General features: G+C 40.4%; 1 protein-coding gene across 8 annotated transcripts; it reads right to left on the reverse strand.

The window, feature by feature from the left end:
* Positions 1-3030: 3030 nt before the first annotated feature.
* On the reverse strand, positions 3031-75759 carry LOC120103895 (uncharacterized). 8 transcript variants are annotated; one of them, XM_039114696.3, is made up of 15 exons: positions 75190-75759; positions 73583-73870; positions 60609-60742; positions 60324-60473; positions 60128-60239; positions 59619-59964; positions 48224-48437; positions 47993-48082; positions 33206-33461; positions 32972-33084; positions 25239-25337; positions 25094-25141; positions 3709-3819; positions 3512-3602; positions 3031-3279 (listed from the first exon to the last, which is right to left on the reverse strand). In XM_039114696.3, the coding sequence occupies exons 2-15, from the start codon at positions 73590-73592 to the stop codon at positions 3170-3172; spliced, it is 1884 nt and encodes a 627-aa protein (XP_038970624.1). In that variant the 5' UTR covers positions 73593-73870; positions 75190-75759; the 3' UTR covers positions 3031-3169. The 8 variants fall into 8 exon arrangements, with proteins under 8 accessions (XP_038970624.1, XP_088561485.1, XP_088561486.1 ...); XM_088705359.2 differs by having other exon boundaries at positions 60569-60742; positions 75190-75730; XM_088705360.2 differs by having other exon boundaries at positions 60324-60523; positions 75190-75725.
* Between the last annotated feature and the right edge of the window lie 68420 nt (positions 75760-144179).

The raw sequence follows: 144179 nt of genomic DNA on the forward strand, positions 1-144179 counted from the left end.
TGCTGAAAATGTTCCCTACCTCTAACCGATTCCACCACCGCAACAGCCACTTGGTCATTTCCAATTTGCGGGACACCCTACACAAAACATCCCCCCTCATCGGCACACACCATGCCTCCAGAATAATCTCCCACGACCGGAGGCAACATATCAAAAACTTCTTATATCTAAAAGGACACTGGTAAAGTAAGGAGTGTGATGTATTGACCAGGATTGAGCAGTGGTCTAATGCAATCCGAAGCAGATGGCTTATGTTGTAGTCCATGTGATCTTGAACCCATCCAGCAGTGGCGAACGCTCTTTCCAGTCTCTCCCAAACTCTAGCATGTCTCTATCTGTTGTTGCACCAAGTGAATCTAGGACCAATGTACCCCAAATCGACCATTCCATTAGCCATGATGAAGTCTTGGAACTTTCTAACCTCCCTCTTGTTGGTGAAGGCCCTTCCCCCTAGCTTCTCTTGCGAGCTATCGATGCAGTTGAACTTTCTTGCCACAACCATGGGATGTTCCTGTTGGATCAGCTTGGTTGTCTCCTCCCACAGGACCCTCTTGTTCCTGAAGTCCATGCTGGCATACACTGCAGCTAGAACCCATGGAGTGCCATTTTCTTTAGATATCACCATGACTATTTGTTGGTTGCATACATTGAATATGTCAAGGTTAAAACTCCCTTGTCTCCAAGTTGCAACGATACCGCCTGACAACCCTTAGATTTCTACTACATAGAACCCCCAAGATCTCGGTAAAACATGCATGGCTTCCTGAAGACTCCCCCTACCCAGCTCAACTCCTCCGAAGCATCCACTCCGGCCGAGGCCTTCTTTGTTGGTGTTGGGGCCGCCTCCCCAGCCACCAAAGGAGGCGCCGTCACCGGAGGCCCCTGCGACGGGCTGCTCCTCACCACTCTCGGAGCTACCCCCTCGCCTTCATCGCTAGCCCGGGACAACCGAGCGAGCACCATCCTAGAGGGAGAAGGGCTACGGTCCCTCGTGCTGCTGTGGTCACCTCGCCACCTCCAACTCCCCTCCACCGAAGAAGAAGATGAGGATGCCTCAGGCCTCTAGCAGCCCAACCCAGCCTTCTCCAGCCTAGTTCCCACGCATACCCTGGGTGGGCTTCTAGCCCTCTTCAACAAGCCTAGGCCCAAAGCCAGCTCTGTCCTCGGCATTTCCAACTAGGCTTCCTCCGCCCGATCCAGCCGACCACCACGGTGGGCTTGGCCCACCATGCAGCCCAACCCGAAGCTTGACTCGGTGCCCAGTCGGAGTTGACCCGCCTTCGCCCCAATTGCTCCTGAAGCTCCCAAGTCGCCGACTGAGCCATCCCTCCCCGGCGATCTCCTTCGAGTGACTTTGGCTGGCTTCTGCCAGCCCTCCAGATCCAGCGGAGACTCCAGTAAGTTCTGCCTTACCCCATATGCACTCGGCCCCAACTACGTGGAAGTCGGCCCTGCTGCAGACTCGGCCGGCATCCCGGTGGTCCTCCTCGGCAAACTCCACTCCTTGGCATCCTTGGGCAACCAGATACTGTTGGTGGCTAACCACGGTCCTAAGATCGGGTGGCTACCCTCCCTGGCTGGATATCCCGAGGCCTCCAAGGCAGCCTCCATCACCATGGGCTCCGGTGTTGTCCGAACCCCCACTTCCTCCGCCCCAGCCGGTGTCGGGGAAGTGAAGCAGCAAGCGCCCTCCCCATGGCTGATCCAAGCGAACTTATAGCAAAAAGCTGGCAGGTTTTCATGGATGAAAGGCTGCCAAAATTTCTCCGCTAGCCCCTTAATGAAGACTCCGGACCTGATAGGGGATCTAGCATCTAGCTCCATCTTCACCCTCGCGTAGCCTAATTTTCGGAGTTGATCGGTGAAGCCATCAATCGTGATTGGCCAACCCATTGTAGCTGCAATCTCCAAGACTCCTCCAAGTACTCGAGCAAGAGCCATGGGAGTCGAAGCCATGCCGCCACCCAGTTCACCTCTTTGAGCCGAAGGACGAAGTCTGGCTGCCACCTCTCCATGTCGAGAAGCTCGCCAGCAACCAACCATGGCCCGTTCACCGCTGCTTCCTAGTCCGCCTCACACTTGAAGTGGAGGGTGTGGTACTACTCTGCCATCGGGAAGGCCTCGACCTGATAGTCGAGCTTCCCCTTCAGGCGCATCTCTCAGGTGACCCCCTCCGCTGAGGCTTGCCTCCTTAAGCTTTGCAGAACCACTGCCACGAACATCCAAGCTTCCCTAGCCTTTGCCACTCTCTTCGAGAGCAGCTCAGGGATAGGGACTTTAGTGAAGTGCCTCTGTAGAGCCACCAGTTCCTTGTCCAAGATCTGGAGATTGGTCCATGCCGCCTGCCAAGAAGACCCCTTCGCCACCTCCGCCCACAATGGGTTGGTCACAGTCACCCCCGAGGATGGTCGCTCCTCGCCAATCTTTGATCCTATGGTCATTTCCTTCATCTTTCCCGGCCTGCGATCACGCATTCTCCTTACCCACCAACTGTTTGAAAGAAGTCCTCACACGTCGCACGAAATTAGAGCATTCGCACTGAAGCATCCTCATGCAGAAATAATCCAGTAAGCTTTTCGCTCTTATGTAAGTCTTTTATTAACCATACCACAGAGACTCGCCCCAGTTATGCCCTTAATCAGATGGTCTGTAGTGGATTACTCTGTTATTCTATTATAATAAATAAGTACACAAGTGAAAAAGGATGTAAAGTAGGATTCGAACTCCTTAAGCAGATAGAAGTTCCAACGATGAATAGCCTCTAAGAAACTACTAAAAGGGAGCTACAGTCCACATCCATTTATGAAGATACCTCATGTCCAGCCTCAAAAAGAAGCTGTGATTAACCCCAATGTAAAACAAACAAATAAGAAGCAACAACTACAAGGAAATCATTCACCAAATAAAAATATCAAGAGATAAAATTAATGTCAATCTTCCTGACAGTTGCTAAAGGTATTGAGCTGAATTTATTGTCCAAGCAGTGAAAAAGGAGGGGCAGCATACCTTGGAGGCAGTTGCAGCACAAAATTTTCGGCAACTGAATTTTTTCATTAATTATTAATGTTGTGTCATGTAGTGAACACCTTATGAAATACCTATCAGTGGCCAATCACCTTTTCAGGAAATGAAATATGTCAGGCAATGTCTAATAAAAGCTCAAGCTACATTAAAATGATTTAGCTCCTTCAACTGTATTTGTGAAACTTTCAGCTGTACTCATCCATTCACTTAGGATTGAATTAACTTCCGCTGGCAGCTCATCATGCGGGCAATGACCTGAAAGAACATCAACAGCATGAACAATGAATAAGGTGACAAGGAGCAAATGTGCCAAGACCCATGCATATATATCTTGACCTCCAATGATGTTTCAGCTTTTTAAAATCATATTTCAGTGCAGTGCATCAGATGGACCATCAACCATATGCACTGAATAAAATGCATAACATGTACAAGAACTAAACAATAATAGCATTATATTTTACATCAGAAAGCCTGAATCAGTTACCTGCATCCAGTTCACTGATTGTGACCCTGATGCAATGCTCTCTGAGCATGGACAAGAATAACTTGGATTTGGAGAGTGGATCTCGCATTCCCTGGTTTATCAAGAAAAGAAACGAGCTTTAGATGAAGCAATCATCATTAGCTGATCAATTGATCAACTGCCAGCTTGACTAAACTAAATCTTAGTAATGCACTTACTTGTATAATTAAGATTTTTCCACCAAAGGAGTCAAATAAATAATTTAGAGGAATTGACAGATTAATGTTTAATATGCTCTCCAGCACTATAGGTACACCAGGATCGTATGACTGAGATACTTGTCAAGGAAGGTGTATAGCATTAGGGGATCACATATTTGACACGTGCATTAAATACATTCCTAAGATTGAGAACATTGCACTCTTATGCTATGCGTAGAATCTCTAATTCTGTATTATCACAAAATTGTCAAGGAAAACAATGGCAAGGTTGGGTCTCTCTACACATGGCACGCTATGATACTACAGTCAGCAGCATCCATCTCAACAAAAGAAAACACAAAATGTATTTCATGACCAATAAGCTAGATTACATAAAGAATCCATTTGATTATTAAATTTGCAGAAAACAACCACATTTTTTTTTCTGTAGGAACATCTAGATTTGAATTTTACGGGACCAGTAGACCCTTCCTTTTAAAATACTTATAGGTATGGTTTTAAGTGTACATCAACTTGTATAACATGTGCATCCATTAACAATTGCTTGCATTGACTAAAATAAACACGTGCCTTCATCCAAGGGCAGAGGCATGATGGTGTCGTAAAGTCCAAAATGGCTTATATCTGTGAAACAAAGGGAACCCTTTTTCAAACGTGAAAATAAAGTGAATTTTTTCTTTTTCAAAAACCTTTTCAATAGTGCCAGTTTGACCTTCCATATCTTGCTCCAACATTATCCATGCTTGTTATGCACAAAAACATAAATTCATTTAGAGTCACAACAAGGAGGAAATTTTCTTAAAAATGGATTTCCATTCCACAGTCTAGTTTGGAGATTACAATAATGAAAAAATGGAATTGAGTTCTATTAAAAGAAATGGACGAAATAAAATTTTGTCCAAATTCAGACAAAACAGAAAAAGGCCATGTTTTCATACTTAGGAGGAACTATTCTATAAAAAAAACTAGTAGAAGAATGTAGTTGCACAGAGGTCATACTATTTTGTGCAGTGCTTTACATTGTATCTTACTATGGGTTGTATCTGGTATTCTCACCATGACGACAACCTTTTACATTTGTATGTTTTGACTATGCACAAAAGCCTCCACCAAGGTTCATGCTATAGCTTGTGTTACCTGGGCACTTGCATCCAGCTCAAAGAATTTGTCTCTGATACATACTGAGTCAGACACATTTAGACACCTAGATACTTATTTTATATTTGTAGCTTCAGATTGATGGTGAGTGGGAGTATTCAAATGATTTTTTGTGGCTTTAGATTGATCGAGAGTTGGAATATTCAAATGATAAATTAGACCCATCATGATGATGTTAAAAGTGGGCAATTGCTCTTTTTAGAGGAATTCGGTGTCAAGAAACTTTGCAAAATGTGATGTTTCTTGCATGATTACATCCTTAAACTAATTTTGGAGTTTGCATGAGAAATTTGCATACTGAAAGACTTCAACAAATCAAATTTTCAATCTTTTCATTTATACTAATTTAAAATAAATATAATTTTTCATTTATACTATTTTAAAAACAAAAAGATTTCAGTTAACAATATCATTTTTCCTACATGTCTCCAAATGTCCTTTCCTTATCATACTGTGTCAGACAATTATATGTGTCAGAATCCAAATTTCACATCCATGTCCATGCAACATAGGCTATAAAATCTAACCTTGCCTCTCAAGTGAACTTAATCCTAAGCCCTTTGTGACATCATCCATGGATCATTGAATATATTGAGCAAGTCATTAGCCAATCCAAACAGTTAGATGTGATAAGCATTGAATATATTGTTCAGTAACCTCTCGGAAACAGTCGACCTCCAGGGTAATGGTCTTGCTGGCGAAGGTCTTCACAAAGATCTGCATCTTGCAAGATTGGGTTGGAAACTTTTTTTTCAACCGAATGAAACTAGATACCTCGGCAAGTGATGGCGATGGCGGCCTCGGCAGCGGCGAAGGGGGGGAAGGCGAGGATTGAAGTCTTGCCTTTTCATCTTTTTGCTTGTTTTTCTTTTCGCTCGGGTAAACCGAGCATGTACTCTTTTTTTTGTTTGGCCTCCACTGAGGTAAGTGTAAAAATTTAAAACTAATGAAAGTAAAGAATTTTCCAAAGTACATGACTTCGGCTTTTGTTCTTGTTGTTTGTTTTTTTTGCTTGAGCTCAGGTCATCGCCCCGAGCTTCGATCTTTTCTTGTATCTCTTTTTGCTCGATTTCTGCCGAGGTCAATGCATGTACTAAAAGATAATGTAAGAAAATTTTCAAAATACCTGGCTTCAGCCTTTACTTGTTCATTTCTTGGCTTGAGTTCAGATCGTTGCACCGAACTCTTCCCCTTGTAGGGCTTTAGCCTGTCTTGGTCTCTTCTGTCAATCTTTCCGGAGTTCGGCTCTCAAAGAATTCCGAGTGGGCTCGGCTTAAGAAGGTCCCAAGTCAGTCCAGGGTGTCTCCATAGTTGCTCATCTCTAGACTATGGTCCTAGAGAAATTCCGAGTAGGCTCGTCTTGTTCATCTCTGAACTATGGTCCTAGAGAAATTCCGAGTGGGTTTGATTGAAGGAGGTCAAGGGTCGGCACGAGGTGCCTCCTTAGTTGATTATCTTGACTATGGTTCCAGAAAAATTTCGAGTGGGCTCAGCTTGTTCATCTCTAGACTATGGTCCCAGAGGAATCCCTGGACTATAGTCCCAAAGGAATATCGAGTGGGCTCGGCTTGTTCATATCTGGACTATGGTCCCAAAAAAATTCCAAGTGGGCTCAGCTTGTTCATCTCTGGACTATGGTCCCAGAGGCATCTCTAGACTATGGTCCTAAAGAAATTTCGAATGGGCTCGGCTTGTTCATCTCTGGACAATGGCCCTAGAGGCATCTCTAGACTATAGTCCTAGAAGAATTCCGAGTGGGCTCGGCTTGTTCATTTTTGGACTATGGTCCTAGAAGCATCTCTGGACTATGGTCCTAAAGGAATTCCAAGTGGGCTCGACTTGAGGAGGCCCCAGGTGCCCCTAGGGTATCTCCCTTGTTGGGGCCCATGCGCCTCTGGGGTGTACCAAAATTGAATACGTCTGTCATAGTCATCCAATCTGAAAGACGCACAATAAGAGAATTTTTATTGAAAATCAGTTCGGACTACAATGAGCTTTAATGATAATAGATGCAGAGGTTGTCGGAGTTTCAAGTTCGTGGGATAGGAGCACCGTCAAGGTGCTCAAGCCTATATGTTCCTAGCCGCACTGCTTCAATCATGCGGTATGGGCCTTCCTAGTTTGGGCTCAGCTTCTCAAGTTTCCCTAGCTGTGACACTTCAGTTTTCCTTAAGACGAGGTCGCTAGGTCGAAAGAGCTTGCCTTTGATTCTGGAGTTGTAGTACCGAGTAGCTTTCCTCTAGTACATTGCTAGGCGGACTTGAGCTTGCTCTCTGGTTTCTTCCAGCAGATCGAGATTAGCCCAGAGCCGACCTAAATTCGTCTAATCGTTGGAGCTTTTTACCTAGAGTGATGGAAGCCCGATCTCCAGTAGGATCATCGCCTCCATTCCAAAGGCGAGCTTGAAGGGCGTTTCTCCGGTGAAAATCCGATGTGTTGTGCGGTATGCCCATAGGACATTGTATAGCTCTTTCGGCCCACAACCCTTTTGCTCGATCGAGCCTTCCCTTTAGCCATAGCAAGATAGTCCAGTTGGTCACCTCGACTTCCCCATTGGTCTGCGGATGTGCCACTGAGGTGAACCGATGGTCGATCCCGAGCTCGGAGCAGAACTCTTTGAATCGGGCATTGTCGAATTAACGCTCGTTGTCTATGATAATTTGAGAGAACCCGAACTTGCAGAGCATGGCCTTCCAGACAGTCCCGAGCATTTGCCTCGGTGATCCGAGTCACCGGCTCAGCTTCTGCCCGCTTGGTGTAGTCCACGCCACAAAGAGGAACTTGTGCTGCCCTGTCGCCATTACGAAGGGTCCGTGGATGTCAATTTCCCACTGTGCCAATAGCCAAGAGGCACTGATCGGTGTCATCGGGACAGCTAGTCGTCATTGGATGTTTGTGTGTCGTTGACATCGATTGCACTTCTTGACGAGGTCAGCCGCATCTTTCGCTGAAGAACTTCAGCTGCTGGACCCCAAGCTTCTTGGAAAGCTCGAGCTCAGTGATGAGCGCTTCATACTCGGCCTCGTTATTTAAGGCTGAGAACTTGAACCACAGAGCATACTCTGTGATTACTCTGTCTGAGCTGGTGAGTATGAGTTCAGCCCCACTGCCCTCCGGGCCTATTGACCCATCTACATGCAGGATCCACGACCGCTCTATGGTCTTCCTTTTGGAAAGCTCGGCAGAATCTTCGTCGGCAATGGCGCACCCCACCAGAAAATCTGCTAACACCTGCGCCTTGATAGGCAGCCGAGGTCGGTACTCCAGGTCGAACTCTCCGAGCTCCACCGCCCACTTTGCTAGCCGACCTACATTTTCGGGCTTCTGCAAGATCTACTTGACTAGCTGGTCAATTAGGATTGTGACAGAATGGGCCTGAAAAGATGGCCGAAGCTTTCGAGCTGAGATGATAAGGGCATATATCTTCTCAAGCTTGGAATATCTGGTCTCGACATTCTGCAGGATTCGGCTCGTGTAGTAGATCGGCTTCTAGCACCTTTTTTCTTCCGACACCAAGACTAAACTCGCAGCAGAAGGAGAAACGGCCAGATACAAGTAGAGGATTCTCCAACCTGTGGTTTTGTAAGGGACGATGAGCTAAGGTACTCCTTCAATTGGTCGAAGGCCTCTCGACACTCCTCGATCCAATGAAAGTTTTTCGGGTGCTTCAAGGCCTTGAAGAATGAGAGGGAGCGCTCTACCGATTTGGAGACGAATATCGCAAATGCGGCAATCCATCCAATCAGGCGTTGGACTTCTTTTACATTCCTTGGCGGATGCATCTCTTGCACTGCTCGGATCTTCTAGGAATTTGCCTTAATGCCTCGCTGCATCACCATAGATCCTAGAAATTTTTTTGTGGTGACCCCACAAACGCACTTCGTCAGGTTGAACTTCATTTGGTACCTTCTGAGGGTCGCAAAAGAATCCTCCAGGTTAACGATGTGCTGCTCCACTGCTCGACTTTTCACGAGCATATCGTCCACGTACACCTTTATATTTCGGCCAATCTGCTCCTTGAAGATTTTGTTGACAAAGCACTGGTAAGTGGCCCTTTATTCTTTAAGCCAAAGGGCATTACCTTGTAATAGTAGAGGACTTTGTCAGTAAGAAAGGCTATCTTCTCCTCATTCTCGGGCGCCATCGGGATTTGGTTGTACCCAAAGAAAGCATTCATGAAGGTCTTTTAGGTAGGCCATATTCAGATCGGTGTAATCGATGCAGACTCACCACTTTTCATTAGATTTTCTGACAAGTACATTGGCTAGCCAGTCAGGGCAGCTTGCCTCATGAACAAAGCCGGCCTCCAAAAGCTTGTCAATCTCCTAGTTTATGATTTGCTGCCTTTCCGCGGCAAAGTCCTTTTCTTCTGCCGCACAGGTCGGTGAGTCGGGTCCACATTGAGCTCGTGAGCCATCACCTCAGGGCTTATGCCTAGCACGTCAGCAGCCGACCAGGCGCAGACATACGTGTTTGTGCGGAGAAAGTTGATCACTTCAGCTCGGTTTTCTTCACTTAGCCTGGACCTGATCTAGACAGTTCGGTCTGGCTCATCTTTTCGAAAAGGGACCTGCGCCAACTCTTCGGCCATTATCCTCATTGCTCCTTCAGCTTGTCCCTTGTGTCCAGCCTCTCGATCAGTAGGATTTCTACCGGCTTCTTTCCTTTGAGGGTGGCCATGTAGCATTGACGAACCATTGCTTGGTCACCTCGAATTTCTACCTCTGCTCCTCATGGAGAATCGCATGAGCAGATGGTAGGTGGATACCACATCTCAAAAAGTGTTCAGACAAGATCAGCCCAAGATTGCATTGCAGGCTGAGGGCACTCAAACCACGAGGAAGTCTAGCCTCAAAGTGTTACTTCGGAGTTCTTGTCCTGCAGTAACCGGTAGATTGATCACTCCTATGAGAACCGAGTTTTTCGAGAAACTGACCAGATGAGTGTTGACTCTCCAAAGTTGTTCAGCATACAATCTCCCATTATCAATAAGTACTCTCTTTGGAAAGCATCATAAAATAATACGTCGGTCGAGCTTCAATTATCAATAAGCACTCTTTACATTGTATTTTGTAATAGTAAGAAAAATAACTATGGCGTGGTCATGAGTTCGAAGTCCCCCTTGGTCGGCATTGGAGAAGGTGATGTTCTCTCCCGTGCACTCTCTTCGGGATAGCCTCGACCTTGAGGCTCGGCTACCTGAGGTGCCTAGGACCTCGGTAGGACCGCTGGAGATGGAGTTGATGATCCTAGTAGTCGAACAATTATCGATCAGCTCCGAGGATGGCGGATCAGAGGCCGAAGTGGGCGCTCTCCGGTCTTGCCGAGTGCACACGTACCGGTCCAGCTGCTCGCACCGAATGAGTGCCTCAATTTCATCCTTGAGCTCGATGCCATCTTCGGTGTCATGGTCGTGAACCCGATGAAGTGGCAATACTTCTTCTGGTCTCTCTTAGTCACCAAGCCCTTCATCCGATGCGAAGGGCGCAGGTAGCCTCGACCATCAATCTCCATAAGGATATAAGTCCTCGAAGCAGTAAGAGGATTATACCTTTCAAACTTCCAAAGAGGGCTCTTGGGTCGCCGCAAGCCCCCTCTTGCCTCCTTAGGGAGATCTCCCGCCAGTAGATACGCGATGGGAGGCCATGGCCTCCTCCATATTGGCATACTTGTCCGTTGTGCCAGCATTCCGGGCTGCCCAGCGCGCGGTACTCTGAAGCCGTACCGATAAAAACCAGTCCGGTTCACACCAGTACAAGGCGGTATCAAGCTTGTACCGGTGAGAACCGGTCCGATTCCCACCAGTACGCCTCCGTACCGTTCGGTTCGGCCTCTTTAGGGTCGGAACCATTTTCTACCATCGTACCGAACCGGTCTGGTACGTGCTGAACCGGCCGGTACGGGACGGTTCAGCAGACCATGCTTGGTGCAACAATAAGGTTGCCCCATTGTCACTTAAAAGTCACAGGTTTGAAACGTGGAACTTGCCACTCTACAAGTGGGGATAAGGCTACATACATCTGTCCTAGACCCTGCAATGGCAGAAGAGTCATGCACTAGGATACCCTTTATTTATTTGAAGGATGCACTAGGGAAGCTGGTGCCGATTCAAGTTTTCAGGGAATTTCCAAAGTGGATATGTTAACCTAGGTAAAAGGTTTCTACAACTGAGGTACGAATACATGGTAAAACACCTCACTAGTACTATATAGGCACTAAAAGATGTATAATGTGTCTACAAAATCATACTGTACTAAAAAGGTACTAGTATGGGCACTAGTACTAGTAATTGAACCTTTGACTTCTAATGCATCAACATCAGGATTTTAAGGGGATGAATTAACAAATCAATGGCGCACTGCCCACAGCGCGCCGCGGACTTCTAATGCATCAACATCAGGATTTTAAGGGGATGAATTGCCAAATCAATGGCACACTACCCACAGCGCGCGGGCGGCGCGCTGTGGCAAACCAATGCGAACCAGAAAACCGGTGCAAACCGACCCGCGTGCTTTAGCAAACCAATGCGAACCGGTCGGTTCGTACCAATTCCAACCTATACCAGACAGAACCGTCCGGTTCCATCCGGTACGCATCTAGTATCGGCCGGTTTAGGTCAGTTCCGGCCCCATAAGAGCCGGATCCATTTTTTAATGCCGAACCGGACCGGTCGGCGCTGGTACCGGTTTGGTACAGGCTGAACCGGCCGGTACAGGTCGGTTCAGCATTTCTTGCATCCCTCTCTACCAATGTCTTGACATTGCTCTTTAACTAGCTTGTTAAGGAGACTTATCTATTGTTGAATTGATCGAAAACCTATAATCATGCTTTTTTCCCCCAAATCTTAAATGCTCTTGATAACCATCGACTAACTCATTGAATGCTTCTACTTTTCTGACATGATCTTTCATGGGTATTGTCAGAATTCGACCATCTAATTAGATACCACTTCTAAGATGCCAAGATGCAACAACAATTATTCAATGCTTTTGTCATCACTGTTATCATGTCTACTATGCCCTAGCCTCTTGCTTTTATGACCGCCACTCCTCCCTTTAAGACCCTTATCATGTACCTAGCTTAGTTGAAACCCTCATATGTGCAACCATTATTACCATAAGCAATCCTACCATACATATCTCAAGCAACTCTAAGCCCTAAATGCTTGAGGTTCCGCCCTTTTTCCCATTAACATATCCTTGCTATTGCCACTTCAAGTCTATATGCTATTGATGGTTATTCCATTGTCTCCAACAAACTATCTGATAAGTGCTAAATAATGCACAAATTAATATCTTATTCATAGCACTTATTATTATTTTAATTCACATATTTTGTAAATTCAACTAAAAAAATGTGTTACCTTCATCACTGCATTTTAATAAATTATTAAAAGTAATTCGAGTTTTACTTATTTATTTACTGATTGAGCTTAATGTATGCGGGTCAAATCAAGCTTAATTAGGTAAAGCCTAAACTAACACTGCATCATTTCATAATTTTACATCCTCCAGAGTCGACTCCAAGAACTCTTCTCCAGAACCCAGTGCTTCCCATTAATTCCTGACTCTTCACAAGTTCACCTAAATTTCTTCCCACTCGTTCCAACTCTTTTTTCACATGATTCAATTCTCCTATTTTAATCTCAAAAACAATAAAATCCCTTCAATTATTTGTCTCTCAGATCTCAAAGCATACCATCATATTTGCACGAATCCCAAAGCAACCAATTTCCCTCCAAATCTCCGCGTCAACATTTCAATGTCCCAGCCATTATTCCGGATCAACCCCATCCGGATTTTCCACCAAATCCAACTCTCCTTGCTTCAGCGGAACAGGACCACGTCTTCCGCAATCCAAACATCCCTCCTTAGCTTCATCTTCCCGAATCTCCTGTGCTTCCCACGTCCACATTTTCCCAGCATCCTCATCCTCTCCCTCCGAGATCTTCTCAAACACCTACAGCCGGATCCCAAAGCCTCAGCCGAGATACTCTCAAACATCATCCAAGCTTTATCCGAATTCCCTGTTCCCAACCGTATGAACCGCATCCTCTTCTTTTGGCTTGATCCCATTTGTCCACGAATGAAGTCTCACACGACATTCCTCTCTCCCGAAAATCTTTTCATCCCGTTTACATGCTGCTCCACGTCCGCAGCTTCATCCTTCCGGATCACTCCACCATCCACGGATTTCTCCTGCAGCCAATCCCCTGTTTCGGAACCACTTCTTCCCAGCCGAGATATTCTCAACTTCACTCTCCCTTCCGCATTCAAAATCCCAGCAATCTCCTCACCCCAACAGATCAATCCTTCCTCCCAAACCGACCAATCCTTATCCCAACTAGATTCCCAGCTCCACACCACAGCCGAAGGATCCATCCAACCTACATCCCCTGCTTCGGATAAGTTCCAAACTCCCTCCCATTCGCAGTTGTCCAGCAAATCCTTCATCGCCCATGATGAATCCAACGCGTCCCAGCCGCGTTGAAGAAACGCCGATTTCTTCCATCGCCCACGGACAGCAGCTCACGGATCCAAACCTGCCTTGTAATCTTCTTCCACGCGTCTGTTCACAGTATCCCGAGCTTCACGTCCAACTCCAGCAAGATCCCAGCCTTCCTTCCCCACGATTTATCCTCACGCATCTTTCGGCATCTTCTCTCAGCCGTGATCGTCATTCCCCTGCTTCACGCATCTTCTCCTTTGATCAGCATCCCAGCAGCCGGATCCAAGATTCGAACTACAGCAGTCCAGCGAATCAGGCCAAACTTCATCCCAACAGCAAAGGGTTCATCCTTACCCATGATTCGAAATAAGGAAGAGGAAAGAGAGATTGGAGCCTATAAAAGGCCAGGCGTGAAACAGAGGAAGCAACTTGGCTGGGGATCCCCTCCTCTTCGGCTCTTCTCAGGTTGAGTTCCCACAAGAATAAAAGGGGAGAGAGAACTTTTGGGTATTATGGGAATAACTCCCCACGGAAATAACAAAATATATGAGGAAGGGAGTTTGATTTTTATTCAGTTCGTGTTGAGATTAGTCTGAGAGGAAAGACGAAGAAGGGAGGAACCCAGTCATGATGAAGGCCTTCTGCGTCGTTGTTGCTACCTCCGATACCATGGAAGGCTGATCTCTTCACTAGGGCTGGATGCAGCCCTAACAAAGGGATACGGATTTTATATTTTTGATTTCTATTTCCTTGAGTTGTATAAACTTTATTCTGTTCTTAATGAATATTTTATTTCATCCCATATTTAATTTCTGTGATTTTAAGTATGATGTTTATACAACTGTTTTTCATGATCACTAAGTTAATGTAAGATCATCCATGCTTAGGGAAGATGCAGTGTCCAGCCGCATTAGTTTAGGGTAGACATTTCATGCTAACTGAAGATGGATGTTCCTAAATTACTTTTGTGAAATTTTATTTGAATGCTTATAAGGCTTGTAGCCAATTTGCATGTTAATCCAAGAACGAATTAAAATATAAATAACCCTTGTTCCGATGTTAGTGGTGAATTCCTTGCCCTAGGTTCCCCCAAACTGATATCATTTTAATTGCATTTTTTTTTATTAAATTTCTTAGTTTAATTTTCTTCAAAAACTTTTTCTTTTAAATATTTTTTTTTTAAGAAAACAACTATACCCCAATCCCTGTAGATCGATACCCGTAATCACTATCCTACTAGATACGTGCTATTGCGTGGTCTTTAAAGTTGACTATCAATTTTTGGCGCCGTTGCCGGGGATTGCTAGCATAGTTGTTTTTCTTTTCATAAATTAAACTTTCAAAATATATATATATATCTAAAATAAAATAAAAATATTTTCTATTTTTGTTACTTTCCTTATCTCATTCTTCGCTCTTACTAATTTTTGGTTTTTCTTTTGGTATTATTTGATCAGGAATCGAAGAGGAAATCTGGGACGATCAAAAAGGGAACTGCTGAAAAAGGAATGCTGTAGAGGTTTGCCTAAAAATAAAAAAAAATTTGCTGGAGAAATTTCCTTTGGTAACCTTTAAACCTTTCTTGTTTAAATTGATTCCCAGTTTGCTTGAAATTTTGTGGTGATTGTTTGATTTTAATTTCAGTAAAAGTGTCAATGCATGCTTGATACACATACACCAATTAATCCGCACATAGTAAGGGCAATCACCCCAACAAGATAAGAACTGGATTTCATCACCAGATTCTTGCCCAAATTAGGTGAACCAATTCGCACATAGCTATCACTTTAATTAAAATCAATTAGACGTTGGCTCCTAGGGACATTCGAGCTCAATAGGACGAAGATCACCGAAAGTTGCACCAATTTCACTCTGTGGCTCAGTTGATGTCTAGGCAAGCTTTGTCCCAAGGGAGACAGTTCATCTGTTCGAGGCAAGTGGTTTTTAAGTGGGACCTTTGCAACGCATTGTAACCCCCCCACTTACCTGGGAGCTTACCTGGTCAACTCAGTTATTAGACCGGATTGGAGGCTTAGGTGCCCTCTTCAAACCAGTTAGGAGCTGTCTAGTGATTTTAGGGTAAACACAAGGATTTGATGTGTTTTATTTTAATGAATGCTTGACTGCACTTGATTGATCAGAAAAGTTTTAGTGTATGCTAGGGTGTCGTTCCAGATCTCCTGAATTAATACCTTTTGATTCTGAAATAGAGCGTTCTATTAGGGCCCTTCGAGCCGAAATCCGCACCTATAGAACAATAGGATTTACACCACTTATCGAGATGGCTGAAGAACAACCCAAACTGTTAAAGGAGTACTTTACTCCTTCCATTTATACCTCTCCATCTTGTATTCGACTACCTGATACCACTGCTGCTGTACAGTATGAAATAAAGTCTAGTGTGATACAAATGCTCCCATCTTTTTATGGACTCAACAATGAAGACCCATACAAACATTTAGATGAGTTTCTTGAGATCTGCACTACTGTCAAAATTCAGAACTTCACTGATGATGCTCTAAAACTTAGGCTGTTTCCTTTTTCCCTTAAGGATAGAGCTAAGCAGTGGCTCCATTCATTAGAAGCCAATTCCATTCTCTCTTGGGCTCAAATGCAACATGAATTTCTGAAAAAATATTTTTCCATAGAAAGAACGAACCAATTTAGGCGTGCGATCACGAGCTTCTCCCAATCTAACGGTGAAGAATTTCATGAAACCTGGGAAAAATTTAGAGATTTACTCCGAAAATGTCCGCATCATCAAATACCCAAATGGCAGTTAGTGCAATGCTTTTATGACGGGTTGTCTGAACGAAATCGTCAAATGGTTGATGCTTCTTGTGGGGGAACTTTCATGCTTAAGAGTGAGCATGAGGCATGGCAGATGTTTGAAAACCTTAATGAAAATTTCCTCCACCATGCCTCCTCCGCTCGTCAAGCACCCCCGAGTTCTTAAAGAAAAGGGACCATATATGAAGTTAGCCAGTCCATAGGTCTATCTGACAAAGTAGATGCACTATCCCGCAAGTTGGACCAGCTAATGTCTAGAGAACAGCTTCCAAACTTTCCCCAAGCACAAGTCTGTGCTCTTTGTTCTAGCCCGTCTCACCCTATTCATGAATGCCCTTCCGCAGCTCAATTTCCTGAATTTGTGCAAGAACAAGTAAATGCTGCCCAAACACAATCCCGACCGGATAATGATCCATATTCTACCACTTACAACCCGGGATGGCGAAATCATCCAAACTTTTCTTGGAAGCAGCAAGCTTCGAATACTGCCCAACCCTACTCCCAAAATTTTCAAAACCCTCAGAATTTTCAAACCCCACAAAATATGCATCCCTACCGTCCCTCGACTCAATTTCAACACAATCCTCCTCCATCCCAAAGAAACACAGCCTTTGAGAAGAAAGTGTTGACCGCCCTTCAAGGTTTGGAAACTATTACACAATTGGTGCACTCTCACACGCAATCCATCGCCAAGCTAGAATCCCAAATGGGGCAACTAGCTAATGCACTGAACAAGCGAGAGGAAGGAAAGATTCCAAGCCAACCACTAAGTAATCCTAGGGGACAATACATGGCTCAAGAAAATCAACTAAATACAATTCATCATGAACAAGCCAATGCTTTGACTACCCTAAGGAGTGGACGTGTAGTAGACAATAAGATTGGGGAGGACAACAATAAGAAAGGTGAAGAAGAAGATAGAAATATGTTAAATGAAAATCTAAAACCTTCTTCTTCTTCTTCAGCTAGTCCACCTTCTGCCAAAACTCACATCCCAAAGGCCCCATTTCCTGAAGCTCTTAATTCACCCTCTCCCTTTGGCAAAAAGGAAACTTCACTAGAGGAGATGATGGAGGTTTTCAAACAAGTCAAAATTAACCTCCCGCTTCTTGATGCTATTAGACAAGTTCCCTCCTATGCTAAATTTCTCAAAGACCTTTATACCCAAAAGCGAAAATCTAGGACACATGTGCCTAAAAAGGTCTTCCTAACTGAGCAAGTGAGTTCTATTCTCCAACACAACACCCCTCCGAAATTCAAAGATCCTGGTGCTCCCACCATCTCCTGTGTCTTAGGAAATAATTTAATTGATCGAGCACTCTTAGATCTAGGAGCAAGTGTCAACCTTTTACCTTACTCAGTTTATGAGAAACTTGGGTTAGGTGAGTTAAAACCAACCTCGGTATCTCTTCAATTGGCTGATCGATCTGTAAAAATACCACGAGGAATAATTGAAGACGTCCTAGTCAAGGCAGACAAATTCTATTTTCCAGTCGATTTTATCGTCCTTGATATGGAACCTGTGCCTAATCTTAAGAAACAGATCCCTATGATTCTAGGTCGTCCCTTTTTAGCTACAGCCAATACGAGTATAAATTGTAGAACTGGGGTGATGAATATATCTTTTGGAAATATGAAGGTCAAGTTAAATATATTTCGTGCCTCTGATCAACCCGCAAAAGAAGTTGAGTGCTTCCTAATAGACAAAATGGACGATCTTGTAGAAAAAACCCTTCCCTATATTTTGGCAGATGACCCTCTGAAAACATACTTGGCCCATTTTAACTTTGAAATAGACAAGGCCATAGAAGCAGTCAACTCCTTGCCCAACAATCAGTCTCCCACAAATTTTCTTCCTTGGAAAACTCGACATGAGCCCGGCATGATATAATTAAGGATGATCTGCGTCTGACTGAAGACGTTAAACTTAGCGCTTGTTGGGAGGCAATCCAATTTTCGTAGGTCATTTTTGCATTTTTTTTCTTATTGCATTTTTTTCAATTTCTTAGCAGGAGTCCTCATATTACTGATGCAACTAAGGTAAAATACTTCTATCCTCCATATGCATCATATTTTCGTCCAAAATAATAATAATAATAATAATAATAATAATAATAAAATAATACAATATTAAAAAAAAACATTGAGGACAATGTCTGATTTAGGTTGGGGGATATGAGATTGAAAATTTTTAAAAAAAAAATTCGAAATTTTTGATTTTGTGAATAAGTTTTTCGAATTTTTACTTGAAAAAAAAAACTAATTTCTATGCTTTAGTGCTGAAATGATAAACACACAAAGTATATAAAATCTAAAAAGCCTAATGACTAGTCAAGAGTAAGACAATTTGAGTTCTTTTCATTAAAAGTTCTTTTAGTGAGTTGTAAGATAATTTTTACTTTGGAATTTCACAACACATATGGCCTGCACTTCTAAGGGTTAGGTTCAACATTATGTTGTTAAATCTGGTAGCAACCTTGAGTCCTGATGAATCATACCTATCTAATTCACCATGATCTTATTTTTTTTTTAAAAAAAAAAAAAGAAAAAAGAGGTGAATTTAGTCAGGTACATCGAAAAGGGCTATCTATTGTCAAAGGTCAGCGGGCTTGTATGAGAAACGCGAGCATAGGTCCGTAGGGGAGTCTTGATGCCCAACACCTTATGCCATCTGGTGTGGGAGTGTTGACTGAATGCTCGCTACACGGAGGAATCATTACAAGAGTAAAAGTGCGTAATTTATACAAAGTAAAAAAAATAGAGAAAGAGAAAATAATATTGACCTTGAAAAAGACAATAATGTAAAAGCCGTCGTTGTAAAAATTCGAGTAAACTGGAATATTACAGATAAAGCCCATGAGGTATTAAAGTAAACATCCACAACTCTCGAAATCCTGCAAGATAGAATGATTTTGAATCAGTGATTAGGTCTTATCTGATCAATTCTTGGAAACTACTAGTTTTAGCAGTATTTTGGGGAATCTAAAGTCTTAGCTTGTGTATGGTCCAGATATCACCGAGCACCCAAGTATAAAAAGTCTTACAACTCCCTAACGGAAACTTAACGACTTCAACTTAAGTTGCATACTGACATAGGATTTGGGCTGACTTAGTAATTAAACTTTGTGTGCTTTTGAAATTATTGGCATCAATGCATTTGAAATTAGATTTTATAAAACAATAAAATAAATTCTTTAGACAGCAGTTTGTGGGTATCTGAGCCGGAAACCCTCACGAGACAAAACTCGTCCACTAGGGCCACCTAGGGGTTTAAAGCCTTATTGCATATGGTAAATGCAATCGCGATTCCTACGAAAGTGAGTTAGTTTTTTATTTTGCTCGAGGACTAGCAAAATGTAGGTTGGAGGGTGTGATAAGTGCTAAATAATGCACAAATTAATATCTTATTCATAGCACTTATCATTATTTTAATTCACATATTTTGTAAATTCAACTAAAAAAATGTGTTACCTTCATCACTGCATTTTAATAAATTATTAAAGGTAATTCGAGTTTTACTTATTTATTTACTGATTGAGCTTAATGTATGCAGGTCAAGTCAAGCTTAATGAGGTAAAGCCTAAACTAACACTGCATCATTTCATAATTTTACATCCTCCAGAGTCGACTCCAAGAACTCTTCTCCAGAACCCAGTGCTTCCCATTAATTCCTGACTCTTCACAAGTTCACCTAAATTTCTTCCCACTCGTTCCAACTCTTTTTTCACATGATTCAATTCTCCTATTTTAATCTCAAAAACAATAAAATCCCTTCAATTATTTGTCTCTCAGATCTCAAAGCATACCATCATATTTGCACGAATCCCAAAGCAACCAATTTCCCTCCAAATCTCCGCGTCAACATTTCAATGTCCCAGCCATTATTCCGGATCAACCCCATCCGGATTTTCCACCAAATCCAACTCTCCTTGCTTCAGCGGAACAGGACCACGTCTTCCGCAATCCAAACATCCCTCCTTAGCTTCATCTTCCCGAATCTCCTGTGCTTCCCACGTCCACATTTTCCCAGCATCCTCATCCTCTCCCTCCGAGATCTTCTCAAACGCCTACAGCCGGATCCCAAAGCCTCAGCCGAGATACTCTCAAACATCATCCAAGCTTTATCCGAATCCCCTGTTCCCAGCCGTATGAACCGCATCCTCTTCTTTTGGCTTGATCCCATTTGTCCACGAATGAAGTCTCACACGACATTCCTCTCTACCGGAAATCTTTTCATCCCGTTTACATGCTGCTCCACGCCCGCAGCTTCATCCTTCCGGATCACTCACCATCCACGGATTTCTCCTGCAGCCAATCCCATGTTTCGGAACCACTTCTTCCCGGCCGAGATATTCTCAACTTCACTCTCCCTTCCGCATTCAAAATCCCAGCAATCTCCTCATCCCAACAGATCAATCCTTCCTCCCAAAAAGACCAATCCTTATCCCAACTAGATTCCCAGCTCCACACCACAGCCGAAGGATCCATCCAACCTTCATCCCCTGCTTCGGATAAGTTCCAAACTCCCTCCCATTCGCAGTTGTCCAGCAAATCCATCGCCCATGATGAATCCAACGCGTCCCAGCCGCGTTCAAGATCCTCTCCGCGTTGAAGAAGCGCCGATTTCTTTCGTCGCCCACGGACAGCAACTCACGGATCCGAACCTGCCTTGTAATCTTCTTCCACGCATCTGTTCACAGTATCCCGAGCTTCACGTCCAACTCCAGCAAGATCCCAGCCTTCCTTCCCCACGATTTATCCTCACGCATCTTTCGGCATCTTCTCTCAGCCGTGATCGTCATTCCCCTGCTTCACGCATCTTCTCCTTTGATCAGCATCCCAGCAGCCGGATCCAAGATCCGAACCACAGCAGTCCAGCGAATCAGGCCAAACTTCATCCCAACGGCAAAGGGTTCATCCTTATCCATGATTCGAAATAAGGAAGAGGTATTATGGGAATAACTCCCCACGGAAAGAACAAAATATATGAGGGAGTTTGATTTTTATTCAGTTCGTGTTGAGATTAGTCTGAGAGGGAAGACGAAGAAGGGAGGAACCCAGTCATGATGAAGGCCTTCTGCGTCGTTGCTGCTACCTCCCATACCATGGAAGGCTGATCTCTTCACTAGGGCTGGATGCAGCCCTAACAAAGGGATACGGGTTTTATATTTTTGATTTCTATTCTTGGAGTTGTATAAACTTTATTCTGTTCTTAATGAATATTTTATTTCATCCCATATTTAATTTCTGTGATTTTAAGTATGATGTTTATACAACTGTTTTTCATGATCACTAAGTTAATGTAAGATCATCCATGCTTAAGGAAGATGCAGTGTCCTGCCACATTAGTTTAGGGTAGACATTTCATGCTAACTGAAGATGGATGTTCCTAAATTACTTTTGTGAAATTTTATTTGAATGCTTATAGGGCTTGTAGCCAATTTGCATGTTAATCTAAGAACGAATTAAAATATAAATAACCCTTATTCCGATGTTAGTGGTGAATTCCTTGCCCTAGGTTCCCCCAAACTGATATCATTTTAATTGTATTTTCTTTTATTAAATTTCTTAGTTTAATTTTCTTCACAAACTTTTTCTTTTAAATATTTTTTTTTAAGAAAACAACTATACCCCAATCTCTGTGGATCGATACCCGTAATCACTATCCTACTAGATACGTGCTATTGCGTGGTCTTTAAAGTTGACTATCACTATCCACCTGTAGATGGATGTTTTTTGTTTTGTCTTTCATACTACAAATATATTTTCATTGGCCAACTTAATGATTGCCATGGCATTATCTCATTTTGTTTTTGCTCAACTCTTGATGAATGATTGGAAATGGACATAGGTGAAACAGCTCTACAAATATATTATTGAAAAGGCATGCTTCAATCGTCCCATTCGGTTCGGCATATAAAAAATGCATGATCGCCCTCTTCCATCGCCAAGAAGGGGGGGAGAGAGAGAAAGAGGACCAACCATAGTGTCATCCGGTGGAACAAGGGGGAAAGGGAACAAAGAAGAGGATTGCAATCCCGGTCCTCTATTTTGAAACCCTTTTGTCTTTTTAAATTTCGAATTGAAGTTGGCAAACAATCTGCCAACTTCAATTCAAAATTTAAAAATAAAAAAATGGATTTGTAATAGAGGACTGCGATTGCGATCCTCTTGTAGGGCTGCGGCCAATTTCATTCGCCCCTTGTACAGTGTCAAAACCCTAACCAAGCCCCTCCATCCCCGGCCAGTTGAAGACAACGTCGTGCAACCTAGGTAAGTTGCACTCTCTCCCTCTCCCTCTCCCTCTCATCCTCCCTCTCTCTCTTCCTATCTCTCCTCCCTCTCTCTCTTCCTTTCTCTCCTTCTCCCTCTCCCCCTCCCTCTCTAGGTTTCCCTATTTTGGTATGCTCTAGAAAGGCATGATACGGAACCGTATCATGCCAAACCTGTCATCGGCTAGTATGTCTTTCAATACTGGTTCGGCGAACCTTGATTGTCATCTTCCTACTCTTAATGTTGCCCTTTTTTTTTCTACAATACCATCATCACCTCATAATATATGGCATCATAGGTTTGGTCATGTCTATAATTTTAAACCAAGAGTTGGAATATCAAGGTATGGGAGCATGCCCACCTGGGGTGGTACAAGACGCATCATATCGAGGACTGTGCTGACAAATGGTGTTAATGGATTTGCATAGAGAGCCGTCTGCATGTCTTGATCAGCCATTTTTGGACTATTTCAGATTTATACAATTTTTGTGTAAGTTTTGGGGTTCATTACAACATCAAATATCATTGATTTTGATCTCAAAGCCATGCCCTATATATGAATCCAATGATCAAGCAATATTGAATCCTCATTCAACAATTTCCATGTGATTATTACAAGAAAACAAGATTCCACTTGGATTTCTGAAATAAGGGAAAAAAGATGAGAGAATATAAACCTAGCTTGAATAATTTTCAAAAACCAAGCTTTGGTCCTACAAGCCAATCTCCCTAGTTAGTCTTTTCTTCTCCCAACTTCATTTCAAACATTTAATTGCAAAAAGGATTGTTTTAGCCATCCCAAGTAATACGAGGTAGTATGCTTGGTTCAAGACCGGCCAAATGTGTATCATCCTTTAAGTGCCCTCAACCGCTTGATCTAGGGCCGGTTCAAGCAATTAAGGCAATATTTGCCAAAATGATGCCCTCCTTCATTGTCAAGGGGTTGGTACAGACTAAGGAAGACCGAGCTAACCCGAACCATGTAGTTTGAGCCGTACCGAACTAAATAGGTTAAGAAATGGAATAATTCGGACAGTTGGGTCGATACAGCCCTTTACAGCCTCTCGAGCACCTCCTCCAAACCCCCCTCCCCGATGCCCTAGGTCCTCTCTCTCCCTCTCCCCCCAACCCCTCCAAGACACTCCCAGGTCCTCTCTCCCTCTCTGCCTCTCCCATTGTCTTTCTAGCAAATTCTCCCGCCCTTCGTCTCTACGACCCCATTGTCTCCACCCTCCGACCTCTCCCTCGCCTTCCGCGCCACCTCCCCCCACCCCTCTACCTTTGCCTTCGCTATCGAGATGGGGACTAACCTTAGTTCCCAAGTAAGCCCCTCCCCACCTTCCTCCCTCCCTCTCTCTTTCCCTCCTCCATCCTCTCTCTCAACCTCCCTCTCCATCCCTCTTTCTTCCTCCCTCTACTTCTCCCTCTCCCCCACCCTTTCGATATGCCTTGGAATGGTACGGTACTGACTTGTATCGTACCAAACCAGTCGTCGGCTGGTATGATCTCCGATACCAGTTCAGTGAACATTAGTACAAACCATACAAATCAGTATTTCAAACCTCAAGGTATATCATTGCAATACTAATAAAACCTTTAGTTGTGTATCTTCATTTGGTCAAGTGTATTGTTTTAAGGATTATTCCTACTTTTCCCTCAAAATATCCTGTTCATATAAGTGAACTAGCAAGTCAAGCAAGCAAAAATTTTGATGTCTATAGTAATTATAAGGTAATCACCATGCAAGTACAAATGCAAAAGATTCTCACTTAGACTCATTGAAGATTGATTTTCAGAACTTAAAAAGTGTAGGCTAGGGCTAAGCAATAGAGAAAGTCATGCATAAAATTAAGTTGATTTAGAATCAATTTATTTATTGTTTAGGACATATCATTTACATTTGGAATGCTTCACACAATATTCACGTTTAACATACTTCCAATGAACCATATTAGTATCAACTATTACAACCTCTAACAACTGCAAGCTTGGGGCTCATAGTGACATATAGAGTCCAGGCTTTCACAGATCTCAACCCAACCTACTATTACTATTAGTTACTATCAGTTTCTAGCTCAAATAAATTGTGCAAATGAAACAATTAATTTTAAACTAATATAACAATCAAGTTAAAATATCTTCAAAGAAGGACAAGGATTTAAGTGCTAGTGCCAATGGGTATAGTAGCCATGGTCAACAGGGCACATACCACATTGTCAAAAAAAAATGAAAACACAAAAGAACTTTGTTTAATTAAAAATATTATAAAAGAAGAATCAATGACTGTTGTGTCAACTTGTGCCAGGCAACAACTTTGGCATGGCATAGTTGCTCGCTGACACAAACAAGCACAGGCCATCACTTGCAATCTTGCTTACATAATTTAGTCATTTTTAAAACCATTTATATAAAATCATTTTAAGAAGAATTAATAAGGGCTTACTAATGAAATTAGACCCCATTAAAATAATAATTTCATGGCTACATCTACATTTAAACTTTAAGTTGAAACCATGGTCCAATAAATTAATGATCAAGCACCTATAAGATGCATTTATTACCTGGTTCCTTGCAAATAGACAAAGTTATGACATACAATAGGCAAAGTATCAGATTGTAGTAAATAGTAGTATATTCCAACTATGCAGCAGATAACACTTTAGTAATTAATTTGGAGATACTATTTCTCTGCCAAAAGTAATATAAAGGATACAGCTCTAAGCATTTCACCAATGAGCCAGTCATCAGCCCTCTCTGTATTCTGCACAAAGAAATGAGAAAACACAACACCTACCTATCAATGAGGTCAAGCTTTGTAATAAAGACATTAAAGGAAGGAGCTTTTTAGGCTCACATACAGTTGGATAACACTTCTTAAGAATGTTTCCAGCTCTTGACCTAAGGTACAGCAAAAGGAGGCGTGCCTGCAACCATGCAAGCCCTGATGTTTGTCCTTCCTGAAAATGTCAGAAACGAAGAATTTTACTTGATGATTCCTATTTTCTTGAGATCAAGAGCTTAAAGGTCAAATTTCTCATAATGAAATGTAAAAAAGACCAGAAAATCTTCATCAAGCATTTTCTTTCTCTCCTGTATATGACATAATGACACTACATTAACGCAAAGAAAGTAAAAGATACACAGGGCGAGATTAATCCTAAAGACTATATGAAATGCACAATTCCATCTTAGTCCTTGCAATGGTGTTTCCCATTTCATAAAAAAAGCCAATAATAAATGGTTGAAGCCAGGAACCGCCGAACGGATACCAGGACCTGTACCGGTCGGCAGTCGGTATGGTTCAGTACTGAACTGGAACCAGTACGGCTAGGGCGTGTCGGTTCCGTACTGGCACACCATTTTTTTTTTTTACTTTTCAAGAATATTTAATTAGTAATCACTCTTTTTGAAGTTTTTCAATGATTTTAAGTATAATTTGATGTTTTCTTAATGTTTTCTTGATATTTTTTGATATTTTTTGATTTTTTAATGTTTCTATGATCCTGGTTTAACGTAATAATGCATTTTATTATTTTAAAATTATACAAATTATAAAATGATTAGTGAGATGTTGTATGCTACAAGAAACAAGTATCCATAGTGCCCACAATCAACCCGGTTCGAAACCGGGTTGACTCGATGCGAATCAACCGGTTTGCACCGAGTCGACATTGAACCGGCCAATTTCGGTCGGTTCCGACCGGTCCCTCTGCGATTCCAGCCCATAGGGGCCAGATGAATTGAAATGGCGAACCATACGGGCTGGAACCGAATTAAAATGGAGAGCCGACCCAATGCGAAACCGGGTCAACTCAGTACTGCCGAACCGGCCGGTTCGGCCTGGTTCCGCAGCCTTTGGTTGAAACTGTTCCAAATCATATTTCAGACCCATCGTAACTTGGCTGTTATGGGCTTGTAACACGAAAACAATCTCTCCACACCTAGGGGTAAGGCTGTGCACATCCGACTCTCTCCAGATCTTATAATGATGAGAAACTTGTGCACCGAACACCCTTCTTTACATTTTTTTGTTTATATCTATACTAACAGATAAAGCAAGCTCTATGGGGGCATCCATCAGTCATTCAATCGCCTTCACATGATCATTGTTAGTCATTTCATATTCAGCAAAAATAATACCATCTGAAGCTTAGTCAAATAACATGGCTGGCCCAAATCGGGATACAAATATATACAAATATAGCTCAGTATGATTTCAAAGTCTGGTGGAAGACAAAAATTCAACACATAAGTGTAAATAGATAGAATTCATTCATACCTTTTTTTTTTTTTTGGTACAACAATGGCTCACACGCAACAGGTGTGAGCGCAACCCATAGCCAAAATTAGATTCTCCAATTTAAAATAATATTTTCTACATAAGTAAGTTATTGTTTATAAAATAACATTGGGGGAGGGTTCCAGCACAAGTGTACAACTGAAAGGGGAAAAAGTAACGGTTGTCACACACAAATGCTAACATTAAATACAGTCATTTTGTTCAAAGGAAACAGCTGAATATTACAGTTTTGTGGCTTTCTACATTTGGGTCATGAACATATTACAGCTGACAACTAAAATTATTAAAGTAACCCACTTATGAATTAATTGCTGCCACTGTGGCAAGGAAAGGAAGCATAAACACTCGAGCAATTTTTTTTTTTGAAACAATTCCTTCATTCCTCTGTACTTTGGACCATGAGTTAAAATTTAAAAAAAATCAAAGAGGAGTTCTACATGTCCATTGAGAGAAAAGGGGAACATGGGAGTCAAATTGCAAACAAGTAAGGCAAACAGATTTGATTGTGAGTTTGTGATCTTGTTGCCCATAAGGCTGCCATCATTGCTTGCTACTGGACTGCAAAAATGGGGACCAGGGAGAGTTGATAGGCATTTTCTTCCTTTCTCTTTAGGGTCTGAAAAAAGATGGAAGGCTTTTGGCAGAGGAAGGGAAGGAAGAAGGAAATATGTGATTCAATAAATTAAAGCCCACATTTGTTGCACTTTTAAGCCACAGCTTTGCCGTTCATTCATATAAAACAAGTACTTTCACACCCATTCAAAACATATACAAAGTTTATTGTATAATTCAAAAAGAACATCAAAAAAAGAAATGTTCTTTTGTTTGAAAATTCACCAAATTCAGATATAATGTGTACTATATGTATGTTGATTAACTATGCATTTGAAGAAACATGACAAAGAAATAGGGTCAGTACATTATTAAAAAAGTCCAAATAAAAGAGATACCCAATTTCTTCACCATCATCATGGGAGTTGACAAAAAAATAAAAAAAAAATCATGAAAGCAAATCCTTTCAAATTTAAATTCTGATAAACACTGGACCAAGAGGGGCAATCAAGATCTCAAGGAAAAAAATCACTCGCACGAAATCTACTTCTGATTCATCAATGACAACCAACCAATGACCACCAATGCTGTCTTTGGAATAAGAGATGTCTTCCTGGATTTGGAAGAGGCAGTCCTTGAAAAAAACACAGATCATTGGTATCTGGTTAGTGGGCGCCTCTAGAACGATCTTAGTACTCGATATATCTGATTCCTGAAATGCTTAGGTATGATTAGGCAACACATTAGGTAAACCTCTCATTATTATTTTGGTTGCTGATGTCTTGTTCCATGAGAATATCAAAGCTTATTATGTACTTCATGTAATTTGCATCAACTTTCATGATTAGTATGCTTGCTTTAACATTGGTTGGTATACTAAGAGCACACATGTATTTATGATTGAGCTTGCATGGGAATTGTTAACGAAGAGTGTGTAATAGCTCACTGTTTACACATGAATTGCGAGTTTAGGAGCTCGAACACAAATTTATTTGCAAAAAAAAAGTTCTCAGAATTTTTGCAAAAAAATGTAGATCAAGTAGATTTATGTGACCTTATAGATTTTTTTTGTTTCTTTGTTAAAATAAATATTGTTTTCAATTTAAAATTGTGCAATTCAATGAATCGGACAGTTACACTTGTATATGTCAGAGTGGGTCAATCTGGACCATCCAATTTGTAGTTTTAATTGCAATTGGTGACAATATAGATGGAGAATCATATTTATTAATATGCTCAATTCGGGGTTGTTGATGTGATCTGTGATAAGGTGGAACACAAATCTATATTATGTCCTGGTATAAGGTCTTACTCTAGATAGCATCCAATGAATTAGAGAGAGAGAAGGAGAGCCATTGGATCAAGTCATATGATGGAGCTGTCTAGTTTAGTACTGAACCAGGTATATGACCGACTTAGAGTAAGTCAGTTTAAGATAAGATCAGGTGAATATGTTTTCTCTCTCCTTCTCTCTCTTTCTCGTTCCACCTATTCTATTCACACACATTCTTTTTCTCCTCCCACTGGGAAAGCAGTGCAACTAGGGTGGACCGGCTAAGTTGAGAGTTGAAAGAGCTTTGAATCTCCATGATGTTCTTCATATATTTATATTACCAAGTGCTAATACAAATCCAAGTATAATGACGCTTCTTAAACTTTCAGATTATCTTGTTTTCTGTTAATTCATCAACAGATCAAAGGTTGTCCTGGGACTCATGGCTAATTGATAAAACACACAGAAGTCATGGCTTTCCTAATAAGAATATGGAGCCATCAAGGCAATGGCATTATAAAGCACCTGATTCATGAATTTGTCAATAGCAGAAGAAATCATGCAGTGCTGCTTCAAACGACTCAATATCATATTCACGGTCATGTAGCCCTATTAATCGATTTAGGGCCACCTTCTGCACCATCTCTTTAAGTTCAAATTTACTACTTTGGTGGAAACAAAATTTTCCAATGTTTTGCTATCAATGATTTCCTTAATGGTCCACTAGCACCCACCATTCTGAAGATATTGGTAAATTTCCAATCTGCATCATCTTTTGCTCTTCAATTGCTTTAGTCATTTTGTCAACAAAAAGCCTTTTCATCCAACCATCCTGTGAATTAGCTTTAACTTTTGAAGAAGGTAGATGGTTCTTGACTTTACACAACTACTAAAATGCATACCACAATTTTACTTCATGATATAGAAATGACAGAAATGGAAGACCTCGCTGGCCTCAATAAAACTGCCAGTCTCTCTTTTGTCCTCCAAGCTTGACTTTTAGACTTGGAACCAAAGTAGGAACTAGAGAAAACTTTTTATCACAAGTTCACAACACATCTTTCCATTAACTTGAACATCCTCATAAAATATGAAATAACAATTTCAAGCTCTGCACTTCTCAAGGACAGATTTTTCAGCTCAACATCCATGATTTAGTAGTGTCTTTGCTTAATAACAAATTTCGTGCAGCAGCATTCTCAATTGGATCTCCCAAGGAAAGCCTAGAACAAGAATAAACTTCAACTGAAAACATTCAATAAGCAACTGCTTCTTGGAGGCAATAGATCAGCCTTAGGTTAAAGAAGATCAATTAAAAATACAAAAAGAAATTGAGGAAGAAGAGAAGAGAGAGAAAAAAATCAGATCCTTTATTTAATTTTCAAAAATATTTTTTTAAAGTAGGTCCTTTTAAAATCCTAAAAATATTCTAAAAGAACTAAATTTAGTCACCGATTTAAGTAATAAAATTTCAGATTTTAAAATCAAACTCGTGACCAAGGTACGCCATCTCGGTACTAGGCCCCGTACCGGTGCCACCTTGTCACTGTGTCGGTACGCCCGGTACGTGGGCCGGTTTGGCGCACCGAGTGTTAGCTACCCTCCATACCGTATACTAGTACTGAATTGGTATAATACGGTAGGTCCCGTATCGTCCGGTTTAGACAGGATGGTATACCATGCTCGTGACTAAACATTAAAAAAAATCATATCACTTGATGCATGTAATACATCAAAGATACATTTCACAGTACACATATAATTTAAACCGAAACTCCTGAATCCCAAGTTGTTGGCCTAACAAGCCAAGGATGTAATTATACTTAAAAACCCAAAACAAATAGAACAAGAACTTGTCCCTTTGAAGCCTGAATCACTTTCTTTTCATTCCATTGGCCCAACCTCCACTTCCATTTCATCACCTTCTTAGGGGAAAAAAATTCTTTCAGATGATTCTCCAATAACATTCAAAGCTTAGTTTTTATTAATTGGAATGACAAAACTCGAAAAGATGTCCTGAATCCTAATCTTTCAAGAAAAAATCAGTGAAGAGCTGAAAAAGAACAAATTTTCTAAACTGACCGACTACGTTAATGCTCTATGTTAAAGGTTATATCCTGATTGCAAGTGAGATGGAAACATGGAACTGCCAAATTAATGGATAATCTTAAGACTTGAGGGAGAACAAAACTGGAAGAAAAAGTAACATCACGGACTGTGCAGTGCTGCATCAGCAAAGCGGAACTAGCCATTCAGTAAATTATTCCACCTCCAAAATAATCATCTACACCTTCTAATCTGACCAAACATGAGCAAATATCAAATGCTTATAATAATGTTAAACTAGCACCCTGCTCCAAATTGGTTGATGAGACATGCAAGAATTCAATGCTGAACCTAAAAGTGCATAAGTATCAGAAAGGATAAGTGCAAGAAACATATTATGATAAAACTATAAATGGAGATACGATAAAACTAAATTTGATAACGATAAACCAAGATCCGCCGAACCAGGCCGAACCACCTAGCTCGGCCCGTTCCGAGCCGACCCGCTGGGGGACCGGGTCGGTTCATCTCTTTTTTCCGGAACCGGCTCCAAACTGACCATAACCAGCTCCGAATCAATAAGAACCACTCGAAACGGGCCAGAACCGGTCGTGAACCACCCGAACTTAGTCCAAACCAGCCGGTTCCGTGCGGAACCGGTACAAACCGTCCGGTTCACACTGAGTCAGACCGGTTCCGAACCGCCCCCCTCTCCCTCTCTCTTTCTTTTGTTGTAAAGGCTAATGGGGGAGGCCCGAGAAGTTTCTCAGGCCTTTCCAACCTATCAAATACTCCCTCCTTCTCCAGAGCAAAAAATACGCTGATTCAGTATGATTGAAGGAGGATCCAACCCTAAATAAGGTATGTTTTCCCTCTCCTATCTCATTTCCTCTTTCTTTGGACGCCAAAAAATATCTTGAAATTTGTGAAATAAGGAGAAATCATGCCAAAATTTTTAATTTTAGCTTGATTTTATGATATGTTGTAGATCTATGGATGATCTATACGATGTGCCTCCTAACTATACTAATGATCCGGATATCTACGAAACATAGCCACTCGACAAAATTTTAAATATCAGTATATATGTTATACTTTAAATATATGTAATTGATTGTATTATTTTATATTTTCACCTCACTTGTTGATTTTAGGATATTTCATGTGGATTCATATAGCATGCAACATCTCACTAATCATTTTATATTTTGTATCACTTTAAAACAACAAGATGCATCATTTAGGTTATACCGGAATCATAAAAACATCAAAAAAACATCAAATTATACTTAAAATTATTGAAATAATTAAAAAAATTGATTACCGATTAATCAAACTTGACAAATTAAAAAAAAAGGACATGCCGATTCAGAACCGGCATGCCCAAGCATACCATGTGTCGATACAGTACCAAACCGGTACCAAACCGACTCGCCCACCGACCGGTACGAATCTCGGTACCGATTCGGAGGACCTTGAGATAAACTCTATAAAAGGTATTCATTTTTCGTATCTTTGTTACCTAAAAAACAAAAAAATGGGAAGCAAATGTTCTATAAACCAAAATTGTTCATCATGATGGTACTTTGATATTAATAAACAATAAAAAACAAGCAAATATTGGCTATGTTGCATGGCTTAGAATTCTAAAGGTGGCATATTTTTATGAGATGAATATGGCAAAGAAGGAGATGATGAGAAGGGTAAAATGGACTAAAGAGGAAAATGATAATTTTAAAAAACACTAACAATCAAAAGCTATATCGAACAGTTTCTAGTATTTTGAGTTTTGAGAGTGTGAAAACCCAAGCTTTACATATCAAGGCATCTTATTTCAAAGCACAGAATATTATCCAATATAGGAGAGTCAAATGCTCAGTAATCCAACGAACAAGCAACCGTTTCGGTTAAAACTACTAATGTTTTTCAAGATATTCTGTACTATTCTAAAGAATCGAGTTGTCAGCTCACTATCATCAAAATATCACTTTGCGGATTGATTAATTGATCACACATGACGCATTGATAGCCAAGAGGCTACTTTTACATCTTCTTTCCTTCTTCTGACCTTGGGATGTTATTAGCTACATAAGTTAATGATAGATTAATATTTTGCTCAAATTATTTAGATTAATTTGTGACCAAACATGTTGCCATCATGCATTATGTCTATTTATGTTACACTCATCGACACGAGCATGTTTTTTAAATTTACTTAAGATACAAAATTTCAATATTTGTCGCAACACAGCATTCTATAATATGAAAAATATAAGTTTCCCTTTTTTTTTTTTGTAGCCAGCATCATACGATATATACCATGCTAACTGCTAACCAACATGAGTACGATACTTGATGCATTTAAATAAGTGAAGCAACAATACAAACAGAGAGCTGATATAGAGCCTGAATGCCCTTACTTCTACTAATGGAATAGAGGAATAGCTTGGAACAATTGAACCAGCAGTGTTCAAAAGAACCAAAGACTTTGCAAGAGCCGGCCATAAACCAGCCACAATAGATACAAAATAGCCTGAAAGCAAATGGCGGTAAGGACTAATAAGTTATAATGAAGAACACTGTCAGCATTAAGTTGGGGGAAGATGCTATCTATTCAAAAACAGTTTCATTTATTATCATGAATTAGGAAGTACCACCAATTGAGTTGCCAACAAGGTGGACTGGTTCACCCACAACATCAATGATAAAATCTCTCAATAACTCTGCCCACACAAGTTTGGTGTATATGACATTTGGTTTTTCTGACTTCCCAAAACCTAGAAGTGTGATTGCCCAAACCCGATGTCCACCATCAGCAATGCTGGATAGATTGTCACGGAAATGTTCCAGAAAAGCTCCAAAACCATGAACAAAAAGAACTGCAGGACCTTCATGCCCGACAACTGTATACTGAAAATAAAGCAAGGAGTTTGCATGAAAAATATGATACAAGAAGTAGAACAAAAATGTAAATTGACGTATAAGTGTGTAAGTTTAGTAATCCTTAACAGAAGTTGCTAATCTTCACCACACTTTGCAAAGCATAAGATTTGAAAAAAGAAAAGCAAAAGTTGAAGTCGCTCCTTGGCCATGCAAAGCCAAGGAAGGCAAGTAGCATGACATGGAAGCAAATAGAGACAAATGAACATTTTCTTAAGTTTTTAGAGTCGAGTATTTTTGTAATTTTCTAGATTTGCTGGACATGGACTGTCATAGGGCTCATGTTTTGTGTTTTAGGTTTATTTATATTTTGAGGCTTAATTTATGGTCCTTAGTGGGGTCTAATTAGTCAAAATTATAGATTTGTTATTTGGAATCCAAGTCCTCATAGGAGTAGGAGTATTAGAACTCTATAAATAGGGCTGTAATCTCTTATTATGAAGGAAATCAAAAATTTCAGAGATTTTTCCTAAGCAGTTATGCTTTCTTTTAGAGTTGTGTGATGCAAGTCTAACACTAGGTGTGATACCTATGGAATTCTAGGTGTGATTCCTAGAAAATCTCTCTTTTCTTCTTCTTTTTCTTTAATTATAGCACCCTAAAATCTCAAATTCAGATCTGATTACATCCCGACTAAACACTTGCAAGCAAAAGCAACAAATCCATAGCCACCCATCCATCAACTAGCCTTCAGATTTACAAAACAAACAAATTTTTATTCCCGTTTTTCTTTTCCCAGCCCACGTAAAATCCTCAAAACTTCTTCTTTTTGATCCTATTTTGCACCCAAATCGCTTCCCATACATATACCAACATAAAACCTAGCTTCTTACACAAAGTCCCTACCTTTTTTAGCCCAAAACAACCCATTCCCTGAATTTTCCCTAATCAAGGCTGTCCTACCCCACAATTTCTCGGTTCCATAATGGATTGCAGCCTAATATTAAGCAAGAAATGATTCCCCTAGTGGATAATGTTAGCCAGGCCTCCTATTGGCACTAGAGTTGGAAAAGTACCTTAGACATGTCATTAAGGTGTTTAGCTCGCAAGCCAAGCAGTCCCTTACCTAAAAGAAAGTGATAAACAATTAAGAGCTGGTAATTCTGCTCCCCCACTTTCCAACACAATAGTTTTAACACTAAACAGAAGGGGATGATGAAGTCAAGGATTTCGATCACATGGCATAATTTCTGGGAGTTTCAATGGAGAATATTCAAGCACCAAAACTATCTGATGGGCCAAATTGCTTCGAGTATTGAGTCTGTATTTATTCAGTCTTTAATTAGAGAATCAGCCATTAGGTTACTTGGCCCCTATGTAACAAACACTTTCTAGTTACTCAGTTATCAACTTCTTGACTTGTAAGTGATTTGGTCCCAATGTTATATATTATTTATTGGTTAGTTAATCCTCAAATCAGGGTAAGCTATATATATATAGGACATAGGCAAGCTAAAAGAATAGTCCTGAGTCATATTTTATATGTGAGTTTAATTAAGAAAGAGTGTATTCTTTGGCAAGGTTTGGACTCCTACCCCTCTGTTGCTTCCCTCTCTCAAACTCCATCCTACTCCCCCTATACTGCTTTCTTCTCTAATCTCTCTCCTCTCTTTGTTTCCTTGATTTCTTTCACCTCTTAGGCCTATCTACATTATTGCAAGCCATCCCCTTAATTATCCAGCATCAAGTTGGCATTAGAGGTAAATTGCTATATCATGGGGCACAATTTCAATCATGATGATCCAAGCCCTCAACCAATAGCTATCAGCATCGATGGATCCTATCATAGCATCAGAACTCTCTATAAATTTCTTCATATACCGAGTTCATATTTATTTAATTTTTAAGTATTAATTATTACATTACTTGGCCCTCAAGTAGCTTAGTCGTTAGTTACTTGGCCACCATATAAATTACTTGAGGTCAGTCTTCTGAAAGGTGGCTTCAGTATGCAGGCAGCCAAGGGAGCATATAGTGGATATGCGATATACGGCCCACACAAGCAGATACATGCAGTTACTATTTTTAGTATTTTACTAATTAAAAATAAATAAATTATATTAAATATAATAAAAATAGCAACAACAATATTAATATTTTATCAATAGACAAACAATATTAATAACAATGAACAATAATGAGTGTTTAATACCTAATAGCAAAATACTTATAACATAATTAACATATTAACATTATTAAATACATATATCAAGCCCAACTAAAATCTGCATCAAACAAAACCATCAGATTGAACTTGATTCATTTGTGAACCCATATAAGAAGTCATTACCTAGTTATGTTCCCAATAATTCGACATCCTGGAAGGGTTTCACCTGGGGACAGACCTAGGTGTTTTGCCTGTGTTTAGTTTGTGAGCATGCTAAGTGTGCCTATGTTTGCCTAAGCTTGCTTACAGCATCTCAATCAGATCCTCCCCATGGCTAAGTTTGCATGTGGCATCTCAATCAGTTATCCCATGTCATAGTGCAGATGGTTACCAGTTGTTAGACTAGAAGACCTATTGAACTAATTCCATTGCCTCCTCAGTCAAGGCCATTGGAACTTGTTGAATCCCTTAACCTTTTTCCAACCAACCCATCTTACCACCAATACCTCTACCTAATATATCCATATTCCCTTTTCTTCTCTTCCTACACCATTCATTCCGCATTTGACTTCAACTTTAAAGAAGAGAGAAAAGATAAATAAGAAGGGAAAAATATTTATGACAAACAATTTTACATGCATGGAAGGAGATTGAGAATTTCTCAAGCGGCATGGTTGTGAAAAAACTAAGGCAATAGAAATTACATAGGAAAAACTCTCGAAGCTTAAATCAGACCAATATGAGAAATACTAGAGTCTTCATGCACCCAGATTGATCTCTTCCAAGCCGCAGAGAGTAATTGTTCAAGGTTGCAGAAACATGTACTGCACTATCTATACAAAGACACATATATAAATGTGTACATATATGATGAGATAAATTTGATCTTAAATATTAACAGCTTCCTAAAATAAAAGATCCCTTGCATGGAGCATTTTATGGAGAAGATCCCATTATTTCTGTATCAATTTCCTAAAGTGTGATTCAAAAATGTTGAATCAGTGATATGTTCAAACTTAAATAATCGTAGGCTTTAGTGTTTAACAATAGGATAGTAATTCAATTTTTTTTTTTGATAGCCTTGACAATAGTAACCAGGTGCCTAGGCTTCAGATACATTTAGACCAGCCAAATAAACCTTTTAAGCAATAATCTGTATCTTTCAACCTAGCAACGTTTTGAAAGAGTAGATGCCCTACAAGCCAATCGCAATATGTATTGCGAAAGGTTTTTTGTTTTGATTTGTCCAAATCATGTACATGACATTTAAATATGAATAAAGGCGTTATGTTTTATCATATGCTGTTGATTATATTTATGATAAACTCCTTAGATTAGGGCAATGGTTTTAAGACTATGATGAGATCATACTAGTGAGACTTAAAATCCTAAAATCCTAATCTTAAATATTCCCAGTCATTGGTACATTGAGTCGGGGATCAATGATTACCGGAAAGACTGGCATGTCTTATGTATGCTCGATGCAGAGGATGATTGATCTCACAATCATTTGTGTGGAGACACTAATACAAAGATGTGGGTGCTCATTAGAGGAATGAGTTCACTGAATTGACCTACAAAGAGAAATCTTATGAAGTCTTACTTACATGTCAAAAGATGATTCTCTTAGTGGGAGTTGTGCAACTGATCCTATGACCTGAGATCACCATGGTATCTTGTGCACATGAACCCATATTTTGGTTTACACTCATTCATGACAATAAGTTATGTACGAGGTCTTCTGGATATGGTGAATTGTGTACGAAGATTATGAGTAGGTCAACAAGGAATTAATCACTTCTAGTAAGAGAAGATAGCATCCTATTTATTCTAATCATATGATAATTCAGGAAACCTTTGATCAAAGTAGAATGAAAATTAGAAAGAGTTTCTAATGTTTCATTATTTGAATTATCATTAAAAGATTGAGAAAAATATGAATATGAAATTGAGTTTGACATATATTCATACTCATATGCATTTTTGGGATGCAGTTTGATTAAAGGATTGAATTGCATGGTAACTTGCCACTGAAGGGTATTTTTGGTATTTCAACCAAATTCCATATTTTCCGGGTAGACATGACACGTTGCTAGACGTCAATCTTGTTTTATAGGTTTGATCAAATTAAAGAGTTAATTCGATCACCAATTTGAAAGGATTCTAATTGTTAAGTTCGGGTTCGCGCAGTTTGGACTTAAATCGATTAGAAGAGTTCTAATCAAGTTGGGTCAACTCGCACTCACACCTATTGCTGGCTAAGTATGGAACCCAATGGGTCACACACAAGAAAACTTATCAAGGGTCTAATTGGATTAGATCATGTTTGCAAGATAAACATCCTAGCAGGTGTTGCAAACCTTAGCTCCTAATTCGAATTGGATTCGAATCTGATTCGAATTGGATTCGAATCTGATTCTTAATTGATCTAATTTGATTAGATCAAATTCTAATATGGGTTAGCCAAGAGTTGGCACCTAATTGGCTTGGTTTGAGTCTAATTGGATTAGATTTAATAAATCATTCAATCTAGACCGTTAGATCTTGATCTACCGTTGGATGAAGACATAATGGAGAGTTGGTTTAACCCAATTGGATTGGGTTAGAGGATGGCTACCATAATTGACCATTGGATCTTAATCCCACCATTGGATGAAGACATAATGGGTCAAGTGAATGGCACCTTGCATTGGAGCCCTTGGATCATCATCATGAAAGATCAAGAGGTGAGGCGTGATGGACATGTGATTAGCATGTGATGTTGACTTGGTCAAAATATGGCACCACATGAAAGGACACATCATTTGATACACCTCCTCACTTGATCTGCACCTCCTCTTATTTGATATGGCCCTTTAGATGATGCCCTTTCATGAGAGGATGTGTGGATGGGATGCATCCCTTGGAGATGCATCCCTACACCTATTATAAATAGGTTAGCACTCCATGGGTTTCATCATTCCAATTCCACCCCACTCCTCTTTTCTTTCTTTCTTACATTAGTTTCTTTCTTTCTAGCATTGCTTCTAGTGTGTCCTAAGCCAAGACAAGGTGGTCTTCTTTAGGACAAAAGGATTAGAAGTGATTTTAGAAGGCTAAAGGAAAATAGAAAGGAAGGAAAGCAAGCCATTAGAGTTCTTTAGAAGAATTCTGCATTAAGGATCAAAAGTCTTTGGAGCTAAAGTCTTGATCAAGTTTTCGTGTGGATCACCATTGGAGGGCGGACACTTGGACGCCTCGTGAAAATTGTACACTTTGGATTAGCGTTTGAGGTATTCTACTAATTCTGCATTTATTTTATATCATTTGATTGTAATCATTAAGGTGATCTAGGCTTAAAAGGGTTTCATGCATAGGGACTTTATTAAGAAATTTTTAAAATCCCTAGCTTCCGCTGCGCATTATAACATGCTAAAACCCTACAGTGGTATCAGAGCCATCCTTAATTGGTTCAATCAAATAATTATGTATGATGTATGATTATTAATTTACTATGAGATAGTAATGTCATATGCTTAGAGAAATGCTGAAATGTATGATTAATATATGATATGTTATGTAATAAAATATCATGATATGAAATTTTCCATATGAAAATATGTTGAAGCATGTTAATTAATTGCTTATGATTTATACATGCTATGAGATAGCCATGATGCATAATAGTTTATTTTAGACATGTTAAATGTATGTTACAATTAAAGAATGTGCTAGAGACTAGTAAGCCCTCAATAAAAATTATATTAAGTCATAGTGTTGAAAAACTTTGAGCTAACCCATTCTAGAACAATTAATCTAATTGGTGTCTAAGGAAAGCACTAAAGGTGGTTACTTAATTAGGACCTTACTCTCTGAGTAAGGGGAGCCTCCCACCTGCTTACCTGGCCAATTGTTTGATTGCCTATTATGGATAAGCTTAATATTGATATAACACTATTGATAGCCTTCCTTCATGCCTCGATATTATTATGTCAAGATCCATGCTAGTTTGTTGTGCTAACACAAGACTTGCAATGGAGACTGATGTTATACTGTCTTGGTGCATTAAGATGCTTATGGCATATTTTAATATATTGCCTTGTTGTGCAACCACAAGGGCAATATTATTCGAATATGACTATATGGAAATGAAGGGTTTGACTTAACTAAAATATTATTGTTTGTTGTGCTAACACAAGGCAATAAGTATTTTAAGAGGACAAGATAAAGTTGAGAATTGCATGAGATGCAATTGGAAAGAGTTTCCTACCTTTGAACTCATAAGAGTTTGTTGTGTAAACACAAGGCTTTTTATGATGAATTAGGATCTCAACCCTACTAAGAAAAATTATATTTTCACGTTTATCATAGGGGAGGGCTATGATATTCGATAAAAATAGTAGGAGACAAATTAGATTAAAGTCCTTATCTAGTTGCAAACATGTCATCATGATTGGTCTGCTTATATTAGTTTTGTTCTTGCATATGTAGAATTATTAAATGGCTTCTTCACTTTCACTAAGAGGCATCTTAGATGCCAACAAGTTGACCGGACCAAACTATGTGGACTGGTTGAGGAATTTAAAGATAGTACTCACTCAGGAGAAAATTTCCTATATACTTGAAACCCCTGATCTTGGAGATCTAGGGGATGATGCTACAGAAGAGGAGGTTGCCGCACATAAGATGTGGAAAAATGACAGTGTGACTGTCAAATGTATCATACTTGCCTCTATGAACAATGAATTACAGAGGCAACATGAAGGCATGGACACTCAATCCATACTTCTCAATTTAAAAGAGTTGTATGGAGAACAAAGCAGGACTGCTAGGTATGAGACATCTAAGCAGTTGTTCCGTGCTAGAATGAATGAAGGAACTCCAGTGCAAAACCATGTTCTTATGGTTATAGACTTGATCACCAGATTAAGTCAATTAGGTTTTGCTATGGATAGTGAGCTCAGTCAGGATTTGATCCTGCAATCACTGCCTGATTCATTCTCTCAGTTTGTTGTGAACTTTCACATGAACAAGCTGAACACCTCCCTGCCCGAGCTGTTAAATATGCTCAAAACAGCTGAAGGGCATATTAAGAAGGATAAAGGTCCACTCCTTCTTATAAATAGCACCTCTATGAGAAAATCGGAAAATAAGGGTTCTAAGAAACGATTGAACCCCAAGAGTAGCATCAAAAAGAAAAAAGGAAAGAAAAACTCCGGATCAAGTACCTGTTTTCATTGCGGCAAAGCTGGCCACTGGAAAAGGAATTGCAAGAGTTTTCTTGCAAGTATGAAGACCGATGCAAGAGTTGCATCAAAAGGTATGTTTATGTTACATGCCAACTTGTCATTAAGTTCTTCAAATTCAAATTCATGGGTATTGGATACCGGCTGTGGTTTTCACATTTGCAAATCTTTGCATGGACTACAGAAAATTAAAATTTTGAAGAAAGGTGACTTCGAGCTGTATGGCGCTGGAGGAGAGTCCATCCAGGCTGAAGCTGTTGGAACCTACAACTTGGAATTGCCTTCGGGAAAGCTCCTACAATTAAAAAATTGTTATTATATGCCCAAAATTATTAGAAATGTAATTTCCATTCCTTTGTTATTAAAGAAAGGTTTTGAAATTAATGGAAAGGGCAATGGTTGCTCTATTTATTTTTCTAATAAGCATCTTTGCAATGGCATTATGGAAAATGGTCTTCTAGTTTTATTACTTAATGACAATGTCTTTCATATTAATAAAAGCAATAAAAGAAAGAGAGAGGAAGTGAATAATACCCTCCTTTGGCATTGCCGACTTGGTCACATAAGTGAATCAAGAATTAACAAGTTATACAAAGAAGAGTTCTTTGATCCTTATGATTATGAATCATTAGGAACTTGTGAATCTTGTCTTATGGGAAAAATGACCAAGTCTCCATTCACTGGACATGGAGAAAGGGCAAGTGAGTTATTAGGACTTATACATACAGATGTATGTGGTCCTATGACAACTCCAGCTAGAGGTGGATACTCTTACTTCATCACATTCACTGATGATTTATCAAGGTTCGGATTTGTGTATCTTATGAAACATAAATACGAAGCCTTTGATAAGTTTAAAGAGTATCAAAGTATGGTTTAAAAACAAACCGGAAAGTGTATTAAAATCCTTCAATCTGATCGAGGAGGTGAATACCTTTCTAGTGAATTTTTAAATCATCTTAAAGAAAAGGGCATTCTCTCTGAATGGACACCTCCGTATACGCCACAACTAAATGGTGTAGCTGAACGGAGGAATCGTACTCTATTAGATATGGTAAGGTCCATGATGTGCTTTACAGATCTTCCTATTTCCTTCTGGGGTTATGCCTTAGAAACTGCTACATATGTGCTAAACAGGATACCTTCAAAATCTGTATCTAGTACTCCATATGAGATATGGAGAGGTAGAAAGCCCAATCTTAAATATTTTAAAATATGGGGCTGCCAAGCATATGTCAAAAGAAATTTTGGACATAAGCTAAGTGCTAGATCAGATAAATGTACATTTATAGGTTATTCCAAAGAAAGTATTGGATATCTCTTCTATCACCCTACTGAACAAAAGGTATTTGTTAGTAGGCATGCCACTTTCTTAGAAAAAGAGTTTATCTTAGAAAAGGGCAGTGAAAGAAGAATTGAACTTAATGAAGTTCAAGACCTACAAATAGAAACACAAGAAATTCTTCAACCAGATGTACCCATTGATGAAGTACAACCACAACACACATCTCCTCTCCAAAGGTCAGATAGAGTGCGAAATGCACCTAAGAGGTATGGGTTTATCATTGAGAATGATGAAGCCCACATCATCGAAAATGATGATCCTCTGACCTATTCGGAAGCTATCATGAGTAATGACTCTAACAAATGGATAGAAGCTATGAAATCCGAAATAGACTCTATGTATACCAACCAAGTATGGACTTTGGTTGATGCACCAGAAGGTGTTAACCCTATAGGTTGCAAATGGGTCTATAAGAAGAAGATTGGAGCAGATGGCCAAGTAGAAACCTACAAGGCTAGATTGGTGGCAAAAGATTTCAGGCAAAAGCAAGGAATTGACTATGATGAAATTTTTTCACCAGTTGCCATGCTTAAATCTATTCGGATTTTGCTTGCAATAGCTGCATACTATGATTATGAAATTTGGCAGATGAATGTCAAAACCGCCTTCCTTAATGGTTATCTTGAGGAAGAGGTTTACATGACACAGCCAGAGGGATTTGTCTCAAGTGGGAGAGCAAATCAAGTATGCAAGCTTAAGAGATCCATTTATGGATTAAAGCAAGCATCGAGGAGTTGGAACATCCGTTTTGATACAACAGTCAAAGAGTTTGGTTTTATCAAAAATGTGGATGAACCATGTGTGTACAAGAAGACTAGTGGGAGTGCCGTTGTCTTCTTAATATTGTATGTAGATGACATACTAATCATTGGAAATAATATTCCAATGTTACAATCGGTCAAGACTTGGCTATCAAAAAGCTTTTCCATGAAAGACTTGGGAGAAGCATCCTATATACTTGGTATAAAGATCTATAGGGATAGATCTAAAAGGATGCTAGGCTTGTCCCAGTCTAAGTACATAGATCGTGTGCTAAAAAGATTCAGCATGGAAGGAAGTAAAAGAGGTTACTTACCTATGAGTCATGGCATACGTCTCTCTAAGAAGATGTCTCCTAAGACATCTGAAGAGAGGAATAGAATGAATTCTATTCCCTATGCTTCGGCAGTAGGATCAATTATGTATGCTATGCTATGTACTAGGCCTGATGTTGCTTATGCCTTAGGCATAACAAGCAGATTCCAGGCTGATCCAGGAGAAAATCATTGGATAGCTGTGAAAAATATTCTTAAGTACTTAAGAAGGACTAAAGATATTTTTCTAGTTTATGGAGGATCTGAGTTGAAACTAGAAGGATTTTTTGATTCTAGTTTTCAATCAGATCCAGATGATAGCAAGTCCACTTCAGGGTATGTCTTTACCCTAAATGGTAGTGCAGTGAGCTGGAAGAGTTCCAAGCAGCAAACTGTAGCTGACTCAACTACTGAGGCAGAATACATCGCTGTAAGTGAAGCCGCTAAGGAAGCTGTCTGGATGAAGAAGTTCATCGCTGAGTTGGGAGTAGTTCCTGAGATTGCTGGACCAGTTTCAGTTTATTGTGACAACACTGGAGCTGTTACTCAAGCAAAGGAACCAAGATCTCATCACAAATCCAAGCACATTCTAAGACGCTTCCACCTCGTTCGAGAGATCGTCGAGAGACAAGACATAGTCATTGAACGAGTAGACACAAAGAACAACTTAGCAGACCCGTTCACTAAAGCTCTACCACAACAGCAGTTCGATCGCCACCTCGATTGTATGGGGATAAAATATAAGAGCGATTGGCTTTAGTGCAAGTGGGAGATTGAAAGAGTAGATGCCCTACAAGCCAATCGCAATATGTATTGCGAAAGGTTTTTTGTTTTGATTTGTCCAAATCATGTACATGACATTTAAATATGAATAAAGGCGTTATGTTTTATCATATGCTGTTGATTATATTTATGATAAACTCCTTAGATTAGGGCAATGGTTTTAAGACTATGATGAGATCATACTAGTGAGACTTAAAATCCTAAAATCCTAATCTTAAATATTCCCAGTCATTGGTACATTGAGTCGGGGATCAATGATTACCGGAAAGACTGGCATGTCTTATGTATGCTCGATGCAGAGGATGATTGATTTCACAATCATTTGTGTGGAGACACTAATACAAAGATGTGGGTGCTCATTAGAGGAATGAGTTCACTGAATTGACCTACAAAGAGAAATCTTATGAAGTCTTACTTACATGTCAAAAGATGATTCTCTTAGTGGGAGTTGTGCAACTGATCCTATGACCTGAGATCACCATGGTATCTTGTGCACATGAACCCATATTTTGGTTTACACTCATTCATGACAATAAGTTATGTACAAGGTCTTCTGGATATGGTGAATTGTGTACGAAGATTATGAGTAGGTCAACAAGGAATTAATCACTTCTAGTAAGAGAAGATAGCATCCTATTTATTCTAATCATATGATAATTCAGGAAACCTTTGATCAAAGTAGAATGAAAATTAGAAAGAGTTTCTAATGTTTCATTATTTGAATTATCATTAAAAGATTGAGAAAAATATGAATATGAAATTGAGTTTGACATATATTCATACTCATATGCATTTTTGGGATGCAGTTTGATTAAAGGATTGAATTGCATGGTAACTTGCCACTGAAGGGTATTTTTGGTATTTCAACCAAATTCCATATTTTCCGGGTAGACATGACACGTTGCTAGACGTCAATCTTGTTTTATAGGTTTGATCAAATTAAAGAGTTAATTCGATCACCAATTTGAAAGGATTCTAATTGTTAAGTTCGGGTTCGCGCAGTTTGGACTTAAATCGATTAGAAGAGTTCTAATCAAGTTGGGTCAACTCGCACTCACACCTATTGCTGGCTAAGTATGGAACCCAATGGGTCACACACAAGAAAACTTATCAAGGGTCTAATTGGATTAGATCATGTTTGCAAGATAAACATCCTAGCAGGTGTTGCAAACCTTAGCTCCTAATTCGAATTGGATTCGAATCTGATTCGAATTGGATTCGAATCTGATTCTTAATTGATCTAATTTGATTAGATCAAATTCTAATATGGGTTAGCCAAGAGTTGGCACCTAATTGGCTTGGTTTGAGTCTAATTGGATTAGATTTAATAAATCATTCAATCTAGACCGTTAGATCTTGATCTACCGTTGGATGAAGACATAATGGAGAGTTGGTTTAACCCAATTGGATTGGGTTAGAGGATGGCTACCATAATTGACCATTGGATCTTAATCCCACCATTGGATGAAGACATAATGGGTCAAGTGAATGGCGCCTTGCATTGGAGCCCTTGGATCATCATCATGAAAGATCAAGAGGTGAGGCGTGATGGACATGTGATTAGCATGTGATGTTGACTTGGTCAAAATATGGCACCACATGAAAGGACATATCATTTGATACACCTCCTCACTTGATCTGCACCTCCTCTTATTTGATATGGCCCTTTAGATGATGCCCTTTCATGAGAGGATGTGTGGATGGGATGCATCCCTTGGAGATGCATCCCTACACCTATTATAAATAGGTTAGCACTCCATGGGTTTCATCATTCCAATTCCACCCCACTCCTCTTTTCTTTCTTTCTTACATTAGTTTCTTTCTTTCTAGCATTGCTTCTAGTGTGTCCTAAGCCAAGACAAGGTGGTCTTCTTTAGGACAAAAGGATTAGAAGTGATTTTAGAAGGCTAAAGGAAAATAGAAAGGAAGGAAAGCAAGCCATTAGAGTTCTTTAGAAGAATTCTGCATTAAGGATCAAAAGTCTTTGGAGCTAAAGTCTTGATCAAGTTTTCGTGTGGATCACTATTGGAGGGCGGACACTTGGACGCCTCGTGAAAATTGTACACTTTGGATTAGCGTTTGAGGTATTCTACTAATTCTGCATTTATTTTATATCATTTGATTGTAATCATTAAGGTGATCTAGGCTTAAAAGGGTTTCATGCATAGGGACTTTATTAAGAAATTTTTAAAATCCCTAGCTTCCGCTGCGCATTATAACATGCTAAAACCCTACACGTTTTTCTTTTTTTTTTGTGGGAGGACAACTTAGCATCTTTTGCTAATGTGATCGTGCTAAAAGAAGGCTGGAGGATAGCCTTGACCAGGCAGGGTAGCAGGAGAAGCATGTATTAAAGTATCACAAGACCAGGTGACCAGATAGCAATTGTTTGCATTATGTTACACGCAGAAGGTGTAGGAGAAGACACAAGCATGGGTGATGGGCCCATTGTAAGACCAAACTAATGATGGTTTGGGCAACGCTATATTCAGGAAGGTGCAGATGTGATGTTGAACATTGTTGGGAGGTATCACATTTTAAGCCCAACAACAAATGGGTTATGTTGCATGCAAAAAGGATCAGATTTAGTGCTACAACACTGGCATGAGGTATTGTGTTCAAGGACCAAATAAAAATATACTGACAAATATATACATGGTTGTCTTGCAAAAAGTGTATGTACATTGAGTATGAAACAAGCAAGCTTTAACATTTACAATTTTGAAGAAGATTTGGTTTCCAAAGACAGTTCCTACATATAGATCAAACTTCAGTGCCTACACATTCAAAATCCTGCACAAAAATAGCAAGCTGACAGCAAATCCTATGCAATACAGGCCCACTGGTCATGTTGAAGCTGGGCTCAGATATGTCAATATTTGCCAAGAGAACCTACAGCTAGATCTACCCAACACTATGGAAAACCAACATTTTCTGCCAGAATAATAAAGTGGTTTCAAAACTCAAATCAACCCAGAAACTCAATATGCAATCCCAAGCCAGTTTTGTATCAGCTTATGTGCCAAGTCAGACCTAGGACCATTTTACTGGCATGGGCCACATCGCTATCATACAACAGAAACAGTATGAACTACACTCAAGCTCCTTTATCAATCATGATTTTATTTTGATATCCTCATGCAGGATATCAAGGAATTCATAATGCAGACTTTTCTGATAAATCAAAAATTCACTCAATGGATTTTTTTAGCAAAAGGGATAAGATTTAATATTGTGATGACTTCTCCACATGGCTCGCTTCATAAAATGTGTATTCAGAATTTTTTGTTTCAAAAAAAGAAAAACAAGGCTGCAAACTGCTTTCTGTATTTGCATAACATGAATATTCATCTTTCTTATATTATTATCCCCAAATATAAGCCTACACTTCTCTATTATAAGATTTGTAAAACTTCTGATCAGCATTCACTTGTACCACCCCGAATCGGGCAACCGCCAGGTTCGGGGTGTACCAAACCATACCAAAAGCGGACCGGCATAATTCCACCCCTCAATTCGATAAAGCAGGCGAGGGAGGGGGAGAGGGAGAAGGAGAGAGGAAAAGAGAGAGAGAAAGGGACGGAGGGAGAGGGAGGCCGAGAGAGATGGTGGAAGGGACAAAAGCCCTCGTCAAAAACAATGACCCCTATTGTGTTCCGAAACAAGGCGCCATTTTTTATTTTGCCTACTTGAACTGAAGTCAGCAGCCGACTTCAGTTCAAGTTTCCCTCTCTCTCCCTCCCTTCCTTGCTCTCCCTCTCCCTCCCTTTTCCTCTCTCCTTCTCCCTCTCCCTCTCTCTCTAGATCTCCCTTTGTCGGTATGCCCTAGAACACAGCAAGGCATAGTATCGCACCATACCAGTACAACCAACCTTACTTCTGATGCTACCTGGTGCATGGTCAACATCAAAGGAAATAAAGCAGGAAAAGTACAGCTAAAAAGTTCATGAAGAAATACCACCAAATACCTGAATTAAATAGCTTTTCCAACTCCAAATGCGTATAGGATATATCCCTTCATTGCATTTTTGGCATTTCAAAGCCAAGAGCCGATACCACTGTCACACATCAGTTGCACTTTGAGATGCATGCAAGAAAGAATGATGAAATCCAAGACGATAAACTTTAATAAGTATTTAACAATACTAGACAATTTAGCGCACATAACCTCCAACACAATTCATTCTTTTGAACCGTACCTCCATCGAACAAACAGCATCAATTGCAGCTGCAACAGTAGGTGCTGAGTATCCAAATGGTGATACATAGCCTGCATTGCGTTCTCTCTCATATTTTATAGCTTCATAGTAAACTCTCCTCCTGGATATAGTTCCAAGATAAAGGGCAGAACCAAACAGAGCACCAAATGAAGCTCCTTTTCTACATTCAGCCTTCCGTAACTTCTCATGTAACCTGTTCAACATATCAGGCAAAAGTACTCTTCAGGTTTCTGAACACCAAAATGAAGCATTGCTTCCACATAATAAACTGCCTGTTGAATGATAACAGGCATGCCAATATTGTCATATCTGTGACTCAAGTTGGAAAATCGCATCATAAATCAGATTGTTCAGTAACCTCTCAGAAACAATGAATAATAATATAATGTTGTATAAGAATACTGATAATAACATGAACTAAATTACAAAATAAAACAAAAAAAAAAATTGACATAATAGGTTTGATACAAGACGAATGAAGTTTGCATCCATCAGTCACCAATCTGAGTCCATTTTTATTCATGACTAAGGTGACATGTCTAGCTCTGCTGCTACAATGTGAATGCCCAGATTGTGTCTCAACTTGCGTTTCCATCATGCATGATTATTATCTTCCCAGTACTTTGTTTTGTGTCAATTCAAGAGAATTAGAGCGAATACCAATTTTGGCACCAATTACATAAGATATTTTACCTAATGTATTATAATTTCTCCTTTTTGACATTAAAATTAAACCAAAGTGACAAGCTTTTGATATGTTTCATTGCATAATGGTAAACATGATAATGGATCCATCATCTGGACAAGAATATATATAGAACTTCTAATGTAGGACAGACTTGATTATGGAAAATTCAGGGATGATTAATGGGCAGTTTTGAGCTAAAAGGGTAGGGAAATTGTGTAAGAAGCTGAGGTTTATGTTGCTATATGGATGGGGAGCGAATTGGGTTCAAAATAAAGCAAAACGATGCAGTTTTAAGGGTTTTAAGTAAGCTGGAAGTAGAAAAAATGGGAACAAAATTTTGGATTTTTTGTATGAATACCCTCCTAAATATCAAATTTTGCATAAATACCCTTCTAAAATTGATATTTGCATGTATACCCTCTTAAAACACTTGTTTTGCTATTCTACCCTTTTTTATTCTTGTCTTTGCATATGTACCCATGCTATCTAATGCCGTTAAAAAATTAACGGTATCAAATTAAAATGACTAAAATATCCATAATGGGTAGACGTGCAAATAGAAATATTTATATGGGTATACAATCAATCACGATCACAATCCCAATAGCAGAAAAAAAAGACAGGGACAGTAGCGTAATTTTAAAAAAATATTTTATTTTTAATTAATATAAATATGGTTTTTTCTTAACATCATTAGAACAACCATTATATTAGGGGCAATTGTACAATAACAGAGTTTTACGAGGGTATACATAAAAATAGCAATTTTGGAAGGGTATTCGTGCAAAATCCGATATTTAGAAGGGTATCCATGCAAAAAAAGCCTAAAATTTTTGTTTGTTTTGTGAATTTGAAGGATAAATGATGGATGGGTGGATATGGGTTTTGTTGCTTTTGGTTATTAACAAGATACACCGTCTCAGTACCGGGCCCCATACTAGTGCCACGCTATCACTATGTCGACATGGTACAATACAGAGCTGGTTCGGCATATTGAGTATCGATACGCCCCTATACCGTATACCGACGCCAAAGCGGTATGGTACGGTACTCCCCATACCGTACGATTTGGTACGCCCAATACCGTACGATTTGGTACAGAATAGCGTATCATGGTTGCTAGGGTTTAGTGGAGACAGAATCAAATCTGAATTTGAGGTTTTAGGGTGTTGTAGTTAAAGAAAAAGAAGAAAAGACAGATGTTCCAGGCACCACATTTAGAATCCCGTAGGCACCACACCTAGGTTAGAATTGCATCACACAACTCTACAAGAAAGCACAATTTCTTAGGAAAAATCTCTAAAATTTTTTACTCCAATAAGGAGATAATACTCCTACTATTTTTACACATCACTTGATTCTTTGCTCTATCTTTAAGGGAGATAAAATAAGAGAAGCCCACAAAGCAAAAATATGAGTTTTTTTGCTACTATTTTAGAACAAAATAAATTTTGAGATGGGATCTATCATGTCCCTTATCCGAAATTACGAGATAGGGACATGGCAATTGCCGCATACTCATAGGGCTCTTCTCCCACAAGCATGCAATGCTATCATCATGATATCATAATAATTCATCCGAATACAACCAAAGCAACTAAAATCCAAATTCCAATAATTAATAAATCCAACTAACAAGAGACACTCAGAATTTTGTTCATGAGAGTTTTACATCGATTATTCTTCAAACACTAATCAAAATAAGAAACCTATAAAATGTTTCTAATGCCAAACTATGAAAGCAATACTAACTCTGAGCTACACCTCACGATCGGCCCTTGCTTCTAATACACATCTATAGAGTACCTTGTCAACGACTAATTCTTTAAATCTGTAAGGAAACAAGACATCGGATAATAAGCTTAACAACCCAGTAAGTATGATGGGATCTATCATGTCTCGGATCCAAAATTACGAGATAGGGACATGACAATTGCCGCATACTCATAGGGCTCTTCTCCCACAAGCATGCAACGCTATCATCATGATATCATAATAATTCAGCCGAATACAACCAAAAAAACTAAAATCCAAATTCTAATAATTAATAAATCCAACTAACAAGAGACATTCAGAATTTTGTTCATGAGAGTTTTACATCGATTATTCTTCAAACACTGATCAAAATAAGAAACCTATAAAATGTTTCTAATGCCAAACTATGAAAGCAATACTAACTCTAAGCTACACCTCACGATCGGCTCTTGCTTCTAATACACATCTATAGAGTACCTTGTCAACAACTAATTCTTTAAATCTGTAAGAAAACAAGACATCGGATAATAAGCTCAACAACCCAGTAAGTAATGATGGGATCTATCGTGTCCCGGATCCAAAATTACGAGATAGGGACATGACAATTGCCGCATACTCATAGGGCTCTTGCTTCTAATACACATCTATAGAGTACCTTGTCAACAACTAATTCTTTAAATCTGTAAGAAAACAAGACATCGGATAATAAGCTCAACAACCTAGTAAGCAATGATGGGATCTATCATGTCCCGAATCTAAAATTACGAGATAGGGACATGACAATTGCCGCATACTCATAGGGCTCTTCTCCCACAAGCATGCAACGCTATAATCATGATATCATAATAATTCAGCCGAATACAACCAAAGCAACTAAAATCCAAATTCTAATAATTAATAAATCCAACTAACAAGAGACATTCAGAATTTTGTTCATGAGAGTTTTACATCGATTATTCTTCAAACACTGATCAAAATAAGAAACCTATAAAATGTTTCTAATGCCAAACTATGAAAGCAATACTAATTCTGAGCTACACCTCACGATCGGCTCTTGCTTCTAATACACACCTATAGAATACCTTGTCAACGACTAATTCTTTAAATCTGTAAGGAAACAAGACATCGGATAATAAGCTCAACAATCCAGTAAGTAATGATGGGATCTATCATGTCCCGGATCCGAAATTACGAGATAGGGACATGGCAATTGCCGCATACTCATAGTGCTCTTTTCCCATATGCATGCAACGCTACCATCATGATATCATAATAATTCAACCGAATACAACCAAAGCAACTAAAATCCAAATTCCAATAATTAATAAATCCAACTAACAAGAGACGTTCAGAATTTTGTTCATGAGAGTTTTACATCGATTATTCTTCAAACACTGATCAAAATAAGAAACCTATAAATGTTTCTATACCAAACTATGAAAGCAATACTAAATCAGAGCTACACCTCACGATTGGCTCTTGCTTCTAATACACATCTATAGAGTACCTTATCAATGACCAATTCTTTAAATCTGTAAGGAAAGAAGACATCGGATAACAAGCTCAACAACCCAATAAGTAATGATGAACAACTTAACTAGATAATTCACATAATAAATTAAATAAATAAATTTATGGATAATATGCAATATAAACAAAAGCATTACATAATACCAAACAAATCTAGAATATCCAGTATTGCTCAAATACTCATATTCTTAATACTAAGTTCAATTTGAAAATATCATGTTCAACTCAACAACCTTTTAACTCAAGGTACGCCGTCTCGGTACTGGGCTCCATACCGATGCTATCTTATAACTATGTCGGTACCTCGGTACAAGGTCCAGTTCGATATACAGTGTCGGTACCCCCCCTCCCCCCTACCACATACCGGTACTGAACCAAAATCGTATAGTACGCCCTGTACCATCTGATTTAGTATGGTATGCTGTAAATTGTTTTAACTATTAGCGCATCATCTCTATGGCAGGGCCCATATATCACATTTAGACCTCGTAGAGTAGGTCCAAAGTACCGCGTTTAACCCCTATAAAGTAGGTGTATAATACAGCACTCAACCCCTGCAGTATAGGTCCATAGTACCATATTTAATCCAATGGAGTAAGTCCATTTTAGCACACTTAACCCCTACGGAGCAAGTCCATACTAATCAAGTCCCAGAATGGTCAAAGTACCAAAGTTTAACCGAATCGATAATATAGTCTAGCTGAGAGTCCAAATCCAAAACATGTTAGAGGTCTTTACAAAATCATATATATTTTATTCTAATCCAAATATGCATATTCCAAATAAAATCAATAAACAACTTGCATAATATTCCATAATAAAAATATTACCTCTGAATTACAAATTTAATTTCCATTCAAACATAGTTCCATAAAATTATAAATCGCAAGTAAATCAACTTATAATTTATTTAATGTAAAAATATATTCAGAATAATTATTTGAAAAATCTAGAAAAGATGGATCATTACTTACCCTACAGTAGATATACAAATCCAAATAAATTCTAAAAATTTCCCAATAAAAATTTTGATTTAAGAAGCTGTTGTGTAATAACCCCTTATTGGACTTCTTGTTCAAACGGTTATACATCTACATGGAATCAAGTCCAACAATTAGAAAAGATTACAAAGGAAATACGAGCAATTTTAGAAAACTAGGAGGAAGAGTTGAAGAAAGGGAACAGGGTTGGCCGACGATAATGTTTGGCTCATGGTCTGCCGAACCGAGCCGAGCCGCTCGGTTCGGAAAGTATCGAGCCGACCCGGTGCGAAATCGAGTCGGTTTGCCTTTAATATTTAGTTTCAGCCCCGAACCGGCCGAAACCGATACTGTACTAGCGGGAACAGATCCCAAAGCAACCAGAACCAGCCGCAACCGATGCGAACCGGCCTAGAACCGGTCAGTTCTATTATCATAGTAAGATCTCAACCATTTCATTAAATCAGAATTTTTGATATTATAGGAGTAATCTTGGAAGGTTTAGGGTAAGACTGAATGTCTAAAATATCAGACATATTGGGTAACAATGAACTAGAGTAGAGTGGGGATTTTATGTAATTTGATGGTGATCATAGGATGGATAGGTTCTGCCCTATTATAACCAAAAATTTTACCTCAAAATTGGGTGAGTATTTCAATCTGAAATTTTAACTAGAAATTGTTAACTCATGGATGAATAAACCTGCAAAATTTGAGAATTTTTAAAACGATTATAACTTGGTTGATTAAATTGTCGAAATGGCCTGACATGTAGGGTGTTGACCTTGCATTTGATTAGAATCTTACATAAACTTAGTGTTTTGGCATGATTTTTGATGAAATTATAATAATAATAATAATTTTTTTGGATCTAAAATATTTCAAATATTATTTCATAAAAGAAGCATGGAAAATCGCTATATTACTATAGCTATATAAAATAAAGCAAATTATGAAGCCCTGATTTGGATTAATTATTTCACTATTTAGATATGAAATTAACTCTAAAAATTTTGCATATCATATGCAAGGTACGTCGAACCGGTACCGGTCGGCGTACCGGTGGCGATCCAGACAGGTTCGGTACCAGTTCGGGCCTTACTGAACCGGTTCAGCCAGGTTTCGGCTACGGCGCCTTTTTTTCCGGCTACAGCAAGCGCGAGCGCGTGCAAAAATGCCACAGCACAGCTACAGTAGCATTAAATGCCATTGTAATAATATTGTAGCTGAATTATAATGATACTATAGCTGCGTTATAGCTGTTATAGTGGCATTTAATGCCACTGTAGCACTGCATTTAATGCCATTGTAGCTGTAAATGCCACATTGGACCGAACTCGGTGCCGGTTCGCACCGAGTCCTAGCCGAACCAGACGGAACCGGTCCGGTTCGGCCTTGTACCGATGCGAACCGGTCTGGTTCGCACCGGTACACCCTCAGTACTGCTTGGTTCTGGCTCCTGTTTTCCACCGCTGTACCGGATCAGTCCGGTACGGGTTGAACCGGCCGGTACGGGCCGGTTCAGCATACCATGATCATAAGTGGGATGAATTTACTTATTAATCCTAAAATTTTGTAAGTTTAGGATATTCCTATAGGGAGAAACAAAAGTTATATTAGATTAGCTAATAGTAGTATAGACTCGGAAGTTAGAAATATCTAGAATTAATAATGTATAAAAGGGTGGACAGGAAGCTAGCATTTAACTCTCAATTACCTTGTTTTAGGTTGATTTTGGAGTGTTCACAAATTTTCAAGATGTTGGTTAGTGCGAGAAGGTAAGTAACCTCAGCCTAACAAGAGCAATTCTAACTTATATATATTTTGAAAAATATTTTGTATTAATTATTGTTAAATACTTTGAGAATTGTCTTGAGAATTGTCCAGTTTGTTTTGTGTACCTTTAAATTAGATCAAGCATGAAGCTATCATATTATTGAGCTTTTGGATATCCATGGCATCTACGCGTTTTTCATAATCATGAGTTATTACTAAAATTATTCCAAATAATTGAATTTTTGGAAACTTTTGTATGAACCTACATATTTTATATTTTGAAGTTTTAATATATATTGATTTGGAAAATCATGCTTGCATATCAACTATTGGAATGATATTTTTGCATAATTGTGGATTTGTAAAGTGTTGAGCCATACTTGTACAATGCAAAATAAAATACAATAATATTGGTTAAATAAGTGGATTTTGTGTGCAATGATTGAACACTCAATCTAACTATCTTTTGGATCCCGCCAATGGAGATCATATCTTGGCAGTTCCAGAACTTGATTACTTTGGACATACTCCACAAGGAATAAGTATGATACTTGGACCTACATAGGGGTTATGTGCAATACTTTGGACCTACTCCATAGGGGTTAAGTGCCGTATTTTGGCCCCTGTCATAAAAATAATGTGGTTGTAGTTTTATAGATTGATGAGTAAGTAAATTATTTTAGAAAATAATTTTATTGATAATATTGGCAAAGTTCTTGGCTCTGGTATTGATATTGAAAATGCTCTTTGGAATCATATCTGAATTATTGATTTAGAAAATGATATATTGCAGTATTTTAAAATTACAAATATAAAACTTTAATTATGGGAGTATTATATCTCTATATAAGTTATTTTGTATCATACAGTCATCATGGTTTTATTTGTTATACTTGTTTGATCTCTTAGATAATGGTTTTTGTTACTTACTAGGCTAGCTCATTCTTTGGATTTCTATAGGCATAGGAAGGGAACGAATAGAAAGGTTAGATTGTGAGAATAGAGTGAGACTTAAGATCCAATTGTATCAGACCAGCCTTTACAATTTTCTTTGGAAATAATGAAGTGGTTATGTTGGTTGAGGTGTAGTTTCACTTGAATATGTAAATTAATAATGTTTTGAAAATTAGCTTGATGAGTTTCTAGAAATTATTGAGTTTTGGAGGTTTTAATTACTAATTGTATATTTGACAAGTTGTCGCATGTATGCTAGTGGGGCCAGCCCTACATGTGTGCGATGGGTTGTCGCATTCCTCAATCATGCTTGGGTCAAGCATGTGATAATTATAACGGTATCAAAGCTAGGTTTATGATCACAAGGGTTTGACATAGGACTATATGAGAGCTAGCAATTGGTACCTTAGGATATGCTTTTAGGATAACCCTAGTTTGTCACAACCCACGGCTTCACCCAAAAAGGCCACCTGAAATGTATTATTTAGGTTCTTTGGTCCTATGTAAGTATTTGGGATCCACCAATTGCATAGCCGATGTGGGAGTAGACACACCCACACAAGTCCTCACATACTCCCTCCATTTAAACTCTGTCATCCTAGCCAGGCTAAGGTTTTAAATCAGTTCAAATCCAATCACAAGTACCACAAATCCAATCTAGACCCATATTGCAGTGTCCCTTAGTCCACATGGTGATGGGCTAGGTCCGACAGTGGATCTTCTCGACAGAAATAGGTAGGAAGAAAGAAAATAGTGAGATGCTAATTCCTCATCTTCGGCGACTCGTACCGACCTACACCGAGATGAGCTGAGACATACCAAGGTGAACCGAGGGATGTACTGACTCGTACCGACCCATAATACCTAGTTTCAAGCAATACCATGATAAAAAGTGAGGCAAAAGGCTTGAAATCTATCTCAGTACGAGGTACATATCGTACCATATCAGCCCATACCATACCAAACCGATAATGCACCAATATGATACTAGTACCGAGATTGCGGACCTGGACAACAGTTGCAGATGGTAGAAAAAGCCCAAGAAAGAGAGAAAAACAAGGAGAAGAGAGAGCTTGGGGTGCAGCCTCACTAGGGGTGGTGGGAGTCTTATGGCTAATGGAGGCTAGGGTTTCCTAGCCCCCGTTGGTGATCAAGGAAGCGAAGTCTGCCTCATTCAAGTAGAAACAGAGGCTTTGCCCCATCAAATTTTGGGAGCAAGACATGCTAGCAACAAGCCAAGCCAAAGGGGGCCAAGCCTCATCCTTCATGGTCAATGGACTAGGCCCATGTAGTGTTAGGCCGACCAATGAGCCAGGCCTCACAGGATCTTAGCAATCCATCTCCATAAAGCCTTATAAATAAAAATTTCAAATACCCCCTCTTTGAAAATTATTTCTAATCATGCTATGACTCTCACCCTGCCACAGACCACAATTAACCTAGAACTCCTTAGCTCTTATCCCTCTCGTAACAATAATAATAATAACACTAAATTCTAGTTTTCCAAAGAGGAAGACATATGTCAAACCAACTAATATTTAAACTTCTTATTTACAGGAGCATTAATCTAATATTGACCCCTAATAATTATCATAATTTTTAGTCCTTTAATGTAATTGGAAATGGATAAAAGACAAAATGCAATCCAACAATCACAAACCTATGCAGAACAACGATTGATGCAAATCACCACATCAGTATTGATGATGGAAGTCACAAGTTGAAACCTTTCTTTCAGAAACTTTAATACGAATTCTTTGCATAGAGAGTCATGTTTATCAGTAATTCTGAAAGTATGAATATAAATCTTAAAAATTAAACATGGATGAAAATCCCACGGATGAAGCAAATGAGGCAGTCTTAAAGAAGTTCCCCAAGAAGGCAATAAGATATGATCAAGGATGTATTATTACAGAATATGAAAGAAAGACGAGATATACGAAAAAACCATTTTAGTAATGTATCACTTTTGCTGGAAGGACACTCCTTAAGGTCTTCTTGTTGCAATAATTTAAGGACAATTAATTGCATGCAATAAAAAGTTATGAAGACACCCTTAAGGACAGTAATATAATACGCAGGTCTGGCAGTTGTTTCAAGCCACTTGCAAGCAGCTCGTGTATCGCATCATTTTAGGCTCCAATAAGCTCAAATTGAATTCAACAAGCAAAGCTTGATCTTCGCTTTTAGGATTGACATTGATTTTAAGCCAAGCCACCACTCAATCAGACTTAGCTCAATATGGCTCAGAAATATGTATTTAAATTATATTATATACACAAGGAATATATGTTGTACAATTTATATCTAATATAGCAAAATGATGAGATATCGAGTTATAGGCACACATTTATAACCAACCATAGAAACAGATTCGGCAATAATTTTAACATAATGCTTTACTTAAACAACATGATGGCTTAACTAGATCATTGTAGTTCATGATGTGATCAGTCTGATGAGTATATGACAAACATTTATAACCAACCATAGAAACAGATTCGGCAATAGTTTTAACATAATGCTTTATTTACACAACATGATGGCTTAACTACATCATTGTAGTTCATGATGTGATCACTCTCATGAGTATATGACAATGAAATGGGTCCTGGGTTTTAATGGTCAAAATTGAACTGAGCTTGATCCAAACTTGATTCAAGTTTAGCTTGGTTTAAAAGCTCAAATTAGACTCATTTTCCACTTGGCTCAAAATTATGCTCAAGCAAATATTAAATGAGCCAAGCTTGATCATAAATTTAAGCTTAAAAAAAAATATCAAACCAAGCTTGATGAGACCATACTCAATCAAGCCCAGCACAATACACCCCTTATTATATGTAGCATAAAAGTTTGGAAATGAAAAGGTCCAAGGTCCACTAGACTAGCAGGAACGAATATGCTCAATGGATGCATAAGAAAACTAGTAGGAAGCAAAAAATATGTGCATGATAGGAAGCATAAGAACTTTATAATCCAGGGATCTAGACAAAGAGCAATGGTTGAGATGGCAGGGTTGTAAGCCATAAAAATAGAAGATGCAGTGATGCTAGTATGTTTTACAAGGCTAGTTGAAGTAGAGAGAGAGCTAGGAAAACACTAGCCTGCGATGTAACCTCCAATAAGAACAAGCGCAAGACGGTTTATAAAGCAAGCAAAAAATGAAGTTCATCAGATGAGGTTTAGAACTCAATCTAAATAATGAAGTTTTGAACAAGAAACTGAACTGATTTATCAACCATATGCTGAATTTTTACAGAAAGACGGTGCTTGGGTAACAATATTCAAATTATGAATACTATATACAATTACTAATGAAAGTTATTCAAGGAACTATTGAGCCTCAATACTGCTTACCAATGCATAGCGAAGGCCTACATTAAGTATTAGTTTTCCATTAAATGATCACTTGCCAACCATGATCTTCTAAGAGCATAGGCGGACTGATTAAGAAACAAATTCTAAGGCCCTGCTAAGGTTCCAGATGTAAAGTACTCAGTTTTTTCAATAAAAGAAAGGGTAAAGAAGTACAAACATCATGCTTCAAAAAATCTTCTAACAAATTTTCTAAAAGATTATGTTAAGCACCAGGTAAACCTAATATCAATTTCCAAACTGGGTGAATTAAAGAAAAGAACCCAGCTGTCACCAAAATAAACTAATTAAATTAGAGTACTATTAACCAGCATACTCTTGCCAATCATCCCGTGCAGTGCCCTCCAGGTATCTCAAGTAAGCAGCTAAGGCATTCAAGACATTGTTCGTTCCACCTCTTACTTGAGTTCCTTCTACTGATGCAAACACAGATTTTGCAATTTTTGTGCTTTTGACATTGTTTAATGTTGATGAGATTATATTCTTCCCTTCGTTACTTTTAAGGCTTTCACTAGGATCAGATTTCATCACAGCTTGACTGATGCACTCCTTCCTTAAAATGCTTTCAGCTGATACTTTCTTAAGAGAAATCCAGCACTTATCTGATTGGCAAGGTTTCCCTTGCAAGTACTTTTTTACATCATCAAATATGGGAAGAGCACCTGAAGAATAAAACTATCGTAAGAAACATGTATTGTTACAGTATTCATATTTATACAAGCATGCATGTATTCACAAAGATATTTAAAAATTGGATCAACAATGAATTAATTTTTTAAACAAAATCAGCAAGATAAGTTAAATCTCAGGAACTTAACAGCATACCTCTGTCCACTTCCATGTCCAATATAGGTAAGGTTGGGGCTGCAACTGGAATGGTTTGAGATAACTGCAACTTCAGAAAGTCATGATATGATGCAGGTAGTTCCTCCAGGTTCTGAAAAGGCAGGCATTGGAAACATTATATTGTATCAAATATTTTCTTACGTGGAAGCAACTGTAAAACCATAGAGATGCATACCCCAACATTATAAAATGGAGTTCTCCAAAAGACAAACTCAGGGTTTCCCCATACAAATGGTTCAGAAGACACAGATGATTGAACAAGAGACATCACACTATGAAGATTATATTCTACCTCCTCTTCTGCAAATATGTAGCTAGCCTTCACCTGTTACACTTTGATACCATGAGTTCAACTACGTGGTTTGAATAAATGTTCTGCTCATGCAAAGAGAAGTCAAAAGCCATCTGACATGTATTTACATTTTCAGACATAAAATCACAATAAGCCTTGTGTAGCAACCTCATTCACAAGTTTCAGTATGACATCTTCTGCACTTCCGAAAGCAATAAACAGATCAGATCCCTGATCCTTCAGTAATTGTTTAAGATCTTCCAAAGCAAGGAGAAGCAGCTTTAGCATCTCATCTGAAAAATCTGCATACAAAAAATTTTTATAAATTAAACAAGAATAGAATAAGGCTGCTAAATTTTCTTGTCAGCAATGATAAATAATCTACAGAACACTATAAAGTTTTCTTCATACAAATTAATAAGTATTTTAATAAAGACATTTGTTGCCCAAGGTGACAAGCACCGAATCAATAAGTGTTTTTGGACGTAGGTGCTTAGGAGAACACCGAATCACTATAATCCCGCGGATTACAGTTGGATTGTTTTCTGAGCTTACAATCCAAAAACATTTACACTTTGGTTTTCCGGGATCACCAAAAACCTATGTTGGTTTTACGGGCTCACCAACAAACCTTCACAGTTGGTTTTACGAGTTCACTAACAAACCTACACCGTTGGTTTTACGGACTCACTAACGAACCTTTACAAGGTGATTAAGAAGAATAAGAAAGTTCAAACTCCTAGATTAGCAAATATAACAACTATGAGCTACAAAGAAGAGTTTAGAATATAGTTATCGCTTTGATGAGACTTCTCTCTTCTTTGTCAAGATTGCTTCACTCTTCAAGGGTTGGTGGAGCTCTTAATGTCTCTTAGAATCTGCTCAACCACTTCCTTTTGTCTCTTTGAATGAAGCACTTGAATGAAGAATGCTAGGACTTTTTCTTTCTTGAATGAGCTTTGATTTCTTTGCAAAAGGATATCTTCTCTGATGAATAGTGTCACTTTAAATACTTTCCCTCATCCATTGGTCACCCCCCATTGGTTCGATTTCAAAAACTAGCCGTTACTTGCTGTTGGGAGGTCAAAAAGTACTTCTGCAGAACTAGCCGTTATGCTTCTGCCCGTGCTGGGGTCGACCCAAACTTTTCTGGGGTCGACTCAAACCATTGTTCATCATACTTGGGATCGACTCAACTTTTACTGGGGTCGATCAAACTTTCACTGGGGTCGACTCCTGCTACATTGGGGTCGGCCCTCTCAGGAAACACAGAACCTTATATTTCAGCTGTTTTTCACTGGGGTCGACTCAAGCCATAGTGGGGTCGACTCAAGTTCCATTGGGGTCGACCCTCTCAGGGATTCCAGAGATACAATTTTGAACGACAGCCTTGGGGTCGACTCATGTTCAATTGGGGTCGACTCAAGCATTCCTGGGGTCGGCTCCATCTAGGGTCGGCTCAAGAAAAGTTGGGGTCGGCCCTCTCAGTAAATTCCAGAGACTTGTTTTCTTAAGGCTTGAAGCTGGGGTCGACTCAAGGTTCCTTGGGGTCGGCTCCTCTCCTGGGGTCGACTCAAGCTTACTTGGGGTCGACTCCACTACTGTTCATCCGTGCCATTTTTGCAGAGGTGTGCCTGATGGTTCCATGATGTACCAAGGTCAACTCCACCGATGTTGGGGTCGACTCATTTCACACTTTGCTACATCTTGAGGTTAGACTTATCCATACAATCAATGAAATATATTTCAAGCAGTTTTAAATGTATGCCATGGTAGTGCTACATACTCTTAACAATTAAAATTACTATTTTGCCCTTAAGAGTACATTTACTTGAAACTTTGCTAAATTAGAATTTAGAATTTTCTATCCCTTTTCTATCACAAATTTAATCTCATTCTTAATCGTTGAAAGACATCTTGAACTCATTCTTCTAATGTATCGAGAGTGTCGAACTCAGTAGTGATGTATCACATTAACTTGTAGTACTAATAAGATATTTCCTCAATCATTGTGTTAATCATCAAAATAACACTATCATCCTTAATCTCCCCTTTTTTGATGATTACAAAACATTGAGTATAAATAGATTGATACTTATATTAAAATTAGGAGTTTTGTTTTAGAAAGAGCTCAAGTTGCTGAATTTCAGCTTTTCAAATTTGAAAGTGAATACTCCCCCTCTTTCATTCAAATATTGCCAATTAGAACTTTTGATTTTCTCCCCCTTTTTTCTATTTGGTTAAGGATGAAACTCCAAAAATTTGAGATAAAGCAAGAATTTCAGGTTATGTATCGAGGCACGAGAAGTATGTGCCAAATTCAGAAATTTTGATTGAAAATTCAGACTTTCTTGTTTTTTTAAAAAAAAAATTTCATTGTTACATATTTCTCCCCCTTAAGTGAATATTATTTCTTCCTATAATTTTTAAACTTATTTCTCCCTTTACATCGCAACTTCCTTCTTTTCTTACTTCTCCCCCTTTTTGTTATCATCAAACTAGTGTATGACAATAGATAAGTAGAAGCAATAAATGATAAACATCCAAATTTCATTGAGTAAAATGGAACATTGTAGTACATTGAAGCCAAAAGTACAATGTTCTAAAATTAAGGTTCAAGGTACATCAACCAAGTAAAATGCATATGAGAACTAGATAAATCCTAGGCACTAGTCATGATGGACTCCTATAATGCTAACATCAGGCCTAGGGGGAATTTAAGGGCTGTGATCTAGTCCTCATCCTCCTAGCATAAGTGGCGAGGGAAGGTCGAGCCTGATGGGACTGAGTCTGGCATGGACCTCGCTGAGCTGGATGACTCTGTGCCGAAACCTCCGACTCAGCTGCTCGGGGCACAGATGGACCGTGAGCCTCTCTCTCTGTAATGCTCCCACCTGCTCTCTGAGATCTCTAATCTCAGCAGTCATAATGTCCATCCTGCTCGTCAACCCATCAGAGAGAGTCCTCACCTGAGCTGACACAAGCTCAGTCATCCTACTCCAAAACTCCTCTGTGCACCCCGTAGGTACGGATGACGACGGTCCAGCCTCTGAAGGTGCCGTAGGATGATCTTCAGGTACCTCAGCCTTAGGGATGGAGTCTCCGACCTCTGGTGCATCATCCTCCGGTGCATGCATCCCTGCTCCTCCACGCACCCACTGCCCGTTCACCTTCTCATAACCCATACGAACTAGGGACCGTGCAGTGTAAGTGTCAGTGAATAATAGATGCCTGGAGATCTCTCCCTCCACTGATATGTCATGCTGTCGGAAAACCAGGGTGAGTATCATAACATAGGGCAGAAAAACTCTCGACTTGCATATAGCCTCTCTCATCTGCCTGATCATCATAGCTGGGAGGTTCAGGGGAATGCCCTGAATGACGTGCTCCATAATGACCAAATCTCGCTCAGATATGTGAACAAATCTCCCACTTTTCGGAAACAAAATCCGACCTATGAAGTTGTGCAACAACCTCATCTCAGCTGATAGAGAGCTAGCTATCACATTTTCGGAATAGTCAAAATCATCTCTCTCAAAGATCAACTGTAGAGCTCTCAACTTGCTTTCCGGCCTTTCTGGAGTTGCACCTTCGCAGGGGAGATGGAGCAACTCACTCAAACTTTCTTCTGAAATTCTAACCCGTACTCCTCGGACCTCAGACACAAGCCCTCCCATTCCAACTTTTAGGAAGGCATAGAACTCACGAATCAAGCCCGGGTAGGTCACCAAGTCTAGGGAGCAAAGATACTCCCATCCTTGCCTTCGGATCCAATCCTCCAAACGGAACCCTTCTTGATCCAAAAATTCGGAGTGGATCCTTCTCCCCGTGGTAACCGGTCTCCCCGCATATTTAGCAAGTTGAACTGAAGGGGAAGGAGGTGGAGGAGGCTCTACACGTGTCTCACCTTGTGGGGAAACTGTAGAGGAATCTCTAGCATGTCTATCTACAATGGTTGGGCGTGAGACTCTCCCGGATCTCTTAGCAACGGCTCGCTTGGGTCCCATTTTCACCAAATCCTTCCTTAGGTCTTGATCTAACGGCGTAGAGAAGCAATCTAGCACTGTTTGGAGATGATTGGAAGGGATTGGAAAGTGGAAAATAGGATTTTAGGAAGAGGACAAGATGAAACAGTGCCCTAGAATAGCTCACGGGTCCCTCTTTAAAAACAGGGTCCCGCCGTTGGGTCGACCCTAGATTTTTTTGGGTCGACTCAACGTGGGGTCGACCCCATTCTGGCTCGGGTCGGCCCCAGTTCAGGCTTTTAAAAAAAAAAAAAAATTAAATTCTTCCTTTCTTCCAATCCTTACCAATTCTTTATGGGACAATGATAAATGAGTAAGGAGTCTATAAATGGCTAATTTGACTAATGTTTCATGGGTTTTTGGAAATGGGAGGAGAGTACCATGAGACAACTTGTTCCTTTTATATGTCTTAAATCAAAAGGATCACATATGCCTAATTCCCTCCTAAGCATGCAAAATCTATCTTCACTTAAAGGTTTTGTGAATATGTCAGCTAGTTGTTTCTCGGTACACACATGCTCAATACATACATTTCCATTTTGAACATGATCTCTAATGAAATGATACCTTATTTCAATATATTTGGCTTTAGAGTGCTGAACTGGATTTTTGGTAAGGTTAATGGCACTAGTGTTATCACACTTTATAGGAATGCTATCTAGTTTAATTCCATAGTCCTCTAGTTGTTGCTTGAGCCATAGTACTTGAGCACAGCAACTCCCGGCAGCTATATATTCGGCCTCAGCCGTTGACAATGCTACTGAATTATGCTTTTTACTAAACCATGATATTAAGTTATTCCCTAAAAATTGACATGTTCCACTAGTGCTCTTCCTATCTAATTTGCATCCAGCAAAATCTGCATCAGAATATGCAGGTAAATCTAGATAAGAGTCTCTAGAGTACCATAAACCTATGTTTGTGGTTGCTCTCAAATATCTAAGGATTCTTTTGACAGTACTTAGATGTGACTCCTTAGGATCTGATTAGTATCTAGCACATATTCCCACACTAAACACTATGTCTGGCCTACTAGCAGTAAGGTAAAGCAAAGATCCAATTAAGCCTCTATAAAGCTTCATATCTATACTTTTTTCTTTTTCATCTTTGTCTAGCTTACTAGTGGGATTCATTGGGATGCCTATTCCCTTGTGATTTTCATTTCCAAACTTCTTTAATATTTCCTTTGTGTACTTAGTTTGATGAATAAAGATACCTTCCTTAGTTTGCTTGATTTGTAATCCGAGAAAGAAATTTAGTTCTTCCATCATACTCATCTCGAATTCTCCTTGCATTAATTTAGCAAACTCTTTGCAAAGATTATCATTAGTGGCACCAAAGATTATGTCATCTACATATATTTGTACTACTAGCAGATTTTTGTCTTTTCTTTTGAGAAAAAATGTTTTATCTACATTTCCTCTATTGAAATCATTATTCAGTAGAAATTTGCTTAGTCGATCATACCAAGCCCTAGGTGCTTGTTTCAATCCATATAATGCCTTATGTAATCTAAACACATGATTTGGCAATTCATGATTCTCAAAACCAGGAGGTTGCTCTACATATACTTTTTCCTCTATAAAACCGTTTAAGAAGGCACTTTTTATATCCATTTGATACAATTTGAAATCCATGAAGCATGTAAAAGCTAGAAGTAATCTAATAGCTTCTAATCTGGCCACGAGAGCAAATGTTTCCTCAAAATCTATCCCTTCTTCTTGATTGTATCCCTTAGCTACAAGTCTAGCTTTATTTCTTATAACTACCCCATTTTCATCTAATTTATTTCTAAAGATCTATTTTGTTCCAATTACAGAGTTATGCTTTGGTCTCTCAGTTAATATCCATACATTGCTTCTTTTGAATTGATTTAATTCTTCTTGCATAGAATTTATCCAATTTATGTCTTTTTCAGCTTCTTCATAAGTCTTAGGTTCTATTTGTGAAACAAAAGCAAGATAGTCGTTTAAATTTCTAAGAGAGGATCGAGTTCTTACCCCTTGAGATAGATCACCAATGAGTAAGTCTTTAGGGTGTCCATGTGCGTACCTCCATCCTTTGGCAAGTCTTGAGATTGTGGTGGCACGCAATCATTTTTCTTTTCTTAATTTGGCACGTCATCAAGATTCAATTTTTTAAAGTCAATAATTCCTGCATCATCATCAAGAGTATTTTCTCTCTTAGGAGACTCACTATCAGACTCATCAAAAATGATATTAATTGACTCTTCAACTACAAGAGTTCTTTTGTTAAACACTCTGTATGTCCTTCTAGATGTAAAGTATCCTAAGAAGATACATTCATCTGACTTGGTATCAAATTTACTTAGATCCTCCTTGCCATTGTTTAAAATGAAACATCTACATCCAAATACTCTAAGATATTTAGCAGTTGGTTTCTTATTCTTCCAAAGTTCATAAGGAGTTTTCTTGGTTATAAGTCGTATTAAAACACGATTTAAAATATGGCAAGCAGTACTTATAGCTTCAGCCCAAAAGTACTTTGGAAGATTTGACTCGCACAACATTGTGCGTGCCATTTCTGCCAATATCCTATTGTTCCTTTCAACAACCCCATTTTGTTGAGGCGTTCTAGGTGCTGAAAATTGATGTGAGATACCGTTTTCATTACAAAATTCTTCAAAGTGTTGATTTTCAAATTCAGTTCCATTATCACTTTGAATTGCTATTAAGGTGAGCTTCTTTTCAGTTATGATATTTTTATAATATTTTAAGAATGCTGAAAATGCTTCATTCTTATGTGCAAGAAATGAAACCCATGTATATCTTGAAAAATCATCTACTATAACCAATCCATACTTTTTTCCTCCTAGACTCGCAGTTCTAGTAGGTCCAAATAGATCCATGTGTATGAGTTCAAAAGGCCTAGTGGTTGATACTATATTCTTTGATTTGAAGGATGATTTTGTTTGCTTTCCTAATGAGCATGGTCCACAGATCTTGTCCTTTTCAAAGATCAATTTTGGCACATCTTTTATCAAATCCTTCTTGACTAGTTTTGATATTAAGTCCATACTAGCATGTCCTAGTCTACGATGCCAAAGCCAACTTGTTTCACTTTTCCTTTCTTCATTAGTAATTAAGCATAATCCATTTTTCTTGCCTAAATCATGAAGATCTACCATGTAAATATTTCCATGCCTTTGTCCTATAAGTACAATGCTATTATCTTTAGGATTTGTGATTATGCATACTAAGGCTTCAAATGTGACTTTAAGACCTTTATCACAAAATTGACTTATGCTAAGTAGGTTATGTTTCAGACCATTAACTAATAAAACATTTTCTATAAAGGTGGATGGAGTAATATAAATTTTACCCTTTCCAATGATAAGTTCTTTTCCATTGTCTCCATAGGTTACCACTCCATCTTTCTTAGATTCCAAGGTGACAAATTGTTCTACGTCACCTATCATGTGTCTTGAACAACCGCTATCTAGATACCATCGTTTATCCCCCTTATTAGCTGCAAGACACCCCTGCAATCAAGATCAAGAATATGCTTTAGGTACCCAAACTATGTTGGGTCCTTTAGGGTTAGTACTTGATGTTCCTTTTGGAACCCAAATCTTCTTGGATTTTAGCTTATAATTATCACTCAATTTGTTGTAGCTAGACTTTTTATAATTACATTCATATGCTTTATGTCCTACTTTATTGCAACAATGACAAGTTATATTTTCATTTTTGGCTTTCACAAATATGTTCTTTGAGTATTTTTGCTTTCTATTTGTTTTATATCCTAACCCAACTTTATCATATACAGCTTTTTGACTATCAAGAATCATATTTAATTTAGTTGAGCTAAGTGTAAACTTGTCCACTAAGAATTTGTATTTTTCTGCATCTTCTTTTAACTTGACATTTTCAGCAATTTGACTTTTGGTTTCATTGGTGAATCTCCTACTTAATGTTTCATAGTCATTAGATAGTTTTAGCTTTTCTTTGATAAGAGATTGATTTTCATCTTTTAGAACCTTATTTTTATTGATTAATCTCTTGTGTTCTTCCATGAGTTTTAAAAATGCATCATGTAACTCTTCTACTGTAAAATCACATTCAAGTTCAGAATCTACCTCATCGTCATTGGCCATATAGCAGATTTGGGCCGTCTCTTGTTGATCTTCCTCTTCCGAACTTGACTCCTCACTTTCACTCCATTCAGCCATAAGGTTCCTCTTCTTAAGTTTTCTTGTCATCCATTTCAATTCCGGACAGTCTATCTTGAAATGCCCGGGCTTGTTACACTCATAGCAAATTGGCGTTTTCCTTTCCTTTTCTTTGTCCTTACCCTTTTTCTTGCTTGAGCTACCTTTGAGGAAGGGCTTCCTTTTATGAAATTTCTTCTTTCCTCTCATAAATTTTCTAAATTTTCTTGCAAGCATAGCTATTCCTTCATCATATTCCTCCTCATCATCAGATTCTTCTGATTCAGTTTCCTATTTTGGAGTGGTAGACTTCAAGGCAATGGTCTTTCTTTTCTTGACCTCATCTTCTCAGTTTTGCCTCATGGTCAACTAATGGGTCATGAGTGATCCTAGAAGTTCTTCCAATTGCAGTGTATTGAGGTCTTTTGCTTCTTGAATTGCAGTTACCTTGGCCTCCTAAACTCTTGGTAGAGACCTGAGAATTTTTCGCACTAGTTCAGAGTTAGTATAAGACTTTCCTAAGCTCTTTAGCCCATTTATGATTTCCGTGAATCAAGTAAACATTTCAGTTATGGACTCAGTGGATTCCATTTTAAACAACTCATGCTTATGTACTAATATATTTATTTTTGACTCTTTAACTTGATTAGTTCCTTCATGTGTGACCTCCAGTTTATCCCAAATTTCTTTCGCGGAGATGCATGTAGATATTCTATTAAATTCACTTACATCTAGTGAACAGTAAAGTACATTAATTGCTTTAGCATTTAGTTGTGCTAGTCTTCTATCACTCTCATTCCAATCCATTTCTGGTTTGGGAATGATTGTGCCCTCTATACTAATTGTGGGTGTGTGTGGTCCTCTAGTTATGATATTCCACAAGTCATAGTTTAGAGCTTAAATGAATATCCTCATCCTAGCTTTCCAGTATGTGTAATTAGTGTCATTAAACAGAGGAGGTCTATTTGTGGATTGCCCCTCGTTCATAGAACATCCTACTTGGGTTATCATGATCTTTGTCTCTTGATTGTGAGATCAACAAATACTATGAGAGCACCTTGCTCTGATACCACTTGTTGCCCAAGGTGACAAGCCAAAAGGGGGGGTGAATTGGTTTCTCTAAATTTTTTACTACCTTGATTGAGTTAATTGATGAGTAAGTGAAGTTAAAACAATACACAATGCAAACACACAAGAAGTATAGTGGTTCGGTGCTCTCCTAAGCACCTACGTCCACTCCCCAAGCGACCCCTTGGGAATTTACTATAATCCCGCGGATTACAGTTGGATTGTTTTCCGGGCTCACAATCCAAAAACCTTTACACTTTGATTTTTCGGGATCACCAAAAACCTATGTTGGTTTTACGGGCTCACCAACAAACCTTCACAGTTGGTTTTACGGGTTCACCAACAAACCTACACCGTTGGTTTTACGGGCTCACCAACAAACCTTTACAAGGTGATTAAGAAAAAGAAGAAAGTTGAAACTCCTAGATTAGCAAATATAACAACTATGAGCTACAAAGAAGAGTTTAGAATATAGTTATCGCTTTGATGAGACTTCTCTCTTCTTTGTCAAAATTGTTTCACTCTTCAAGGGTTGGTGGAGCTCTTAATGTCTCTTAGAATCTGCTCAACCACTTTCTTTTGTCTCTTTGAGTGAAGCATTTGAATGAAGAATGCTAGGGCTTTTTCTTTCTTGAATGAGCTTTGATTTCTTTGCAAAAGGATATCTTCTCTGATGAATAGTGTCACTTTAAATACTTTCCCTCATCCATTGGTCACCTCCCATTGGTTAGATTTCAAAAACTAGCCGTTACTTGCTGTTGGGAGGTCAAAAAGTACTTCTGCAGAACTAGCCGTTATGCTTCTGCCCGTGCTGGGGTCGACCCAAACTTTCCTGTGGTCGACTCAAACCACTGTTCATCATACTTGGGGTCGACTCAACTTTCACTGGGGTCGACCCAACTTTCACTGGGGTCGACTCCTGCTACATTGGGGTCGGCCCTCTCTAGAAACACAGAACCTTATATTTCAGCTGTTTTTCACTGGGGTCAACTCAACTCCTTTTGGGGTCGACTCAAGCCATAGTGGGATCGACTCAAGTTGACCCCCTCAGAGATTCCAGAGACACAATTTTGAACGACATAGCCTTGGGGTCGACTTATGTTCAGTTGGGGTCGACTCAAGCATTCCTGGGGGCGGCTCCATCTGGGGTCGGCTCAAGAAAAGTTGGGGTCGGCCCTCTCAGTAAATTCCAGAGACTTGTTTTCTTGAGGCTTGAAGCTGGGGTCGACTCAAGGTTCCTTGGGGTCGGCTCCTCTTCTGGGGTCGACTCAAGCTTACTTGGGGTCGACTCCACTACTGTTCATCCGTGCCATTTTTGCAGAGGTGTGCCTGATGGTTCCATGATGTACCAGGGTCGACTCCACCGATGTTGGAGTCGACTCATTTCACACTTTGCTGCATCTTGAAGTTAGACTTATCCATACAATCAATGAAATATGTTTCAAGCAGTTTTAAATGTATGCCATGGTAGTGCTACATACTTTTAACAATTAAAATTACTATTTTGCCCTTAAGAGTACATTTTACTTGAAACTTTGCTAAATTAGAATTTAGAATTTTCTATCCCTTTTCTATCACAAATTTAATCTCATTCTTAATCGTTGAAAGACATCTTGAACTCATTCTTCTAATGTATCGAGAGTGTCGAACTCAGTAGTGATGTATCACATTAACTTGTAATACTAATTAAATATTTCCTCAATCATTGTGTTAATCATCAAAATAACACTATCATCCTCAACATTGGTCAATGTGACACCATTCAACTTGTACAACAGATCAGATGGAATAAGCCTTCTAGAAAAATTATTGCCTACTAGGACACATACATCTAAAATGGATGTTTTTGCAAGAAAGCAGGAACAAAAAAATACAGAAACCAATAATAATATCAGCACCCATATGGTGCAATAGTAGAGATATGGTTCACCATGCCAGTGTGCACATCCCCATACCATGCATATTGTACCGTGCCAGTACTAGACCAAAACTCGGTACAGAAGGGATATCAAGTATCGGCACACTGAACCGACCTCCATATAGCGTACCAATACTATACCAGCGCGGCACCAATATAAGGTCTAGTAGCGAGATAGTGAACCTTAGATTGAGGGCCCAGAAGCGATGAAGGAATTCGATTGTCTGATCGATAGCATGAAAGGGTGTATTAGTCTTTGATCCTGACATGAGGAGTTTTTTGTCAAGTCAGTATCAACCCTAAGAATGAATGGTCCAAATCTAATCATATATTAAGTCTATCATTGTTTTAGAGTCTTAGTCCTAGGTTATTTGGTTTTTAAGTTATTGGACTTCAAGTTAATTGTCCACTTACTTAGTCTAATAGCCTCAAGTTACTTGGCCATCAAATTTCTTCGCTTGCAAGTCATATAAACCTCAAGTTACTAGTTACTTAGGGTTCGTTTGGTTCGCGGGAAAAGAAGGGGAGAAAGTGTGGTCAACGGGAAAGTAATGAGATGCTTCTTGTTTGGTTGGAGTTTTCAAAGGAAAGAGATGGAAAAGTTGTATTCCCATGAGAATATGATTCCTACATTTCATGAGAAAGTCTTTCCCATGAGAAACATGGGAAAGTTACTTTCCCATGAGGCGGGAATAACTCTATTTTTACTTTTTTCCAAAAAGACCCTTCAGCATTGAAGAAGCATTAAAGAGGCATTAAAGATCTAATTTTTATCAAGGGCGTAATAGGAATCATACATAACTTTTCCAGGAAAGTGGATGACCAACCAAACATAGGCACTTTGGAAATTTGTCACTTTTCCATGGTTAATCAAACATGCCAAAAGTACTTTCCTAGACATCATCTTCCTGGGAATTTGTTTCCCAGGAATTATATTCCTATAAGGGCTCGTTTGGTTCGCGGGAAGCATTTTTCCTCCTAGGAATATGATTCCTGGGAAACAAATTCCTAGGAAGAGGATGCCTAGGAAAGTACTTTTGGCATGTTTGGTTGACCATGGAAAAATGACAAATTTTCAAAGTGCTTATATTTGGTTGGTCATCCACTTTCCTAGAAAAGTTATGTATAATTCCTATTATGCCCTTAATAAAAATTAGATCTTTAATGCCTCTCTAATGCTTCTTTAATGCTGAAGGGCCAATTTGGAAAAAAGTAAAAATGGAATGATTCCCGCCTCATGGGAAAGTAGCTTTCCCATGTTTCTCATGGGAAAGACTTTCCCATGAAATGTGGGAATCATATTCCCATGGAAATACAACTTTTCCGTCTCTCTTCTTTGAAAACTCCAACCAAACAAGAGGCATCTCATTACTTTCCCGTTGACCACACTTTCCCCCCTTCTTTTTCCGCGAACCAAACGAGCCCTAAGGGAAAATGCTTCCCGCGAACCAAACGAGCCCTTAAGCTATTTGGCAACTTGGCAATTAAGTTATCGTTTTAGGCTGGATAAAAGGGTAGTACAGATTTGTATGAGTATTTAACTAAGAAAGAATGTATTTTCTTTGGCCAGATTTTGCTCTCTCTCTCTCTCTAGTGCCTTCTTTTTTCTTCTCTCATCCCTTATTAAACCTTTATTTTCTGTTCCCTTTCTTCTTTTAATCTTCTCTTTAATCTAGAAAAATAAGTATTACTGTCTAAAATTCAATATTGGGCCAACATTGTACTTTCTGCTTTAATCTTAGAATCCCCATTACCCCTTGCCTAACAGCAAACCTCATTCTCCAAATCCTAGTGCAAGCATAGAAAACTTTTGTATCCAAAAAACCATTCCCTTCTACCTTGTTTTCTGAGGTAAGGTAGCAAGCAGCAAAAGTGAGCAAAATCCTACACTTCATACCCCATCATTTCCACCTACGCATAAGGAAGCCACACTCAAGAGGTATTTCATCACCATACTTACAAGCAAACATAATGATGACCTTGTCATGAGCCTGCAACTCTTGATGTCAATAGGCTTTTATATTCCATTTGTCCAACGATGCCAACAGATATGGGAGAGGAGATGTGTAGTTTCATTGCTTATGCACCACAAGTAGGTTAGAACCAAGACACCTATACAAGAAGAGATGCAAGAACTAGAGCAAGAAATCAAAATCGAAGTATTGCACAAGGATACAGCAAAGAATGCAGTGGAGGACTCCACAATAGAAGTTGCAAAGAGTATCATGTGTCATAAGTAGACCATCCCCTGATAACAAAAGAGTAAATGGCATGAATGATGTATACCAAATCATAGAAATGCACAATATGATACACTAGAATGGATCTGATGAGCTACCCCATTATTCCAGAAAAAAGAAGGTTGTTTAACTTCAAATGCAAAACTATATCATCACTAGAGAAAAGATAAGAATACATGCAAGAGAGTGATTGAAGCTTGACATGTCTACCAAATGCAATGTGGAGACAAGGATGATTGTACAAAAACTGTCACATGACATGATCTAAATGAGTCTATAGGTTTTAATGCATACAAAAGAAAACTGGGCGGTAGTATGACAAGGTCCAAAAAGTTGACTATAAAGAGAGGTCCTAGTCAACGAAGTTAGTTTTCTATGTTAATTCAAATTCATGAATTTTAATTTTCACTTTCAGAATGCGCTGTATATACCTTGGATCAGACAAAAAATCCTCTCTCTTTAACTACAATATTGCAGTATCAAAATATGTTTCAGTTTTTATCACATTTACCAGTGAGTGTTTGAATATATTAAATTACCAGAGATCAGAAGTAAGAAACATCTCAAGAGATTCTCATGCATTATGACTAGAAAATATTATGTAAACCTTAAATTACTTGTTCTCTTCTTTCAAACATTATCAAATGCCCATTTTGTATCACTTCACAATTTGTTATTAATTTAGAATACTGGCTAACTAAGGTTGGGCTTAAGAAAAAAGAAAATGAAACTAAGGAATACTTAAAATGAAAAAGATAAAAAAAATATCTCTGATAAAAAAAATACAAAGTGCACCTTAGCATATAAAAACAATGTTGACATTTATAAATTAGCACGCTTGCCTTTTACATGTATTTCTACACCCTAGAACTCTGGATCGTACATCCACCTGCCAATTCTGCTGCACATGCTGTATTTCTATAATAAAATAGATGACACCAAATGAAATAAACCTGCATACCAGTAGCACAGTAGCTTTACTCATAATGAGTATCTAGGACATTTGTCTACAAGTCACTTCTTTTGTGGGCTTTACTCAAAGAAAACTTTAAGCTGATCAAATAAAAATATCCCGACTCTGATACATACAATGTCTAATATGAAGGAAAAAATCAATCTTCCGTTCAGACCCGATAATATGTATACCTGCTCTGCTCTCACTAGCTTACCACTTCAGTCAAAAGCATTAGCTAGAAAGCAAACAAAACCAAACATGGAGTACTTGAATATCTCAGTGACCATACTCATTCAGTGCATTGCTAAAAAAAAATAAAATCAATCAAGATTGAGAATCTAGAAGGACGAAAAAGGGACAGCAGGAACTAACTGGATAAAATCCGGCGATCGAACACGTAAAGCGGCACAACAGTCTGGTGCTGAGACACGGCAGCAACGAGGCCCGGGTGGTCGTCGGCGCGGAGATCACGCTTAAACCACACCACCGCGGCCCCATTGCGAGCCTCCCTCGCTGCCTCGCGCCGCCTCACCTCCGCCGTCGCCCTCACCGCGGACATCGGGAAGAGAATCCGGCGGTGGCGCCGGGGAGAGGGGGAGGGAGGGAGAAGGGGCGCGATGCGGTGGGGGTGGAGGAATGCGGCGGGAGCCATGGAGGGGGTAATCCATGAACCTCTCCCCCTCACCGGATTAATATCTAGGGTTTTTCCATTGTGGTTGGTTGGAGGCCGGGGAATTGTGGAAGATAAATTTTTCGAAATTGTTTGGTATTTCGGTTTTTTGGGGCTGTGGTTGCGTGCGGGTTCCAGTAGACTCGGGGAGGGCGGAGGGTGCGAGGGATCGCAATCGAAGCGCCGCAAGGTCCAAACGAAGCAACGGCGAAGGAAGAAAATGCTCTGGGACGGCTCTGGGACGCCAGTTAATCGTACAGGAACATTTTATCGGGCCCGCCGACAGTGATTTGGTAATTAAATATCCATTTAGCGCACCTATTTCCGCGAGTTTCACCGGTCATCTCGTGCAACGTCGTAGTAGCCCTTTGGGGATTTAATTTTTTTTAAAATTTTTTTTACATGCATACCCTTCTAAATATTAGATTTTGCATGAATATTCTTTCAAAATTGATATTTGCATGTATACTTCCGTAAAACTCTATTATTGTATAAATACCTTTAATATAATGGTTGTTCTAACTATGTTAAAAAATAATATTTATATTAATTAAAAATAAAATTTAAATTTAAATTGATGTTATTATCCTTACTCGTTCTTTTTTTTCTCTCCTCCCCTCTCTTGCCCTTTGAAAAAGAGCACCGTGCGATTAATTCAGTTACAATGGCTAATGGTCTCGTAAGCAAAACCACTAAGCGAATGAGAAACAAAGAAGAAGAAGAGAATGGCTAATGGTCGTCGGAGGACTCGTTGAGACGGGTGGTGTCACGCCCCGAACTCGGATCCGTGACACGGCTGCCGGCTACCGCCCCCAATAGCACGAAGCCTCATACATGGGTAACAGGGTAGTCAAACCAACCAAATCTTTATATATTAAAGCATTCTTAGTACAACATGCTGGTCAGTACCCAAATACAGAGCTTCTATGAAGTTTATGTATACAAAAGTATACTTGTTGTACCCCAAAAGAAAGAAGCCCTGTTGCAAAAGAAAAATGCATTTGATGGCAATCACTGGTGAGGATCTAAAAGAAAATGAAAAATAAACGGGTATGAGCTACGCGGCTCAGTAAGTAATCCTGCATAATCTTATCGGATCAACTAAAAGACTAAACATGTTTATCAGGGTTCTGGAACTAACTCAACTTAACTGGATTCGGACCCAAATTAATTTGGGCTTAATTCGGTTTGGATTTGACCCAATTTACAGTTTGGGCTCATCCAGACTTAGCCCAATCTGATTGGGCTCGGGTTCAGGTTCAATTGGCTAAACCAATTTCTTATTATTGGGCTTAACGGGTTTCGGACCCAAACCCCGATCCGTCCTATTAGGCCGGACCCGTTAAGGGGATCTTCTCTCTCTTTTTTTTTTTCTTTTTTTTTTCCTCTTCCCTCTTTTTTTTTCTTTCTTTCTTTTTCTTTTTCTTTCTCCCTCTTTTCTTTTTTTTTTCTTCTCTTCTCCAGAACCTTCCCGACTCCCTCCTCTCTTCCCCCTTTCTCTCCTCTCTTCTCCGATGAAGGGAGGACGGCGAGCAGAAGGGGGGGCGGGCCACGACCGGCGGCATCCGCGGCCAGGCCCGCGACGCCTTCGGCCGCACCTGCGGCCAATGCCCTCGGCCAAGCCCCGCGGCATCCTCGGCCGCGCCTGCGGTCGACGCTCGTGCCGACGGTGCTCGCGGCCGAAGCCGACGGCCGCCGCACACGACGACGAGCCGGTGAGTCCCCTCTTCTTCTTTTCTTCTTTCACCTTTCCCTATTCTTCTTCTTCAACCTTCCTTCTCAACCCTCTCATTCTTTCTTATTCTCCTTTCTCCTCCCTTTCTTCTCTCTCCCGAAGGCTTTCCCGAACCCTTTTTCCACTCTAATCTCCTCCCCTTCTCATCACAAGGAAGAAGATGAGGGGGCTCGGGAGAGGCCGAGCTTGGGGTCACGCCACGGCTGGCGGCGCCCGCGGCTGACTCCAGCGGCCAATGGGCTCGTCCGTGGCCGTGCTCGCAGCCAGTCTGCAGCCTGTACCTGTGGCCGAGCCAAGACCGGCAGCGTTCACGCCGTCGGCGACGTCCCTGGCCGCGCATGGGTAACCCCCTCCCCCTTCATCTTCTTTTCTTTGTTTCTTTCTTTGTTATCCTGAATAAATCAGGAGAAGAGAAGGCAGGGGGCGTACCTAGCTTCTGGGGAGTACCAGCGACGATCCCTACTTCCACGCTTAGGCTAACGATTCTGAGACTCCGTTCTGTGGGAAAAGGAGAAGGAGATTGCAGTATCCCGTGCCCCGGTGCCTCCACTCCAACACCTCTTCTGCCGGTTCACAGGTTCTTGAGATTTTTGAAGGAAGAACCAATAGGTTCTTAAGTGGTTTGGGGGGGTGCGAGGTGTCACGCCCAGCTTTCTCTTCGTGAAGGGCTTAACAGCTGGATCTTCCACAGCTTCCCAGCTGGCCCTACCCTAGTCACATCCATCCTCAGGGAATGAGATAGCAGCCATCAAATGGCTGCCAACAATGGGCCCCAGTTGGGCCCATTAGGTGTCCTGGCCCAATGCTCAAGTACGGGCCCAAAAAGGTATTGGGCTTAAATTGGGCCCGGATATTACATTCTTCCCTTCTTAAATAAATTTCATCCTCGAAATTAGTTATACCTTAAGGTTCAGGCTTTAAAAGTAGTCAACCATCGAGTCATCCTCGAGATCTCAGTTAGTCTCTCTCAGAGTACCTACTCACAAGATTTCGACATAAAGAATTACGACATACAAAGTCATGGTATTTCAGAACTTAATCCCTTCCATCTATGATATAGGAGTTCCTTTGATCTCTTCCAAAAGAAGACTAATCTTCCCACCTTAGATTTTAAATGCTATAATCCTTGGCCCCAAGAAATTAATTGCTTTCGATTAAGTCCACACAAGGATCGTAATCGGCTTAACAGAAATAGGTGAGAGCATTAGCATCAAATACTTTTTATAATCTATAATCCTCTTGCTTCTCTTAACTTTGCCTACAATTTAATGATCAACTTTTATCCTAGCAAAACTTCAAACCCCTTTCAAATAGGTAGATCGAAAATGTCATAGCTAGGAGAAAGGAACATTCCAGGTCTAAGCTCATCCAAGGCACCATCAATCCGTTAATACTAAATTTAAGATGCTCAAAATCTTCCAGGAATTGCCAACAATAGAAAAACTCACTGGTGAAATTATATGGCTATCTCCAGATTATTCATAGAATCAACAACACTTTTCTCCATTAGAAATCTAATTCAAATTTTTTTTTTTTTTGGTCAAAACATCAACTAATATTCGTTTAATGGATTTATCACAGGATCACAAACTACTGCACTTTATCCATAGTAGAACATTTGAACCTAAAATATTCTTCAGGATTGAAAATTATTCTCAAAATTTACTAAATGACTTCCAATCAAAATACCAATCTTGCATTGTAATTTGCAAAGATCTAATATTTCACATCCCAAGTAAATAAAGGAGAAACTCTTAAATCTCATTCTCAAATATGTTTTCTTTCTATACAATAGTTTCATGCATAATTGTCATACGGATTTCATCCTCAAGAATATAAAACCTTTCCTTGTCCAAGCCTTAAACAACTTATGAATGAACCCTATCTTGCCATTAAAATAATTAACTTCAAACTAGAAGTATTATCCATAGTACCCAGTATCAAGTTAAACCTCCAAAATCACATGTATACTGATATGCAATGTACTTTAATATTCCATAGCTAGTACTCCACTTAATATCAGCCAAAATCTAATTTAATCATAATCCAAAATACAAATTACTCCATCGAGAAATCTCCAAAATAGCTTATTCTTATTTTGGCATGGCTCGCTAGCATTCTGATTTCCGCATTTCAAAATTTTGATAAAATAACATCATTTATCACTAACAAAAGTAAATAATGATATTTGTCTCCTTGCCTAATTGCTATCCATCTCGCCAACTTTCCGACACATCTTAACGATCCTACCACTTAAGATATAATACGTCTATCTTTATCATAATCTCTTAGAGGTCTTAAATCTGAGCCCTCATATACTTCTATCTCAGTCTCTATTAGTTTCAAACCAATGTTCTGTCTCCAATTTTGTTACAATTCCCAATGATCTTAAACATCCAAACTTTGATGCCACTTATGTCACAGTCTTTAGTAGTCTTAATCTTAAACTCTAATATCATACCTTTCACAATCATGCCCCAAGAATGGTTTTGTATTAGCCCTAACTTCTTTCTTTTTGTTGCTCATTGTCACCTATCAAAATATTTGTGTCAAGCACTTTTCATGACTGACTGATGATACGACTAATAAAATCTTTTCTTTCTTTCCAATTATGCGGAATCTTACTGGATGAGACTTAACTACCCATTCCCTTATTAAACTTAAAATTTTCACTCATGATTAACCTATTGCTCTGATACCACAAGATGTCATGCCTCGAACCCGGATCCGTGACACGGCCGTGCTATTGCCGACTACCGCCCCCAATAACACGAAGCCTCATACATGGGTAACAGGGTAGTCAAACCAACCAAACCTTTATATATGAAAGCATTCTTAGTACAACATGCTGGTCAGTACCCAAATACAGAGCTTCTATGAAGTTTATGTACACAAAAGTATGCTGTTGTACCCCAAAAGAAAGAAGCCCTGTTGCAAAAGAAAAATGCATCTGATGGCGATCACTGGTGAGGATCTGAAAGAAAATAAAAAATAAACGGGTTTGAGCTACGCGGCTCAGTAAGTAATCCTGCATAATCTTATCGGATCAACTAAAAGACTAAACATGTTTATCAGGGTTTGAGAAGCTGACATGTATATTATCTAACAATTTATCATGGCAAAATATGTATGCTGGGTAAACAAAGCAGTATTTAAGTCAATCAAATATTTTCATAAAGTATACATATGAAACCGTGCCCCCGGCATGTCGTGGTCCATTCTTTCGGATGCTACTGCGAAGTCATTCTCGGTCACTGGCGGGGCCAGCTTAGTCATTCTCGGCCACTAGCAAGGCCAACTTAGTTATTCTCGACCACTAGCAAGGCCAGCTCAGTTGCATTCGATCAGTAGCATCTTTGAGCCCATTATAGTGCCTCTTGGCTAGATAGGATTTTGCTATACTAACTTACATGCATGATTAAAATATCAGCATAATCATATTGCATACATAGCCATAGCTTATGAGATCAGGCAAGTTACTTATGCATCATAACATATCATGCATGAATCATATATACTTTAAAAAAATGTTTAGGAGATGTTAGTAAACATGGCATGATCCATAATAGGATTAGAACAGGTTACTTACATTTTTCACAAAATATATATGCAATTTAAATTGCATGAATAACACTCATTCTTATAATACATGATCTACAACAAAATTAAGACGGGTTACTTACATGCGTGATCCATAGAAGATTAGGACAGGTTCCTTAATGTGATTCGCTTTCCAAATTTCTCGAGTTCAGGTGACAAATCCTTAATCACCTAAAACAACATCATAGGGATTACATTATTCTCCATTTATTTATTATAAAATTTCTTAGTTCATCATACTATGAACTTACTTGCTTGGATCCCATCCAAGGATCTAGCCCAAGTCCAATTTATCCAATTTAGAGCCTTTGGGGCTCAATTTAAAACCAGATTGGGTCCACATAGGTTAATTAGGTTTTTAATTAAAGGATTGGGCCTGGTTCATGATTGAGTCCAGCCTTTTCTAGCTAATTCGGTCTTCTGATCGGGTCAATAGGCTTAGTTTAATTGGGTTTAATTTTGTTCAGGGTCAGTGTGGCTCATTTGGGCCTGAGTCAAGGTCAGCCTGGGGTCAATTTGGCCTCAAATTAGTTGAATTGGGTTTAAATTGGGCCTGCTTTATATTCAATTGCGTCTGCTGGAACTAACTCAACTTAATTGGATTCGGACCCAAATTAATTTGGGCTTAATTCGGTTCAGATTTGACCCAATTTGCAGTTTGGGCTCATCCAGACTTAGCCCAATCTGATTGGGCTTGGGTTCAAGTTCAATTGGCTAAACCAATTTCTTATTATTGGGCTTAACGGGTTTCGGACCCGAACCCCGATCCATCCCATTAGGCCGGACCCGTTAAAGGGATCTTCTCTCTCTCTTTTTTTTTCTTTTTTTTTCCTCTTCCCTCTTTTTTTTTCTTTCTTTCTTTTTCTTTCTCTCTCTTTTCTTTTTTTTCTTCTCTTCTCCAGAACCTTCCAGACTCCCTCCTCTCTTTCCCCTTTCTCCTCCTCTCTTCTCCGATGAAGGGAGGACGATGAGCACAAGGGGGGGGCCGGGCCACGACCGGCGGCGTCCGTGGCCAAGCCCGGGGGCGTACCTAGCTTCTGGGGAGTACCACGATCCCTGCTTCCACGCCTAGGCTAACGATTCTGAGACTCCATTCTGTGGGAAGAGGAGAAGGAGATTGCAGTATCCCGTGCCCCGGTGCCTCCACTCCAACACCTCTTGTTGCCCAAGGTGACAAGCCAAGAGGGGGGAGGGTGAATTGGTTTCTTTTAATTTTAACTAACTTACTTGAGTCAAATGAATGGTTAGCAAGTTGAAACAAATCATAATACAAACAACACAAAGTATAGTGGTTCGGTGCTCTCCTTAGCACCTACGTCCACTCCCCAAGCGACCCCTTGGGAATTCACTATAATCTCGCAGATTACAGTTGGATTGTTTTCCGGGCTCACAATCCAAAAACCTTTACACTTTGGTTTTCCGGGCTCACCAAAAACGTATACACTTTGGTTTTCCGGGCTCACCAAAAACCTTTGTTGGTTTTACGGGCTCACCAACGAACCTTTACACTTTGGTTTTCCGGACTCACCAAAAACCTATCCCGTTGGTTTTGCGGGCTAACCAACCAACCTTTACAAGTAGTTTAACAACCAAAAAGAAAGATTTAAACTCCTAAATGAGCAAATGAAACAATATAAACTACAAAGAAGAGTTAGAAAATATTTATCGCTTTGAAGTGGCTTCTCTCTTCTTTGTCAAGGATGCTTCACTCTTCAAGGGAGGATGGAGCTCTTGATGACTCTTTTAATCTGCTCAACCCCTTTCTTTGATTCTTGAATGAAGCACTTGGATGAAGAAGATTAGGGCACTTTTGTTTTCTTGTGTACTCTTTGATATTCTTTGCAAAAGTTGTTCTATCTGATGAATAGTGCCACTTTAAATAGCTTCCTACATCCTTTGGACAAGCCCCAATGGTTAGAATTCAAAAACTAGCCGTTACTCCCTTTTGGAAGGACAAAAAGTACATCTGCAGAACTAGCCGTTATGCTTCAGCCCGTGTTTGGGTCGGCTCAACCTGTCCTTGGGTCGACCCAACTTTCACTTGGGTCGACTCAAACATTCCTTGAGTCGACCCTCTCAGAATCCACAGAAACTTGTAATTCAGCCTTCCTTCACTTGGGTCGACCCAACCTTTCTTTGGGTCGACTCAAAGTTCACTTGGGTTGACTCAACTTCTTCTTGGGTCGACCCTCTCAGTAATTCCAGAGAACCATTTTCTGTCTTCTTTTCTGTCTTGCCTTTGGGTCGACCCTCTCAGGGTTTGGGTCGACTCAAGCTTGGGTCGACTCAACTACTTCTTGGGTCGACCCTCTCAGTAAATTCAGAGAACCATTGTTCTGTCTTGTTTTGAGGATCTTAATGTTTGGGTCGACTCATGCTTTTCTTGGGTCGACCCAACTCACTGTTCATCTTGGCCATTTTTACAAAAGTGTGCCAAATGTTTTCTTGATGTGCCGGGGTCGACCCAATCATTCTTTGGGTCGACTCAATCTACACTTTGCTGCAACTCAAGGTTAGATTCATTCAAATGAACAATGAAATGTATCTATATCAATTTATACAAATATACTGAGAGTAATGGACTTATGAATGAAGTATCGATTTAACTTATAACATACTCTAGATAATTGCTTGTTAATCATCAAAATAACACTATCATCCTAAATCTCCCCCTTTTTGATGATTACAAAATAAAGAGTATGAGCCTATTGATACTTGTCTTTTAAAATCAGTTTTTGAAAGGGCTTACCTTGCTGAATTTCAGTTTTTCATATATAAGAGTGAAGTCTCCCCCTATATTATTTAAATGTTGCCAATTTGACTTTTTGAATTACTCCCCCTTTCATTTATAATTCATTAAAGATGAAACTCCAAAAATTTGAGATAAAACATGAGTTTCAGGTTATGTATCGAGGTGTGAAAGGTGCGTGCCAAATTCTGAAATTATATGTGCCAAGTTCTGAAATTTGATAGAAGTTTTGGATTTGAAGATTTTCATTGTTACAAATTGCTCCCCCTTAGATGTATATGCTTTCTTATATGATTTTCAATTTGTTTCACAAGTTATTTCTCTCTTCTTACACAAGTTCATAACTTCTTATTTCAACTTCTTATATATATATATATATTTTTTTTTTACTTCTCCTCTTATTACTCTTTCTTTACTTCTAAAGATATCTTTACTTCTCCCCTATTACTTACTTCTCCCCTATTACTCTTTCTTTACTTCTCCCCCTTTTTGTGATCATCAAATAGGTACACGGGAAAAGATGCAATAAATACCAAACTTCAAACTTCATTGATCAAAATAGGAACATTTTCGTACATTCATGCCAAAAACAAAAACAAATACAATGTTCCTTAATCAAAGTTTAAAGATACATGATAAAAGCAAAATACATACGAGAACTAGATATCTAGCCTAGGCTCTAAACAGAAATGCTAAAATCAGCCTAGGGAGACTCTAATGGCTGGGATCTAGTCCTCATCCGCCTAGTGTATGTGGCGAGGGGAGGTCGAGTCTGGTGAGACTGTGTCTCGCGTGGAGCACGACGAGCTGGATGACTCTGTGCCGAAATCTCTGACTCGGCAGCCTGTGGCACAGATGGTCCATGGGTCTCTCTCTCTCCGGAGTGCTCCTATCTGCTACCTCAGATCACTGATCTCAGCAGACATGATGTCCAGTCGGTCAGTAATAGTCCTGGCCTGAGCTGACATGATCTCAGTCATCCTACTCCAAAACTCATCCGTATCTCTCGGAGGAACGGATGACGATGGTCCAGCCTCTAAAGGTGCAGTAGGATGATCCATATGCTCCTCATCCTCAGCCTCTAGTGCATCGCCCTCTGGTGCCTCACCCTGAATGCCTGCTCCAGTGTTAATCCACTGCCCCTTCACTTTCTCATATCCCATGCGTATAAGTGTCCGTGCAGTGTATGTGTCAGTATGATGCAGACTCTTGGATGCCTCCCCCTCGAGAGATATACCGTGCTGTCGAAAAATCAAAGTGAGTATCATACCATAAGGTAGTGATACCCTCGAGTTGCAGATCACCTTCCTCATCTATCTCAGTATCATGGCCGGAAGATTTAGGGGAATCCCCTGAATCATACACTCCATCACTGCTAGATCTCGCTCTGTGATGCGATCGAATCTCCCGCTCTTTGGAAATAAAATCCTATTTATTATACTGAGCAGTAATCTCATTTCAGCAGAAAGAGAACTAGCTATTACCTTCTCGGAAAAGTCGAAGTTCTCATTTTCCATGATCCGCTGTAGGGCTCTCATTTTATTTTCAGGCTTTTCCGGAGTGGCTCCTACGCAGAGTAGATGAAGCAGCTCACTCAAGCTCTCCTCGGAAACTCGAACTCGAACTCCTCGAACTTCCGAAACAAGCCCTCCCATACCAGTTTTAAGGAAGGCATAGAACTTCTGAACCAATCCGGGGTAGATCATCACATCTAGGGAGCAAAGATACTCCTAACCTTGCCTTTGGATCCATTCCCTCAACCGAAACCCTTCTTGATCAAAGAACTCGGAATGGATCCTTCTCCCCGTTGTAACCGGTCTCCCCGCAAATCTTGCAAGTATCACTGAGGGGGAAGGAGGAGGAGGGGGCTCCGCACGTGCCTCATGTCGTGGAGATACAGTAGATGGCTCCGTAGGTTGCCTTTCCTCCCGTTGGATCCGTGAGACTCTTCCAGATCTCTTGGCTACGGCTCTTTTGGGTCCCATTTCTGCAAGATCTTAAGGTAATCTACTGCTTGGAGGAGTTTGGAAAGTGGGGATTAGAGTATTCAGAAGAGGACAAGGGCAAACAGTGCCCTAACTTTGCTCTCGAGTCTTCCTTTTAACAGTGGGGTCCCGACGTTGGGTCGACTCAAGAATTTTCTTGGGTCGACTCAACGTTGGGTCGACCCTATTCTGGGTTGGGTCGACCCAAGTGCAGAATTTTTCTTTTTTCTTTCTTTTTGCTTCTAAAACTTTTCTTTGCTTCCAATCCTTATAAATTCTTTCTGGGACAACGATACATGAGTAAGGAATCTACAGATAACAAATTTGACTCATGTTTCATGGGATTTTAGAGATTGGAGGAATGTATCATGAGACTACTAGCTCCCTTTTATATTTCTTCAATAAAAAGGATCACATATGCCTAATTCCCTCCTTAGCATGCAGAATCTATCTTCACTCAATGGTTTCGTAAATATGTCGGCTAATTGTTTTTCAGTGCATATATGCTCGATACATATATTTCCATTTTGCACATGATCCCTAATAAAATGATACCTTATTTCTATGTGTTTGGCCTTGGAATGCTGAACTGGATTTTTCGTAAGATTGATGGCACTAGTATTATCACATTTAATAGGAATATTATCTAGCTTAACTCCATAGTCTTCTAGTTGTTGCTTAAGCCATAATACTTGAGCACAACAACTGCCAGCAGCTATATATTCAGCTTCAGCTGTGGATAGTGCCACTGAATTCTGCTTTTTGCTAAACCATGATACTAAGTTATTTCCTAAGAATTGACATGTGCCACTTGTGCTCTTCCTATCTAATTTGCATCCGGCAAAATCAGCATCTGAATATGCAAGCAAATCTAGACAGGAGTCTCTTGAGTACCATAATCCTATATTGGTAGTTCCTCTTAAATATCTAAGGATTCTCTTAACAGCACTTAAATGTGACTCCTTAGGATCTGATTGGTATCTAGCACATATTCCTACACTAAATACGATGTCGGGTCTACTAGCAGTAAGATAGAGCAAGGATCCAATTAGTCCTCTATAGAGCTTAATATCAATACTCTTCCCTTTTTCATCTTTGTCTAGCTTACTAGTAGGATTCATTGGAGTGCCTACTCCCTTATGATTTTCATTCCCAAATTTCTTTAGTATTTCCTTTGTATACTTAGTTTGATGAATGAAAATGCCTTCTTTAGTTTGTTTGATTTGTAATCCTAGAAAGAAACTTAGTTCTTCCATCAAACTCATTTCAAATTCTCCGTGCATTAAATCAGCAAATTTCTTGCAAAGAGTATCATTTGTGGCACCAAAGATTATGTCATCTACATATATTTGTACCACTAATAGATTTTTATCCTTTCTTTTGAGAAATAGAGTTTTATCTACATTTCCTCTACTAAAGTCATTATTAAGCAGAAATTTGCTTAATCGATCATACCAAGCCCTAGGTGCTTGCTTTAATCCATATAATGCCTTATGTAATTTAAACACATGATTTGGCAATTCATGATTCTCAAAACCAGGAGGTTGTTCTACATATACTTCCTCCTCAATAAAACCATTTAAGAACGCACTCTTCACATCCATTTGATATAATTTAAAATCCATGAAACATGCAAATGCTAGAAGTAATCTAATAGCCTCTAATCTAGCTACAGGAGCAAATATTTCATCAAAATCTATTCCTTCTTCTTGATTGTATCCCTTAGCTACAAGTCTAGCCTTATTTCTTATAACTAATCCATTCTCATCTAATTTATTTCTAAATACCCATTTTGTTCCAATTACTGAGTTATGCTTTGGTCTTTCAGTTAATGTCCATACATTACTTCTTTTGAATTGATTTAATTCTTTTTGCATGGCATTTATCCAATTAGTATCTTTTTCAGCTTCTTCATAAATCTTAGGTTCTAATTGTGAAACGAAAACAAGATAATCATTTAAATTTCTAAGAGATGATCGAGTTCTTACCTCTTGAGATGGATCACCAATGATTAAGTCTTTGGGATGTCCATATGCATACCTCCATTCCTTTGGCAAGCTTTGGGATTGTGGTGGCACGCAATCATCTCCCTTATCTTGATTTGGCACGTCATCAATATTCAACTTTTCAAAGTCGATAATTCCTGTATCATCATCAACAATATTTTCTTTCTTAGCAGACTCACTATCAGACTCATCAAATATAATATTGACTGACTCTTCCACTACTAAGGTTCTTTTATTGAATACTCTGTATGCCCTGCTAGATGTGGAGTATCCTAAGAAGATACCTTCATCTGACTTGGCATCAAATTTGCTTAGATCCTCCTTGCCATTGTTTAATATGAAACATCTACATCCAAATACTTTAAAATATTTAGCAGTTGGTTTCTTATTCTTCCAAAGTTCATAAGGAGTTTTCTTGGTTATTGGTCGTATTAAAACTCGATTTAGAATATGGCAAGCAGTGTTTATAGCTTCAGCCCAAAAGTACTTTGGAAGATTTGACTCACACAACATCGTGCGTGTCATTTCTGCCAATGTCCTATTTTTCCTTTCAACAACCCCATTTTGTTGAGGCGTTCTAGGTGCTGAAAATTGATGTGATATACCATTTTTAGTGCAAAATTCTTCAAAGTGTTGATTTTCAAATTCAGTACCATGATCACTTCGAATTGCTACTAAGATAAGTTTCTTATCATTTATTATATTGTTATATAGTTTCAAGAATTCAGAAAATGCTTCATTCTTATGTGCCAAAAATGAAACCCATGTATACCTTGAAAAATCATCAACAATAACTAGCCCATACTTCTTCCCTCCTAGACTTGTAGTTCTAGTAGGTCCAAATAAATCCATGTGTATGAGTTCGAATGGTCTAGTTGTTGATACTACATTCTTCGATTTGAAAGATGATTTAGTTTGTTTTCCCAATGAACATGGTCCACATATTTTGTCCTTTTCAAAGATCAATTTTGGCACATCTTTTATTAATTCCTTCTTAACTAGTTTTGATATTAATTCCATACTAGCATGTCCTAATCTTCGATGCCAAAGCCAACTAGTTTCATTTTTCTTTTCTTCATTAGTAATTAAGCATAAACCATTTTTCTTGCCTAACTCATGAAGATCTACTAAGTAAATATTTCTTTGCCTTTGTCCTACAAGTACAATGCTATTATCTTTAGGATTTGTGATTATGCATACAGATGCTTCAAATGTGACTTTAAACCCTTTATCACAAAATTGACTTATGCTAAGAAGGTTATGTTTCAAACCCTTAACTAATAAGACATTTTCTATAAAAATAGATGGAGCAATGAAAATTTTACCCTTTCCAATGATATGCCCTTTACCATTGTCTCCATAGGTTACTACTCCACCTTTCTTTGATTCCAAGGTGACAAATTGATCTACGTCACCGGTCATGTGTCTTGAACAGCCGCTATCTAGATACCATCGTTTTTCCACTTTATCAGCTGCAAGACACTCCTGCAATCATGATCAAGAAGAAACTTTAGGTACCCAAACTAAGTTGGGTCCTTTAGGGTTAGTACTCCATGTTCCTTTTGGAACCCAAACTTTCTTGAATTTAATCTTTTGATTATTACTTGATTTGTTTTGACTGAACTTTCTAAAGTTACATTCATATGCTCTATGTCCTAACCTATTGCAGCAATAACAAGTGATATTTTCACTTTTAGCTTTTACAAAAATGTTCTTTAAGAATTTTTGTTTCATATTTGTTCTATATCCTAAGCCAGCCTTATCATATACAGCTTTTTGACTATCAAGAATCATACTTAATTTGGTAGAACTAAGTGTAAATTTATCTACCAAGGATTTATATTTTTCAGCATCTTCTTTTAGCTTGATATTTTCAGCAATCAGATTCTTGATTTCATTTGTAAGTTTCCTACTTAATGTTTCACAGTTATGAGACAGTTTTAACTTATCTTTGATAAGAGATTGATTTTCTTCTTTTAGAACTTTATTTTTATTAATCAGTTTCTTATGTTCTTCCATGAGTTCTAAGAATGCATCATGTAATTCATCAACAGTAAAATCACAGTCAAGTTCAGAATCTACCTCATCGTCATTGGCCATATGACACATTTGGGCCGTCTCTTGATGATCTTCCTCCTCTGAACTTGATTCCTCACTTTCACTCCATTCAGCCATGAAATTCTTCTTTTTCAGCTTTCTTGCCATCCACTTCAAATCTGGGCAATCTATCTTATAATGCCCGGGTTTGTTACACTCATAGCAAATGGGAGTTTCTTTTTCCTTTTTTTTTGTCCTTACCCTTTTCTTTGCTTGAGTTACCTTTAAGGAAGGGTTTCTTTTTATGGAATCTATTCTTACCTCTCATAAATTTTCTGAATTTTCTTCCAAGCATAGCCATCCCTTCTTCATCAATTTCTTCATCATCATCTGAATCTTCCGATTCAGTTTGTTGTTTAGGGGTGGTAGTCTTTAGGGCAATGGGCTTTCTTCTCTTGACTTCATCTTCTGAATTTTGCCTCATTGTCAACTCATGGGTCATGAGTGATCCTAGAAGCTCCTCTAATTGCAGTGTATTGAGGTCTTTAGCTTCTTGAATGGCGGTTACCTTGGCCTCCCAATTCCTTGGTAGAGACCTGAGAATTTTTCGCACCAAATCAGAGTTAGAGTAAGACTTTCCTAAACTCTTAAGCCCATTTATAATGTCAGTAAAACGAGTAAACATATCAGTTATGGACTCAGTAGATTCCATTTTAAACAATTCATACTTGTGTACTAATATATTTATCTTTGACTCCTTAACTTGATTGGTCCCTTCATATGTGACCTCAAGTTTGTCCCAAATTTCTTTGGCAGTAGTGCAAGTAGATATTCTATTAAATTCATTTACATCTAATGAGCAGTAAAATACATTTATAGCTTTTGCATTTAACTGTGCTAATCTTCTATCACTCTCATTCTAATCCATTTCTGGTTTGGGTATGATAGTGCCGTCTATGTTAAGTGTGGGTGTGTGAGGTCCTCTAGTGATGATATACCATAGTTCATAGTCTGAAGCTTGAATGAATATTCTCATTCTAGCTTTTCAATATGCGTAGTTTGTGCCATTAAATAGAGGTGGTCTATTTGTGGATTGCCCCTCACTCATAGAGCATCCTACTTGGGTTGTCATGATCTTTAACTCTTGATTGTGAAATCAATGAGTACTATTAGAGCACCTTGCTCTGATACCACTTGTTGCCCAAGGTGACAAGCCAAGAGGGGGGGTGAATTGGTTTCTTTTAATTTTAACTAACTTACTTGAGTCAAATGAATGGTTAGCAAGTTGAAACAAATCACAATACAAACAACACAAAGTATAGTGGTTCGGTGCTCTCCTTAGCACCTACGTCCACTCCCCAAGCGACCCCTTGGGAATTCACTATAATCTCGCGGATTACAATTGGATTGTTTTCCAGGCTCACAATCCAAAAACCTTTACACTTTGGTTTTCCGGGCTCACCAAAAACCTATACACTTTGGTTTTCCGGGCTCACCAAAAACCTTTGTTGGTTTTACGGGCTCACCAACGAACCTTTACACTTTGGTTTTCCGGGCTCACCAAAAACCTATCCCGTTGGTTTTGCGGGCTAACCAACCAACCTTTACAAGTAGTTTAACAACCAAAAAGAAAGATTTAAACTCCTAAATGAGCAAATGAAACAATATAAACTACAAAGAAGAGTTAGAAAATATTTATCGCTTTGAAGTGGCTTCTCTCTTCTTTGTCAAGGATGCTTCACTCTTCAAGGGAGGATGGAGCTCTTGATGACTCTTTTAATCTGCTCAACCCCTTTCTTTGATTCTTGAATGAAGCACTTGGATGAAGAAGATTAGGGCACTTTTGTTTTCTTGTGTACTCTTTGATATTCTTTGCAAAAGTTGTTCTATCTGATGAATAGTGCCACTTTAAATAGCTTCCTACATCCTTTGGACAAGCCCCAATGGTTAGAATTCAAAAACTAGCCGTTACTCCCTTTTGGAAGGACAAAAAGTACATCTGCAGAACTAGCCGTTATGCTTCAGCCCGTGTTTGGGTCGGCTCAACCTGTCCTTGGGTCGACCCAACTTTCACTTGGGTCGACTCAAACATTCCTTGGGTCGACCCTCTCAGAATCCACAGAAACTTGTAATTCAGCCTTCCTTCACTTGGGTCGACCCAACCTTTCTTTGGGTCGACTCAAAGTTCACTTGGGTCGACTCAACTTCTTCTTGGGTCGACCCTCTCAGTAATTCCAGAGAACCATTTTCTGTCTTCTTTTCTGTCTTGCCTTTGGGTCGACCCTCTCAGGGTTTGGGTCGACTCAAGCTTGGGTCGACTCAACTACTTCTTGGGTCGACCCTCTCAGTAAATTCAGAGAACCATTGTTCTGTCTTGTTTTGAGGATCTTGATGTTTGGGTCGACTCATGCTTTTCTTGGGTCGACCCAACTCACTGTTCATCTTGGCCATTTTTGCAAAAGTGTGCCAAATATTTTCTTGATGTGCCGGGGTCGACCCAATCATTCTTTGGGTCGACTCAATCCACACTTTGCTGCAACTCAAGGTTAGATTCATTCAAATGAACAATGAAATGTATCTATATCAATTCATACAAATATACTGAGAGTAATGGACTTATGAATGAAGTATCGATTTAACTTATAACATACTCTAGATAATTGCTTGTTAATCATCAAAATAACACTATCATCCTCACCTCTTCTGCCGGTTCATAGGTTCTTGAGATTTTTGAAGGAAGAACCAGTAGGTTCTTAAGTGGTTAGGGGGGGGGGGGGGGCGAGGTGTCACGCCCAGCTTCCTCTTCATGAAGGGCTTAACAGCTGGGTCTTCCACAGCTTCCCAGCTGGCCCTACCCTAGTCACTGTTGGGAACCCGCCCATGCCGCTGATAATTCAAAAAAAATCAGATGGCAGCGGAATCGGCATAAGCGGGATCGACGTTCATCGCATGAACGTTGTTTCATGAACCGTTCGCAGTTAGATAAGAATTAAAACTTTCAAATACTTTAGGAAGATCAGATCTTCACCTTGTGCGGGTAGATGATCACCGCAAACTGAAGTTCGTGGTTTTAGGATGAAGGTTCGTTTGAAGCCGTTCAAACGTCCAGCCTCTACGGGTATCCACACGAAGCAGGATCCGATCCAAGCTCTCTATCTCACCGGGGTGCTAGCTCCCTTGCAGAGAAGCTTTTGATGGCTGATCTCCTCTCTTTCTTTCAACTCTTGAATGCACTTGAGAGGAGGAAGAAGAAGGATGAAGAAGAGGAAGAAGAAGAATCCCCACGCAGCCTTCTTTCTTTTCCCTGCGTTGGAAGGAAGAAGGGAGGAAGAGGATGCCGCCAACACCTTTGGCTTTTATCTTCCTTGCTTGCGGCTCAACCAAGAGGAGAGGAGAGGGAGGCGTACGGCAAGGAGGAAGAGGACTTCTTCTATGCCCTAGGTGCCGCCCACAAGTCCCTTTTTATAGACATGTGGAGCTCCTAACATTTAGGAGCTCTTGATGTCTTTCCTAAGAGGGGGCGCCGTCTCTTCTCCCTTCTCCACGTGGAAAGGGGAGGGGCTTATCCCCCTCCTCATGGTAAACCCTAATCCATATTAGGTAGGGATTGGAATGCCCTAATGTGGTCAAGCCCTAATCCAATTAGGTTTAGCCCAAGGGTGAACCAATTTGGATCCAATCTAGGTAAGTCCTAATCCAATTAGAACTTAAATCAATTTTGACTCAATTGAACTCTTCAATCCTAATCCAATTAGGAGTCTTATTGATTCATTAGATTAATAATTAATTGTGACTTAAGAAACCCTAATCCATAGGACATATTTAATTTTAGTCCTAATCCAATTAGGACTCTATTTGAATCCGAAGTCCTAATCCGATTAGGACTCTAGGAATCCTACTCCAAGTAGGAATCCAATTTTGATTCAAAACTCCTAATCTCATTAGGATTGCAGGAATCCTATTCCAAGTAGGAATCCCAGTCCTACTCCAACTAGGATTCCCAGTCCTAATCTAATTAGGACTCTAGGAATCCTACTCGAAGTAGGACTCTTGTTTCAAGTCCAATTAATTAATTCCCTTTCCTTCTTCAACTTCTTATCAATCGAATTGATTACTCGTGATTCATAATCACTTTTCAACCATCGGATCGGTCAATACTTCTAGTGTGTGTAACCCCATAGGTTCTATTCTGACTGGTAGTGAGATATATTGTGATCTCTATCACTATATCATTGAAAACTCCTTTCAATGGGTTGGAACGATTCCAACTCAACTCATTAGGGTTTATCGATCATCGAGATAATCCCTGTGAGTCCCACCATCCACCAGTGACACCTAGCAGCATGTAGTGGCTACCCAGCAGAATGGAATGATGAACCTCTAGGTGCAGTTAACGTGTGATACAGTCCTACTATCGTGGATCCCTACAGGACGGAGGTCATGGACAACTCGTCAAACCCCATCGTCTGTCATATGTCAAGATTTATTCGACTCGAGTTCGATAGTGGAAAACTCTTTCTCCACTTTATATTACTGCCCTGGCCAAGGTCTTAGAACTCAGTCTAATAAATCACATAGGATCACTCCTCTTCTATCAAGGTCGATAGATTCCTTGTAGGTGCATACCCTACTCCTACAGTGAACCTACTGCAGCCAATCTACACTGCATGGACCCATATGGCTAGAGACCATGTATGTGTGCAGTCAAACTACAATAACCTCACTGTGAGTAGCCGAAGCACCGCAGGTCAAAGGACCAGTCACACTACTGCAACATCAAGCAAGTCACTGACGAGTGGATAGACATCCAAGTGACTTCTTGTCTTGGTCACGCTCAGTACCCTTGTTCTCTAACAAGCACCTGCACTATCACTTCAGTGTCCCTACACTGTGGACTCAAGTCTCGTCCATCCAGAAGGAAAGTGATCTATGCACTGATCGGATCGATCACCGTCCTCGTGATGATCCATTGATCAGGAGCATTTAGAAATTAATCACCAATGATACATGGCTCAAATTCTCAACTCTTGAGAATATGTATCATCATCTTATTAATTTCTTGGACGATTCATAGACACATAAATAATATGAATGAAAAGATGCCTTTTATGTATTCAATAATAAATAGTCAAGTACAAAATTATGTCTCTAGAATTAATAATGTGTCAGCCAGATTGACTTCTAGGGCATACATCTAACAATCTCCCACTTGCACTAAAGCTAATCAGTCATATATCTAAGCCCCATCTTCTCAAGGTGGGCTTCAGTCTTTTGCTGACTTAGCTGCTTAGTGAACGGGTCTGCCACGTTATCCGCGGAGTCTACTCTCTGCATCTCTACATATTTCTTCTCAACATAGTCGCGTATGAGATGGAAGCGCCGCTCTATATGCTTAGACTTCTGATGAGACCTTGGCTCCTTAGCAAGGGCTATGGCGTCATTATTATCGCAGTAGAGTGTTATGGCATCTGATGTCATCACGTCCAACTCTGCAATGAATTTCTTGAACGAGAAGCCTTCCTTAGCAGCTTCAGAGGCGGCGATGTATTCAGCTTCCATAGTAGAATCAGCAATGATCGGTTGTTTAGAACTCTTCCAATTCACCGTACCACCATTGCACAAGAACACATATCCAGATGTTGACTTCCTGTCGTCGACATCAGTCATGAAATCTGAATCTGTGTACCCTTCTACCTTTAATTCTGATGATCCTCCAAAAACCAAGAATAAATCTTTAGTTCTTCTCAAGTACTTAAGAATATTCTTCACAGCTGTCCAGTGTTCTTCATCTGGATTCGACTGATATCTGCTTGTGACACTCACAGCAAGAGCTATATCAGGTCGTGTACATAGCATGGCATACATAAGGCTTCCTATTGCCGATGCATAGGGAATCTTGCTCATGCGTTGAATCTCTTCAGATGTGTTGGGGCACATCTTCTTGGAGAGATGAATTCCATGCCTAAGGGGTAAGAGACCCCTCTTGGAGTTTTCCATGCTGAACCTCTTGAGCACCTCCTCTATGTACATCTTCTGTGAAAGGCCAAGCATCCTTTTAGATCTATCTCTATAGACCTTTATTCTCAAAATATAGGATGCTTCCCCAAGGTCTTTCATGGAGAATTCTTTTGACAACCAGACCTTGACCGAGGTTAGCATGGGAATATCATTCCCTATCAGTAGGATGTCGTCCACGTACAGTACGAGAAATACAACAGCGCTCCCACTAACCTTTTTGTAAACACACGGTTCCTCTTCGTTTTTGATGAAATCAAACGTTTTGATTGCGTCATCGAAACGAATGTTCCAACTCCGAGATGCTTGCTTTAGTCCATAGATGGACCTTTGCAGCTTGCAGACCTTGTGATCTCCATCACTGGAAGTGAAACCCAAAGGCTGTTCCATATAGATATCTTCATCAAGATATCCATTCAGGAAAGCAGTTTTTACATCCATTTGCCAGATTTCATAATCATGAAATGCTGCAATGGCAAGCAATGTTCGGATGGATTTTAGCATGGCTACAGGTGAAAAGGTCTCTTGATAGTCAATACCTTCGCGCTGACTATACCCTTTCACCACAAGCCTTGCCTTATAGGTCTCTACCTCTCCATCCGAACCTATCTTCTTTTTGTAGATCCATTTGCATCCAATAGGTACAATACCTTCTGGTGGGTCTACTAAGGTCCAGACTTGGTTGGAATGCATGGAGTCTATCTCTGACTTCATAGCTTCCAACCATTTCTCAGAATCGATATCAGATATCGCCTCGTTGTAGGTTTTGGGATCTTGTGTATGATCCCTATCTCCCACTAGGAACATTTCCTCGGTATCCTCTTCTAGTATATCTAAGTATCTATCGGGAGGATGGGAGACCCTACTAGATCTACGAGGTGGTCGAGGGACATCGTGTACTGGCTCTTTATGAATGGGTTCTATAGGATCCATGACTCGTTGTTTTTCAGAGACTTTCTCTTCAAGCTCAATTTTCCTCCCACTGCCTCTATCAAGGATAAACTGGTTTTCCAAGAAGATGGCGTGACGGCTCACAAACACATTGTGATCCTCTGAGACGTAAAAATTGTATCCTATTGACTCTTTAGGATATCCTATAAAACGAGCACTTATGGTCCTAGCCTCTAGTTTGTCCGCTTGTAGTCTCTTGACGTGGGCCGGACATCCCCAAATCTTGAGATGACCCAGACTTGGTTTCTTACCATGCCATATCTCATACGGTGTGGTAGGAACGGATTTAGAGGGAACTCTATTTAATAAATAAATCGCTGTGAGTAAGGCATCTCCCCAAAGGAACATAGGTAAATCAGTGAAGCTCATCATGGACCTGACCATATCCAATAGGGTCCGATTCCTCCTCTCTGACACCTCGTTGAGTTGAGGTGTACCCGGAGGTGTCCACTGTGAGACTATGCCATTTTCTTTGAGATAGTCCCGGAATTCCCCACTAAGGTATTCTCCTCCTCGATCTGATCGAAGAGCCTTAAGAGGTTTTCCAGTTTGTTTTTCTACTTCATTCTTGAACTCTTTGAACTTTTCAAAAGATTCAGACTTGTGTCTCATAAGATACACATACCCATACCGTGAATAATCATCGGTAAAGGTGATGAAGTATGAATAACGTCCCCTGGATAGCACATCGAATGGGCCACATACATCTGTATGTACTAGGGTAAGTATTTCAGTGGTCCTCTCCCCTTGTCCTACAAAGGGCAATCTAGCCATTTTTCCTTGAAGACAGGACTCGCAAACTGGATATGACTCGGAAGTCAATGAGCCGAGAAGCCCATCTTTATCCATTTTGTTCATCCTATCTTCTCCAATATGGCCAAGTCTGAGGTGCCACAAATATTTTTGGTTTATCTCATCTCTGGATCTTTTGGATCCTTTGGCACTCACTTCTTGCTCGGTAACATTCACAGATACATCCATATGTAAATGATAGAGACTGTCAATCATAAAACCACGTGTAACTATTTTATTTCTGAAATAAATAGAACAGCAGTCTTTGTCAAAAGAAAAAACATGACCTTCCTGTGCTAGACATGAAATAGAAATCAAATTTCTGCTAGCAGCAGGTACATAATAGCAGTCTCTAAGTAATAAACTAAATCTAGACGGTAGTCGCAGATGGTAGGTGCCCACAGCCACAGCAGCAACTTTTGCCCCGTTGCCAACCCGAAGGGTTACCGCACCTTCCGCCAACCTTCTACTTTCCTTTAGACCCTGCATGGTAGTGCACAAATGAGCACTAGAACCAGAATCTATAACCCAACTAGAAGTAGAAGAAACCGTTAGATTAGTTTCAATAATGAGCAAGTCTATACCTTCTGAAGGTATGTCATCTTTCTTGTTCTTCAGGCTTGTGGAGTGATTGATTAAAACCCCATTTGATTTTGATGAGCTCAAAGCATTTGAGTATATCTTGTGATTACTAATGAATTCAATTGAGTGTTTCAGTGAAAATCCTGTCCAAGTGTCTCTAGATTTGGTTCATAGTATTTTGGATAAGTTAAGAAGTCTGCTGAACCAAAGTCTGAGACTCGAGTCGACTCCCGAGTATCACGAGTCGACTCCAAGCGTATCAAGTTCACTGGCACGAGCTCGAGTCGACTCCAGACTAGTACGAGTCGACTCCGACTGAAAACAGAAAGAAGAACAGAAAGCCTCATCTCAGAACCTGTCAACGAGTCGACTCCTGAAGTGCGCGAGTCGACTCCAATGTTCAACGAGTCGACTCCAGGATAGTAAGAGTCGACTCCAAGAGGTACACAAAGAAAAGGTCAGAGAGCATTTTATGGACTCTGATATTCGAGTCGACTCCCGCAATACGCGAGTCGACTCCGAGACTGTGCGACCATCGACAGACAGAAAACCATGTTACTGCCTCTGAGATTCGAGTCGACTCCCAGACAGCTCGAGTCGACTCCAAGACAAGCTTCACGTCAAAAGGCAGAAGACCAACTTTCGGAAACTGAGAGCCGAGTCGACTCCAAGGAAGTTCGAGTCGACTCCAAGACTGGATGAGCCAAAAGACAGAGAATCGGGAGTTCGGGCTCTGAGATTCGAGTCGACTCCAAGGACAGTCGAGTCGACTCGAGTGGACAAAATTCAAAATTGGATCCACGGACTTCAGTGGATGAGCCGACTCCAAAATTGCCAGGTCAGCTCCAGAAGTTGGCGAGTCGACTCCGGGTCAAGACGAGTCGACTCCCAGTCGTGACGGCAACTTTAATTCAAATTTGGAACAGTTGCCGAGTCGACTCCGGAAAAGCTTGAATCGACTCCCGCTACAGCCGAGTCGACTTCTGATCGCGCGAGTCGACTCCAACCCACCAACGGTCATATTGTCAGGCTGCGCAGAGTGTGCAGAACGGGCAGAAAAAGCAGTGTAACGGCTAGTTTCCGTGGGGGTTGGCTTAAATAGCCACAGAAGACTGTAGCAAGAGGGAGAACAGTTATTCCACTCCAACTAATCAAGGATTCAAGCTCTGCAACGTGCTCTTCAACGAAAAAGGGAAGATCTGCATTTACAGCTCCACCTACATCTTTCCAGGAATTAAAGCCTTCTCCTCCAGCATTCAAGTCGACTACACATTCGAGAGGAGACCGGAGTTCAAGAAGCCATTCCTCTACTTCAGCTTAAAAGCGTTTGAGGGCTTCTAAACTCCTCTTTTGATTATATTGTTTTACATCTGCTTTTGAGAAGCTTATTTTCCCTTCCTTCTATAACTTGTATTTACTTGGTTCAATCGGGGGATTGAATCAAGGGGACTAAGGTTGGTTGGTGAGCCAAGTTAAAAACCAACGCGTGTAAGGGTTTGATTGTGAGCCCGGGAAAACAATCGGGGTTGGTTCTAGTCGGTGAGCCTGGGAAAACCGACCGAGTTCGTTGTGAGCTCGTAAAACAACAAGTTTGGTTGTGAGCTTGCAAAACAACCGACTGTAATCCAAGGGGGTTATAGTGAATTCCCAAGAGAGACTTGGGGAGTGGACGTAGGAGCAAGGGGTAGCTCCGAACCACTATAAAACTCTGTGTTTGCATTGGATTGTCTCTCTTCGTCTTTCCCTCACATCACTCACAGCACTTAGCATTAATTAAATAACTTGCAATAGTTTTTAATTAATCAACCACATCGTTTTAATTATCTAAATTATTTTAAAACCCAATTCACCCCCCCCTCTTGGGTTGTCTATCTGGGCAACAAGTGGTATCAGAGCCAAAAACTCTTCCACTCAAGAGTTAAAAGATCAAAATGACAACCCCATTTGGATCTTCTCACATTGAGGGTCAGTCCACCCAAAGACCCCCTTTCTTCAATGGATCCGACTACTCATACTGGAAGGCTAGGATGAGAATATTCGTCCAAGCCCAAGACTATGAGATGTGGACCATTGTAGTGAATGGCCCATACATCCCATCCACATATGTAGAGGGTGTTAAGGTACCCAAATTAGAAAAGGATTGGGATGAACATGACATGAGGAAGGCACAATTAAACTCTAAAGCTATGAATGTGTTTTATTGTGCCTTAGATAGAAATGAATTCAATAGGGTCTCTACTTGCAACTCTGCAAAAGAGATCTGGGATAGACTTGAAGTGACCCATGAGGGCAAGAATCAAGTTAAAGAATCCAAAATTAATATATTGGTTCATAAGTATGAACTATTTAAAATGGATTCTAATGAGACAATCACTAGCATGTTCACTAGGTTTACTGACATTGTCAATGGCCTAAAAAGCCTTGGCAAGAGCTATACTAACAGTGATCTTGTCAGGAAAATACTTCGCTGTCTACCAAGGTCATGGGAAGCCAAGGTGACGGCAATCCAAGAAGCTAAAGACTTGAACAAGCTTCCACTCGAAGAGCTCCTTGGATCCCTAATGACTCACGAGCCAACCATGAAGCAACACAGCGAAGAAGAGTCCTCCCATAAGAAAAAGATAATAGCACTTAAATCTACTTCATCTAACAAGGACTTGTTCTGCAGTAGCAGCAGTGAAGAAGAAGAACATGAGGAAGATGATGGTGAGGCTCTTCTTGTGCGCAAGTTCAAGAGATTCATCAACCACAAGAAGTCCTATCATCAAAGGAGAGGCCCCTCAAATTTCTACCGCAAGGACAAAGGTAAGAAAAGGAAAAACGAGGGGATTGGGTGTTACGAGTGCAAGAAGCCGGGTCACATAAGAGCAGAGTGCCCCTTACTGAAGAAGGGGAGTAAGTACAAGAAGAAGAAGGCTCTTGTCACTACACTATCCGACTCCGACTCATCATCCTCCTCATCAGATGATGAACAAGAAGAGAAGGCCAATTTCTGCTTCATGGCCAACGAAAACGAGGTAACTTCCGATACGCATCTTGATTTTTCTTTTGATGAACTTTATGATGCATTTAATGAGTTAATGGTAGAATATAAGGCTATAAATCTTAAGAATAAAGAACTGAAAATAGCTAATCAATCATACCTACATAAATACGATAAATTAGTTAAGGATAAGGACTTAATCACCAAAAAAAATATTGAACTTAAAACAAACAACCAACTTTTAACTCAAAAGACTAACACCTTAACTAAAGATAATGAAAAACTAACTAAGGAATTTTCAGAACTTAAAAAATATAAACAAACCTTAGATAAGGATCTTACAAAAGAACTTTATGATCTAAAAGCAGAAAATCAAACACTAACTAAAGAACTTAACAAATACAAACCCTTAGTTGAAAAATTTACATATAGTTCTGAAAAATTAAACATGATACTAAATAGTCAACGAGCAGTATTTAATAAAGCGGGTTTAGGGTATAAACCAAGAAATAAACAAAAACTTCTTAGTAACTTCTTTGTTAAAGCTGGAGAAACTAAAACTAAGAAAATAACCTGCTTTTGTTGTGGAACTATAGGACATAAGGCAAATGCATGTGACTATAGGAAAAGTAAAACAAAAAGGAAAATTAAAAGGGTATGGGTTCCAAAAGGAACCAACTTGACTAACCATGAAGGACCCAAGAAAACTTGGGTACCTAAGATGACATGATTTGCTTGTGTAGGAGTGTCTTGCAGCCGAGGTCAACAAAAACCGCTGGTATTTGGATAGTGGCTGCTCAAGGCACATGACGAGTGATAAAGATCAATTTTTCACCCTTGAAGCTAAGAAGGGAGGTGCTGTGACTTTTGGAGACAACAACCAAGGTCATATCATTGGTATTGGTAAAGTTCAAATCACCCCTTCTACTTTTATAGATAATGTTAGATATGTTGATGGTCTTAAGCATAACTTGTTAAGCATTAGTCAATTATGTGATATAGGATATGATGTTATGTTTAAACCATCACTATGCATTATAACAAATCCTAATGATAATAGTTTAGTTTTTAAAGGAATTAGACGTGGAAATGTATATGTTGTAGACCTAGAAGATCTTGCAAAACATAACCAATGTCTAGTTGTAAATGAAACTAAAGATAATGATACTAGTTGGTTATGGCACCGTAAGTTAGGTCATGCAAGCATGGACACAATAACTAAACTAGTTAAAAGAGACTCCGTGATAGGTTTGCCAAAATTAAAATTTGAAAAGAACAAAATATGTGAAGCATGTCAATTTGGCAAACAATCTAGGAACTCTTTTAAATCCATAAAATGTGTCTCTACTTCTAGGCCTCTAGAATTACTACACATGGACCTATTTGGTCCAACTAGAACAACAAGCCTAGGTGGAAATAAATATGGTCTAGTTATAGTAGATGATTACTCTAGGTACACATGGGTCATGTTTCTAGCACATAAGGATCAAGCATTTTCTGTTTTTAAGAAGTTCCATAAGGAAGTAACAAATGCTAGAGAGTCTTCAGTCATAGCCATTAAAAGTGACCATGGTACCGAATTCGAAAATCAATCATTTGATGAATTTTGTAGTAAAAAGGGGATAACCCATAATTTCTCAGCACCTAGGACACCACAACAAAATGGAGTTGTGGAAAGGAAGAATAGAACACTAGAGGAAATGGCTAGAACTATGTTATGTGAAAGTAACCTCCCTAAGTACTTTTGGGGAGAAGCCATTAATACCTCTTGTCACATATTAAATAGAGTTCTATTGAGACCCATTATAAAGATAACACCTTATGAACTGTGGAAAAACAGAAAACCAAAGGTTAATTATTTTCATATTTTTGGATGTAGGTGTTTTGTGCATAATAATGGGAAAGATAATCTAGGGAAATTTGACCCTAAATCTGATGAAGGAATATTCTTAGGTTATTCTACAACTAGTAAAGCCTATAGAGTATTTAATAAAAGAACCTTAGTCATAGAAGAATCTATACATGTAGTATTTGATGACTCTAGTGACATCTCCTCTAGTAAGAAAGTTAATTTTGATGATGATGTTGAAATACTTGAGGAAAAGATAGATGAGATGGGATTACAAGATGATAATCAAAAGTTGATTGAAGGAGAATCATCAAGCCAAGAGGCTATTGTGGATCATGGGCTAACAAAAGCTTGGAGGTATGCTCACGGGCATCCTAAGGAACTCATTCTAGATGATCCATCTCAACCGGTTAGGACTAGAGCTTCACTTAGAAATCTAAATAACCATCTAGCTTTTGTTTCACACTTTGAGCCCAAACATATAGAAGAAGCCGAAAATGATGTAAATTGGATAAATGCAATGCAAGAAGAACTAAACCAATTTACTAGAAACAAAGTGTGGGATCTAGTAGAGAGACCTTCTAAATATCCAATTATAGGTACAAAATGGATATATAAAAATAAGCTAGATGAAAATGGAATTGTTATAAGGAATAAGGCTAGACTAGTGGCAAAGGGTTATAATCAAGAAGAAGGCATAGATTTTGATGAAACCTTTGCTCCCGTAGCTAGACTTGAGGCTATTAGACTATTATTAGCATATGCATGCTCTAAGGATTTCAAACTATTTCAAATGGATGTAAAAAGTGCATTTTTAAATGGGTATATTAATGAGGAAGTGTATGTAGAACAACCTCCTAGTTTTGAAAATCATCAATACCCTAATCATGTGTATAAACTGAACAAAGTACTTTATGGATTAAAACAAGCACCTAGAGCATGGTATGAGAGACTTAGTAAATTCCTATTAGAACATGAATTCTCTAGGGAAAATGTAGACACAACATTATTTCTGAAAAAGGAAAATAAGGAGATGCTATTAGTACAGATTTATGTTGATGATATCATTTTCGGTGCTACTAACAATCGTCTCTGCGAAGAGTTTGCTGATTTGATGCAGAGTGAGTTTGAGATGAGCATGATGGGAGAGCTGAACTACTTCCTCGGGCTTCAAATCAAACAATCTGAAGGAGGCATCTTCATCAATCAAGCAAAATATGTCAAGGAGATGCTCAAGAAGTTTGATATGGAAGGAAACAAATCAATCAGCACCCTCATGAGCTCATCATGCAAATTAGATCAAGATGAATCAGGTAAATCTGTAGATCAAAAACTTTATAGAGGTATGATAGGATCTTTACTATATCTTACTGCAAGTAGACCTGATATTATGTTTAGTGTTTGCATGTGTGCTAGATATCAGGCTAATCCTAAAGAATCACACCTAGCTGCAGTTAAGATAATTTTTAAATACTTAATAGGAACTAAGAACATAGGGCTATGGTACTCTAAAGAATCTAGCCTAAACTTAATAGGGTACACAGATTCAGACTTCGCTGGATGTAAGCTTGATAGAAAAAGTACCAGCGGGTCGTGTCAGTTTCTAGAAGAAAACCTAATCTCATGGTTTAGCAAGAAACAAAACTCGGTTGCATTATCCACTGCAGAAGCTGAATATGTGGCAGCCGGGAGTTGTTGTGCTCAAATCTTGTGGATTAAACAACAATTAGAAGATTATGGCATTAAACAAGATAAAATCCCCATTAATTGTGATAATACAAGTGCCATAAATCTAACTAAAAATCCAATTCAACATTCAAGAACTAAACACATTGAGATAAGACATCACTTCATAAGAGATCATGTATTGAATGGTGATGTGTCACTCCAATTTGTTTGTACTGATAATCAATTAGCAGATATTTTTACAAAACCCCTAAGTGAAGAGAGGTTTAGCGTGCTTAGGAGGGGATTAGGAGTGATTGATCCATCCTAGTGGGAGTTTCCACTAGATTAATTGATTTTGATGATTAGAATGCGGTTAAAATAGAGTTTCTTTTCAATGATCATCAAATCAGATCATAATTAGGTGATTTTCCCTCATTTGGCACGGTTATAGCATGACTTTTAGGTGCGTGCCAAGGTTAGAGACGACTCGAGTAAGTTTCAGAGCCGGCTCCTAAGGGGGAGTCGACTCGCGCATTTGCGGGAGTCGACTCGCAAAGATGGCAGCTGAGGGGGAGTCGACTCGCACATTGTCGGGAGTCGACTCGAAGTCTACAGGCGCATAAGGAGAGTCGACTCGCGCATATTCTGGAGTCGACTCGAGGTCGAGTCGACTCGCGACTCAGGGGAGTCGACTCGCAGTCGGGATCCGACTTTTTAACCCTAGGTTTGTTGTTTCGCAAACACTTTTCTCTCAAGCCGCCACTGTTCAAAAAGCCCTAGAGCCGACTCCTAGGTCGTCCCCGATCGTCTCCAACCCTTTTTCCGTCGATTTTTCACCGGTTTTTAGGGTTTTCGTCCGTTACTAGGTCGTCTCCGGTCCGTCCCAAGCTTCCTCCGTCGACCCTTCTCCGTCCTTTAGGTTCTTCATTCCATTTTAGGTCAGAATGCCACGTAAGACCGTGGTTAGGAAGAGGTCCCGTCCCGAGGCCGGTCCCGAGCGGCGCTCCAAGGCGCGGCACGATCCCGCGAGGCAACCACCTCCGGCTCGTTCCCCGCCTAGGGCGGTTCCCGCGAGGCCATTGGCCGGGAAGGTCGTCTCCACCGGGAGGTATGTCGATTTCGACTTCCTCTCCCGGGAAGGGTTCACCATAGGTGAAAGACTTAGGGTCCAGGGCTTAGAGTTCTTCCTTACATTGGACCTCCCCACATATCCAGGGCTCGTTAGAGAGTTTTACGGTACCGTCCAACGGGGAGATGGGGGTATCGAGGGCACAGTAGCCGGTGTCCCTGTGTTTGTCACGGAGGATCTTATTGGCCACATCCTCCACCTTCCACTAGTAGGGGTGGCTCCCGCACACCCTGAGGATAGAGTTGAGGCCCTTACGGTCGTCTTAGGGCATCCACCTCAGTCCCCCCTAGACGAGGTATCTGCTAGCTCACTTTCTGTTGAAGTGAGAATCCTTTTGAGTATTCTGTCCAGGTCTGTCTTCCCTAAGACAGGAAGATTTGATTTTGTAAATGAGAGGGACCTAGCTATTATGTCTTACATTCTTCAGGACACCCCGGTCAACTTCCCCAAACTCATATATAGGTATATGTGTGAGCCCCTAGATAGACCTAGGCTCACCCTCCCATACGGCATGATTTTTACTCTTCTCTTTAGGGAGTACGAGATTTCCATTCCTGAGAGGGAACCCTCTCGTGCATTGCGATGGACAGATCGCTTGTGTACGGGGACCATGCACAGGATGGGGTTTCGGAAGAGAGAAGGGATCTGGGTTAGGAAGTCTACCCTCACCGCTCAGACCACCAGACCTTCACCTAGTCCTAAGCCCGATTCAGACTACCCAGACCTTCCAGACCATCTAGACCTCCCATCCACTCCTCCTGCTCCTACCACCTCCGCCGGACCTTCCTCCTCGGCACCACCCTCTATGGCGGTCCGGATTGATTCTGAGCAGCTCCGGGAGCTGCGACAGGAGATAGTCAGAGAGGTGAGGGATGAGCTGCTTCGGGAGCTCCGAGGTGCGGTGCCTGCTCCCACTCCTGCACCCGTATCTTCTCAGTTGGTCCCTTCCTTGACAGCCGTGACTGACATGACGGCTCATGTACGGGAAGAGATCTACAATGTCCGGAGTTTGGTCCAGGCCCAGTTCCACAGCATGAGTGAGGTCACGAGCTCCACTCGACAGATGCGAGAGGAGATAGGTCGTGACATGCACACCACCACCGAGGGGGCCGAGCGCTTGGCGAATGTACTCATCGACAAGCTGGACGCACTTCAGACATCGGTGACTGGGCTTCAGGCGTCGGTGACAGAGCTTTCCACTACACATAGCAGAGCCACCACGTCTATCATCACGCAGCTCGGACATGTTACAGATGCAGTCACCCTCCTCATGGAGCAGAGCCGATTGAGAGGAGGAGCACCATCCTCGAGAGGAGGAGCCACATCCTCGAGAGGAGGAGCCACCTCATCGAGAGGGGGAGATACATCCTCGAGGGGGGGATCTTCATCCTCGAGGAGACCATAGATGTTCTTTTTGTTTTGTTTTGTATTGTTTTGCTTTACTTATTGTATGCTCAAATGTATTCACATTCATATCAATACAATGAGTAGACATCTTATCTTCATTTCTGTGCCATTTGATGATTGGTTGTGCCATTTGTGCCATTGATTGTGTGTGATTACCTCCTTTTTGATATGATGACAAAAAGGGGGAGAAATATGTATAAAATATGTAAAAGGGGAGAAATATGGATGAAATATGTAAAAGAAATCAATGGAAATCAATAAAAAGACACACAAATTTGTTCTAAGTGGATTCGGTACCTCGAGGCTCATTATCTCTCTTTTGGGGCTCCTAATGGAGTAATCTCCAGAATCTATTCAAGGGATATTCGGAGATTAGTTGAATCCTACTCAAGAACAAATTGACAGATTTTTCCTCTAAAAACAAAAAATTCAGTTCAAAAACTTCAAAGCATTAAAAGAAAATTCAGAGAATCAAAACATAGTTGAATGCATATGTTGAGGGGGAGAATCTGAATTTTAATCAAGCTAAATCATTAATGACATATAAGCCAAACAATTGATTGCATAATATGAAGGCTTATATAATTCCAAATGAAAGGGGGAGCTTTAACTCCGAAATTTGCTGTTTCACTCCTTTCAAACTTGGATAAATTAAATTATCAGACATTTGAATTCATTTATGGATTTTATTTCATTATTTATTGAGCAAGTCATTTTACATATACTCAAAGTTTTGTCATCATCAAAAAGGGGGAGATTGTGGAGTGATTGATTAAAACCCCATTTGATTTTGATGAGCTCAAAGCATTTGAGTATATCTTGTGATTACTAATGAATTCAATTGAGTGTTTCAGTGAAAATCCTGTCCAAGTGTCTCTAGATTTGGTTCATAGTATTTTGGATAAGTTAAGAAGTCTGCTGAACCAAAGTCTGAGACTCGAGTCGACTCCCGAGTATCACGAGTCGACTCCAAGCGTATCAAGTTCACTGGCACGAGCTCGAGTCGACTCCAGACTAGTACGAGTCGACTCCGACTGAAAACAGAAAGAAGAACAGAAAGCCTCATCTCAGAACCTGTCAACGAGTCGACTCCTGAAGTGCGCGAGTCGACTCCAATGTTCAACGAGTCGACTCCAGGATAGTAAGAGTCGACTCCAAGAGGTACACAAAGAAAAGGTCAGAGAGCATTTTATGGACTCTGAGATTCGAGTCGACTCCCGTAATACGCGAGTCGACTCCGAGACTGTGCGACCATCGACAGACAGAAAACCATGTTACTGCCTCTGAGATTCGAGTCGACTCCCAGACAGCTCGAGTCGACTCCAAGACAAGCTTCACGTCAAAAGGCAGAAGACCAACTTTCGGAAACTGAGAGCCGAGTCGACTCCAAGGAAGTTCGAGTCGACTCCAAGACTGGATGAGCCAAAAGACAGAGAATCGGGAGTTCGGGCTCTGAGATTCGAGTCGACTCCAAGGACAGTCGAGTCGACTCGAGTGGACAAAATTCAAAATTGGATCCACGGACTTCAGTGGATGAGCCGACTCCAAAATTGCCAGGTCAGCTCCAGAAGTTGGCGAGTCGACTCCGGGTCAAGACGAGTCGACTCCCAGTCGTGACGGCAACTTTAATTCAAATTTGGAACAGTTGCCGAGTCGACTCCGGAAAAGCTTGAGTCGACTCCTGCTACAGCCGAGTCGACTCCTGATCGCGCGAGTCGACTCCAACCCACCAACGGTCATATTGTCAGGCTGCGCAGAGTGTGCAGAACGGACAGAAAAAGCAGTGTAACGGCTAGTTTCCGTGGGGGTTGGCTTAAATAGCCACAGAAGACTGTAGCAAGAGGGAGAACAGTTATTCCACTCCAACTAATCAAGAATTCAAGCTCTGCAACGTGCTCTTCAACGAAAAAGGGAAGATCTGCATTTACAGCTCCACCTACATCTTCCCAGGAATTAAAGCCTTCTCCTCCAGCATTCAAGTCGACTACACATTCGAGAGGAGACCGGAGTTCAAGAAGCCATTCCTCTACTTCAGCTTAAAAGCGTTTGAGGGCTTCTAAACTCCTCTTTTGATTATATTGTTTTACATCTGCTTTTGAGAAGCTTATTTTCCCTTCCTTCTATAACTTGTATTTACTTGGTTCAATCGGGGGATTGAATCAAGGGGACTAAGGTTGGTTGGTGAGCCAAGTTAAAAACCAACGCGTGTAAGGGTTTGATTGTGAGCCCGGAAAAACAATCGGGGTTGGTTCTAGTCGGTGAGCCTGGGAAAACCGACCGAGTTCGTTGTGAGCTCGTAAAACAACAAGTTTGGTTGTGAGCTTGCAAAACAACCGACTGTAATCCAAGGGGGTTATAGTGAATTCCCAAGAGAGACTTGGGGAGTGGACGTAGGAGCAAGGGGTAGCTCCGAACCACTATAAAACTCTGTGTTTGCATTGGATTGTCTCTCTTCGTCTTCCCCTCACATCACTCACAGCACTTAGCATTAATTAAATAACTTGCAATAGTTTTTAATTAATCAACCACATCGTTTTAATTATCTAAATTATTTTAAAACCCAATTCACCCCCCCCCCTCTTGGGTTGTCTATCTGGGCAACAAGGCTCTCGAGGTATGAAGGACAGTTTCTCTTCCAGTGGCCGTCGACATTGCAGTGGAAACATTTTCCTTTGTCGTTAGCCTTTTTCTTTTGAACTTCCTTCTTTGGCTTCTTGTCTTTCTTCTGCCTCTTAGCAGGCTTCTTTTTCTTCCAAGTAGACTTTCTCTTGGAACCAGAAGTCAGCTCAGCAGCAAGGACATTGCCCCTTGAACCTTTCAAGGCTCCCTCAGCAGTTACCAACATGTTTATCAGTTCAGTCTTAGTGCATTCAATCTTATTCATGTGGTAGTTTACTATAAACTGACCAAATGAATCAGAAAGTGACTGTAGGATCAAATCCACTTGTAATTCCTTGTGCATGTCCATACTGAGCTTCTCAAGCTCCTCTAGATCCTTGATCATAGTCAGACCGTGATCATGGACAGACTGCCCCTCGCGCATCTTCGCTTTGAAAAGCCTCTTGGACACTTCAAAACGAGCTGTGCGACTCTGCTCACCATACAACTCTTGCAGGTGTGCCAGTATGTCCCTAGCAGTCTTCATATTTTCATGCTGGCATTGGAGTTCATTTGACATGGATGCCATCATATAGCATTTTACTCTAATGTCATCATCCAACCACTTTTTATGCATCTCACGCTGAACATCAGTAGGACGTGTTGGTAGTGTGGGGATATCTGAATCGAGTATGTAGCCTATTTTCTCACAGTCCAAAATAATTTTGAGATTTCTAAGCCAGTCTTTGTAATTGGTTTCGGTCAGTCGGTTGGTCTCAAGAATACGGGTCAAAGGGTTTGAAGCTGACATTGTATCTGCAGAGAGTAAAGATTCTAGTTAGACTTTTGTACTTGGTCCTAATCTATTCTAAGATCTTTTAGAACAAATGTAACTCCCACTATTTTTCCGAATCCCTCACACTCCCCTGGTAGGAAAACGGAAATCCCACACGACTAGGGTTTCTAGTGGGTACTGCGGTCCCACCAATTTACATGCCACCTCACCTAATAGTTATTGGTGACACATAGATTGATGAATGTACAACTCTTGTACAATGCTTCTCAAGCATGTTGCAGTGCAACTTGGTCTCTAAGCCATGAAAACCTCACCTAACAGTTATTGGTCCCATTTCTTAGTTAAGTCAGACCCACCGTATAACCGTAGGAATAAAGTCGTCATTGGGTCCTCACCTAATAGTTATTAGTGCCCAACCCCACCTTTACCCTACAACATCTCATGTCTATAGAGAGGTCCAGCCCCCCGATGCAACTTGACCACTGTGTCCAGCCAAGACAAATCAACATCAGAAAGGCCTTAGCAGCTCTACTACAGTGGAAGACCTATTGATTTAATATTGGTTAATCAGGTCTTAGTGTTTGCAACTTGAGCCCTTCATAAGAGGTAATCGAACAATTGGCCAGGTAAGCAGGTGGGAGGCTCCCCTTACTCAGAGAGTAAAGTCCTAATTAAGTAACCACCTTTCATGCTTTCCTAGACACCAATTAGATCAATTAATCTAATATGACTTGCTCATGTCGGTTCACTCTCGACTTGATTGAGGAGGTTTTGATTTAGGTCTCAATTGGGTTTGCTACATCATATGTAAACCTATCTACCCGACTCACATTCACATCACATGTAAACGGCACATTGCAGGCAGTTATAATCGCAGCAATAATTAAAGCTAAACTTTAAATAGGTGATGATCATGGATTCTAGTTAGGTCGTATTACAAGCACATGCACGTCAATCGATCAACTGGTCTTCAACTCTTGAATTGGTTCCAAGCCTCCTTGATTCGATCCTTGATCAACTCTTGATCCAATCGCCATCAACCGCTTAGATCACCTGTTCATCTCATGCCTTGTCTTCAACTTGATCGTTGACGTACATCACATCACACAAATACAACCAGATGTAAAATAAAAATAAAAATAAATTACATCTCCTTTTAGGAGGCACGCAGGCCTCTCAAAACATCAAATAAGATGCATGCAAGCATCTGAAAAAATTACATGACATCGCAGATCACATCGCAGGTCATTACATTTGATACCAAAAGGGTTTGAATCCTATGATCATCACCATATGCAACAATTATAATTTTCAGATCTGAAAACTAACTGATTATATCATGACATAGGTTGCTGATCATGCTAATCATGATTCTAAACTTTGTAATCTCATTAACAACGCAATTAGAATCATCATTTTATCACATAAAAATCAGCATGCAAAAATCAGCACCCCTGAAAAATCTGCATGCAGAAATTTTCAGCATGCATGATCATTCAATTTTCAAATCTAATATGCCTTTAGATAATTAATTCTTACCTTAATCTACGAAGCCTAGGCTCTGATACCACTGTTGGGAACCCGCCCATGCTGCTGATAATTCAAAAAAAATCAGATGGCAGCGGAATCGGCATAAGCGGGATCGACGTTCATCGCATGAACGTTGTTTTATGAACCGTTCGCAGTTAGATAAGAATTAAAACTTTCAAATACTTTAGGAAGATCAGATCTTCACCTTGTGCGGGTAGATGATCACCGCAAACTAAAGTTCGTGGTTTTAGGATGAAGGTTCGTTTGAAGCCGTTCAAACGTCCGGCCTCTACGGGTATCCACACGAAGCAAGATCCGATCCAAGCTCTCTATCTCACCGGGGTGCTAGCTCCCTTGCAGAGATAGCTTTTGATGGCTGATCTCCTCTCTTTCTTTCAACTCTTGAATGCACTTGAGAGGAGGAAGAAGAAGGATGAAGAAGAGGAAGAAGAAGAATCCCCACGCAGCCTTCTTTCTTTTCCCTGCGTTGGAAGGAAGAAGGGAGGAAGAGGATGCCGCCAACACCTTTGGCTTTTATCTTCCTTGCTTGCGGCTGAACCAAGAGGAGAGGAGAGGGAGGCGTACGGCAAGGAGGAAGAGGACTTCTTCTATGCCCTAGGTGCCGCCCACAAGTCCCTTTTTATAGACATGTGGAGCTCCTAACATTTAGGAGCTCTTGATGTCTTTCCTAAGAGGGGGCGCCGTCTCTTCTCCCTTCTCCACGTGGAAAGGGGAGGGGCTTATCCCCCTCCTCATGGTAAACCCTAATCCATATTAGGTAGGGATTGGAATGCCCTAATGTGGTCAAGCCCTAATCCAACTAGGCTTAGCCCAAGGGTGAACCAATTTGGATCCAATCTAGGTAAGTCCTAATCCAATTAGAACTTAAATCAATTTTGACTCAATTGAACTCTTCAATCCTAATCCAATTAGGAGTCTTATTGATTCATTAGATTAATAATTAATTGTGACTTAAGAAATCCTAATCCAAATTAGGACATATTTAATTTTAGTCCTAATCCAATTAGGACTCTATTTGAATCCGAAGTCCTAATCCGATTAGGACTCTAGGAATCCTACTCCAAGTAGGAATCCAATTTTGATTCAAAACTCCTAATCTCATTAGGATTGCAGGAATCCTATTCCAAGTAGGAATCCCAGTCCTACTCCAACTAGGATTTCCAGTCCTAATCTAATTAGGACTCTAGGAATCCTACTCGAAGTAGGACTCTTGTTTCAAGTCCAATTAATTAATTCCCTTTTCTTCTTCAACTTCTTATCAATCGAATTGATTACTCGTGATTCATAATCACTTTTCAACCATCGGATCGGTCAATACTTCTAGTGTGTGTGACCCCATAGGTTCTATTCTGACTGGTAGTGAGATATATTGTGATCTCTATCACTATATCATTGAAAACTCCTTTCAATGGGTTGGAACGATTCCAACTCAACTCATTAGGATTTATCGATCATCGAGATAATCCCTGTGAGTCCCACCATCCACCAGTGACACCTAGCAGCATGTAGTGGCTACCCAGCAGAATGGAATGATGAACCTCTAGGTGCAGTTAACGTGTGATACAGTCCTACTATCGTGGATCCCTACAGGACGGAGGTCATGGACAACTCGTCAAACCCCATCGTCTGTCATATGTCAAGATTTATTCGACTCGAGTTCGATAGTGGAAAACTCTTTCTCCACTTTATATTACTGCCCTGGCCAAGGTCTTAGAACTCAGTCTAACAAATCACATAGGATCACTCCTCTTCTATCAAGGTCGATAGATTCCTTGTAGGTGCATACCCTACTCCTACAGTGAACCTACTGCAGCCAATCTACACTGCATGGACCCATATGGCTAGAGACCATGTATGTATGCAGTCAAACTACAATAACCTCACTGTGAGTAGCCGAAGCACCGTAGGTCAAAGGACCAGTCACACTGCTGCAACATCAAGCAAGTCACTGACGAGTGGATAGACATCCAAGTGACTTCTTGTCTTAGTCACGCTCAGTACCCTTGTTCTCTAACAAGCACCTGCACTATCACTTCAGTGTCCCTACACTGTGGACTCAAGTCTCGTCCATCCAGAAGGAAAGTGATCTATGCACTGATCGGATCGATCACCGTCCTCATGATGATCCATTGATCAGGAGCATTTAGAAATTAATCACCAATGATACATGGCTCAAATTCTCAACCCTTGAGAATATGTATCATCATCTTATTAATTTCTTGGACGATTCATAGACACATAAATAATATGAATGAAAAGATACCTTTTATTTATTCAATAATAAATAGTCAAGTACGAAATTATGTCCCTAGAATTAATAATGTGTCAGCCAGATTGGCTTCTAGGGCATACATCTAACAGTCACATCCATCCTCAGGGTATGAGATAGCAGCCATCAAATGGCTGCTAACAATGGGCCCCAGTTGGGCCCATTAGGTGTCCTGGCCCAATGCTCAAGTACGGGCCCAAAAAGGTATTGGGCTCAAATTGGGCCCGGATATTACAGGTGGGGTGGGCGGCAGAGGGGAGGTCCATAGCGGCAGCGCGGGCGGCGGCGGCGGCCTGTACGTCGCAAGGGGAGAGGGCGGCGGGGCGGGGGAGGGAGGCGGTGAGGTCGGAGAAGTTGAGGACGGCGGCGGTGCCCTTCACACTAAGCGTCGCCACGTCGTGGGCTCGCACAGCCATCTCCGGCGTCGGGAAGGTCCCGAGCCAGATGCGCGACTTCTTACAGGGCTCCCGGATCTCCGACACCCACTTCCCCCATGCCCGCTTCCGCACGTCGCGGTACATCGGGTGCTTGCTCCCGTTCCGCACCCGCTTCCCCCCGCCTCCCGTCAAACCTCTCTTCTTTGAAGTCGGTGATGGCGAGTAATTGGACGACCATGAGCATGGCATTGAGTTCATGCAGCTAGTTTCGGTTACGGAGGATGCCATTCGATGTGTTCGATTCCGAAACGGCTGAAACAGTTATCTCCTGGGAATTCGTGTTCAAAGGGCGGCCGAGGAAACGTATGGGGGTGAATGAGGAACAGCCATTTGGATTAGAAGCAGGCAGAGGGTACGCAGCAGATGGGATTCTCTAGGTGCTAAAAAGGTTTAGATAGGCTGCTATGTGGGATCACGCGATTGGAAGAACAAGATAGCTTTCTTATCTTTTCTGTCGTGTGCTGTGTGTGGAGAGAGAAGAAAAGAGTGACTTGATGTGGGGGCGGGGAGAGGCCAGAGGCAGTGAGGGAGAAGGGTGGGGGCGTGGGAGGGTTTTAGTAGGGAGCGGGAGGGCTGCGAGGTGCGCACGGAATCGATAACCAAGTGCGACACAAAGCCTTTTTTTTTTCTGCGAGAGATAAAAAGTGGAGAGAAAAAAAAAAAAAAAGATAGTAACGTCATTTCAAATTTTAATTTTATTTTTAATTAATATAAATATAATTTTTTTTAACACCGTTAAAACAACCGTTATATTAGGGGTATTTATACAATAACAGAGTTTTACGAGGGTATACATGCAAATATCAATTTTGGAAGGGTATTCATGCAAAATCTGATATTTAGAAGGGTATCCATGCAAAAAACCCTTTTTTTTATTTTGATAAGACAAATAGGTCTCATACTGTTGCCCAAGGTGACAACCCAAGAGGGGGGGGTGAATTGGGTCTTTTAAAACCTTTTAAACTACTTCTAATCTTTTAGATTAATTATGCTAAGTTGTATGGATGCTTAGTGAAGCTTAACCTTAGCAAGAGTATGATTCTAATCTAATCAACTATTAAGCAGTGGGTTCAATAAAAGATTAGTCTAATTTTGCCCTAGTATGCTATTCAATTTAATGATTGAGTAAATTGATTATGCTTGTAACTAAAGGATGCACGAAGAAGAGTTAAGCAAGCTTAATATCTAAGTAAGTGAGTGAGGAGGTCAGTCAACAAAGAGCATCACAAACACAACAAAAATATAGTGGTTCGGTGCACCCCAGCACCTACATCCACTCCCCAAGACCTCTTGGGAATTTCACTATAATCCTACCGATTACAGCCGGTTGTTTTACAAGCTCACAACCCAACTTGTTGTTTTACGAGCGCACAACGAACTCGGTCGGTTTTCCCAGGCTCACCGACTAGAACCAACCCCGATTGTTTTCCCGGGCTCACAATCAAACCCTTACACGTTGGTTTTACCCTCGGCTCACCAACAAACCTATCTCCGTTGGTTTTCCCCTTTGGCTCACCAACAAACCTATCTCCGTTGGTTTTCCCTTTGGCTCACCAACAAACCTTACACCGTTGGTTTTCCCTTTGGCTCACCAACAAACCTTTAACCCCTTGATTCAATCCCTTGATTGAATCAAGTTACAAGATATTAAAACAAAGAATAAAAACAAATCAAAGCTTCTTAAACAAGCAGATATGACAATATAAACAAATAGAGTAAAGAGAAGCCCTCAAACGAGTTTTGAAGATGGAGGAGCTCGGCTTCTTCTTTACTTGATCCTCCTCTGATTTGGCATGAAGTAGAGGATCCCCGAGGCAGCACGCGGATGGAGAGGAAGCTTTCGGATTCACTTGGATGCTCTTCTTCTCTCTATTTCGTTTTGGATGGCCCTTTTGTGCTTGTGGGAGATTTCCTTTGTAATCTCTTTGAGATCTCTTTCCTAGATGATCTCTCCCACTTCCATGCCTTCTCCCCTAGCTCTCCTCTTGTTTTTATAGCTTTAGATGGCGTGGAAACAAGAATCTAGCCGTTAGAGACAAAAATAGAGCCGTTGGACACAGTCTGCACTTCCTGACAATATTACCGTTGGGATCGGAGTCGACTCGCGCGATCAGGAGTCGACTCGCCTGTTGCAGGAGTCGACTCGTGCTTTACTGGAGACGACTCGGCCACTGTTCCAAATTTGAATTATGGTGCATCCTCGACTGGGAGTCGACTCGTCTTAACCCGGAGTCGACTCGCCAACATCTGGAGCTGACTTGGCATCTTCGGAGTCGGCTCATCCCATGAATCCAGAGGACATACTTTCTGATTTTCTTCCTCGAGTCGACTCGGATTCTCTTGGAGTCGACTCGGCTCTCAGAGCCCGAAAACTGATCCTCTGCATTTTTGGGGTCGCGCTGCCTTGGAGTCGACTCGAACTGTCTGGGAGTCGACTCGAATCTCAGAGGCAGTAACTTGGTTTTCTGTCTGTTGATGGTCGCGGAGTCTCGGAGTCGACTCGTGCAATGCGGGAGTCGACTCGAATCTCAGAGTCCCAAAAATGCTCTCTGACTTTTTCCTTGTGTTCCGCTGAGAGTCGACTCTTGCTTTCTTTGGAGTCGACCTACCAACCATCGGAGTCGACTCGCGTTCCACTGGAGTCGACTCGAATCTCAGACCCGAAAACTGCTCTCTGACTTTTCTGCCTGTGACTCCTAGGAGTCGACTCATACTTCTCCGGAGTCGACTCATACTTCTCCGGAGTCGACTCGAATTCCACTGGAGTCGACTCGAAGACTGTTCTTTTGAATTTTTCTTTTGATTTTACTCCTCCAATTTGAATCCTTTGAACTTTAAACTTTGGGCCAATAAATTGTAGCTTTCTTCCAACTTGAGAGCTTTGGAGGCCTTCTTGTGTTCTCCCAACTTGCTATGTTCCTTGCAAAATAAATATCTTTCTCCTTGCAACATAAGCATTAGTATCTATACTTCAAGGTTTTGTGATCATCAAAATCAATTTATGAATCAATCTTTGGGTCATCAATCTCCCCCTTTTTGATGATGACAAAACTTGGAGTATATGCAATATAAAAGATATTGATTTCTAGAAGTAATACATAGCTAAGTTGCATGAAGTAGAAAACATATATATTTAAAAACATACTTCATGATAATGCTTTAGATTTAATCAGCTTAACACAATCAACATATTTAAATTTTAAGCTGATTTGTATTCAATTCAAAGTAATAAAGCATTCTGAGTATATAGCATATACTTAGATATTTCTCCCCCTTTTTGACAACATCAAAAAGATAGTGAAACATTAAGTACACAGATCAGAGCAGAACACATCGAGTGTGAATTCAAGAGGTTTTTTTAATTTGATACCACAGATAGTTTTCTAATCAAGTGTAGGTGGAATCTTCCTTAGGTTAATTCAAGAAGTACCACAAATGATAGTCAAGGAAAAATATGAGTGGAAATCTAACCTCTCTTCACTAAGTATGAAAGCTTGTTCATTTAAGACCTTTTGCCCAATCTATTAAGTATTTTATCAACATGAGAGCAATTTAATTAATTTTCAGAGTAAAAGATCAAAACTTATATATTTGGAAAAACATATCATCATGTTGGATCATTAATTCTTAATGACTTCAAAGTTCTTTTATGATAATAAGAGCATTGGGGGCACAAATACTAAAATATGAGTTTATGCAATTTTTGATACATCTTTGAGCTCTTTTAAAGACTTTCTTTTATTCCTTTAGAAAATAAGCACAATTTGATACATAAAATAATGAATTGGCACAAAATAGAAGTTCTAAAGAGCAAGCCAATTAAAACTCATTAGTGAGGTTCAAAATAGATTTTCTAAGAGATACTTAAGAAAATTTAATACATTGTTCTCCCCCTGTTTTATTAAATTAGAGGCTCTTAAGATTTGTAATTTGGTTCATGAGTGATGCATAAGATATACTAACCAAATAACACGCCTCAAGGTGTATCATAAAGATTTTCAGATTTAAATTTCAGATGATACATATTGGAGAGTATTAGGATCACTTTTCATTTAGTATTCTTTCCCTCTCCTATAGATTCATGTAATTAAGTTCCATAAGACCTCTCCTTCTGAAATTTTCTTTCTCCCCCTCAATTGATCATTCCATTTAAGAGTTTAGAATCCTAAGATAATGTTCAACAAAATTGTCAATCTCAAAAATATATTTTCTATAAGTTTCAGCTTATTTTCATAAGACTCAAGGTTTGAGATAAGACAACCTTTATAGAACTCATCTTAAGGTAATTAAAGCATGTCTTGCAATATAAGGAGGTTCATCAAAATCAATCCATAAAATTCAAAGCATGCATCAAAATAAAGTGTCTTTGGGATAGGATACTGAATATCTAAAGCTCCCCCTCAAAAGATGCATTCTTCTTTAATCATTTTAAATTGTTGAATTTCAGATTATAGTGATAAACATGAATAACACTGAAATCCTGTAATATCGAGAATGTAGAGTAATCTAGTATTATTCCAAAATTTGTAGTAATTACTCTTTCTAATCCTTTACGAACAAGTTATGCTTTCTCTTAATCTTAGTGAAAATGTATAGAAATATCAATCAGAAAATGATTCATTAGAAGCTTAGTTTCTTTCAACCGCATTTACATTTTCTTTCTTTTAGAATCATTTGAGTGAGCTGAAATATTTCTAGTTTTAAGATCATTCACTCTATTGATGGAAGTTTTTTAATAATGTAGGGGAGAAAAACATATAGATGATCATTGAGGTATATATATTTATAGAACTCAATTTCTTAATCATAGTTTTTCAGCAATGTATACATGAGACACAATAAATCCTTTTAATATCAAAATAAAATCATATATTTAGAAATTTTTGTTTGCAATCAAGATCATCGAAAAACACATCATTTGGATCAAAATTAGTATACTTTGAAGATAAGAAATGATATGTTTCGGATGCGTATCGGAGCAATCAAAATAAATTCTGTTTTTCTTACATTAACATTTTATTTAGTAATCATATGGAGTTTAAGCTTTTATACAAAATCAAATTCTGAATTTCATAAAGATTTTCAATAGAGGCCTTTTAAGTCATAATTTGAGATATGTATCTTTCACATTGTGGCTCATCTTAAATTATTATGATTGAAAAATACATATTTCAATAACATTAAAGCACTTTCAGAATCTTTGTGTTTAATTTTGAGTTTTGATACAAAATAAAGGATATTTTAACAAGTATTAGGACATTATGTATCAAAGTTAGGCGAGTAGAAAGATAGATCAAAATCAATTTATTTTCCCTAAATAGAGATATTCTTCTCTTCTCCTTTCTACAATTTTATTTAGCTTTCAGATTTTAACAATGATTGTGAATGACAAATCTGAAATTTCTTTTCAATAAAACTAAACAAAAGATGTTATGTAGCAATTCATGCATTCAATCAAATTGTCCAAGTATGAAACATTACAAAATATTGAGAACCCATAAATCAAGACATCATACTATATGCAAAATATATTAAGTGTTAAGTCATGCATTAAAATAATAATAACAAGCATGTCAAGGATCAAAGTCAATTCTTTTCAAATACACTCCCCCTATTTAAATATCATCTTGCATTGACTTCCTCCTTATGGTGTGTTTCCAAGTGACTAATAATTAGACTTGATTCTTCTTATATATTTTCATTTACTTTGTTTTTCATTTTCAACTTTCTTATGCTTTATATTCTATTTGCTCCCTATCCGGTGGAGTTGGGAAGGGGCACGAGGTACTACCACTAGCCTCCCTCTTGTGCCGTCCCTAATATGCCCTACACCGAATAGTTGGGTCAAATAGTGCCGGGTACTACCACTAGCCTCCCCATTGGCACCATCCCTATGATGAGCAATATAGAAGGATTAAAATGTTTGCTTCGAATTCTCCCTGTTTAAGTGTAATTAATTATGGATTTTATCCCTTCCAAATGTGCCAAATATATTATGCTTGTTTTACTTTTCCTTAAGATTGGAGTATTTGCCTTTGCTTAGATTCTACACCTCTTGAATAATATTCATTTTCTTTTCTTTATCTCTCTCTCTCTTTTTGTTGTTCTCAAGTAATTTACATGAAAGAGCAGAATAAAGAATTAATCTTGTGTATCATATATATGTATATCATGCAAACAACATTTTTATTATGCTCATGGATTCATAACTTCTCACAAGTTATTTTACATCAAACTTTTAAGCATATACTTGTGTATTTCATGGTTATGATATAGGCAAAGAAATCATTTAATTTAGGCAAACCATGAAACAATTTCTAAGAGCATAAGTCAATCAATATGTATGGAGCCATGATATCAAAAGTTAATAATTAAAGAACTTAATCATGCCATAATAAGACTTAAGTTGTTGACTTTGCTCAAGAAGTATCTAGAATTACCAATCCATTCTGCATTCTTCAGTCAAATACCTACTAGATTTCTTATGTATGAACCTTTGGCTGAAGAAGGTCCTCTCTCTTGTTTGCAAGTGAATGTTTATTGTATCTTACATGGAGATATCCTTCAAGTTGAGATCTCTCATTTTCTTGCTCAAGGATCCTGCATTATTAACAAACTCCTTTTCTTTCTTGAAAGAAAGTCATTAGTTTCTTCAAGATACAAAACATTCATCCAACATTTTTTTTAACTAGATGACTCAATATAAGATATGACAATAGTTACATGTTGAGTCACTTTACTCAAGAGATTGCCTAAATATAAGCAAGCACATATCACTTGAACTAAAGAGATAGTTTCATTAACCAAGCTGGTTCAAGGACAAGCATGTGAGGCAATGGAGAGATTTATCAAGGTCAAATCAATTTTTTTTACTTTCAGAATCAATTTAGCTTAGATTCTATTTGCTTAAGATGATTATCAATAAGACATGTTAGCTAAGTTTTAATCAACTTTATCTTAAACAGTTATTTCTATCACAATTCAGATTATGATTTATTTGTTTATCAATAAAATATGATTCATTAAAGTTAGATTGATGTCTTGCACAAGGTCACATAATGAGCATACAACCTGGTCTACTAGCTGTATGATAAAATAATTATTCTATCATGCTTCAATACAGCTTTAAACAGTAGATCTATTTTGCTCATTCTTTTCAAATTCTACAAGATGGGGTCATAGACATACCTTCTTCATGCCAATCTTCTATGAGAGTTTTCTTGTGGACTAACATTGGTCAATGAAGATCCCCTTTCCTGTTTGTCTTAATTTGGAGTTTGAGAGAAGATGTTAATTCATTCATCATACATATTTCAAACTCACCTTGCAATATAACTCTTCATTAGTAGAACCAGAAATGATGTCATTAATGTATACTTTGAGCAAGTGAGGTGTCACACATTTTTTGATGCAAAGAATTATCACTATTACCTTCTATCAAAAAGGTTATTTAAGCTTTTATATCATGCTCTTGATGCTTGTATCAAATCATATATTGCTTTATCATATTTGTAATGAGTGTTTTCAAATATGGTGGTTATTTAACATATATCTTCTTTAATAAAGTAAGCACATAGGAGTCCATTCTACACACTCATTTGATGGACTATAAAGCTCATAAAGCAAGCAAATGATGATGGTGATCTTTACTTCTAATCATGCAAAAATTTCATCAAGATCTATTTCATCTTTTCTTAATTTAGTCTTTTAGTAGTCATCACTTTTTCTTCATTAAGAGCATATCTGAAAATCCAAGTTGGTTCTAATTATTAACAAGTTTTTCAGATTGTTATATGTAAAAGATTAACCATATACATACATAATTTAATTTTAGTATCTTGATAATAAATCATTAGTCTCATAAAGAGTAAAATACCTTGATATTTTTGCAACTAAAAACTTTTCATTGAATACTCTATATGCATTGCTTGATGAATGATATCCAAGGATAGACATATCTCTATCAGATTTGGCATTATTTTCATAAGAGCATATCAAGCATAACATGTACGACTGAAAAATATGAAAGATATGCAATGGTTCATTTTTCATTTTTTTTTTTCAGAAGATCAAAATTTTCATCAGAAATAGATCTAATAGAAATCATATGTATGACAAGCAGTGATGATAGTCTTTTAAAAATTATTTAAGTAGATGACTATCATACATAATTGTCTTTTTCATTTCTTCAAGAATTCTATTAACCCCTTTTTACTTATGATGTCCATGGAGCTGAAATAATTGAATTTAATACTATTTTCTGTATAACCTTAATCTGGATTTTGGTTTTCAACACTGTGCCATGATCTTCACAGTTTGGAAACCTTTTTCATTTGAAACGCTTCTACAAGATTTAGTAAATACAGAAAAATACTTCAGTTTTATTCTCCAAGAACAAGTCCAATGTAAGCTTTTGAAGACTTAGAGATGGAAACAACATCTTTAGATTTAGAAATGATTTTTGTTTGTTTCCTTAGTTAGCATGCATAGCAAAACTTTGACCTTTAAGTAGATAATCTAAACAAGCCTATGGCAAGGTCTTTTGATATTAAGTACATACTAGCATGAGTTGATTCTATGTGCCAAGGATGGTTTCTTTAATCTTGGTATTCAAAAGCATACCAAGTACACATTATCATATTGATGATCAATAAAAATAATGCCATAGACAAAAATTCTTAATCAAGCATATAGAGGGTTCATAGAGTTATTTTTAATGAATTAATTAATCATTTAGCAACTTATCCAATAGTGAGTGGAGCATACAAAAAAAATGAAGTGATTTGAATATATTTTCTTTTCATACCCAAAAAGACAAATATCACTTATATCACAAAAATGATTAATACTTTCAAGTTATGTTTTAATCAACTAATAAAGTAATTTCAATACGAGAAGATGTAAGAATTACTTATTTCATCCTTTCTTTCATTTAAATCATTCTTTTTAATTACATTTTAAATTCAATTCTTTAACACATGTCTAGAGCACCCATTGTTTAGATAACATCTTTCATTAGAACCTTGGATAGCTAGACATGCTTGCTGAAAGAATAATCATATTTTCAACTTAGGAACCCAAGCTCTTTTGGGTCCTTGTAGGTTAGCTATAATTGTTCCTTTTGGAACCCATATTCTCTTAATAGCTATTTTGTCCATGAATTTACAGATTTTAGGATTACAAGGGATGTATTTCTGTATCCTCTTGTTGAATTTAACAAACTTAGATCGAACATGAGTAGTAGGAAAACTTTTAATTTTCTGTTTCTCCCTTTTTGGTTCATTAAATTTGTAATGTATAGATTTAGGGACAACAGAAGAGATTTTACTTAGCTTTTGTTTATGAGAATCTGTTTTAGAGTAATTAAAAACTGTTTTAACAAACATATTCTTAAAAGGTTTTTGGGTGTACCAAGGTTGATATCCTAATGTAACTTTATCAAATTCAGCTCCTTGATCATTTATCATTAGGTTCAATTTTTCAGAGCTGAGGGTAAATCTTTCAACAACAGGTTTTAATCTGTCAACTTCTTTAGTTAATCTTCTGTTATCTTCTGAAAGTAACTCATTGTTTTTCTTAAGTTTATCATGACTTTCAGTGAGAAGTTGATCTCTTTGATTTAGTTCTTGATTTTCTTTAATTAAGATTTCAGTTTTACTGGTTAGTTTCAGTTTTTCATCTATTAGAATTTGATTTTCAATCTTCAAGTTTTTGTTCTTACAAATAAGTTTCTTATATTCTAAATACAAATCAGAAAAGGCATCATGGAGTTCATCAAATGTAAAATTGCTTTCAGTTTCAGCATGTACCTCTTGTGCCACCAAGCATAGATTTTCAATATGATACTGCTCTCCTTCTACACATGATATTTCAGATTTGTTAGTGCATTCATATTTGTCTTCAAGCATATTCCATATTTCTTTAGCAGTCATGCAAGAAGATATGCAATTAAACTCATTCCTATCTAATGCACAATATAAAAGGTTCATGGCATCAGCATTCAATTGTGCTAAATCCTTTTCATTAAAAGTTTGAGAGAGTGTGTGAAGATCATTTATTATGATTTTCCATAAATAATAGTTTTGTGATTGAATAAAGATGCGCATGCGTATTTTCCAATGTGTATAGTTTATGCCATTAAATAGTGGTGGTGTATCAATTGATTGTCCTTCTCCTAGAAAACTATCTATTTGAGTTGTCATGATCTTTGGCTCTAGTCGGTTAAGACTACAAATAATATTTGAGCACCTGCTCTGATACCACTTGTTGCCCAAGGTGACAACCCAAGAGGGGGGGGTGAATTGGGTCTTTTAAAACCTTTTAAACTACTTCTAATCTTTTAGATTAATTATGCTAAGTTGTATGGATGCTTAGTGAAGCTTAACCTTAGCAAGAGTATGATTCTAATCTAATCAACTATTAAGCAGTGGGTTCAATAAAAGATTAGTCTAATTTTGCCCTAGTATGCTATTCAATTTAATGATTGAGTAAATTGATTATGCTTGTAACTAAAGGATGCACGAAGAAGAGTTAAGCAAGCTTAATATCTAAGTAAGTGAGTGAGGAGGTCAGTCAACAAAGAGCATCACAAACACAACAAAAATATAGTGGTTCGGTGCACCCCAGCACCTACATCCACTCCCCAAGACCTCTTGGGAATTTCACTATAATCCTACCGATTACAGCCGGTTGTTTTACAAGCTCACAACCCAACTTGTTGTTTTACGAGCGCACAACGAACTCGGTCGGTTTTCCCAGGCTCACCGACTAGAACCAACCCCGATTGTTTTCCCGGGCTCACAATCAAACCCTTACACGTTGGTTTTACCCTCGGCTCACCAACAAACCTATCTCCGTTGGTTTTCCCCTTTGGCTCACCAACAAACCTATCTCCGTTGGTTTTCCCTTTGGCTCACCAACAAACCTTACACCGTTGGTTTTCCCTTTGGCTCACCAACAAACCTTTAACCCCTTGATTCAATCCCTTGATTGAATCAAGTTACAAGATATTAAAACAAAGAATAAAAACAAATCAAAGCTTCTTAAACAAGCAGATATGACAATATAAACAAATAGAGTAAAGAGAAGCCCTCAAACGAGTTTTGAAGATGGAGGAGCTCGGCTTCTTCTTTACTTGATCCTCCTCTGATTTGGCATGAAGTAGAGGATCCCCGAGGCAGCACGCGGATGGAGAGGAAGCTTTCGGATTCACTTGGATGCTCTTCTTCTCTCTATTTCGTTTTGGATGGCCCTTTTGTGCTTGTGGGAGATTTCCTTTGTAATCTCTTTGAGATCTCTTTCCTAGATGATCTCTCCCACTTCCATGCCTTCTCCCCTAGCTCTCCTCTTGTTTTTATAGCTTTAGATGGCGTGGAAACAAGAATCTAGCCGTTAGAGACAAAAATAGAGCCGTTGGACACAGTCTGCACTTCCTGACAATATTACCGTTGGGATCGGAGTCGACTCGCGCGATCAGGAGTCGACTCGCCTGTTGCAGGAGTCGACTCGTGCTTTACTGGAGACGACTCGGCCACTGTTCCAAATTTGAATTATGGTGCATCCTCGACTGGGAGTCGACTCGTCTTAACCCGGAGTCGACTCGCCAACATCTGGAGCTGACTTGGCATCTTCGGAGTCGGCTCATCCCATGAATCCAGAGGACATACTTTCTGATTTTCTTCCTCGAGTCGACTCGGATTCTCTTGGAGTCGACTCGGCTCTCAGAGCCCGAAAACTGATCCTCTGCATTTTTGGGGTCGCGCTGCCTTGGAGTCGACTCGAACTGTCTGGGAGTCGACTCGAATCTCAGAGGCAGTAACTTGGTTTTCTGTCTGTTGATGGTCGCGGAGTCTCGGAGTCGACTCGTGCAATGCGGGAGTCGACTCGAATCTCAGAGTCCCAAAAATGCTCTCTGACTTTTTCCTTGTGTTCCGCTGAGAGTCGACTCTTGCTTTCTTTGGAGTCGACCTACCAACCATCGGAGTCGACTCGCGTTCCACTGGAGTCGACTCGAATCTCAGACCCGAAAACTGCTCTCTGACTTTTCTGCCTGTGACTCCTAGGAGTCGACTCATACTTCTCCGGAGTCGACTCATACTTCTCCGGAGTCGACTCGAATTCCACTGGAGTCGACTCGAAGACTGTTCTTTTGAATTTTTCTTTTGATTTTACTCCTCCAATTTGAATCCTTTGAACTTTAAACTTTGGGCCAATAAATTGTAGCTTTCTTCCAACTTGAGAGCTTTGGAGGCCTTCTTGTGTTCTCCCAACTTGCTATGTTCCTTGCAAAATAAATATCTTTCTCCTTGCAACATAAGCATTAGTATCTATACTTCAAGGTTTTGTGATCATCAAAATCAATTTATGAATCAATCTTTGGGTCATCACATACAAATATATTCAATAAAATTAAAAATTAAAATATTTTCAAAGAAGATGGGTATTGTTGTGGTTCAAATTTGGCCCGAGGGTGACCACGCCGGAGGAGTCGAGAAAGCTGCCGGTCAAAAGAAAGAAAGGACACCACTTTTTGTGCACCGGCATATCTGCACAAAGCCTCACCGATGTTTCCGGAAAGGGCCCTCTAATGCTTAAGTTAGCGTGGGTTGGCCAAAAGATTTTTTAGGCGTTACCTGATGAGGCTATTTATAATCCCCGCGGAGGTGCTCAGGTGGCGGAGGTATGGCCTATCCTCATCATGGGAGGAGATGGTGCTGGCCAGGTGGCACGCTGCCACGGCTTGCTTGAGGCACACGATTTGAGCTGTCCTTGCGCGCGGTATGGCGTCTGGCATGTGCCGCAGGGTATGACCCTTGTCAGCAGGCATAGCTGGGGCAGCAAGGCGTAGTCTTTTGTCGACGTGTCTTGGCGTGGTCATCGAGCGAAGCATGGTGAGGTGAGGTTGTCGCAGGGCATGGTTGCGGCATGTACTGGGCGAGATTAACTTGGCCTTTGGCGAGGGCCGAGGTCGGCCATGCCCGCTTGGCAGGGTACTAAGGTCGTGCTGACATGGAGGGCCACGACAAATATTCGGTGAGGTCGGCTCAGTAGGCGTTGAGGTCGGGCCGACTTTGGGGGCCACGATATGTTTGATGAGGTCGGCTCGGCGAGCGTTGAGGTCGGGCCGACTTGGGGCCCATGAGATGTTTGATGAGGTCGGCTCGGCGGGCCCTGAGATCGGCCTAGCTTCCTTGACTTTGAGGTTTGCTCAGCAGGACGCCCCGAGCTCGGACCAGGGCGCATCGTCGCATAGGGCGCCCCGAACTCGGGCCGGGGCCGGGGCCGGGGCGCGTCGTCGTATAGGGTGCCCCGAACGTGGGCCGAGGTGCGTCGTCATTTATCCCTGCAGTTAAGGGAGCTCTTTGGCTTGCAGCCGCCCCAGTAGGGCGCCCCGAGCTCGCCCCGAGCTCGAGCTCGGATGCATTATGAGCACCAGAAGAGGTGCTGCAGGTCATAACAATGGAAAGATCCGGACGAGATCGGTCGAACCTTTGGCGAAATTCGAGATTGGACTGGCTCTTAGCGGGACCGAGGTCTTGCCTGGTCAGCACCGAGGTCTGCTTGGCCAGATGTGGTGGTCCCTTGTCCTGAGCAGGACGATCCATTCTGCCCCTTATCATTTGTCCCCCCAACTTCCGAGGTCGAATCGCTCCTTGGCTCGGGCGAAGGAAGTAGCTAAGTTGTCGATCGTCCTGCATCGTAGCCAAGTGCTCATGAAGATGTGCGCGCCGAGCTGGGTACACTTCGTATTATTGGGGGCCGATGACTTCAGGCCGAGTTTCGCAAGCTGAACTTGAGTAGATGAGGCTGCCACGTCATTTCAAGTGGGAGCGGCCGTGGGAGCTCTTTAATATGTTGCATGTGCTTCTTTTCGAAGCATCGCTGGATGGAACGCGAGGGGCCAATCATTAATGCCCTGTCTTTGAAGCGTATTGCCTTGCGGAATGCGAAGGGCCAATCATCAATGCCCCGCCCTCCGAAGCAGTTACCATGATGATTTTGGCCTTTAATGTCGTGATTTGGGAGGATATGCTGAAGAAGCCGTTAGGGGAGGCTATGGGTCTGCTACCTGGCAGGATCTAGCCGCTTCGGCCAGTCGGGAAGGCCGATCAAAGCCATTGAAGCGGGCTATATAAGGCCTTGTGGAGGCCCTAGGGCCCTTATTTGATTCTTCTTGCTTTCACTCTCCTTCCTCCTGGCCGCCATTGCTGTTTTCGAGCCTACTTGGAGCTTTCCTTCTCTCCTTTCCCAATCATCTTCTCCGGCGACATCTCTGGTGGGTATTCCTTTTCTCCTCAGTCGCTTGGAGAGTTGTCTTTTTTCCTTTTCTCTTTTTTGTGAGCAAGGCAATGGGATCACCTTCGAGAGCCCTTGTGCTTAGCATAGGTCCATCCCAAACTTGGGCTTCTTCAGGTACGGAGGAGGTCAAGCTCAAGGTGGATCACGGTCCGGGCAGAATCGGCTCAAACATGGCCGAAGAGGAGCTGGGCCCAGTTTGGGCTTGGTTCTTCTTTCCCGAGGAGTTCATTCTTGACCTTACGGGGCCCGAAGCTCGGGTGACCGACCCTCCTAGGGGTCGAATCATAGTGTATATAAAAACACTCCGAGTAGGGCTAAGGTTCTCCCTTCACGAGTTTGTGAACGAGCTGCTGGCGACTTATCGCCTTGTCCCCGCGCGGCTCACCCGAACTCTTGGAGGATGATCATCGGCTTCCTTGCCCTCTATCTTGCTCACGGTCTTTCCACTTCGGCGAATGTCTTCTGGGGTTGCTTTGTTTTAAAAGCTATCCCCGCAGACAAAGGGTGGTGGTACTTCTATCCTTGGAGAGGCCGCACCCTTTTTCGAGGTGCTCCTTTCTCTGTTGGCGGAGGCCTGAGGGGCCGAGTCAATGTTGGCGGAGGCTGGGTTGGCCGAGTCAGTCCTGCCACCTGTCAGCGTGGATGTGCCGGTTAGTAGGTGGGTTATACCCTAGGTGGGGTTCCTGAACCCATGGCTTGGTGTCGCCCAATAGCCGACTCGAGGCGCTGGCTGGTGCGGTTTAAGAAAATAAAGTAGCGCCTTCATTATCAGCGGTCGCTTTTGGTATAATGGTCAGTGCTTGATCCTAACAACTGGTATCAGAGCCAGAGGTCTCGAGTTCAAAATCCGGGCATCGTGCTGGGGGGGGATTGTTGACGGAGGCCTGAGGGGCCGAGTCAATGTTGGCGGAGGCTAGGTTGGCCGAGTCAGTCCTGCCGCCTGTCAGCATGGATGCGTTGGTTAGTAAGTAGGTTATACCCTAGGTGGGGTTCCTGAACCCATGGCTTGGTGTCGCCCAGTAGCCGACTCGAGGCACTGGCTGGTGCGGTTTAAGGAAATAAAGTAGCGCCTTCACTATCAGTGGTCGCTTTTGGTGTAATGGTCAGTGCTTAATCCTAACATCCTCCATTTACGGTGGAAGGACAAATTCATTTTTCTTTCCTCCGAGTGATCATGGGGGTTCGACCCAACCTAGGGCTCGCCGCGGGCCATAGTGAATAACAAATTTTTCAAGTTGTCACGGTCCGAGCAGGAGAGTTTAGACAAGCTGCTCGGGCTCGGAGGGGCTTTGAAGCTTCTTGACCTGCTCAATGAGGAAGCTTTACTGAATGTCGGTCTGAGCTCGGCTCATTCCAGGGGTAAGGGCGGCATAACTGTTAGATATATGCCCTAGAAGCCAATCTGGCTGACACATTATTAATTCTGGAACAGTTTTGTACTTGACTTTATTATTATTGAATAATAAATGGGCATCTTTTTCCATTAATATTATTTATGTGTCTATGAATCGTCCAAGGAATTAATAAGATGATGATACATATTCTCAAGAGTTGAGAATTTGAGCCATGTACCATTGGTGATTAATTTCTAAATGCTCCTGATCAATGGATCATCACAAGGATGGTGATCGATCCGATGAGATCAGTGCACAGATTGCTTTCCTTATGGATGGACGAGACTCGAGTTCATAGTGTAGAGACACTGAAGTGATAGTGCAGGTGCTTGTTAGAGAACAAGGGTACTAAGCGTAACCAAGACAAGAAGTCACTTGGATGTCTATCCACTCGTCAGTGACTTGCTTGATGTTGCAGTAGTATGACTGGTCCTTTGACCTGCAGTGCTTCGGCTACTCACAGTGAGGTTATTGTAGTTTGACTGCACATATACATGGTCTCTAGTCATATGGGTCCTTGTAGTGTAGATTGGCTGCAGCAGGTTCACTGTAGGAGTAGGGTATGCACCTACATAGAATCTATCGACCTTGATAGATGAGGAGTGATCCTATGTGATTTATAAAACTGAGTTCTAAGACCTTGGCTAGGGCAGAATATACAGTGGAGAAAGAGTTTTCCACTCTAGAACTCAAGTCAAATAAATCTAGACATATGACAGACGACGGGGTTTGACGAGTTATCCATGACCTCCGATCTGTAGGGATCCACGATTAGACTTGGGCATCCGGCCGTGCCGGGCCGGGCCGGCCCAGGCCCACCGGGCTAGAGGTAGAACCGAAGCCCGGCTCGGCCCCAGTGCCCAAGTCTATCCACGATAGAAGGACTGTATCATACGATAACTGCACCTAGAGGTTCATCATTCCATTCTGCTGGGTAGCCACTACATGCTGCTAGGTGTCACTGGTGGATGGTGAGACTCACAGGGACCATCTTAATGGTCGATGATCCCTAGTGAGTTGAGTTGAAATTGTTTCAACCCATTGAAAGAAGTTTTCAATGATATTGTGATAGAGATCGCAATATATCTCACTACCAGACATAATAGAACCTATGGAGTCACACACATTAGAGGTATTGACCGATCTGATAGTTGAATTGTGATTAGGAATCACAAATAATCAATTTGATTGATAATTGGTTAACCCGCTAAGAGTTAGTGAGTTGAAAAAGGAATAATTACAATCGGATTGCAATTTAATTTAATTAATTGAATTTAATTAATTGGACTTGATCATAAGTCCTACTTGGAGTAGGATCCTTGGAGTCCTAATTGGATTAGGATTTCAAATTAAATTAGAGTCCTACTTGGAGTAGAATTTCTAAAGTCCTAATTGGTTTAGGGCTGAAATTTGAGAAGTTCTAATTAGATTAGGAGTTCTTAAGTCCTAATTAATTTTAATCGAATTAATTAAAAGACTTCTAATTGGATTAGGATTGAAGAGTTCAATAGAGTCATGGTTCAATTAAATTCTAATTGGATTAGAATTTGGAGGAATTAAAATGGGTGCACATAATCCTATTTTGAATAGGATTGGACTTATCCTTTGAACCCAACCCTCCCCACTTAATTTGATTAAGTGGGGGTTGACCAAATGGCATAAGAGGGAGGTGCGTATGCCCCTCCCTTGGATGAATACGTGAGGAGAAAAGGAGGGGCGTACGCCCCTCCTCTTTTGAAAAATTAATGGATAAAGATGAGCTCCTAAAATTTAGGAGCTCATCTCTATCCTCACATGCCATAAGAAAGGGGTTCAAAGGGGGCTGCGAAAATCTGAGCATTCCCATCTCCTTTCAGCCGTGAACACCTCCTCGCCTCTCCTCCTTTGAGCCGCAAGCAACAAGGAAAAAGAAGAGCCTTGGTGGCCCTCCTACTTCCTCCATTTTGGTTCCAACGCGAAGGAAAAAGAAAAAGGCTGCGGGCTTTTGTTCTCCTTCCATTGAACCAACCTTCTTCTTCCTCCTCCCTTAGGCATTCAAGAGTTGATTGAAAGGAAGGATATCAGCCATCAATAGCCATCTCTGTAAGAGAGCTAGCACCCCGGAGAGATCCAAAAGCTTCGATCGGTGCTTTACTTCGTGTGGATACCCGTAGAGGCCGGACGCATGTGCGGCTTCAAGCGAACCTTCCATTAAATTCACGAATATCAGATTTGCGGAGACCATCTATCAGCACAAGGTGAAAATCTGATCTTCTTAATGATTTTAAAATGGTTTAAAAGAATTTAATCCTAATCTATCTATGAACGAAATGTTTTAAAATACGTTCATACGATCAACGAGATCTTGCATGTCTTTCCGCTGCAGATCTGAAAATTTTTGAAATTTTTTGCGGCATGTGACTGATCCTAACAGTAACCATCCTTCTTTCCCCTTCTTTTCTCTTTTTTTTTCATATTTAATTCTCATTAAGGCTCCTGTTGTCAGAAATTGTAGGGATGATTTTCGATGATGAGACCTTGATGGCCAAGTACCATAAGAGGGCGACCATCTTCAGTGAAGCTCGGCCCGAGCGAAGGCTGAAGAAGGCCAGGGTTGCATCGTCTTTCAGTGTCACGCAGGACGAGCCCAGTCAAGTTGACATCGCTGAACTTGCTCGGCCTGGGCCCGAGCAGGCCGTACTCGTTGAGGCCGGGCTACCCCCACTGATAGTAGAAGGGGGCGCAATAGAGCCAGCGGGAGCGCCTGGCGGCGGAGCTTAGAGGACCTGCAAAGCTGTTCGCCAGTGCAAATCGGACCCTGAGCCGGAGAGCGGGCTCGGGGTCCCGACTTCTTTTGGGATCCCGTCCACTTCTTGGGTCCCCACTTCTGCTGGGATCGCAACCTCTTCCAGGGTTGGGCCCTCATCTGGGGTGCCAACCTCTTCTGGGGTCGAGCCCTCTTCTGGGGTGCCGACCTCCGCTGGGGTCGACCTTACTCCCCCTAAGTCCAGGAGGAGGCCCTTCCTGCCCGGGTGTCGTCTATTCAAGGACGACATGGCTCTCGAGTCTGGCAATATCGCCCGTGAGCTCGTCCACTGCGCCACACTTCCGAGCGACCGAGCATGGTTGGACGGGCTGGGGTTCGACGTATTTGCCGACGAAGCATACTCCGCCAGCATCTTGGTAAGTTATATCACTTGCTTTGTGCATCTTTCTAACTGCTCAACCTCGTTTGACCTTTTATTTCTTGTGCCAGTCCCTCCACTTACTCAACATATTGGCAAACGTCGTATCCAACATTCGGTCGCTGAGGGCCGCATCTCTGATTTTGAGGATTCACTGGCCGGCCAGAGGCACGAGGCCGAAATTTTGAGGCTGGAAGCTGAGCAGCTTGGGAGATGGTCCGAAGAGAAAACTCGGAAGGCGATCGAGAACTTTCACCAGTTCGAGGAGTACTTCGACGAACTGGTGGAGGGGGCTACCGATGCCGAACTGCCGGGATCAAGTCTAACGACTCTGCCCTAGAGTCGACCTCAGCGGAGCCGCCGAAGTGGCGATCACGGCTGAAGTGAGCGAGCTCGCGGAGGCGCACGAGCTCATCGCTGCCGTGGAGGATGGAGACGCCGTCGAGGTCGGGACTGAAGCTGCTCCTGAGGTCGGGCCCGAAGCTGCCCAAACTGACTGAGCCCTCTTCTTTGTCATCTCTTTCCTTTTCATTTTCATAAAGTAGGCCACTTAGGCCTTTTTGTAATTGTTGTTCAATCCGACCTCAAAGTCGATACCTTTTGTACTCGGCCTTTAGCCTTTCAATATCAATAAGGCATACCTTTTGATACCTTGTGTTTTTGAGATTTGGTTAAGTATTTGAGCTCCTCTTACTTTGTGCTTTGTGTTGAGTCTATATGTCCAGCTAATAGAATTCGAACTACATGTCACTGGTGCTGGCTGGGCTTTCACGCTGCCAGGTAACTTTTGGCCAAGTCACCGTGCTCGGTCTTCACTCCCAGCTTAGACAAGCTTGCTAAGTTGGTGAAGAGCTCACTGCTTACGAGCTCGTTTGCTGGCGTTCTCTAAGTGCCCAAGTCGAGCAGCAGACCTGCTTCAGACCTTTGCATAAAGACTGAGTTCAGAGCCCTGCTTTAGCATTCGAACTGTAGCTTGCTAGGGCATTTTTTAGATAGGAGGTCATTGTAAGCTTTAATGCTTTTTGGCTTTATAGGTTTCTATAGACTAACTTGGGCGCTCGAACCAAGGCCGGATCACCCTCAAATATTTTTCTTGAGGTTGAGGGAGCCTTGTTGACTCACGATCGTCGCAGCAGGGCGTCCGAGTTTGGGCTCGAGACGTCCTTTCCTACGGTCGATGGGGCCTCTTTGGCTCTTAGTGCCTACGGTCGTGGAAGCTCTTTAGCTCGCGATCGACACAACGCAGGGCGCCCCGAACTCGGGTCGGGGCGTATCATCGTAGAGGGCCTCTTCGGCTCTTAATGCATGTGGTCGCGGGAGCTCTTTGGCTCGTGATCGACACAACGCAGGGCGCCCCGAACTCGGGTCGGGGCGCGTCGTCGAAAAATACATGGCGCCCCGAGCTCGAGTCGGGGTGCGTCTTCGTAGATGGGCCTCTTCAGCTCTTAGTTGACTCTGCAGGGGGCACCCATTTAGATTAGGGCGCCTACGGTTGATGGGCCTCTTCGGCTCTTAGTTGACTCTGCAGAGCACCCGCACTCATATCAGGGCGCCTGCGGTTGATGGGCCTCTTCAACTCTTAGTTGACTCTGCAGGGTGCCCCCACTCATATTAGGACGCCTGCGGTTGATGGGCCTCTTCGACTCTTAGTTGACTCTACAGGGCGCCCCCACTAAGATTAAGGTGCCTGCAGTTGATGGACCTCTTCGGCTCTTAGTTGACTCTACAGAGCGCCACGACTCAGATCAGGGCGTCTGCGGTTGATGGGCTTCTTTGGCTCTTAATACCTATGGTCGCGGGAGCTCTTTGGCTAGCGATCGACACAACGCAGGGCGCCTCGAACTTGGGTCAGGGCGCATCGTCGTAGATGGGCCTCTTCGGCTCTTAATAGACTCTACAGGGCGCCCCCACTCAAATCAGGGCGCTTGCGGTCGATGAGCCTCTTCGGCTCTTAATACCTACGGTCACGGGAGCTCTTTGGCTCGCGATCGACACAATGTAGGGCGCCCCAAACTCAGGTCGGGGCGTGTTGTCGTAGATGGGCCTCTTCAGCTCTTAATACTTGCAGTCGCGGGAACTCTTTGGCTCGCAATCGACACAATGCAGGGCACCCCAAACTCGGGTCGGGGCGCATCATCGTAGATGGGCCTCTTCAACTCTTAATACCTACGGTCACAGGAGCTCTTTGGCTCATGATCGACATAACACAGGGCGCTCGAACTCGGGTCGGGGCGCGTCATCATAGAGGGCATCGAATGGCGCCGAATATCATCGAAATGGCGTCGAATGTCGTTGAAATGACGTCGAAATGTTGTCGAGATGTCGTCGAATGTTTCTGCGGTCGTGGAAGCTCTTTGGCTTGTGATCGACCCAACGCAGGGCACCCTGAGCTCGAGTCGGGGTGCGTCATCGAAGATATTGGGTGCCCGGAGCTCAGGTCAGGGTGCATCGTCGATAATATCTGGCATCCCAAGCTCGAGTCAAGGCGCATCATCGATAATATTTGGCGCCCCAAGCTCGGGTCGAGGTGCGTCATCGATAATATTTCGTGCCTCGAGCTCGGGTCGGGGTGCATTGTCGATAATATTTGGCGCCCCAAGCTTGGGTCAGGGCGCGCCATACATTATAGTTGTGGGCTCATGCTATGGAAACAACCAAATCGTGTCGAATCCATTAAGACATTTTAGAGTCATTTTAAAGAAGTTCCAAAAGATGATTTTCATTGATAATATATTTTTGAGATCAGAGTTCCAACCTGGAGGAGCTAAAGTCCCATCCAGGGGTGGCAGCTTGTGAGCCGCGAGCCACTAGACCCGGGCTGGTGGGGATGAGGCCTTCGCCACTGCCCTCCGAGGTCAAGGAGCCGCCAACATGTAGGATACATGGCTACGACGTTGATGGTGCCTGTGATAGGACGGTTGTCGTTCTGCACCTCGCGCGGCTCTAGGCTCTGTTCCTCGGGCTCCCTCCGGTCGGCTTGAGCACGAACAAACCGACCCAACAGACCTCGACGGATAAGTGCCTCGATCTCGTCACGAAGCTGATAGCAATCCTCTGTATCATGGCCGTGAGCTTTGTGGAAGCGGCAGTATTTGCTCGAGCGCTTTCGTGACTCTGACGGTCGTATTCTCGGTGGGGTTGGAGCTAGCCGCGGCCCTCGATTTCCATGAGGATCTCTACCTGGGTGGATGTGAGGGGAGTGTACTTTCCAAACTTCTGAAGGCTAGCACACTTCCCGGGCTTTTGGAGGGGAGATCTCGAGCGAGCCGAGCTCTTGGGCCAAGGAGGATCTCTCTTGTGCTGGGGGGATCTACTCCTTGGTCGGTCGCACTCCCTTTCGTCAGCTATTATGCGTCGCATGGCAGGAGAGTGACATCGCGAGCAGCGTCCTGAGGACTCGTGCCCACGAGGAGGGAGCGCAGGCCGGGCTACTGCCTGCTGGAGGCCTTGAACGGCTGCAGTGAGTATCTGAACTTGTTGAACGAGCAGATTAAGCTGCTCTGGCTGGACCTGAGAAGTTTGGTCCGCCGATGCAGGTGATGCACGGGGTGGACTTTGAAGCAAGTTGCCAAGAGTTGGTGCCCAACTCCTCGATATATTTGAAGCTCTGTAACTCCTTAGCCTCATGATCACGACTCGGGCCTTTCCTCTAGCACCATATGTTGTGGTTCAAATTTGGCCCGAGGGTGACCACACCGGAGGAGTTGGGGGAGCTGCCGGTCAGAGGAAGAAAGGATGCCACCTCCCGTGCACCGGCGTACCTGCACAAAGCCTCACCCTGTCCTGAGCAAGATGATCCATTCTGCCCCCTATCAGGTATATTTGCACTATTGGTCCACACCATTTCACTAGAATGCATTGCCATAAAGAAAGCAACCCAATCCACCGCTCTATTGGCCTCGCAGTAGATATAAATTGCTCGAAAAAAAGTACACCCCCTAGCACATCGCCAAATATCTTGGAGGAGAGAAGGATGATTCTCATACCTGGCCTACTTTTGAACCCAGCCAATTAATGTAGCATAGCCCCCCTCCAAATAGATGGAGTCCGCCCGCAAGTGAAACTTTGCATAAATGGTGCCTGCCCAGGCTACCCTTAGCTCGGCACCAAGCATAGTGACGTCATGAATCCGACTCCCACCCAGAGTGATGATGTGGGAGTCTGGGCCTCTGATCACAAAGCCGGTGCATCCTCAGTTACCACTAGCACTCTCACTACTATCGAAGTTTATCTTGAGAAAGTTAGAGGTGGGGGCTCCTAAGAGGTGAACTGCATCCCATATGCTGTGCAAGCTGAGGTGGAGTCCCAGGTGTTCCAAGCTATCATAGTCTCTCCAAATGTGGATGAGTGAATGATTTCAATAGCCTGAATGAAGGCTCTCTCCAAGGTAACTCTCGGTGGCTGAATACTATCCTCAAAAATTCGACTATTTCTGACAAGCCAGATATTGTAGGCCAAATACACAATCTCGATGCCCTAGCCTCTGGTGCGGACTCTACTCCTGCACCCCCTCCAAAAAGAAAGGAAAGACTCAACTGAGGCCCCATCCTGGATGAAAGCCAAGGGGGTTTGGATGAGCCTCCAAACCTGGCATGCCCTCGGGCACTAGAACAAGACGTGACCCACTGACTCCACTATTGGGCAAACATCACGGTTCAGGAGAATTCTCATCCCTTGACCGCTCAGAACTCCTCTAGACAGCAGCTGACCCCATGCCACTTTCTAAATGAACAGCATCATCCAATCTCCGGTCATGCTCAACTCTATAGATATTATACAGGTCCTTAGCCCTCACTCTCAGACTGCAAGTGAAGTACCACACCCTCCTATCTAGGGTATCAAACCTGGGGATAGGTACAGACATAATCTACTTCATCAATTGCACTCCAAATAGAGGAGTGATGAGGTCGGCATCCTATCTCCTTTGTCTGGGAACAAACAACTCACAGATTCGCATGTTCAGGCTCACCTCAACATTGAACATGGTGGGCCACTATAGAAGAGGTAAGTTTCAAAGTCAGGCATCCACCATCACATTTACAGACCGCCTATCACCAATGGACCATATGATATTCACCATAACTATAGGAGCCTAGGAGCATATCTCTCTCCATATGAATGAGCTATTCTGACTAGCTCGAATTCTAACAGGTGACATCGACGGGCCACATTTGGCCGTCACAGCAGAGCTCCATAAGCAGTTAGGCTCCAACAAGAACCTCGTAGCATGCCTAGCCATCGTAGCCTCTCGTCTAATCATCAAGGATTGCACTCCAAAGCCACTATCACACAAGGGTTGGCAAATAGCTCCCCAAGTAACCAAATGCACACTGCCTGCTCCGTCCCCCCCCCCACCCCCCAAACAAGAAGTTCCTGACCAACTGCTGCTCAAGCTTCGCCATAATGGACTTGGGGAGGGCGGTATAAGACATAACAAAGATCGGGATAGAATTGAGTACAAACCTCACCAGTGTCACCCTACCCATCATGGACCGCATTTTGGACTGCCAGCCCTGCAACTGCTCGTGGACCCTCTACTCGATGGCATCACAGTTCGCTCTTCGTAGCCTTCTCCTAGAAATAGGGATTCCAATGTAGTCTCAAGCCCTATCCTGCTTCCTCACTCTCAAGCAAACCGTAATAAAGGCCTTCAACTACAATTGTGCCTTCAGAGTGAAACAAACTATTGAATTGAAGACGTTCATCTTCTGGCCAGACACAGAGCAGTATTGCTCTACAATCCTTCTAAGAACCATTGCATTCTACCGAGAAGCTTGGGCAACGAACAAGTAGTCATCTGTGAAGAAGAGATGTGTAATAGGTTGGGCCATCGGGCTCGGTTGGTAAGCATCCAGGGCCCAAATTAGAGCAGCATCATGTCGAGCTCTAGACAAAACATTGACACAGATGAACAGATACGGGGATAGGGGCAGCCCTAACGCAAGCCTATTACTGAGGTGAAAAAATCCGTAGGTGTACCATTAACTAGAATGGCAAAGGAAGGGGCCCTCACACAGCCTAAGATCTAGCTGATCCATATCCAACGAAATCCAATGCTCTCAAGGCATACACTAGAAAGTCCCAACTCATATGGTCATAGGCTCTTTCCATATCAAGCTTGACTGCCATGAGGCTCTGGCGGCTCCTAGCCTTCTATAGGTCATGCATAAACTCCTGTGCCATGAGAATGTTATCAGTGATACTTCGACCACCCACAAAAGTACCCAGCTCTTAGCTAATCAGCTGAGGGAGAATAGGCTTCATTCTGACCACCATCACTTTTGCAACGACCTTGTATAGAATGGTGCATAGTGTCAACCCTAAAAGATGAATTTTGATGATTACAAAATACTTGAGATAATGTTGTGTACTAATGATGTTGGCTTAATTGTGAAGTTCTATAAGTCAAGAAAAATCAGAAGAAATGAAGCACTGCAAAATCCTTATCCTTAATTCTTCATAAACACTTTATTGGATATGTTCTAAAAGGAAAATGATCTTAATCCAACCATGAAGATCAAAGATGAAGTCTCAAGTTTTCTGTTTGAGACATTTGAGTCGATCCCTAAGCAAAAAGGACAAATTTGAGTTGACTCTGGCACGTTTTCTTCCAGTGGCCCAATCAATGAGTCGACCCCCGCAAAACATGAGTCGACCCTTGTGTAGTTCAAAATAAACAGAGAGCTTTTACAGCCTGAGACAAGATTTGAATAGTCGATCCTTGTTCTAAATGAGTCGACCCTCGACATTGAAGAGTCGACCCCAGTTCAGTCTCAGCGTTGGCCAGAAAAATTATTGGATGAGTCGACCCTTGTGTTTAAAGAGGCGACTCCTGAACAAGATGAGTTGACCTGAGGATGATAGTGTTATTTTGATGATTAAGAAGCAATTATCTAGAGTATATTATAAGTTAAATTGATACTTCATTTACAAGTTCATTACTCTCAGTATATCTGTATGAATTGATATAGATACATGTCTTTGTTCATTTGAATGAATCTAACCTTGAGATGCAGCAAAGTGTAGATTGAGTCGACCCAAAGGTTGATTGGGTCGACCTCGGCACATCAAGAAGTCATTTGACACACTTCTGCAAAATTGGTACAGATGAACAGTGAGTTGGGTCGACCCAAGGTAAGCATGAGTCGACCCAAACTTCAAGAACCTCAAAACATGAAAGAAATATGTTCTCTGGATTTACTGAGAGGGTCGACCCAAACAGTGGTTGAGTTGACCCAAGCTTGAGTCGACCCAAACTCTGAGAGGGTCGACCCAAAGGCAAGACAGAAAGACAGACAGAAAATGGTTCTCTGAAATTACTGAGAGGGTCGACCCAAGAAGAAGTTGAGTCGACCCAAGTGAACTTTGAGTCGACCCAAAGAATGGTTGGATCGACCCAAGTGAAGGAAGTCTGAAATTCAAGTTTCTGTGTTCTCTGAGAGGGTCGACCCAAGGAATGTTTGAGTCGACCCAAGGCAAAGTTGGGTCGACCCAAGGACAGGTTGAGCCGACCCAAACACGGGCTGAACAGTAACGGCTAGTTCTGCAGATGTACTTTTTGTCCTTCCCAAGGTTAGTAACGGCTAGTTTTTGAATTCTAACCATTGGGGCTTGACCAAAGGATGTGGAAAGCTACTTAAAGGGGCACTATTCATAAGATAGAACAACTTTTGAAAGGAATATCAAAGAGTACACAAGAAAACAAAAGTGCCCTAATCTTCTTCATCAAGAGCTTCATTCAAGAATCAAAGAAAGGGATTGAGCAGATTCAAAGAGTCATCAAGAGCTCCATCCTCCCTTGAAGAGTGAAGCATCCTTGACAAAGAAGAGCAAAGCCACTTCAAAGCGATAAATACTTTCTAACTCTTCTTTGTAGTTAATATTGTTTTATATGCTCATTTAGGAGTTTGAATCTTTCCTTTTGTTTGTCGAACAATTTGTAAAGGTTCGTTGGTGAACCCGTAAAACCAACAAAGGTTTTTGGTGAACCCGGAAAACCAAAGTGTAAAGGTTCGTTGGTGAGCTCGCAAAACCAACAAAGGTTTTTGGTGAACCCGGAAAACCAAAGTGTATAGGTTCGTTGGTGAGCCCGTAAAACCAACAAAGATTTTTGGATTGTGAGCCCGGAAAACAATCCAACTATAATCCGCGGGATTATAGTGAATTTCCAAGGGGTCGCTTGGGGAGTGGACGTAGGTGCTAAGGAGAGCACCGAACCACTATACTTCTTGTTGTTTGCATTGTGATTTGTTTAAGTTCACTAACTCATCATTTAACACAAGTAAGATAGTTAAAATTCAAAAGAAACCAATTCACCCCCCCCCCCTCTTGGCTTGTCACCTTGGGCAACAAGTGGTATCAGAGCAAGGTGCTCCAATAGTACTCATTGATCTCATAATCAAGAGTTAAAGATCATGACAACCCAAGTGGGATGTATTATGAGTGAGGGGCAATCCGCAAATAGACCACCTCTATTTAATGGCACAAACTACACATATTGGAAAGCTAGGATGAGGATATTCATTCAAGCTTTAGATTATGAATTATGGTACATCATTACTAGAGGGCCTCACACACCCACACTTAATATAGAGGGCACTATCATACCCAAACCAGAAATGGATTGGAATGAAAGTGATATAAGATTGGCACAATTAAATGCAAAAGCTATAAATGTACTTTATTGCTCTTTAGATATAAATGAATTTAACAGAATATCTACTTGCATCTCTGCTAAAGAAATTTGGGACAAACTTGAGGTCACTCATGAAGGGACCAATCAAGTCAAGGAGTCAAAAATAAACATATTAGTACACAAGTATGAATTGTTTAAAATGGAGTCTACTGAGTCCATAACTGATATGTTTACTCGTTTTACTCAAATTATAAATGGGCTTAAAAGTTTAGGAAAGTCTTACACTAACTCTGAATTGGTGCGAAAAATTCTCAGGTCTCTACCAAGAATTTGGGAGGCCAAGGTAACCGCAATTCAGGAAGCTAAGAACCTCAACACACTGCAATTAGAGGAACTTCTAGGATCACTCATGACCCATGAGTTGACAATGAGGGAAAATTCGGAAGAAGAGGTCAAGAGAAGAAAGCCCATTGCCCTAAAGACTACCACCTCTAAACAATAAACTGAATCAGAAGATTCAGATAATGATGATGAATTTGATGAAGAAGGGATGGCTGTGCTTGGAAGAAAATTCAGAAAATTTATGAGAGGTAAGAATAGATTTTATAAAAAGAAACCCTTCCTCAAAGGTAGCTCAAGCAAAGAAAAGGGTAAGGACAAAGAAAAAGAAAAAGAAACTCCTATTTGCTATGAGTGTAACAAACCCGGGCATTATAAGATAGATTGCCCAGATTTGAAATGGATGGCAAGAAAACTGAAAAAGAAGAATTTCATGGCTGAATGGAGTGAAAGTGAGGAGTCAAGTTCGGAAAAGGAAGATCATCAAGAGACGGCCCAAATGTGTCATATGGCCAATGACGATGAGGTAGATTCTGAACTTGAATGTGATTTTACTGTTGACGAATTACATAATGCATTCTTAGAACTCATGGAAGAACATAAGAAGCTTATCATTAAAAATAAAGTTCTAAAAGAAGAAAATCAATCTCTTATCAAAGATAAGTTAAAACTGTCTCATAACTATGAAACATTAAGTAGGAAACTTACAAATGAAACCAAGACTCTAATTGCTGAAAACATCAAGTTAAAAGAAGATGCTGAAAAATATAAATCCTTGGTAGATAAATTTACACTTAGCTCTACCAAATTAAATATGATTCTTGATAGTCAAAAAGCTGTATATGATAAGGCTGGATTAGGATATAAAACAAATAGGAAACAAAAATTCTTAAAGAACATTTTTGTAAAAGCTAAAAATAAAAATATTACTTGTCATTGCTGCAACAAATTAGGACATAAAGCATATGAATGTAATTATAGAAAGTCCAGTCAAAACAAATTAAGTATTAATCAAAAGATTAAATTCAAGAAAGTGTGGGTTCCAAAAGGAACATCAAGTACTAACCCTAAAGGACCCAACATAGCTTGGGTACCTAAAGCTCTTTCTTGATCTTGATTGCAGGGGTGTCTTGCAGCTGATAAAGTGGAAAAACGATGGTATCTAGATAGCGGCTGTTCAAGACATATGACCGGTGACGTAGACCAATTTGTCACCTTGGAATCAAAGAAGGGTGGAGTAGTAACCTATGGAGACAATGGTAAAGGACATATCATTGGAAAGGGTAAAATTTTCATTACTCCATCCATTTTTATAGAAAATGTCTTATTAGTTAAGGGATTGAAGCATAATCTGCTTAGCATAAGTCAATTTTGTGATAAAGGGTTTAAAGTCACATTTGAAGCATCTGTATGCATAATCACAAATCCTAAAGATAATAGCATTGTACTTGTAGGACAAAGGCAAAGAAATATTTACTTGGTAGATCTTCATGATGTAGGCAAGAAAAATGGATTATGCTTAATTACTAATGAAGAAAAGAAAAATGAAACAAGTTGGCTTTGGCATCGTAGACTAGGACATGCTAGTATGGAATTAATCTCAAAACTAGTCAAGAAGGAATTAATAAAGGATGTGCCAAAATTGATTTTTGAAAAGGATAAAATCTGTGGACCATGTACTTTGGGAAAACAAACTAGATCATCTTTCAAATCAAAGAATATA

This window comes from Phoenix dactylifera, chromosome 10, assembly GCF_051530095.1.
Source record: "Phoenix dactylifera cultivar Ajwa chromosome 10, Ajwa_hap1_PhDact_Kaust_v1.1, whole genome shotgun sequence".
NCBI lineage: Eukaryota > Viridiplantae > Streptophyta > Magnoliopsida > Arecales > Arecaceae > Phoenix > Phoenix dactylifera.

Bases quoted from the DNA above. Each gene is read 5' to 3' on its own strand.
- LOC120103895 (XM_039114695.3), bottom strand. From the start codon at position 75,469: ATGGCTCCCGCCGCATTCCTCCACCCCCACCGCATCGCGCCCCTTCTC. The intron at 60,240-60,323 runs GTATGCATCTCT...CTGCCTTTTCAG, and splicing joins CTCCATTTTATAATGTTGGG to AACCTGGAGGAACTACCTGC. The intron at 3,280-3,511 runs GTAACTGATTCA...ATGTTCTTTCAG, and splicing joins AATCAGTGAACTGGATGCAG to GTCATTGCCCGCATGATGAG.